The 121896-nt window shown below is 41.7% G+C and overlaps 1 protein-coding gene across 1 annotated transcript; it reads left to right on the top strand.

Annotated features, from left to right (window-relative positions):
* Positions 1–14506: 14506 nt before the first annotated feature.
* LOC138930844 (uncharacterized) lies at positions 14507–80774 on the top strand. The gene is made up of 11 exons (XM_070291237.1): positions 14507–14547; positions 15869–16160; positions 26062–26485; positions 45690–45795; positions 54321–54443; positions 59043–59156; positions 59683–59828; positions 67340–67530; positions 67650–67730; positions 69848–69989; positions 80520–80774. Exons 1-5 carry the CDS (start codon positions 14507–14509, stop codon positions 54385–54387), a joined length of 930 nt encoding a protein of 309 aa, XP_070147338.1. The 3' UTR covers positions 54388–54443; positions 59043–59156; positions 59683–59828; positions 67340–67530; positions 67650–67730; positions 69848–69989; positions 80520–80774.
* Positions 80775–121896: the final 41122 nt, after the last annotated feature.

Raw genomic sequence — 121896 nt, 5'->3', positions numbered from 1 at the left:
GTGGGGTGCCACGCCCTCCTCCAGGAATCGAACCTGAGTCTCTTGTGTCTCCTGCATTGCAGGTGAATTCTTTACCCACCGAGCCACCCGGGAAGCCCACTTTAAACAAGAACAGGCCTTAAAATCCTAGGAAGACTGGAGACTAAACTGAAGATCATTCCAATTCTCAAATAAATTCTCAAAAGCCCTCTCACCTTCACCTGCACCTTGTCACATCTTTAGGGTTCTAAAGGAAATGTCAGCTTTATGGCTAAAGCAAACACTGGCCCTGAGAACAAACCTGGAACTCTCAGCTCCTTACCCAGAGTGGGAAAAAGACTATGGGTTTTGGTGTGTTTACTTCGGTAGGTAGAACCGGAAGGGTGTCAAGATTCCCTGGCTTGGCGTCCAGCTGCAGCCTCTCTCCTAAGTTCTAGAATCTATACCCAGCTGCTTGCTGGGCTTCTCCCCTTGGAGACCCATGGGTACTTCAGGATCACCATGCCCCCACCTGACCTCCTGCTCTTCCCTGAACACCTGCTCTTCTTCCTGTGTTTCCCGTCTCAGTGATGACAATATCTCCCATCCAGTTACCCAGGCCAGGAACCCACGAGTCACCTAGGTCAGCATACATTTTCTGTAAAGAGCCAAATGGGAACTATTTGGGGCTTGGCTAGCCATACAGTCTCCGTCACAACTAGTCAGTCCTGCCGTTGCAGAATGAAAGCAGTCATTAGACAGCATGTAGCAAGTGGGTGGGGCTGTGTTCCAATCAATCTTCAATTGGGTGCACTAAAAAGTTTTCACATAATTTTCATAGGTTCCAAAATGATAGGTTCCTTTTGATTTTTTCCCAGCTATTGAAAAATGTAAAATCCATTCTTAGGTCGTGGGTCATACAGAAATAAATGGGCTGGATTTGGTTGGTCTAGAATCCTCATGCTCCTTCCTTCCCACGTCTAACTGGGAAAGTCCTACAGAACTCACTTCCTGAACACATCTTGGATCTGTCCCACTTCTTCATCCATACGTACACCATGTGAGATCTTTGTCCATATCTACACCACTTGTCCACATGGCTTCTGACATGGACAGTTTAACAAAATTGAAGACTGCAAAGAAAGATCCTCTATGACTATGGTAAGCAGAAGTACATGTCTCTCCCAGGTTAAGTTCCTCACAGTGTGAAGGATATGCTAAAGAAGCGTTTGCTTCTTCCTACAGCTGGCACTGCAGAAAAAAATCTGTTAATGACTGCCAGGGTTTCATGAGGTGGCCTGGGAGGAGAGGGGAAATGATGCTCTGTAATCTAGTCCATGCGAAAGGGAATATGAAGCAGAACATGTGAGAGAGCTCCTGAGTACACACTGGCTCTAACTTCAGGGACTGCCTGGCCAAGGTCTAGCCCTTATCTCTGGGGATCTCCAGACTGAGACACTCAGATCCGCTTTGGTTAGGGGCCATGACATCTTCAGGTGACCCAGTTCAGTTCAGTTCAGTCGCTCAGTCGTGTCCGACTCTTTGCAACCCCATGAATCACAGCACGCCAAGCCTCCCTGTCCATCACCAACTCCCAGAGTTCACCAAGACTCACGTCCATCGAGTCCGTGATGCCATCCAGCCATCTCATCCTCTGTCATCCCCTTCTCCTCCTGCCCCCAATTCCTCCCAGCATCAGAGTCTTTTCCAATGAGTCAACTCATTGGAAATGAGGTGGCCAAAGTACTGGAGTTTCAGCTTTAGCATCATTTCTTCCAAAGAAATCCCAGGGCTGATCTTCAGAATGGACTGGTTGGATCTCCTTGCAGTCCAAGGGACTCTCAAGAGTCTTCTCCAAAACCACAGTTGAAAAGTATCAATTCTTCGGTGCTCAGCCTTCTTCACAGTCCAACTCTCACATCCATGCATGACTACTGGAAGAAACCATAGCCTTGACTGGACGGACCTTAGTCGGCAAAGTAATGTCTCTGCTTTTGCATATGCTATCTAGGTTGCTCATAACTTTTCTTCCAAGGAGTAAGTGTCTTTTAATTTCATGGCTGCAGTCACAATCTGCAGTGGTTTTGGAGCCCCCAAAAATAAAGTCTGACACTATTTCCACTGTTTCCCCATCTATTTCCCATGAAGTGGTGGGACCAGATGCCATGATCTTCGTTTTCTGAATGTTGAGCTTTAAGCCAACTTTTTCACTCTTCCCTTTCACTTTCATCAAGAGGCTTCTTAGTTCCTCTTCACTTTCTGCTATAAGGGTGGTGTCATCTGCATATCTGAGGTGATTGATATTTCTCCCGACACTCTTGATTCCAGCTTGTGTTTCTTCCAGTCCAGCGTTTCTCATGATGTACTCTGCATAGAAGTTAAATAAGCAGGGTGACAATATACAGCCTTGATGTACTCCTTTTCCTATTTGGACCAGTCTGTTGTTCCATGTCCAGTTCTAACTGTTGCTTCCTGACCTGCATACAGATTTCTCAAGAGGCAGGTCAGGTGGTCTGGTATTCCCATCTCTTTCAAAATTTTCCACAGTTTATTGTGATTCACACAGAAAAGGCTTTGGCATAGTCAGTAAAGCAGAAATAGATGTTTTTCTGGAACTCTCTCTAGAACTTAGCTAATCTGCCCAAGACAGCTGAGGCATTGCTTCTCAGTTTCTAGTCCTCTGTCCTGTCTACACTTTCAGTGCAGCATTGTAGAGCAGCAGCATTCTTCCCTGGAAAGGGGACCAGTGGCCAAACATCCCTGGAGTTCACCCTGTCTGTAGGATGACAGTCACCCTGTCCTGGTGGGAGCAAGAGACGTTAGGCAAATCACTCTTTGATGTCATGCCTCCCTTGTAAAGAAAGGGGAAAGCCAATTCCATTTTGATTTTATTCATTTGCTGGAATTTAAGAAATATTCTAGATTTTTTTAAATATTATTGAAATGTGATTGATTTCCAATGTTGTGTTAATTTCTGCTGTATAGTAAAGTGATTCAGTATACACACACACACATATTTTTTCATATTCTTTACCACACAGTTTATCATGGGATGCTGAAAATGGCTTTTTGTGCTATGCAGTAGGACCTTGTTGTGTATTCATGGTATATATAATAGTTTGCGTTTGCTAATCCCAAACTCCCAATACTTCCCTCCCCCACGCCACTTCCTCAAGGCAACTGGAAATCTGTAAAAACATTTCTTATTTCTGATTGTTTCTTTTTTCTATGTTGCCAAGGATAGGATGATTAGAAGTAACTACATGTCTTTTAAAATGATCTTTTCCTAGGGAACCTTCTTACAGTGTTGGTGGGAATGCAAACTATTAAAGCCACTATGGAGAACCGTGTGGAGAGTTCTTAAAAAACTGGAAATAGAACTGCCTTATGACCCAGCAATCCCACAGCTGGGCATACACACTGAGGAAACAAGAATTGAAAGAGACATGTGTACCCCAGTGTTCATCGCAGCACTGTTTATATAGCCAGGACATGGAAGCATCCTAGATGTCCATCAGCAGATGAATGGATAAGAAAGCTGTGGTACATATACACAATGGAGTATTACTCAGCCATTAAAAAGGAAACATTTGAATCAGTTCTAATGAGGTGGATGAAACTGGATCTGATTATACAGAGTGAAGTAAGCCAGAAAGAAAAATACCAATACAGTATACTAATGCATATATTTGGAAGTTAGAAAGATGATAACGATAACCCTGTATGCGAGACAACAAGAAAGACACACATGTATAGAACAGTCTTTCGGACTCTGTGGGAGAGGGCGAGGGTGAGATGATTTGGGAGAATGGCATTGAAACGTAAAATATCATATATGAAATGAATCACCAGTCCAGGTTCGATGCATGATACAGGATGCTTGGAGCTGGTGCACTGGGATGACCCAGAAGGATGGTACAGGGAGGGAGGAGGGAGGGGGGTTCAGGATGGGGAACCTGTGTACACCCGTGGTGGATTCATGTTGATGTATGGCAAACCAATACAATATTGTAAAGTAATTAGCCTCCAATTAAAATAAATAAATTTAACATAAAAATATTTTTAAAAAATAAATAAAATGACCTTTTCCTTTCTGTAAATGTGAACGACCACAGCAAACTGCTCCTTGAATAACACAAAACTCTGTTCCAAAACAAACACCTAGAAATGTTATATAAAATACATCACACATAGATATTTCACACTGTCTCCCCTCTCCTCAAACCTCCAGTTTCTTCTCTACCATGTCACTCTCAGCAAATGATCTTTCTTCTGATTTCACTGAAAAAATAGGAATCAGAAGAGGAAGTCCCCATCTTCCCTGCTGCCAACTCCCCCAAACTCTATGCTGCCTTTCCTCCTGATCTCCCCTCATCTCATGACCACGTATATGCTGATGACTCCCACAGGCATATCTCCAACCCAAATATCTCTAAACTTGAAAATGCTATGCCCAACTGAATCATGTCTCCCCTTGCATATCTCTAATTTAACCAGGTCTCTTGATTTCCATCCCCCAACCTGCTTGTTTCCCAGAATTCCTCGTCTCTGTAAATGACATCATCACTCAATGTTTGCTCAGGCCAGAAACCGAAGATTTGGTTCTGTCATCTCTGTCTCACACACAACTTGTCTTGACCCTTCAGCATATACTTTTGGCTGAACCTTCACAATATACCTGAAATTTTACCCCTTCTTGTCACCCCCATTCTGCTGTCCTGTGCTAAGTCACTTCAGTCATGTCTGACTCTTTGCAGCCCAATAGACTGTAGCCAGCCAGGCTCCTCTGTCTGGGATTCTTCAAGCAAGAATCCTGGAGTGGGTTGCCGTGCCCTCCTCCAGGGGATCTTACTGACCCAGGGATCGAACCTGGGTCTCCTGAGTCTCCTGCATTGCAGGCAGATTCTTTACCACTGAGCCACTGGGGAAGCCACCTCCATTACTACCATCCTAATCTGAGTCACTTTCATCTCCTGCCTGGCCAACCTCAGTAGTCTTCTCACTTATCTCCCCCCCATCCACCATTTACTACCTTAGACTCTATTCTCAACTCTACAGCTGAAGTGGTCTTCATAAAACTTAAGACAAGGACTTCCCTGTGGTCTAGTGGTTCAGTGCCCATTCTTCTATTGCAAGGAGCACATGTTTGATCCCTGGTTGGGAAAATAAGGTCCCACATGCAGTGTGGAGAGGTCAAATAAATAAATGAAATGTCAGTCAGACTGTGGCATGTCCCTCTGTTCAAACCCTCCAGTGGGTCTCTTCTCACTCCAATAAAAGCAAAAGCCTGCTATGCTCTGGCTGATCTGGTGCTTTGGCATCTTTGGTGTACCCCTGATCTCTTTCTCTCTCTCCACTTTCCTACTATGCTCCAGCGACACACACCCTATTGTTCCTTGAACACACAGTGTCCACTTCCACCTCAGGGCACTTGGTCTTACTTTTGCCTGAAATGCTCTCACCCAAATGTTGGTAACGACTCACTCCACTCCCAGCAGTCCTCATCACATGCTTTACTTTTCTCCATCCCAATTCAGACCCTCTGACATTACGGTATTACATTTGCTGGTTTGCTTGTGGTCTGCCTTCCTCAATTAGAATGTAAGCTTCATGCGGGCAGGGCTTTTGTCTTCTTCACTGGTCTAAGTCCTGCTCTGAAAAGAGTTCCTGGCTTCATAGTAGACACTCAATAAATAATTATTGAATGACTGTCTGAAAGGCACAGTTGAGAGTACAAGAAAATAAGGTACCAGAAAGGATGAGAGAACTAAAAACAAGAGTATTATATGGGCAACTTGAGATTTGATGAGATTTGATCTCTGTGGCCAAGACTGTTATGCATTCTCCTGTGTATCTAAAACTAAACTCCTAATCTTCAGTTGGGCAGTCATCCAGAATAAAGATGACCATGACTAAGTTCTGACCAATGGGATATTAAAGAAAATGTCATTTGGAAGCTACTGAGAATCTTCCTCAAAAGATAGCTGCCATGTCCCTTTTTCTTGACCTCTTGCTCTTTTTTGCTGGCTGGAATGTAAACGAGAAAGCTAGGGCCTTCTTGGACTATGTAGTGACCTGAGATACAGAGCCCACATAGACTGGCACAATAAGATAGAAAGAGCTTGGGTACCTGAGGACATGGTGAAGATAAACACTCTATGCCAGCGAGGACTGCCTTTCTCTGGACTGGCATATGAGACAATTTTGCTCTTATCAATGTCTCTAGTATTTTGGAGTATCAGGTTCAGCTCTCAGCTGAGCCTAATACTAATCCGTTCAATGTACATACAGAGAGAGGAGCCACGGCTTTGAGACCAAGACCCTCATATTAATCGTGGGCCATTAATTCATTATTCCCTCCGTGAAATGGAAAATTAGGGAAAACCATGTGTCCACTGGCAGAGGAGACTAAATGAAAGATTGCCTACCTAGGCCTGGGCTCTGTCCAGAAAAATAGAGTTCCCTTGGGAATTCATAACCACTAATAGGGAAGAATACTGGAGTGAATTGCCATTTCCTTCTCCAGGGGATCTTCCTGATCCAGGGATCAGATCTGCATCTCATGTCTCCTACATTGGCAGGTGGATTCTTGACCACTGTCACCACCTGGGAAGCCCCACTAATAGGGAAGGGTTTTTTAAAATAAGACATAAAAAGCACAACCCAAAGGGTGAAATGATATATCTGAGGATGTTAAAGTAAAAAAAAAAAAAAAACATAATTCTGAATGACAAAAGACACCATAAATGAAGTTAAAGACACGCCAAAGAATACATAAGAAACAAAGGATTAGTGCAAGAAAACATAAAGAATCCTATAAACCACTAAGAAAATGCAATGTAGTAGAACAATGGGAAAAAGACCTGAGAGGTACCTTACAGAAAACTTTTAATGACCAACAAACAAATGAAGAGGTTCCCAACCCATATTGATTATCATACTGATTATGGATATGGTCATTAAAATAGTAACTCACCCTTACTCAGACCCTACTATGTGCCAGGCAAAATTCTATGCACTTTCCATAAGATATCATTTCACATCCATCAAACTGGCAAGTTTTAAAAGCACAACACATATCAACTTTTGGCAAGGATGTGAAGTAATGGAAACTTCTTGGCCCTGCCGGTGAGAATAGAAGTACTATACAGAGCAATTTGGCAATATCTGGTCAAGTGGAAGATGTAAATTTCTCTTTTAGTTGGACATTTAGAGAGATCTATACATATCCCCAAGATTTTTCAGAGGAACCCCATTTGCAATAGGGAAAAAATGGAAAGGATATAAATGTCCTCCATGAAAAGAAAGGACAAATAGACATAGACCTTCTGGAATTCTCTACAACAGCGAAAATGAACTAGAGCTACATGTAGCAACATGAAGGAGTCTCAGAAAGTGCTAAATGAAAATGGCATTTAAGAATGATACATGTACAGATTACCATTTGTGTATATTTTTTTAACTTTTTATTTTGTATTGAGGTATAGTCAGTGAACAATGTTGTGATAGTTTCAGGTGAACAGCAAAGTGACTCAGCCACATATATACAAACTTCCCCCACCTGCCTCCAGCATCTAAGCTGCCACATAACACTGATCAGAGTTCCATGTGCTATATAGTAGGTTCTTGTTGGTTATTCTTTTTAAATATAGCAGTGTGTACATGCCCATTCCAAACTCCCTAACTATTCCTTCCAACCACAAGTTTGTTCTCTGTATATATAGTTTCAAAATGTGCAAAAACCCTATATTATTTATGAATACTCTCACTGTAGTAGTAGCATAAATATACTCAAGATAAGGGCACTTCTAGGGAGAGATGGTGTCTGAGAGACTGAGAAAGGTACATGCAGGGTGTCAACTCTGTAACCTTTTAATTCTTACGAAAGGAAACTCAGGTACACAAGGCCTAGGGTTACCGTTTATTTTTACTTATTTTTTTAAAGTGAACTTTTATTTACTAGTTGCTTTTATTTATTTAAAAGCTCCAGACATACTTTTTATTATATTTCAAAAATTTTTTGAATTTATTTATTGGGCTGAGCCTTCATTGCGGCACAAGGGATCTCTTCCATTCTTTTCTTTTAAGCTGTGCAATGTAGGCTCCTCGGCTGTGGCACGTGGGATTTTTCAGTTGTAGCATTCGAACTTTTAGTTGGGGCATGTGGAATCTAATTCCCTGACCAGGGATCGAACCCTGATCCCTGCACTGGAAGCACAGAGTCCTAGTCACTGGACCACCAGGGAAGTTCCAAGGGTTACAGTTTAACAAAGCTAAGTAACGGGTATATGTGTGCTCAGCATGTTCAGTTCAGTTCATTCACTTGCTCAGTCGTGTCCGACACTTTGCGACCCCATGGACTGTGGCACACCAGGCCTCCCTGTCCATCACCAACTTCCAGTGTTTACTCAAACTCCTATTCATTGAGTTGGTGCTGCCATCCAAACATCTCATCCTCTGTCATCCCTTTCTCCTCTCGCCTTCAATCTTTCCCAGCATCAGGATCTTTTCAAATGAGTCAGTTCTTCGTATCAGGTGGCCAAAGTATTGGAGTTTCAGCTTCAGCATCAGTTCTTCCAGTGAACATTCAGGACTGATTTCCTTTAGGATGGACTGGCTGGATCTCCTTGCTGTCCAAGGGACTCTCAAGAGTCTTCTCCAACACCACAGTTCAAAGGCATCAATTTTTCAGCACTCAGCTTTCTTTACAGTACACCTCTCACACCCGTATATGACCACTGGAAAAACCATAGCCTTGACTGGACGGACCTTTGTTGACAAACTAATGTCTCTGCTTTTTAATATGCTGTCTAGGTTGGTCATAACTTTTCTTCCAAGGAGTAAGTATCTTTTTATGTCATGGCTACAGTCACCATCTGCAGTGATTTTGGAGTCCCCAAAATATAGTCTGACACTCTTTCCACTGTTTCTTCATCTATTTGCCATGAAGTGATGGGACCGGATGCCATGATCTTTGTTTTCTGAATGTTGAGCTTTAAGCCAGCTTTTCACTCTCCTCTTTCACTTTCATCAAGAGGCTCTTTAGTTCTTCTTCCCTTTCTGCCATAAGGGCTCAGCATGTTAGTCTCTATGGAGTCCATTTCTGTGGACTTGAAATATTAACAATAAAATATATAAACAAATAAAAGTAATCCAGTCATTTTGAGAAAAAAATTAGAAAATGGTAAAAAATTATATAATTGCATCATCCAAAATGTTAACATTTTAATCCAAGTTTTTTCTTTGAATTCTAATATTTATTGAGCCTGTACTTCATGCTCACTCAGGATATGGGACATTGTAGTTGCCTTTGTTGGGGACCAAACGGCGGTCTCTAGGACCTGAGTCATGTTTACCAGAAAGAGACAGGATATGCGCTCATCCTGCCTGGCCAATCATGTAACGCCAGCTACTCCTGTAACTGAGAAAAAGAACTGCCTGTATATAAGCCGCTATACTCCTTTGTTCGGGGCTCTTGTTGGATTCCCTTGTGCGGGATGAGACTTGGGCCCTAGAACACTAGGAATAAACAAACTCCCTGCTTGCCTTTGCATTACTGTGGTGGACTTGCTCTCTCGGTCGGTTCGGAGATACGTGCTCGGAGCATAACATCTGGGGGCTCGTCCGGGATCTCCGTCCCGCTGGGGAGGACAACTCTCCTGGTAGAAGGGAGTAACCTTGTTAGAAGATAAGAGCTCTGAGCACCGGTGCTAACGTTGCAGAAGCCCAGATTAAGTCCGGGGCCGAGTATCATACTGGGGAGGGGCCGAGTATCGTACTGGGGACGCATCTGGGTGTAAAGTGCAGAGGCAAGTCCAGCGCAAGGCCAGGGCCCGGTTTCGTGCTGGGGAGGCGGCTGGCTCTGTGAACATCCTGCAGGTAAGATTGAGTGCATTTTCGGTGGCCACCTTGCATTTGTTATCTGTTTGTCTATTTGTGGTGTTTGCGTTGCTCTTTGTGTGCTCTGTTGGCTCCCAGTGTACTTTTCTGTGATCATGAGACAAACAACTTCTCCTTTATCTCTTATGATTAACCACTTCTCTGATTTCAAGTCTAGAGCTCGGAATCTTTCATTACTGGTAAAGAAGAGCAAACTGGTGACTTTCTGTTCCGCCGAATGGCCCACGTTTGACGTCGGATGGCCACAAGAGGGAACCTTCAATCCCCAAATTATCCAGGCAGTTAAAGAGAGGGTGCTTACTCCTAGTCCTGCTGGGCACCCAGATCAGACTCCCTACATTCTGGTCTGACAGGATCTAGTGAGAAACCCGCCGGAATGGCTTAAACCCTTTGTTCTCGCTCCTCCTAAACCTCCCCGTCCCTCTTCCCCAACTCCAACCTCGTCAAGCCCACAGGTGCTAGTCATGAAGGCTTCCGAAGAAAAGAAGGAAAAAAGGACGAGAATCGACCAAAGCCGGTCTTCCAGGAATCTTCTCTGTATCCTAATCTGATAGATCTGGAGACTGAATTGTTCCCAGCCCCATATGCAGATCCACATCCGCCCTTGCTTCCACAGGTTCCACAGGTTTCATCGGGAGAAGCCAGGAGGAGAACCGAGCCTTCAGCTCATCCCAGAGAAGGGGGCCCCTCCCAGGGAACTCCGGGAAGAACAAGAGAAATGGCCATCATAGCGGAAGAAGACCCAGAAGTCCCATCCTCCACCGTTCACGCGTTTCCGGTCTAGGCGGGGCCAGCCAGAGAGGGTAGAGAGCAGACATATCAGTATTGGCCCTTCTCCACTAGTGATTTGTACAATTGGAAAATCCAGACTCCCTCCTTCTCTGAATAACCACAGGGTCTTACTGATCTTTTAGAGTCTATCCTTTTTACTCACAATCCCACTTGGGATGATTGTCAGCAACTGTTACAGGTGCTTTTCACTACAGAGGAGCGTGAGCGGATCCTGTCAGAAGCTCGGAAGAATGTGCCAGGGGTGGATGGGAGGCCCACAATACAGCCTAACCTCATTGAGGAGGGATTCCCCTTGCTGTGACCCAACTGGGACTTCAAACACGCTGAAGGTAGGGAGCATCTCTGAGTGTACCGTCAGACTCTTATGGCCAGCCTTAGAGCGGCCGCCAGGAAGCCAACTAATTTGGCCAAAATAAATTCAGTGAGGCAGGAACCAAATGAGAGCCCAGCAGCCTTCCTTGAAAGGATAATGGAAGCTTTTAGACAGTATACCCCTATGGACCCACAGGCAGATGAGTCACGAGCGGCAGTTATGTTAGCATTTGTAAATCAAGCAGCCCCCGATATTAGAAAAAAGTTACAAAAGATAGAGAGGTTAAGTGAACAATCCTTGCAAGATCTAGTTAGGGCAGCCAAGAGAGTTTTTAATCATAGAGAGACCCCAGAAGAGAGAGAAGACCACATTAGAAGAGAAGAAAGAGAATTTAGAGCTAAAGAAAACTGTAAAAATCAAAAAGAGCTGGCCCAGATATTTTTTGCTGGGGTTGAAAACAAAAACAGGTTCCAAAAAGGGAAAAAATTGGACTCAAAAACTGAAGAAAAAACGACAAGGCGTAAGCTTGAGAAAAACCAATGTGCATTTTGTAAAGAGTTTGGACATTGGAAAGATAAATGCCCCAAGAAAAATCTAAAAGAGGGGCCCAAGAACCCCAAGAATGAGACTCCCTCTCCAGACAGTCATATCCTCTATGCGGGTGAGGATAGCGACTAGTGGGGTCTGGGCTCAAAGCCCCTCCCCGAGTCCTGGATAACTATAAATGTGGAGGGGAAACCCATTGGCTTCATGGTAGACACGGGAGCCCAATACTCAGTCTTAAACCAAAAAGATGGACCCATGTCTAAGAAAAGTAGCTGGGTGCAGGGAGCAACCGGGACTAAACGATATGGATGGACTACAAAACGGCATGTGAACTTGGGGGCCCACCAGGTGACCCATTCTTTTCTGGTGATACCTGAGTGTCCAGCGCCCTTGTTGGGAAGGGATTTACTATCTAAAGTAAATGCCCAAATTCATTTCGACCACGGACAAGTGTCGGTTTTAGATGGGACCGGGCATCCTCTTCAGGTCTTGTCTCTGGCATTAAAAGATAAATACAGACTCTACTTGCCAGAGGCCCCAGCGACAATAAGCCCCGAAGTACAACCATGGGTTCAAAGATACCCTCAGGCCTGGGCTGAAACAGCAGGAATGGGACTAGCCAAACAGAGGCCCCCTATCATTGTGGAACTAAAAGCCAGTGCTTCCCTGGTGAGGGTACGACAATATCCCATGAGTCAAGAGGCTCGACAAGGAATTACTCCTCATATACAAAGCCTCATAGACGCTGGGGTCCTAAAAAGGTGCCGGTCCCCATGGAACACTCCCCTGTTTCCTGTGAAAAAGCCTGGGGGAACTGATTTTAGACCGGTTCAAGATCTACGAGAAGTCAACAAACGGGTGAGTGATATTCATCCTATGGTTCCTAACCCTTATACATTGCTAAGCAACTTGCCTCCAAACTACATTTGGTACACTGTTTTAGATTTAAAAGATGCCTTTTTCAGTTTGCCTCTTGCCCCTGCAAGCCAAGAGATCTTTGCCTTCGAATGGCAGGAAGACGGTGGTCAGACCCCTGTGCAGCTGACATGGACTCGCTTACCACAGGGTTTCAAAAACTCGCCCACGTTATTTAATGAGGCCCTGGATGAAGACCTCCGTGAGTATCGGGTTGAGCACCCTACCATTGTTTTATTACAATATGTTGATGACCTTATGCTGGCAGCAGCTACAGAGAAAGAGTGCCAAGAGGCAACAGGTGACCTTCTCCAAACCTTGGGGACTTTAGGTTACAGGGCCAGTGCCAAAAAGGCCCAGATTGCCAAGCAAGAGGTTACATACCTCGGTTATAAGATAAAACAGGGCCAGAGGTGGCTAACACAGGCTATGAAAGAAACTATCCTCCAGATCCCTGAGCCGGCTAACCCTAGATAAGTGAGAGAATTTCTGGAAACTGTGGGATATTGCTGGTTATGGATCTTGGGGTTTGCAGAAAAGGCCAGGCCCCTATATGAAGGGACCAAAGAAAACAAGGACTGGAAATGGACTGAGCCAATGAAAGAGGCCTTCCAAGAGCTCAGGCGAGCCTTGCTAGAAGCTCCTGCCCTTGCCCTCCCTGATCCATCTAAGCCTTTCCAATTATTTGTAGATAAAAAGCGGGGGATAAAAAAAGGGGTACTAACACAGAGATGGGGACCATGGAGGCGACCTGTAGCTTACCTTTCCAAGAGACTGGACCCAGTGGCAGCCAGATGGCCACCTTGCCTCCGTATCATCGTGGCCACCGCGCTCTTAGTCCACGATGCTGATAAACTGACTTATGGACGGAGACTCTTGGTCTACACTCCTCATGCCATAGAGAGAGTTTTAAAGCAACCCCCAGGTAAATAGATTTCTAATGCCCGCTTGACACACTACCAGGCCTTGCTACTTGACACCCCACGGATTCATTTCCAAACGCCCTGCACTCTAAATCTGGCCACTCTTTTGCCCGATCCAGAGGAAAATAGCCCCCTCCATGATTGTGATGAGATACTGGCCAGGGTAACAGCAATGCGAAAGGACTTAACTGATACTCCACTGGATAACAGTGAGCTAAAATGGTTCACAGATGGCAGCAGTTATGTAAAAGATGGATAGAGATGGGCGGGAGCCGCAGTAGTAGATGACTCTGGACAGACGATATGGGCAGAGGCCCTTCCCCCGGATACCTCAGCACAAAAGGCAGAGTTAATTGCCCTGATTCAAGCATTAGAGAGCCAAAAGAAAAAAAATAACTATTTTCATTGACAGTCGCTATGCTTTTGGCACGGTACACATCCAGGGCCTGATATAACAGGAACGGGGGTTTTTGACAGCTAAAGAAAAAGAAATTTAAAACTTGCCTGAAATCCGTAGACTTTTAGAGGCTGTACAGATGCCTCGGGCTGTGTCAATAGTACACGTACCTGGACATCAGAAGGGTGACAGCCCCACGGCATGAGGGAATCGTGCCACAGACCTGGAAGCTTGAAAAGTAGCTGATGAAGATTTCATCACCCCTGTGTTGGCGATCGGACTTCCACCTCCAGGTATGGGAACTCTGCCCCCAACCCCTGAGTATTCATCCACAGACCTTGCTTGGATCCAAGAACACACCAACCTTCAAAAAGGTAAAGATGGATGGTACCGAGACTCAGACGGCTACTTGATACTCCCTGCTCAGTTGGAACGGCAACTATGTGAGCATTTACACTTGCCTACTCATCTGGGAGAAAAAAAGACTCTGATGCTCTTTCAAACTGAGTGCCTGCGATTTCCCCAGCACCAGACAACTGTAAAGAACATAGTGCATGCTTGTAAGGCGTGTCAACAGATGAGGCCAGGAAAAAGACAACATGCAGGACTGAGGTATCGGGGAGAAGGACCAGGGCAACACTGGGAAATAGATTTTACCGAACCAAGGTAAGGCCAGGCAAGTATGGTTACCGGTACTTGTTAGTGTTGGTGGATACCTTCTCAGGGTGGGTGGAGGCTTTTCCTACAAACGGAGAAACTGCGATGATAGTGGCAAAAAAGATTTTAGAAGAAATAGTTCCCAGGTTTGGCCTGCCAGTGACCATCGGCTCTGATAATGGACCTGCTTTTGTGAGTCAAATAGTTCAGAGCCTTGCCCTAGCCCTGGGGACTAAATAAAAGTTACATTGTGAATACAGTCCACAGAGCTCAGGGCAAGTAAAAAGAATGAATCAGACTCTAAAAGAAACTTTAACTAAATTGGCTATAGAGACTGGCAGGGACTGGGTGACCCTCCTTCCCTTCGCCCTCTTCCGTGCGCGTAATACTCCTTATCAACTTAATCTGACCCCATTTGAAATTCTGTATGGGAGACCTCCCCCTGTATGTCCAATATTTGAAGAGAAAAAACTACCGCCTCCCACGTTGGGACAATTCCAAGAGGCCTTGATGGCCTTAAGCAAGGTGCACTCTCGTGTCTGGAAACTGCTCCGGGAAATACATGTGGGTCAAAATAAGGGAACTATTCCCTCACATGACATTGGCCCAGGAGATTGGGTATGGGTCAAAAGGCACCAAACCAAGGCACTAGAACCCAAATGGAAGGGTCCTTATGTTGTTCTCCTTACCACCCCAACTGCCCTAAAGGTCAACGGTATCGGGCCTTGGGTGCATTGCAACCACGTACGCCCAGCTGCTTCAGCAGAGCAGGAAGATGCTGAGAAAAAATGAGAAGCATCTCTGCACCCGTCTACCCCCCTAAGGCTAAAGCTTTGAAGGCACCAACAGGACCAGGACAGCTCGGCTGGGCCGTCTTGTGGATGACCCAGTTACTCTGCTCTGGAGCTGCCAGTGTGAACCCGCATCAACCCGTCAAAATCACCTGGAAGCTGCAAAATGGACTAACACGAGAGGTGCTAAACTCCACTACTGCAATACATCCACCAAACACATGGTGGCCAGACTTGTACTTTGACCTTAAGCCTATGGTAAATGTGCCTTGGGCTAGGGGTTATCTCCGAGAACAAGGGTTCTGGGCATGCCCAGGCGCACCCAAACATGACTGGAAGACCTGTGGGGGGGGGCACAAGACTCTTATTGTAAAACTTGGGATTGTGTTACTTCTAATGATGGACCTCGGCACTGGGAAGTAGGAAATCGAGATTTACTTAATTTTTCATTCGCCAAGCCCCTCCCTAGGGTCCTCGGAGATCCAACTTTTAGCTGTGAAAGTTGCAATTATGCACAAGTCAGAATAAGGTTCAATCCAGAAAAAAGCAAAAAAGAGGGGACCTGGATCTCAGGCCTATCTTGGGGGCTACAGACGAGGGAATCAGGAGGGCTTGGGGTTGATGGGAAAGGGATTATAGTAGTGAGCCAGGTCTTAGAGCCAATTCTTGTACACAGTATCGGGCCCAACAAAGTAGAAAAGCTGGCTGTAACCCCCCGCCTAGCGACTTCCGTGCCAACATCTTTGGCAGTGAGCCCCAAAGCAGAAGCGCTCGCTAAAATAGATCCCCTATGGAAGCTGGTTAGGGCAGCTTATGCCACCCTGAATCAGACCCATCCTGAGGCAACTAAATCTTGTTGGTTATGTTACAACTTAATTCCCCCTTATTATGAAGCAGTAGGCCTCAACGCCTCTTATGACTGGGCCAACAGCACCGATCCTCCTCAATGTCACTGCGGGGACCGAAAGGTGGGTCTTACGATGAAAGAGGTATGGGGAAAGGGCTTATGCATGGGCGCGGTGTTACCAGCAAAGTCTCCACTTTGTGTGCATGTCATCGAGCCTGATGATTTGCCTGTAGCTAAATGGTTAATACCTCAAATGGGGAGATGGTGGGTCTGTTCACACACGGGGCTAACTCCATGCCTGCATAGCTCAATCTTTGACCCCAAAAAAGAATTCTGTGTTATGGTGGCTGTCGTGCCAAAGATTCTGTACCAACCAGAAAAAGCAATATATGATTATTGGGCCCAAAAATTAACTCTAAATCCTCCAAAAAAAACTTACAAAGTTAAGAGGGAACCTCTTACCGCCATAACCATAGCAACTATGTTCGGTCTTGAAATAGCCGGGGCTGGAACCGGAATAACAGCTCTGTCCCTGCAAAGCCAAGGATTTAACTCCCTGAGAGCGGCCATAGATAAAGACATTACCCGTATAGAGCAATCTATTAGTCATTTAAAATCGTCTCTAACTTCTCTATCTGAAGTAGTTCTGCAAAACAGGAGGGGATTAGATCTGCTCTTTCTGCAACAAGGGGGACTCTGTGCTGCCCTAAGAAAAGAGTGCTGTTTCTATGCTGATCATACAGGCCAAAGTGAGAAAAGGACTAGCCCAACGTAAACGAGAACGTGAGGCTCAACAGGGATGGTTTGAATCTTGGTTTCAACAATCCCCTTGGCTGACTACCTTAATCTCCACCTTGCTAGGACCCCTGCTAGTACTATTACTAATGCTTACCTTTGGCCCATGTATTATCAATAGACTTGTAGCCTTTGTAAAGAAACACATAAATACAGTACAGCTGTTTGTGCTTCGACAACAATATCAAACTGTGTCTCAGGACCAAGAGGAAGATTCCTCTATATGATCTAAGGACAGGGGGGAATGTTAGGGACCAAACGACGGTCTCTAGGACCTGAGTCATGTTTACCAGAAAGAGACAAGATATGCGCTCATCCTGCCTGGCCAATCATATAACACCAGCTACTCCTGTAACTGAGACAAAGAACTGCCTGTATATAAGCCGCCATACTCCTTTGTTCGGGGCTCTTGTCGGATTCCCTTGTGCGGGATGAGACTTGGGCCCTAGCGCGCTAGGAATAAACAAACTCCCTTCTTGCCTTTGCATTACCATGGTGGACTTGCTCTCTCAGTTGGTTCGGAGATACGGGCTCAGAACATAACAGCCTTGAGCCAATAAAACTATGACATCCTGAATGACACATGCCATATGTGTTGCCAAAATCTCCAGCATAGGGTTTCAGCTCCGTTAAAAAGTATCTTTAATGTAGGTTTAAAGCTTTTCACTGCACAAATATTCAATATTCATCAAAGAGGTCACCCACAGTTTTCTGGAAATAACGGTAACTAATACTTGCATTGAGCATTTACTATGTGCGAGGATCTGTTCTGAGCACTTTATCTCTATTAACACATCTAATCCTCACAACAACTCTCTGAAGTAGGTTCCATTATTATCATAATCATCCCTATTTTCCACAGGAGGATGCTGAGGCACAGACAAGTTAACTAACTTGCACAAGGCCACACAGTTGGCAAATGATGGAGCCAAGATTCAGACCAGACAGTCTTGGTCCAGAGCCCTTGCTCTTAACCACTGTGAAAACTTATTTTCATTATCGCTAATTTTACAATAATAATGCTTTCTGTTTATAGTGTGTGGCAAATGGACATGAGTCAATAATTGAACTCCAATGTGGCACAGCCTTAATTATTTTCATTTTGTGTGTGTATGGCTTGTCTCAATCAGAGAGAAAGCTTCTGAAAGGCAGACACCATGTTTTAAGACTATTTTTTGTAGATCACTATGTCATTCAATAGTGTTATTTGCCCACAGAAAATTGGCAATAAATATTTACTGAATGATTGAAGGGAAATACAAGAAAATTCATGAACCTTTCCACACAGAGGCATAAAAGGTTAATTTCTTAGGTCAATCAGGAAAGATATTCCTTGAGACTTTTCTATGATTTTGGTTTTCATGAATCTTTTTGTTAACAAAAGCGTTATTGAGATATAAAGTGAATTCAATGATTTTCAGTATTGCCACTGAGTTGTAGAATCACCACCACAATCAACTTAAAACCTTATCATCACTGCCTCAAAACACCCTGTGTCCATTAACACCACTTTGCAACCTTTCCTCTTTCCTTCCCACATCTCCTCCCAGCCCTAGGCAAGCACTAAACTAGTTTCCGACTCTAAGGACTTGCTCCAGACATCTTGCAATACGTGGTTTTTGTGCGACTAACTTCACTCACTTAGCTTAATATTTTTAAGGTGGTTGTTGTTGTTCAGTCGCTCAGTTGTGTCTGACTCTGTGTGACCCCATGGATTGCAGCATGCCAGGCGTCCCTGTACTTCACAATCTCCAGGAGTTTGCTCAAACTCATGTCCATTGAGTTGGTGATGCCATCCAACCATCTCATTCTCTCTCATCCCCTTCTCCTTCTGCCCTCAACCTTTCCCAGGAACAGGGTCTTTTCCAATTAGTCGGCTCTTCACGTGAGGTGGTCAAAGTATTGGGAGCTTCGGTTTCAGCATCAGTCCTTCCAATGAATATCCCTACAATGAACTATTATTTGGCAATGAAAAGGAATGACTCATTAACTATTTTATGCAACCAACTTACTAATGTATTGCAAGATTCTAGACATATTTATACTTAGTTTTAAAAAAGTATACGGTAATAAAATATTCGTAACACAAATTTTTTCCATTTTAAGTGTACAATTCAGTGACATTAAGAATATTTACATTGCTGTGAAACCATCACTAATATCCTTCTCCAGAACTTTCATCATCCCAATCTGAGATGCTGTGTGAATTAAGTAAAGCTCCCCAGTCTTCCCTCCCCTCCAGCCTCTGGCAACCACCACTGTTCTTTCTGTTTCTATGAATCTGACTCTTCTAGATAACTCAGATAAGAGGAATAAGACAGTATTTGTCCATTTGTTACTGGCTAATTTCATTTAGCATAAAGTCTTAAGTCTTCATCATTGTTTTCGCATTGTCAGAATTTCCTTCCTTTTTAAGACTGAATAATATTCCACTACATTTAGATCATCCATCCACCCGTCAAGGGATGTTTAGGCTGCTCCCATGTTTCAGCTGTTGTGAAAAATGCTGGTATGAACATGGATGTACAAATGCCTGTTAAAGTCACTGCTTTCAATTCTTTTAGATATACAAAATAGAATGTGTGGATCATATGACAACCCTGTTTAACTTTTCGAGGAACTGCCAGACTTTTCACAGTAGCCAGTTTTCCACAGGAGCTTCATCATTTTATATTCAGACCAGCAGTGACCCAGCATTGCAACTTCTCTAGATCCTCATCAAAACTTGTTCTTTTCCTTTCTTTTTAAAATTATAGTCATCCTGATGAGTGGGAAGAGGTACCTCATTGTGGTTCTGATTTGAATTTCCCTAATGATTATGCCATATTTTCCTAAGCTATAGTATCCAAGAACTACCTTACGAGATTTTTAAAAAATTGTTTACAAAACAAATAATCCCCACACAAGCATAAAACTTACTTATTTGAAGTCATGTATATCCCTTACTGGGAAAAGTAAATTGCATAAATATGGAAGTTCCTGGGCTAGACACTTGTCATAGGTTAATCTTCCCAGGAAGTGAACTCTGAGGTAGTTCAGAGTGCAGGCTGTTAAGGAAGGAGTGCCCTTGGGATGAACAACTGTGGGACACAGGGAAACAAAGGTGAATTGTGGTTCCCAAAATTTTTAAGAGTTTAAAGTTGTACTGAGATAAAAAAATTTGAGAGCCACAGGCCCAGAACGTAACACCCTCTCAGAGTCATTTCAAATCAAATTCTTACCTGACTACTACACCTGGAAGACCCAGGACCCTGACCCAGGTGGTTCAGTGTTTAAGATTCCATGCTCCCAATACAGGGGCTCTGGGTTCAGTCCTGGGTCAGGGAACTAGATCCTTCATGCTGCAACTAAAATTAAAACAAAACAAAACAAAAAAACCTGCATGCCACAATGAAGGTCAAAGATCCCAAGGGTGCAACTAAAACTTGATGCACCTAAAAATATAAAAAATCCTAATACCCACTCTCCCATTTCCTCCCTCTCTCTCCTCTATTCCTTTTCCTACCTTTTCCTAAAAGTGTCTCACGACTCTAGGTGGGTTTCACTCTGCACCAGGCCTCCGGCATATATTTTGGGGTTTTATTGTGTTTGGCTGTACTGGTCTTCATTTCAACATGCAGGTTTAGTTGCCTTGGGGCACATAGGATCTTGGTTCCCCAACCAGGGATGGAAACCATGTTCCCTGCACTGGAAGGAAGATTCCTAACCACTGGACCACCAGGAAAGTCCCCTCCAGCATATGTTTATCTCACCTTCTTCTCCACATCTTTTCTGTGGATTTCAAGAAATTAAACTGCTCCTATTTTCCACACTGGCAGAAGCATTCACTTTGGTGAAGACAGTTATGATACATTATATATAGTTTGTATTTTTAGAACATGTGAATCCCAGAGAGGCCTTTTGTTACTGTACATGCTAACAGGGAGGTATAGCATCTCATTCACATTGTTACTTGATATTGCAATTTTGGAACAAATTTCAAAAAATACTGAGAGCATCTATTTACCGCTTACTGTGAAGAATAAAAATATATACAAAATTGCTATCAAAAGATTATGGGATGATTTGAGAGAACAGTATTGAAACATGTACATTACCATATGTGAAATAGATGGCCAGTGCAAGTTCCATGCATGAAGCAGGGCACCCAAAGCCAGTGTTCTAGGACAACCCAGAGGGAGAGGGTGGGGAGGGAGGTGGTAAGGGGCTTCTGATTCATGTTGATGTGTGGCAAAACTCATCACACTGTTGTAATTATCCTCCAATTAAAATAAATTAATTAATTTAAAAAGAGATTAGACTCTCATATTTGTGTGAAGCCCATTCAAAATACAGATGCTCAACACCTCAGTTTATTTCAATCCAAGCACAGAAACCACCAGAGAACAGAAAAAGACCCAAAACTCCACCAAGTTCCAGTGTTCCTCTAGTGATATAATCTCTTTTGAAAGAATGTCATGCTACACAGGACAGAGAAAAAGCGAAGATATGAAGTAAGTGGGGTGAGGAATGGTCATGGCAGTCAAATCCCAGGTAAGAAGAAGCTTTTCTTTTTGGTCTGGGGACATTTTGCTTTTTGGAAACAATGTGTTACTTTCTCCAGGCATCACACATGTGCAGAGGCACACACACAAAGTACGTAGCTTGCTAAATTTAGCTGCAGTTCTGTCACAGCAATGATAACAAAGTTTTCTTTCGACCACCATGTGTTTGAGTACAAATGGTTCCTCTTTCCAGGCCCTGCTTAGTACATACACAAGTTCCTAGTATGGAGACACCCACACGCTCACAGCGGGACAACTTCTTGAGAGCAGACAGCGAGGATCCCGCCATCCTCTCTAGGAAGAGACACAAGGAATTAAACTGTTTCCTAGCTGGTGGGTTCTGTGGCCTTATACCTATTTCACAAACTGATGATCACAGCTGATTCCATTTCACCGTGGCCAGCCTAGAATGACACGCAAACGCAGCCCTGTGTTTGGGGGGGACCTCCATCACCTTGTGGAATGGGATTCAGTCAAGGTGCCACTGTCTTCTCCTGCACCTACTGTGCCACAGAGCCGCAGCACACAGACTCCTCCCCAAAGGGCTTCACCATCGAGCTGCCTTGGGGATGGAGGGCTGAGTGGAAACAGGAAATCAAATGGCTGTAAAGGAGAAGTGAAAGAAAAGGGACTGACAACAAATGGGATATTGTCAGCAGAAAGGAGAACAACAGAAGCAGAACCGCAAGATACAAGGGAACACTAAAGATGAAAGAGCACTCGGACTTCTAATAATAGTTCCCATTTAGGAGGGCTTACTCTGTGTTAGGCACTGGATAAGCATTTCATGCCACTTTGTTCATCTCATTCAATACTGACAACAAACCCTGTGGTATGCATATTTTACAGAAAATAAACATGCTCTTGCAATGAAGAGCCCCCAGCCACACACACAACATTTAAAGAAATCCAAAGAGGAGGTGATAAAAAGAAACAGAAAAAATGGGACAAACAAAAAGCACAAAACCAGATGGTAGAAATAAGTTGAAACAGACTAGAGCTAAACTCTACAGTTAAAAGACAATGATTGCCTATAGGAGAGAAAACAAAGTGATTTGCACTCTATGCTGTTTCCAAGAGCACATCTCAAACATAGCAGAGACAGGCGAGTAAGGATATATGGAAAGGTACAAAGTACACACTACTAACCAAAAGAAAGCTTATGAATTACCCTAATATTAGCCAAAACGGAACCTGAGGCCAATAACATTCACAGATTACTGAAACCTACTTCTTCGTGATTAATAACTGGGTTCTCTATGTGCTCAATCCATCAGTCATATCCAGTTGTTTGTGACCCTTTGGACTGTAGCTCACCAGGCTCCTCTGTCCATGGGATTCTCCAGACAAGAATACTGGAGTGAGTTGCCATGCCCTCCTCCAGGGGATCTTCCCAACCCGGGGTCGAACCCGTGTCTGCTGCATTGGCAGGCAGATTCTTTACCACTAAGCTATTGGGGAAGCCCTCGATGGTTCACTATGAAGCTATAACAGTTCTAGATTTGCATGCCTCTGATGAAATAGCTTCAAAAATACATCTTTGTAAAGCAAAAAGGAACACAATTGTAAGGAGAGCTTGATAGATCCACCATCAGAGTATCATAGTGCGAGATTGTAACATGTCTCAGTGACTGTGGGTTCAAAAAGAACAGAAGAAACTCAGCAAGTGCATGGATTTGACCAACACAACCCACAGACTTGATATAATGTAAACGCAGAGAACACTGGGCTCCATAATTGGAGAATTGTTCCTCAAACACTCATGGAACATTTACAAATATCAGCTATGCATTGTGTCATGAAGCAAATCGAATTGAACCTCCAAGGCTTGGTACCATCCTGGGAAGTGAGGATGCAGAGGAGTTAAGTGCTGGCCTTGGCTTCTGTGACTTAGAAGTGGGGAGGCTGGTCCAGAGAGCCCAAGGCCATGGCCCAGCACCAGGAATGCAACGCACAACGTGGTCCAGCTGCAGTCATGCTGCTTTAAGTAGCAGAGAGTCAGAAAGAGCAATCCAGGTAAGGAGCTGTGGGCGATATGGTGTCATTTTATCGGGGAACTAAATCAAGATAGGTGTTGCTGGTCCCCCACTCTCCCCCAAGCCTGGTGCTTTCTGCGTGAATAGTGAGACTTCCATTCCTTGCTTGCTGAAGCAAGTGTCCAACAGCCTGATAAGCAAAGTGACCTCTAAGTTCAGTTCAGTTCAGTCACTCTGATTCTTTGCAACCGCATGGACTGTAGCATACCAGACTTCCCTGTCCATCACCAACTCCTGGAGCCTACTCAAACTCATGACCATTGAATCAGTGATGCCATATAACCATCTCTTCCTCTCTTGTCCCCTTCTCCTCCCACCTTCAATCATTCCCAGCATCAGGGTCTTTTCAAAAGAGTCAGTTCTTTGCATCAGGTGGCACATCACTGGAGTTTCAGATGCAACATCAGTCCTTACAATGAATATTGAGGACTGATTTCCTTTAGGTTGGACTGGTTGGATCTCCTTGCAGTTCAAGGGACTCTCAAGAGTCTTCTCCAACACCACAGGTCAAAGGCATCAATTCTTAGGCACCCAGCTTTCTTTATAGTCCAGTCCTCACACCCATACATGACTACTGGAAAAACTGAAGCTTTGACTAGAAGTACCTTTGTTGGCAAAGCAATCTCACTGCTTTTTAATATGCTGTCTAGCCCTGGACTAACAATGAGGCACAGCTGGTGCTGCTGCTAAGTCGCTTCAGTTGTGTCCAACTCTGTGCGACCCCATAGATGGCAGCCCACCAGGCTCCCCTGTCCCTGGGATTCTCCAGGCAAGAGTACTGGAGTGGGTTGCCACTGCTGTCTCCGATCAATGAGGCACAGAATCCCTGAGAAAAGGAGAGAAAAGCTGAGAGGAGAAAAGAAGAGAAGCTAAAGACAAAGGAGAAAAGGAAAGATTTGCCCATTTAAATGCAGACTTCCAAAGGATAGCAAGGGGTCTGATCCCTGGGTCAGGAAGATCCCCTGGAGAAGAAAATGGCAACCCACTCCAGTATTCTTGCCTGGAAAATTCCATACAGAGGACCCTGGCTGGCTGGCTACAGTCCAAGAGGTCACAGACTTGAATACAACTAAGCACCTAGCACACAATGACAAAATAATCCCCTCCCAATGGTTCCATGACCTTATCCCAGACAACTGTGCATATGTTTGTTACCTTATATGGTAAAAGTGACATTGCAGGTGTGATTATATCAATGATTTTCAAAAACTAATTTTTATTGACATATAGGTGATATAAAATGTTTAGGTTCTACTGTACAGCAAAGTGAGTCAGTTATACATATACATATATCCACTCTTTTTAAGATTCTATTCCCATATAGGTCACTACAGAGTATTGAGTAGAGTTTCCTGTGCTATACAGTAGCCTTTTATTAATAGAAATCAACGATTTTGAGATAGGAAGATGATCATGGATTATCTAGTAGGTCCTATATATTTTTTCCCTTTTACACTAAAAACATTTTGTACACAAATTTTAAAAGATTACGCTCCATTTCCAGTTCTTACAAAATATTGGCTATATTCCTTGTGTTGTAGAATACCTCCTTGCCACCTACCTAACACCCAGTAGTTTGTACCTGCCATTCCCCTCCCCCAACCACTAGCTTCTCTATAGCTGCTGGGTCCAATCAAATCACAAGGATTTCTATAAATGAAAAAGGCAGGCAGGAGGGTCAGAGTCAGAGAAAGAGATGTGACAAGGGAAGCAGAGGTCTGAGTGGTGCAGGAACCAGTCAAGGCATGTAGCAGTTTCTAGAAGCCGGGAAAGGCAGGGAAATGGACTCACCCTCAAAACCTCCAGAAGGGAACACAGGTCTGCCTACAGCTTGATTTTAGTCCAATGAGACTTTTGACCTACAGAATTCTAATATGAATAAAGTAAAATGGGTGGTTTAAAGCCACTAAATTTGTGATAATTTGTTATAGCAGCCACAGGAAAACTAAAGAGTTCTTCCTCCATCCTCATCATCCTTAATCCTTAATCCTCACAGTCATCCTTCAACATATTCAGTGCCTACATTTTCAGCTCACCTTCCATCTCCCAATAGATATCTATGGAAAAGAAGTGTGTAGAAAATTGGCTGTGAGTTTTGAAAACTCCAAGGACATAGGATGGTGCTCTGTTGTGCTCAGAGGCTCGGTCCTGCCTGACTCTTTGCGACCCCATGAATTGTAGCCCGCCAGGCTTCTCTGTTCATGGGAGTGTCCAGGCAAGCATACTGGAGTGGGTTGCATGCCCTCCTCCAGAGGATCTTCCCACCCAGGGATGGAACCTGGGCCTCCTGCATTCCAGAGGATTTCTTACCAACTGAGCCACCTGGGGAGCCCAGTATGGCACTGTCTCTCGTATTTAAAATGTAGCTTTTTTCTTTCTTTCTATGTTCAACTTAGCATTATGTATCACCAGTTTTCAAATATACCTTCCGTCGCGTTCACAAAGCAAGCTCCCACTAAGTGCCTTCTTTGGTCTTCCAAGTGCACCTTGTGAAGTCAGGCCTGGGATTTCTAAGCCTGGAGTCAGAGTTTTAGGAAACAAGGGCTCAGAGGCCAGCGACTGCAAGCTCAGACTCCAGAAGGCCAGCTCAAGGCTCCTTCCCTGAGGCCGCCCTGCCCTGCCCGGGTGCTCGGCTGGGCATGTCCAGGGTTCCTCCCGGCTGCACAACGTTCGCACCTACCCTACGGCGACGGGGCCGGGCCGCGAAGAGGCCCCTCTGCCTGGCGGCGATCGTACTCCAGGGGCGCGACGGAGGCTCGGCTGCCGCGGGGCCAGGTATCGCCCCTCGGAAGCCCCTGCTGGAGCCGCGGGCGCCCGGAACCTCCGCCGGCGCTGGCCCCGGGGTTACCTGCGGCCGGTGGGCGGGACGGCCCTTCCCGTCTGCGCCGGCCCCCCCAGCCTCCAGGGCGGCGGAGCCGGGAAGTGGGAGACGGAGCGAAAGAGGCGGAGACTGCGGCGGCTGCAGCCCGGCCGGGCTCCGAGCGAGGGCTACATGGAGCGGCCGGCGCGGCTCTGCGGGCTGTGGGCGCTGCTGCTCTACGCCGGCCGCGGCGGCGTGGCTGCGCCCGCGGGTGAGTACGGTCCCCCGGCCGGGGCAGCGGGAATCGCGGCCGAGAGGCCCGCCGGGGCGCCTGGGGCCGAGGGCCGCGGCGGGAGTCGGGGTCGAGGGCCCTCTTCAGGCCATCCCGCGGCCGCGGCGGCAGGCGCCTCCCGCGCCCGGCTCGAGCTTGGGGAACCCGGGGCGACCGGGCTTTCCCGGATCCCGGGCGGCGGGGGGCGGCGGGGGGCGGCGGGGGGCGGCGGGGGCGGCGGGGGCGGCGGGGGCGGCGGGGGCGGCGGGGGGCGGCGGGGGCCGACTTGTCGCCGCACTTCCCTTGGCCGTCGGGCAGCGCCGAGGAGCCTGGCGCCACGGCCTGGGGCCCGAAAGGAGTTCGCGGGGTCGGGGGCGGGAGTGTCGCCCGTGGCCCGGAGAGGGGATGAGGGGCCGGGAGCCCGCGGGGACGGCGACCAAGGTCCGGGAGTGCGGGTGACGCGCCGAGGCTCCTTGCGCGGCGGGTCCAGCGAGGTGGCGGCAGTCGAAGGGAACCTCTGAAGCGCCTAGTCCCTCCCTGTAGCAAAGGACGGGTCTCCTCTGGCGTACAAGAAATGCATGGCAAATCCAGAGCACCATCCGCGTGGATGCCTTTTTCTCTAGTAACCTTTATATTTTGGAATAATTTTCGATTTACAGAAAAGTTGCAAAGAGGCGAGTTCCCTATACTCCTCACCTGGTGCGGCCATTTAATTAACCAGCGTCACTGTGAAAACTTGGGGGGAGGGGCACTAATGACTTCCTGAGGGACAGATTTTGGCCTGAGCGACCTTCTGGACGTTTTTTTGGTGAGGATAGTAGCTCCAAAGTTGATAGGTTTTAGTGTCACGTTGACACAAACACCCACATTTTGTCTGTTGCTTTTTCAGCCTGTGCGTTGGGCTTTGAAAGCCAAGTTGAAAGGTTGATTAGGAAACTTGGATGCCCTCTATTGATTCAGTCACCAAAACCTATGCCCACTCTGCGTGCCCTGTGCCAGGCAGTGTTCTAGGGGCAGAGAATACAGTGGCGAGCAAAACAGATCAAGTGCTTGCCCTTTGGAGCTGGCATGCTATTGCTAGAGTCAGAGTAAGGGGGGCGGGGTAGTAAAATATGAGGTATGTTAGAGGGCAGTAAGCACTATGGAGAAAAACAGAGCAGTCCAGGGGTTGCCATTGTAAATAGGGTGGACTATGTAGACTGCCACTGAAAAAGGCAGCGTTTGAGTAGAGACTTGAGGGAAGTTTGTAGTTTGTCCGTCATTCATTCAAGTGCCTGCCTTTTCAGTCCTGAGCCAGGTCTTGTGCATTGGCTTAGAGCCTTAGAGTATATTGTGTAATCGTTGTGCCCCCCATGCTCCTAGTTCACTTGGGGGGATCTGATTTCCATAATGATGGGGCAGCTAGAGTCCAGAGAAGGGAGGGGGTCACCCATCCCCTTGGTTGTTGTCATTTAGTGACTCAGTCTGTCTGACTCTACTCCGACCCCATGGACTGTAGCCCTCCAGGCCCCTCTGACCATGGGATTTCCCGGGCAAGAATATTGGGGTGATATTGGAAGGATATTGCCATATCCTTCTCCAGGGGATCTTCTGGACCCAGGGATCAAACCCGCATCTCCTGCTGCTGCTAAGACACTTCAGTCGTGTCTGACTCTGTGTGACCCCATAGACTGCAGCCCACCAGGCTCCCTCGTCCCTGGGATTCTCCAGGCAAGAACACTGGAGTGGGTTGCCATTTCCTTCTCCAATGCATGAAAGTGAAAAGTGAAAGGGAAGTCGCTCAGTCGTGTCTGACTCTTTGTGACCCCATGGACCGCAGCCTGATGGGATTTTCCAGGCAAGATTACTGGAGTGGGGTGCCATCGCCTTCTCCGCGCATCTCCTGCATTGCATTGTATTGCAGGTGGGTTCTTTACTGCTGAGCCAGCAGGGAAGCCACCCATCTCCTTAGTCCCCTGATTTTCACAGTGCCACTCCAGCCCCCTCCCTCCTCCAGACTCCCTCTCCCACACACCTCACACCTGGAACAACAAACAGCTGACTCTAGCTAATAATGGCAATCCCGAACTCACCAGTTTTGTCACAGAAGTTCAATGGTGACTTGGTTACTAAGAAATACAGAAACTTTTTCCCATTGGAAATATTGATACAATCGCATTAAGATATGGTGGGGGGAAAAAGGCAAAACAAAACAGGAAACCTGACTATTACAATGGTCTGAGCTTACCCAGCTGTGGGACTTAGGAATGGTCATTCTCCTCCCTTGTGCAACAGTGTTCTCTGTGAAAGGAGATTGAACTCCATAAGTTTTAAGGGCTCCTCCAGCTTTAATCTTTTGAGTGTTTAGAAAAATGATTAGGTTACCAGCTTAGGTTTAGTCTGTTTTGATTGGTAAGCCCACATAATGGCATTCTTAATAACAACTAGCACTTCTGTAGTGTTTATGCTGGGCACCGTTCTAAGTTTTCCACTTGACCTATTTCATCTTTCAAAAGAACCTCTCCTGTTGGTGCTGTTACCATTCTTGTTTTGTACATGAGCGAGTTAGCACACAGCACACAGGCACAGGCATGACCTGTAAGAGAGAGGCGATAAGGACCTGAACAGAACACTGCAGGTGAGGATGGGGGAAGAGTAGATCTGAGAGGTGGTTTCCCAACTAAGTGTTGTTGTTCATTCGCTCAGTTGTGTCTGACTCCTTGCCACCCAAGGGACTGCAGCACGCCAGGCTTCCCTGTCAATCATCATCTCCTGGAGCTTGCTCACGCTCACGTCCATTGAGTCAGTGATGCCATCCAACCACTCATCCTCTGACATCCCCTTCTCCTCCTGCCTTCAACCTTGCCCAGCATCAGGGTCTTTTCCAATGAGTCAGTTCTTTGCATTAGGTGGCCAAAGTACTGGAGTTTGAGCTTTAGCATCAGTCCTTCCAGTGACTATTCATGATTGACTTCCTTTATGATGGACTGCATCTAAGTGACTGCATGGCTAAACGGTGGAGTGGGCAAACTACGTAGGCTAGATCCGGGAAGGGAGGGCTCAAGGATTGAAGTTTTAGCATTCCTCTCTCACTGATTTTTGTTGGGCATGGGGATAGTAGCTGGTAGACTTTGACCTTAGAATGTTCCTATATTTTAACTTAAAATAAATTTATTTCCAGCATACAGATTTGAGCCTTTGAAATAATTTTATTAAAAATTAGTTTCTGGCAATGCCACGGGAGCCTCAGTTGGCCTCAGATAGCCAGTCCCCCACTTTCCCCACTGGCCACTTCCCAGGTCATTCGGGGCACGGTGTGGCACGCCCCTCTGCATGTTGGAACCAGGTCCAGTACAGAAAACTGTTCATCCTGGAACACGGGTGTGACCAGAAAGGCAGCAGCCCCCTAGCCCAACACTGCACCACTCAATTGTGGGGAACCTGGGGGAACCTGGTGCTAAACCATTCCTAGATGACCTGTTTCTGGGTTGGGGTTTTGCATGTAGCAGAGCAGCTCTCTCGCTTTGATCTGTTGAAAGTCAGCCCTCGACACAAGGGTTTGTAAAAAGAAATAAGGTTATCAAAATTTATTTTTAATAACAGGATTTTTTTTAAAAGACAAAAAAATTAGTTTCTAAAGTCAGGCAATAGTTTTAGAAGTGCTAAAGTATTTTTTCATAGCAGAGCACAGAATACATGAAATGACCAAGGTAAACAGAAGAAAATAACAATATCCAAGAGTCATATTTAACACTGTAGTTTTTATTTGACCCAGGATTTACACAATCAAAGCAAACAAAAAGAGAGGAGTTCTTTGAGAGTAAGGAATGCTGTTGCTGTCTTCACAGGACCATTATACAGTTTTGTATGGTGTCAGGTTCTTTTCCAGACTCTGTTCTCTTTACCTTGATGTATAATTGTATTATTTACAATTTACCATTTCCTCTTTACTATATATGATAGAATACAAGCAAAGGGTTTTCATAAAGTGTATGTCCTCTGGAAGTACAATCAGAAGGTTAACTCATTCCCAGTACCACACTTGCTTACACAATTCCTTCCCCTTTCTTTTTTCTACTTGTGCTAAAAAAAAAAAAAGAAAAGGCACACACAAAAACAGCCTCCCCCTCCTCCATGAAAACAAAACAACAAAATCCCTGGGAACTTCCCTGTGGCTAAGACTCTGCACTGGCGATGCAGAGGTCCTGGGTTCAGTCTCTGGACAGGGAAACAGATCCCACATGCTGCACCGAAGACCCCCATGAAGCTAAATAATAAATAAATAAATACTTTAAAAAAAGGCAAACAGCATGAAGAACATAAAAGCACCTGGGTTTTGATCAGCATAATACCGTAGGTAAATTTTACTTATTTTCTACTTAGTTTTTAGTAATATTAAACATTTTTTCTAGTAATGCAGGATATAAAAACATAAAATAAGTTGATAGTTAACTTGCCAGAGATTGAAACACATCAAATGTTAGATATGAATAACTAACCTCTAAAGTACAATAATAAGTTTTAAATAACTAGAATTAAGTACTTAGAATGTATGATTTACAGTAAAAGTCAAGTCATAATACAGTAAATTTTACTTCTTTTCCATTTTGTTTTTAGTAAATATTTTAAATATTTTTGTCATAATGCAGGATATAAAAGCATAAAATAAGTTGATAGTTAACTTGCCAGAGAGATTGAAACACATCAAAAGCTAGATATGAATTCTAAAGTACATTAATAAAACAGTTTTAAGTAACTACAAACTTCAACTACTTAGAATGTATGATTTAGAGTAAATGTCAAAGATTATTGATGCTATGTTATAAGCTTCCATGTTTTGGGAAAGAAATATGTAAAGGGAGATAATATTCAACCCTGGTGGTACTTCATTCCAAGAGATATTGAATCAAATTAACAACCACAACCACAGCGGACTGTTTTTGTCTCCCCACAAGCTAAAACGTGGGGGAATGCAGAAAGTGACTGCTGTTTTGTATGGGCTTTTTTAAAGGGTGATGAAAATATTCTAAAGCTGTGGTGATGGTTTTACAAGTTTTAAAATATACCATATAAACTACTGTATTGTACTCTATTTTAAAGGGTGAGTTTTATGGCACATGGATTCACTCAATAACTTTGTTTTTTCTACATGCTCAAGGATACATCAGGAAGAAAAAACTGTAAAGAAAAAAGGAGTTGAATACCACGACGGCCCAGGGAAAGTAAGGAGGGTGGTGGGGGAGGACAGAAGAGAGGAAGGAGAGGGACATGCATTGCTGACTACTTCTCCCCTCCTCCATTCAGTATACATGTGCACACACTTGCACACATACGCACGCACACACACATGCAGGCACACGCACACACGCACACACACTCTCTCTCTCTCTCTCTGTGATAACCAGTGACAAGCAACTGGCTGAGTTCTGTTACGGAGAAAACCATAACTGCTCTGTTTCCTGACAAGGTCTCCTGCTCTTGTAAATGCTGACCTTGCTTGCTAAATAGTTGGTCTTTGTTAATGAGGTTTTTCCTTCTGCTCTCGCTTTTTAATTTTTAAAAGCAAATTTTAATAACTAGTATACAGTCTGTGTCACATCTTCTTTAATTTAAGTCATGCTCTGTGGTATCTGTAAAGTCATATTCATTTTATTCTGAAAAATATCTGCTTCTGAATCTTTCTCAGTGTAAGTATTATAGTTACCTTATCAAGTCAAGTAAATATTTCACAAGTATTACAGGGTTGAACTCTTACAGTCCAGGCTTTATAGGTGTTCTCTTGGCTTCCTTTTTCTTAAGCCTTCTTATTAACTCATAAGGGCTTCCCAAGTGGCACTAGTTATAAAGAACTCGCCTGCCAATGCATGAGTCTAAGAGACTCGATGGATGGGAAGATCCCCAGGAGAGGGCATGACAACGCACTGCCATATTCTTCTAGAGAATCCCACGGACAGATGAGCCTGAGAGGCTACAGTGCATAGTGTTGCAAAAACTAGGACACAAGTAAACCAACTCAGCATGGCACACACTGACTCACAGACACTAGCAGCTTAATTTCAAAAAAAGATGATAGACCTCTACATTTTTATATAGAAGTAGAGGGAGAAGGATTCTGAAAACTAACTTTCTTTCTTTCTAGCTGAATTTTATTAACTGGCAATAAGTCACTGTATCAAAGTCTTAGTCATTTGCCCAACTTTTTATTGTCTGTATATTACATTCTGGGAAGTAGAATCAAAGTCAGGAATTATCAGTGACATAGTCTGAAGACAAATGTTAAATAGTCTGAATGGATAGGAAGACTGTCCTCTTGAAAAGCAAAGCAGTCTCCCTAAGAGAGAGATGGAGTGATAGCTACTTCCCCCCTTTTTCTAACTGTAACTTGACTTTTCTCTTTATTGAAGATCCGAAGTGCAAGCCTGAGTCTCACCTTGTGGCTTATCAGCATCATGGGCTGCAGCTGTAGCTCCACTCGTATTCTTGCTTGCTGTGGACTTTTCACTGCAAGGTGTCTGGCTATTGCTCTCTCTCATTGAAATGTGAAAAACACCCAATGATGGTCTTTTCACATTAGCACTTGAAGTAGAGTCTAAAGGAAATAGATGTAAAGTGGTGTTTTCATCTCTCTGTGTAAAAGGAGCAAATATGCGTTTGGTATAATCAGTCATACTTTCCTCTGAAGTTTCAGATAATATTTCAGTAGGTAGGTCTTCTCCTGGAGAAATAATGGAAAGGCTCCAAGGGAAATCAATCTCAGTTCCATGCTTTGGTGTGGAGATCCTCTGTGGGGAGGTCCTCTGTGTGAAAATGGATTCGCTTTGTGGATGGCCAAGCCTGGCATCGGGAAGGCTGGAGTCATCTTGAAATTCATCCACTGTTTGAGGGCCGAGTGTAGACGCTGAAGGAACAGTGCTAGAGGACTTCTGACTGCCACTGCTTATTGTGATCGTCTTACTGCTGTTAGAGGAAATCTTCTCCTGAGGGCGCTCTGGCACCTCAAAGACGTCCTGACTGTAAAATGGAACCTGAAGCTCGGAACTGTGTGGCTGTTTCTTTTTCCCTCTAGATTTCCTCTGTTTGGTATTTGTTTGCGTTATCAGTTTGACAGCTACATACCTCTCAGGTCCTGGTGGAGCGTCCCTGATCGAAATAACTGACTTGCTCTCTTGAGCCCCAGGGACGAAGTCATCATCACTATCAGAAAAAGAACGACGAAACTGTGGCTTTTTCTTCTTGAGCCTAGCCGAAAACTGCTTCTTTTCTTGTCTTCGTTTATTCCTTTTTGCTGTGAGCTCACTGGTTAATTTCAGATTTTCTTGTTGGATATCATAAGATTCTTGCTGTAGCGTATTTCTGTTCGTTTCGTTTAGTGTTGAGCGATCACATACTTCCGCGTTTAATTGACCTCTCAGGTCATGGATAGGGTCATTCAGGGCTCTCCGCTGCTCCGTAAACTCTTTAATTCTGGATATGGAGCCTGTCCACCTCCCGTCTGACAATCGCTCTTTCCTCAAACTGGTTCCTTTCCCCTGAAGTCCGCGTGGCTCTCTGTCATGGAGCTCTTTTAGTGTTTGCCAGGTTTTTTTAAAATCTTCAGAAGACACATCACAGAGGCTAATCTGTATTTTATCTCCTTCGGAAGAGTTCTGCCCACTTTCCCTGTCTTCTTCACCCACGTCCCCTGCCTTCATCTTGATTCCCTGACTGGGATTGGGAAACAGTGGAGACAGGCACCACCAAAAAATGGCGGAAGGGCCCCCGACGGGATGAGCGTTTAAACTCTTGTACAGACCTGTGAAGCGGCCTCAGGGCACTGAGTGGGCGATCGGGCGGGCAAGAGGATGGATCGAAGACGGCTCGGGGTGGACAGGAGAGTGCGGTTCGGGGCCTGCAAGGAGACACCAGCCTCCTTTTGCCGAGAAGGGTGAAGGCACATGGGAGGGAAGATGGCGCCTTCAAGGCACCGTGTGCCGGACCGGAGATTCGAGAGCCCAGAAACGCAATGACTTCTGGGAAAGCCCCACGGAGCTGAAGTCCGTCCCAAAAGGCGGGGGTGGGGGTTGGGGGTGTTGAAACTTACTCCTTGGTTTATTTTTGAAACAAATTAATTTGACCCAATTTTAGCATCTTTCTTCCTGACAGACAGTATTTTATAATCATTGAAAAGCACAAATACCCATGGTCATTAGAAAGTTGGATGTAAAGTCAAAAGCCATGCACTCTTTCCTCCCTGTCACCCCTCCATCTAGGCAACATTGCTTAGTCGTCCATTCCTAGATTTGGAGTCTCTCGGGAGACTGGCAATTCTGTAACTGATTACTGTTGCCACTCATGCTAGAGCTTTGCTGGTGGCTCAGTAGGTAATGCGGGAGAGCCAGGTTCAAACTCTGGATCGGGAAGATCCCCTGGAGAAGGAAATGCAACCCACTCCAGTATTCCTGCCTGGAGAATTCCAGGGATAGAAGAGCCTAACACATGAATTTTCAAATATTATTTGTTAAAATGCAAAGTATGGTAATATAGGACTAAGATGCTACTGTTTTTCTTCCTAGAGTGTGTTTGGTTCACTTTAGATACATGGGGCAAAGAATCATAGCAAGGTAATTCCCATAGCCCTGCAATTTCCTCTTGTTTTCTTCTCTTCCAACAGAGGGCAGTCTTAATCATGCCATGCAAAACCTAGATGCTTCCTTTTGAGTTAGCCTTAAGATACCCATGATTTATTGAATGCTTCTCAACTCAAAGTTGAAATTAACCTGATGGGAAGTGATACGTTTTTAAAAGTTTTCCAAAAGGTAAAGTTAGACTGATGTGCACAGTTTCCGGTCTAATCCTAGAACAGTTGCTTGTCTCTACTGAGGCTCGTGAGAAAGGGCTAGATCCAGGGGAAGGCAGGAAATCATCAAGTGACGACAACTGTCAGGTCTGTACTTTTGTTACCCACTCCAGTGTTCTTGCCTGGAGAATCCCAGGGACGGGGGAGCCTGGCGGGCTGCCGTCTATGGGGTCGCACAGAGTCGGACAGGACTGAAGCTACGCAGCAGCAGCAGCAGCAGCAGTACTTTTGTTTACAACCTATCAGTACTCACTTCAGTTACTAATGTAAACAGAAATCCCCAACAGCAATTGAGACAGATGCTATATATTCTTTCTTTCTTCTTTTCGCTGTGTATGTCTTAGTGGAATAAATACTTAAGGAAACGTTTGTGTGACCCTAAGGAAAAGAGTACTTGCTTATTTCGAATAGATATGTTTCAGAGGTAGAGTTAGTCATAAAGGAACTTAAATAGATTTCTTTTCTCTTTTAAAATAACTTTCATAGCACTTGGAAAAACTAAAGAGGCAGTTTGGATGGGGTTTATTGCTGAGTCTCTGGGACATCCTAATAATTCAGATGACAATTTCTAGTGTCTCCCCAGCACTGGGAACTGGTTGGGAACTGCTATGGTAACTACCACCATCAATCTTAATCACTAAGATTCTGCTGACCTGCCCTCTGTGTTTAGTAGAGGATGGACAAAGGCTTTTTCCTCAGTGCTTGTATTACCCAGTTGTTAATTTTTTAATGAAACCCTAAAATTCAAGGAGAACAAAATAAAAATGTGGAAATAGACATGTTTATCGAGTAAAAAAGTTCTGATCCAAGTTTAACTCCGGCCCAGAGACAGATTAGATAGGCCTCATTCTTAAACAGCTAACTTCAGGAAACCACCCCCCTCCCCGCCCTCCACCCGAGTCTCTGAGTGTCCCTCTCACTGTTTTCTCTGACTCTTGCCTTTCCTTATCTCTTGAGAAAAAGACGGAGAATTATTGGAGTATTGTCCAGTCTACTCTGATATTTTTGAGGAGAGGAAGGAAAGTAAGAAATTTCTCTAAATTCCTTACTTGTATTCTTGTAGTATAAGCTATTTTAAATACATGGTAAGCATCATACAGTTTCCAGTGATGTCTCATTTAAGCCAAATAATAGTTGGTAGGATATTGAGCATAGCACAGTGTTTATGTGGAAATCTAGTCATTTATTAGTTTAAAAAAATATAACATTGAGATACAGTATTAAAGTACTTCATTTCCTAACTTTAACCTTTATTTTAGAGTGCATAATGCCTGGCTGTCAAAACACTTTGGAGTAACCTGAAAATCACAAACCATGCCAGCTCTGTGAAACAGATCAGGAATAATGCAGGCCAGGCTTCAGCATCTTAATAGCCTGGAAAGTTTATTTACACTTAATCACAGTCAGTGCAAAATGTAGGTAGGGTACTCATTTGAAACAGACATTAATACTATTTAACCTAAATCACCAGTACAGCTGGAGATCATTTTACATACATCAATACATTTGCATATCTGTTTCTGTAGTCATTTCATCATATGTGAATATAAGATCAAATATGCATGGATTATTTCTGGCAATTTTAGTTAATAGTGAATTCTTAGTTTAATATGAAGGAGATTAATTTTCTCATTGAACTATTATAATTATGTGATTTTACAGTCAATATCCTTTATCTGTACTTCAATGAAAATAATGAATCTGAATAAAACAGTATATATAATATTTGTTTAGAATGACTATTTTTCATTTAGTGATTTTTTAAGGGGTTACCCATGCTGAGCTGTCTGCAGAGGTAAATGCTATTTTGACAAAGACATATTTCACACAGGTTGAAATATTAACAAGTTCAATAGGAAGCTAGAGGGTTATATAAATGAAAGCTATTCTCTGAAAGCAAATCTTAATAAAAAGTGAAAGAGTGAGAGAATGTTCTTTACCAGACAGTCCTTTAGAGGTTGCATAAGAGGAAGCAAGCAGAACTGGCTTTGTGATATGGACTTATAATAAACACAAATGTCTTGAGCAGATGGATGCTGAGCGACTAGATTCAGGACCTTTCAAAAAAAAAATGGGAGTGGTACAGCCTTCAGCTTTGCTCTTTGTCTCTTGTAACAATGTATTGAACCTGTGTCTTTCAGTTGGCCCAGATGCTTTGTTTTCCTTCTGATTTAGAAACAAGTCTCACACCACTGGCATCATTGAAAACATCAGGCCATAGGGAACCCCTGTACATAACATAGCTGCTTTTCTATGATTTCTCATTTTTGCACATATAATGAGCAGCACAGCCTAAAATGCCTTCCACGTTATTTCTTAGGTACATACCTAGATCATCACTCACATCTTGTCTATAAAGAAGTAGGCACCTATTTATTTGCTACAGAGCTGTTGATACAGAACTGAAGTAAACAATAGCAGAATTGATTAACCCAGATCGTATTTGATAAAGGAGTAAATACAGCGAAACTCATTAAGTCTGCAGGTACTGAGAGCCTGGTGTCTTTGCTTGTCTCTCTCTCTGAGTCTTTGGGAGAGACAGTCATTCAAAACTGATATGTGAATCCCTGTGTCATACAGTTTTATTTCCCTTTTTTTTTTTTTTTTTGTAATCTCAGGTTCTACAACAACTGAAGCAAACATTTTCCATCAGGCACTTCTTGAAGAAAATACTGCTACCGAAGTTTCCCTAACAGTGATAGATACCATATCATTTTTCACTCAGTGTTTCAAGGTAAAAATGAAAAGGTAGTATTTAGTCAATATCATTGCAAAAAAAAAAAAAAAAAAAAACCACAAAAGTCAACTAGGCAGATGAAGCTTAGTACAGTAGAAAATCCCCCAGCAAGCAGTCAGGAAACTGGGGTGGCAGACCTAGTGTGACCTCAAGAAATCACAGAGACTCAGCCTTAAAATGAGAGAGTTGGACTGTTAATAATTTGTTCCTTATTCTCCTTCTCTGTTAGTTTTGTGTTTAAAAACAGGTTTTTTTCATACTTTTATGAAAATATCCAGTCATTTTTAGCCCAAATTATGATTGAGTCTGTTTATCCAAATACCCATTGAAATGAGGTGTCTTGTGAAGCCAGAAGATGTCCAGGCAGGCTGGCTGGCTGGCTTCCCTTGTCAGGTGCTTGTTGGTTTTACTCAGATGCTTGCCTCTCAGTACAAAGCATCATTGCTAGGATTAAAAAAATAGAAGAAGAAGAAATTGAAAGCAGTTATCTTGCAGGGTTGTTGAAGGTGTAAAATGAGATAATGGATGTTAGAGAGCTCTGAAGAAACACTATATAACTATGAGCTTTGCTGAGTTGCTCAGTTGTGTCTGACTCTTTGGGACCGCATGGACTGTAGCCCAAGAGGCTCCTCTGTCCCTGGGATTCTCCAGGCAAGAATGCTGGAGTGGGTTGTCATTTGCTCCTCCAGGGGATCTTCCCAACTGAGAGACTGAACCCAGGTTTCCCACATTGCAGGAGGATTCTTTACCTGCTGAGCTACCAGGGGAACCCATATAACCGTAATGTGAGGTAACAGTAGTGGGAGAAGTCAAAAGTGAAAACTCTTGCTGGCTTTTCATCTGAGTTACACAGATTTTTTTCTTTTCTTTCCCCTTCTCAAAGTAATTCAGTTAATTGCTCAAGCCTCCAGATTGACTATGGAAACCAGGCCTGTGCTTTTCAAAGAGGCTTATAAGGGAAAACTAAATCAGATACTAATTAGAAATAAGCTGCAGTATCCTTATATGAAGAATTAAGTTTGTTCTGGTTAAAATGCAACCCAAATTCATTTTTTACTATGCCAGTAAATAAGACACTTGGTTTCATGGTTTGCATTGTATTTCTTCCCCCTGTTCAGACATTTCTTACTGATGTAACATACATCTCTTGGTAGATGACAGGCACTATCCTAAGTGATTTAGAAATATTCGCTCCTTTTTTATTGTGGGACTGGAGGTAGAAAAGGGGACTGCAGATGGGCACCACGGATCTTTTTGAGATGATGGGAATGACTAGATTGTAATAAATGGACAACTCTGTAAATTTACTAAAAATCATCAAATGATAAATTTAAAATCGGTAAATTTTGTTGTATGTAAATAAAACCTCAATCAAAGTAAAAGAACAAATGAGAACTGACCTTTGATTCTCACACTAGCTTTGCAATGTAGATGCTGTTATTTTTCCCATTAATTTTTGTTTTCCTTGTTTAGCTCCATGGGTCTTAGTTGCAGCACTCAGGACCTTTGATCTTCTCGGGATGCAGGATCTTTTCATTGTGGCATGCAGACTCCTAGGTGCAGCGTGTGGGATCTAGTTCCTTGACTGGGGTTTGAACCTAGGCCCCTCATGTTGACAGTGCGGAGTCTTAACCAATGGACCACCAGCAACGTCTCTATGTTTCCCATTTTAAAGTGAGAGAAGTGAAGCTCACAGGGAACTTAATGTCACATAGCTACTTGGTAGCAGATCCGGATTGTGATCTTGCCGATTATCATGAGTCCATGCTTCTAAACACTACCCCATTCCTTTAAAAAAGTAGACTAAGGAAATAGCCAGAAAGATGGAGCACCATCCCGGGATTCTATCATCGTTACCAATAAATCTGTTACAGTTGCATATTGTTTTGGCTTTTTTTTTCTAGATCTCATTCTAATGTTTTTTTAATTAAAGGATAATTGCTTTACAGACGGAGAAGGCAATGGCACCCCACTCCAATACTCTTGCCTGGAAGATCCCATGGGCGGAGGAGCCTGGTAGGCTGCAGTCCATGGGTCGCTAAGAGTTGGACCCGACTGAGCGACTTCATTTTCAGTTTTCACTTTCATGCATTGGAGGAGGAAATGGCAACCCACTCCAGTGTTCTTGCCTGGAGAATCCCAGGGACGGGGGAGCCGGGTGGGCTGCCGTCCCTCGGGTCGCACAGAGTCAGAGAGGATTGAAGCGACTTAGCAGCAGCAGCAGCAGTAATTTTGTTAGTACATATGTGCTTTTAAAGTGGAGAACAAGATTAAGTATCAAAAGAAGGCCTTGTTTGAGGCTTCTTTTCCCTGCATCACTGACATGCCTGTGAAATTGCCAGAAAAACAAATACTGAAATTACACACCTGCAGTTAAACTAACAAATATGAAACCCCTCATTGGAAAAGACTCTGATGCTGGGAGGGATTGGGGGCAGGAAGAGAAGGGGACGACCGAGGATGAGATGGCTGGATGGCATCACTGACTCGATGGACGCGAGTCTGAGTGAACTGCGGGAGTTGGTGGTGGACAGGGAGGCCTGGCGTGCTGTGATTCATGGGGTCACAAAGAGTCGGACACGACTGAGCGACTGAACTGAACTGAACTGAAACACAACTAATTAAGGTTTTAGGTGTGTCTTTCAGATATATTAGCTTAATATTATCTCATCTTTTCAATTAGTAGAAATTTGAAATAAGAGTTTTATGTCTACTAAGTAGAAACCTACACCCATTAGATACTGAAGATAGTTAACTATATTAAAGTATTTCCTTAGAATATTTTCAGAGGGGCAAAACCCTTAAAACTAAGCAAAAATCAAGAACTATTTCTCTCCATTATCAGTTCTTAAGCTTTAGAATTATAACTATAGGATTGGAGAAAATAGGAACTGAAATATACAAATTTGCTGTGAATATTTTTAGACATTAGCTTGAGGCAGCCAGCCTGAACAGCAAACAATGTGGCATGTTTCAAGAAGTGGAAACAGTGCTTTTAACCGATCATTTAAATACTGATTTTACAAAACCTTCAAGGGTTGTTGTTTTTTTGTTGTTGTTTCTGAATTTATCCTTCGTAGAAAGCAAAGAGCCCTTCTCTGTGTAGGAAAGAAGGATGTTTTGCATTTTAACAAAAGTAATGTTAAATTTAAAAGTTTACATATTTATTTATAGGTACCATCTATTTTTAAGCCTGGAAAATTCTACTCACTTAAACTAGAAAATCTTATTCTGAAATTGTTGCAGTAGTAAATCCTTAGGGTTTCTCTCCCTTAGCCTCTTTGATTCCAATGATCCGAAACACCTGATTTTGTAAATTTTGTAATGAAAGTATCATAGTCATGCCAATGTAACCACTAGTGTTAAAACACAAGTTAAAATCTTAATCTGTTAACCTGTCTTCCAGTCTGAGAAATCCATAACCTAGGTAAGACCTGGATATTCAGAGTAAATAAAAGTCCATTTGAGTGCAGGACTGAAAGAAAAATTTCCAATTACACTTAAGACAAACTTATTTATCAAAAATAATAGTGCAATTGTAGAACCCTTTGCTTCCTCTCAAATATCCTTTTATGATTAAAAGAAAATCTCTGACATATCAATTGCCAAAATTTTTCGGTTTTCTCAAAGTTCTATGCCATTTCTGTTGAAGTCATCATAAAGCTTTCTTTTTCATCAAGATGGAATGAAACACTACAGCTGACGCATTGGAGACAGATGTTTGCCTGTTTAGAGTTTTGAAGGAAAAAACTAGTTTGTGCCATTGGGTGGTGGGCTGAGTAAGCCAAGACCTGGTTCCCCGGGCATCCCGAGGGGACCCCAGAACAGCAGAGCGCGGCCACTTCTGGATCCTGCTTCTCAGGCTTCAGGCGCTGAACTGAAAGGCAAGGTGGGGAGAGAGGCGCAGCGCTCCCTTCCTCACCCCCACCCGCAGACTTCCTTCTGCCAGAGCTCTGGCTCTTTGTACCAGAGATCTCAGGGATCGCATTTTCTTCCCTTTTCCTAAGTTACCTCTAAGCAGTGATAGGAGGTGTTAGTTACTCCCAGTCCCCAAAATACATGATCAAAAAACGGATCTAAATTTCCTTACTTCTACTTTGTCTGCAAACCTCAACATGTTCGAGGTGTCATTCTCTGGAGACTAGACTCCTGTACCTCTTCCTCTTGTCTTCCTGAGACAGTGCACAGCTGTTTCCCCCAGGGTAGACAAGAATCAAGTGTGCATTCTTCCACCACCACAGAGCCTCCGAGATTCAGCAAAGCTTCAGGCCTGTAGAGCTCCTCCATCACCCCAGGAAAAGGAATCTCCTTTCCCATAGAGTCTGTTCTTGTCATGCCTTATAGGGTAATGTTGGTCCCTTTCCCAAGTCTCTATACCCAGGATCTGACAGCTTCCGTTCTGCGTAGCGTTTCCTTTCCTCAGTTCCTTCCCAGTCACAGCCTTTCCCCTTTAGCCCTCCACTTGAGGCTCTTATGTGCTAATCCTCTTCTAACTAGCAGTCTTATTTTAGCAAGGGTAGCTTTCCCACCCTCCAAACTCTCCTCCACTTTGTTCACGGGACCATTTGTGCTCAAGGTAGTGGTCTAGTTGGACAGTTTACATCTTGCTTGCCCTAGGATAACATCAGGAAAACAGAAGCCACAGCTCTGAAGGGCAGAATCAGGAATCCAGGTCACATTCCAGAAAGATTTAAAGCAGACTCTTCAAGACCATGTGACATAATGCTCCATAGGGCTACAGAAGAGCCCTCACACATTTACACTGGCCTAGATTTAGTAACTTGTTTCATCTGAAACAAGACTAAAGGGAATCAAAGTTTTCCCCAAGCATTTTGAAGACCCACAAAAAAGAGTCCTCTTATCATTGGATAGTTTGGTGGGGTTGATAACTTAAACAAGGACATATATATTTATGTATATGCATATGTGTGTGTTTGTGTATATATATGTGCTTGTCTAATTGGAGATATATCATCAGGCGTAGGAATCAACATAATGCATTTAGCAAGAAGTGTGGACTCTTAAGCTGAAAAAATCCTTTAGCGTACACCGGATGATGTAGATCAGAGAGTCCAAAAGTGGCTCTCAACCTGTTTGTTTCTGGCAGGAACCATAGTTTACCCTCCCTCTACTTGAGATACACATCGAAAGACCCTTTCCTGAGATGCTTTGGCCCCTTTTTATCCTCTCCTGAATCCTGGCCTTTTCTAGAAACCCTGGATGTGGGAATCATTTAAAATAATAATATCCTCAGAGTAGACAGAATTTTTCCCCCAGTCATGGATGTAGCTGCCTGAGCCCTTCAGGGGGTTGACTCTTTTCCTTGTTAAGGACTACATTCTTTACCTGTTCTTGAATTTGGGGGCCCTCTGCCTTAACTGCCTAACAAACCCTTCACTTCATGAATCAAGTGGGATGTTTTCTCCTAAATTTCAAAAAGTTCTCACAATGCACTGCTACTCAACGAGTGTCCCATAGACCAAGCCATGATACATGACCCTTTTTCCATCAGAATGCTGAAGAATCTCAGTATGAGGTTTGGCTTTCTTACAGCTTCCTTCTTCCTTCTCCAGCCTCTAACACCAGGAAGCTTACCAAATATTTAGTCGTGAGAACATCATCATTTCTAAGCATCACTATTAGATTGTAGAACAGTAGATGGCAAAAGCTGTTTGTCCCCTTTGCGACCAGTGATTTTCTACTGACTAGCAGCTTCTGTTATAAGGAGACTGAATTTTCCTTGAAAGAGACAACCTACTAATATAGGGGTAAATGCAACCACAGCAAGATTGTTTGGACATGTTCCTAAGTGCAAAATCTGTAGGGCAACCATGTGGCCTTCTATCCCCAGACTCTTGTTTCATGGTAACAGTTTGGTCCACAATCCTACAGCAATAGTTTTCAGCTGGGGCTCACTACTTAACCTCCCAGTGGTCTAACAGCAGTCACTATACCAACTGCTAGCAACTATTTAATTTTATCTTCAGAAACCTAGTTTACTAATTGGTAGCTTTGGTAAAACAAATTTATTAAACACTTGTTGTATGTTAGGTACCACTCCAAACACTTCACATTTCATTGAGTTCTTATAAGTAGTTCTTATAAGTCATCTGTTTTACAGATACAGTCCTAGAGAGAGAAACATGTCTAAAATCACACAGTTAATGATAAAACTGGGTCTGTCTAAGTTCAAAAGCTCTGGTTCTTCCAGTGCCCCATCCTGTTTCTCTGAGGATGCCTCATCCCTGGCATCTGTTTTATTTCCTTTCTCTCTTTACAAGCCCCAGGGCGCTTTTCCAATTCTCCAGTAAAACTAGGAACTAGAGATGATTACAAAAGCTCATTCAATGTTTACCTGAAAAGTACATGCCCTCTTTGTTTAGGTGACAGAAGATAAACATACACAGGATCAAAGTGTTAATAATTTTTAGACTATATTCAGTTCAGTTCAGTCGCTCAGTCATGTCCGACTCTTTGCGACCCCATGAACCGCAACCCGCCAGGCCTCCCTGTCCATCACCAACTCCCGGAGTTACCCAAACTCATGTCCATTGAGTCGGTGATGCCATCTAACCATCTCATCCTCTGTTGTCCCCTTCTCCTGCCTTCAGTCTTTTGCAACATCAGGTTCTTTTCAAATGAGTCAGCTCTTCGCATCAGGTGGCCAGAGTATTGGAGTTTCCAGGTTCAACATCAGTCCTTCCAATGAACACCCAGGACTGATCTCCTTTAGGATGGACTGGTTGGATCTCCTTGCAGTCCAGGGGACTCTCAAGAGTCTTCTCTAACACCCAGTTGAAAAGCATCGATTCTTCTGCACTCAGCTTTCTTTATAGTCCAACTCTAACATCCATACATGACTACTAGACAAACCATAGCATTGATTAGATGGACCTTTGTTGACAAAGTAATGTCTCTGCTTTTTAATAGGGTGTCTAGGTTGGTCATAACTCTCCTTCCAAGGAGTAAGCATCTTTTAATTTCATGGCTGCAATCACCATCTGCAGTAATTTTGGAGTCCCCAAAAATAAAGTCAGCCACTGTTTCCCATCTATTTGCCACGAGGTGATGGGACCAGGTGCCATCCCAGCAATCTTGCTTCCAGCTTGTGCTTCCTCCAGTCCAGAGTTTCTCATGATGTCAGCCGGGTGACTATATACAGTCTTGACGTACTCCTTTTCCTATTTGGAACTAGTCTGTTGTTCCATGTCCAGTTCTAACTGTTGCTTCCTGACTTGCATAGAGGTTTCTCAAGAGGCAAGTCAGGTGGTCTGGTATTCCCATCTCTTGAAGAATTTTCCACAGTTTATTGTGATCCACACAGTCAAAGGCTCTGGCATAGTCAATAAATAGATCATGTCAGGAAACTTTTACTATACCAAGCATTGCAGATGAGGGATAGTCAGAGAATGAAACTTATTTGTAAGTACCTTGAGCTCATCATTTGGGGAAAAGATTGGTAGGATATTAGTAGATAGATATAATTGGTTTAAAAAGTTTTTTTTTAATAACAGAAAATTGCACTTATGACTTTGTTCCTTCCCCAAAGTATGTGTTTATTTTTTAAAGATAGGTAATCCATGTAAGTCTGTCTTTCATTTACAAAACACTTTTAAAAAGTAAATTTGCTTCACTGCTTTTTATTTACACAGAATTATTCCCTAATGGATGTTCAGCCTTCAAGAAAATTACTCCCAACAAAGATGAAGAAGGAGCAATGAAGGAGGATGCTGGAATGATGGATGTCCGTAAAATGAAGTAAGACTTCAGGGCCTGCATTGTCAGTTAGATAAATGTAACTTCTTTAAAATATTTACATTAAGAAATTATTAGAGCTAACTCAATTTGAAAGGTAACTAAGGGTTGATGGGACTTCCTTGGTGGCTCACACGACAAAGTGTCTGTCTACAACGCAGGAGACCAGGGTTCGATCCCTGAGTTGGGACGATCCCCTGGAGAAGGAAATGGCAGTTCACTCCAGTACTATTGCCTGGAAAATCCCATGGACAGAGGAGCCTGGAGGGCTACAGTCCATGGGGTCTCAAACCATCGGACACGACTGAGCAACTTTGCCAAACTTTGCCAAGGGTTGATGAACTATAAGGATTAAAACTACCCAGGGATCAGATGTTCGTTTTTGAAATGTGGAGCCCTATCTCTGCAACGGTTCTTTCTGTCTGGTTTTAGAAATGTACCATGTATCATCATCCAATCACCTTCCCAGTAACCAGATCACAGGTACCATACTTTGAAGACATCTCCATAAAAAATAGAGTTAACAGTGTAACAGCTGAAGAGAGGAGGCTTCCAGGTGTTTTAAAGATGGGAAATTTCTGCTCTGAGCTTCATATGGATAGTAAACACCTGAAGTTGTCACTCGCTCAATAAGGCTTTGCACTTGGTGATAGAAGAGGTATAAAATAATTAGATATGGCTGATCCCTGACCTCCAGAGTCTACCTAAAGAGACAACCCCCCTACACAAAATGGAGAAAAGCAAGACAGTGCCATTTGAATAATACAGACAATATGCAGAGTCAAAGGTGAGAGATAGCTTTGGGCTGAGGAGAGTTAGGACTAGAGAGAGGTTTAAAGAACGAGGATACCCTGAAGTTGTTTCAGCAGCAGCAGAGAATAGCTGGGATAAAAGGGAATAGGTGGGAAAGGGTAAGGCGTATTTTAGGGGGCAGAGTAAATGGATCATTTTGGCTAAGCCATTGGGTTCTCATAGGAAAGAGCAGTAGTGGAGGTCTGAATTGGAGAAACTTTGAATGTCTGGACTTTATTGATTAGAATGTTGAATTGCTGTCAAAGGTTTTTGAGCAGAATAATAATAAGATGAAATGAAGCAGGAGGAAAGGTTAAATTGGTGGTAATGTGGGAAATGTATTGGAGGTTGATGGATGGCGGCTGGGGGCAGAGGCTGGAATGTGGCCTGCCCTAAGTGTCCAAATGTGAAGAAGCCAGACCTAAACCCAGCTTGTGACAGGTTCAGGGACCACTGAGGAAAAGAGGAAGACTTGCTGGCTATATAGGAGAAGAGTCAAAAGTAGCACTGAGATTTCAGGTTTGGATATTTATAGAGAAATGATGGATGGATGATTTTACAGGGAAGGTGATGAATTCCATGTTTTGATGAGTGTTGAATTTGAAGTATCAGTAGAAGGTTATTGAAATGGAAACAACATCAGGTCATTAGACATTAAGAACTGAATCTAAAGAGAGAGATCAGGGTTGTGGAGCTACATCTGGAAGTCATAGCTGTGTGAGAAGCAAAGCACACTGATAATGGGAGATAATATAGCAAGTGAAGACCAGAGAACCAAGAACTGAATCACAGTGACGTTCACATTTAAGGAATGTGAAGACCAAACAGAGAAACAACAAAAGGAGGGAACTGAAGTGCTTGCAGGCCCACAGAAATGAATTTTTTTAAGGTAGTATTAAGAAACATAAAAAGCAGCAGCTTAAAGTAATAGAGACACACTTGGTACTCTATGAACTGTATTTTTTAAATATAAGCACTTTCAAGCTAGCTCTGGTCCATTTCGCTAAAATGATCTATGCCTAGATGCTTTACCTCCTACCCCCTTTTTTTTCTGCCTACTACTTCTCTATGACTCTCTCCTCAGCAGTATAACTAGAGGCACGGATGTAGAGAGCGGACTTGTGGACACAGTCGGGGGAAAGAGAGGGTGGGATGAATTGAGAGAGTAGCATTAAAACATATACCTGACCATATGTAAAATAGATAGCTAGCGGGAAGTTGCTGTATACACAGGGAGCTCAACCCGGTGCTCCGTGATGACCTAGAGGGCTAGGAGCTGGGGGTGGGAGGCAGGCTCAAGAGAGAGGGTACACACACACACACACACACACACACACACACACACACACACACACTTAATGACTGACTCATGTTGTGTGCCAGAAATGAACACTACATTGTAAAGCAATTATCCTCCAATTAAATAAAAAAAAGATTCATAAGAGTAGGAGCCCATCTAGCCTCAAAAATGCTGGAGTGGGTTGCCATTTCCTTATCCAGGGCCTCTTCCCGACCCAGGGATCAAAACTGAGTCTCCTGCATTGTAGGCAGATTCTTCAGCGTCTGCACCACCAGGGAAGCTCCAAATGATTAGCACATAGTATGAAATCAGTAAATATTTCTTTAGTGAAAAATAATAAAATGAAGATAATAATACTATCCTGGTCACTTCACAATAAACATGAAGGTTCTTTATAAGTGATTAGGTGCTACATAAATGTCAGGCTTTATCACTGACCAACTGGATAGTAAACTTGGCTTTTACTCCCAGAACTTAAAAGAGTTGATGTTTAAAACGTGTTTGCTGGATCAATTAATCATAACAGAGAATCAGATCCTTGAATTTTAATCCCAGTTCATTGCTTGACTGTGAAGCCTGGGGTAAATTAATTCATTTTGGGGGTTTTAGTTAGACTTAGATGATTTTCATGTAAGATGTCCAGTTTGTGTGGGCTCAGAGCAGGAAGATTCCAGGGAGTTCATGGGAGATAAATGGATTAGCACAACTGCAGTTATGTCCTTTTTTCCAAACAGCAGCTTCAGCTTAGTCATAGAAGTGGCCTTAAGCCTGACCCTTTTTTGTACTCCAAGGGAAAGTAGTAATATGTCTCATTACTCAAGAACTATAATCAGTTTCCTATGTAAACACATTTGTTGGAACTCTTTTGTGTTCTACAGTAATAATTTATATGTGCTTTTCACATATAAATATGTGAAATATGATAGAATATGATAGAAATATGATAGAATCATATTCTCCATAGTGTCATTTTATGTTTCAGTTTATATAATAGGGCTTCTTCCTCGTGCCCTAGCCAATGGAAAATAACTGCCACTGATTTACAAGTTTTATTGAAGTGAAAGGTACAAACTATTGTTCATTTAGTGGCTTCTTTAAGTAGGTGAATTAACCCATTAATAATTTAATTTGTTTTTAAGACTGCATTTCTGACTTTTGAGTTGAAATAGTTTTAAAGATAAATTAGTATACAGTAAAATGCACACATATTAGGTGGACAACTTGATGAATTTTGACAGTTGTCTACACCCATATAACGCCATGGTAACACATTGTCACGAGAGACCAAAAAGTAGAACATGTGCATTAGCCCAGAAAGTTCCATTGCACCCAGTTCCCGTCAGTCTGCCCGGCCCCAATATCTGATGTAGATTACTTTTAACAGTATTTGGTGTCATAAAAATGAAATCATTCAGTATCTACCTTTTGTATCTGCCTCTTTTGGTTGGCAGAAATTTTTTGAGATACATCCATGTTGTGGAGTAAATCAGAAGTTCTTCTCTATGGCTAAATATTCTGTTCTCTCGATATAACATTTTAAAACCCATTCTCCTGTGGAAGGATTTTGGATTGCTTCCAGTTTGGGACTGTTATGAATAAGGCTGCTTTAAACATTCTTATCTGTGACCTTTTATGGACATATGCTTTACTTTTTCTTGAGTAAATACCCTGCTGGTTCCTTGGGAAGTTTCATATGTAACTATATGAAATTGTCAGTTTATAAAAGAGGTTGGGCCATTTTATATACCAACAGTGGATGACAGTTCCAGCTGCTTCACTTCCTCACCAGTATTAGCTGTTGCTAATCTTTTCATAATTTGCCATCCTAGTAGACAGGAAGTGGTATCTCACTGTGTTTTCATTGTATTTCTCTAATGCCTAATGGTGTTGAGCATTTTTCACACAGTCTTTGTCTATTATTTATCTTTTGTGGAATGTTTATTCAATTCTTTAGCCCATTTTAGAAAATACATTATTCTTCTTGTTGTTGTTGTTTTATGGGGATTATTTCTATATTCTGGATATAAGTCCATTGTCAGATATATGTGCTGCAGATTATTTACCAGTGTTGGATTCGTTTATATATTTTCTTCACTAAGTCTTTTATTGAGCAGAAAGTTTTGGTTTTGATAAAGTCCAATTTACTTTTTCTTAATGGTTTATTTGTCTGGGTGGGCTGGGGTGGGGGAGTATATTTGGTCTGAGAAATCCTTGTTTACCTCGAGACTGTGAAGATGTTGCCTGATATGTTCTGCTATGAACTTTCTTCCTGAGTTTTATGTTTTGGTCTATAGTCTCTTTAGAATTCATTTTTGAGCATATAATGAGATAGAAGTCAAGATTCATTTTTTGTAGACAGGTATTTTACATAGGCCACACCATTTGGGGAGAAATAAATCTTCTTTTACCCCTGCTGAATTGCTTTGGCACCTTAGTTAAATTTCAGTTCTTTATATGTTTGTGATCTATTTCTAGACTCTGTTTTGTGCCACTGATCTATTTGACCATGTTGATACCAATATCACACTGTCTTGATTGCTGCAAGTTTGTCAGTTATGGAATAATATAGTGTTAGTCCTTCAACTTTGTTCTTTTTCAAAGTCACTTTGGCTATTCTGTATCCTTTGATTCCCATATAGAATTTCAGATTATCTTTTCTCTTTCCTCAAAATAGCCTGCTGGAAGCTTTGTTGAGCTTTTGTTACATTTATATATCACTAGGTGGAGGATGGATAGCTTGAACAATACTGAGTCTTTCAATCAAGTCTTGTTTAGGTTTTTAATTCCACCCAGCAATATTTTGTGCTTTTTCAGAGTAGAAGTCCTTTTCTGGATATTTTGTTAGATAATGGATGTTCCGATGCTACTGGAAATAGTATTGTTTGGGTTTTTAATCTTATTTTTCAATTTGTTGTTGCTAGTATCCATAAAATGGAGAAGGCAATGGCAGCCCACTCCAGTACTCTTGCCTGGAGAATCCCATGGACGGAGGACCCTGGTAGGCTTGGTCCATGGGGTCGCTGAGAGTGAGAACACGACTGAGCGACTTCACTTTTACTTTTCACTTTCATGCATTGGAGAAGGAAATGGCAACCCACTCCAGTATTCTTGCCTGGGGAATCCCAGGGACAAAGGAGTCTGTTGGGCTGCTGTCTATGGGGTCGCACAGAGTCAGACACGACTGACGCGAGTTAGCAGCAGCAGCAGCAACAGCAGCAGCAGCAGCAGCAGCAGCAGCAGCATACATAAATACAGTGATTCTGTATGGTGATCTTATGATCTGCAACCTTGCTAAATCCTCTTACTTGTTTTAGTAGTTTGTATATTCCTTAGGATTTTCTCCATACACCATCATGTCATCTGCACAGAAAGATAGTTTCACATTTCCTGATCTCTTTCCCTTCTCTCTTTCTTTCTCTCTTGCCTTCTTACACTGGCTAGCACCTTCAGCACAATAATGAATAAAAATGATAAGAGCAGACAGTTTGTCTTGTTCCCAAATTGAAGAAAAGAGTGTTCAGCCTGCAGGTTTTTAATAAATGTTCTTTATCAGATTGAGAACAATCTCTTCAATTCCCTGTTCTGGGTGGATTCTTTTTTAACATTGCAAAGGGATATTGAATTTTTGCAAATTCTTTTTCTGCAACTATTGCTAGACATCACGTTTTTTCTCTTTTATTCTGTTTACATGGCTCTTTCTATTTATATTGGATTTTTTCCTTATTGTAAACGAACTTTACATTCCTGGGACAAACGTTACTAGTTTTTAATAGATTCTTTTTTTATTTCCCCAGAGTTCCTCCTTTCTACTATTGATAGAAAATTTAGCTATTAAATGTTAATATATAGATTATTCAAGTAGCAACATTTAATGAACATCTATTTACTACCACCCTGCTAGTGACTGAAAAATACAATATAATAAATGTGTTGTCCCTACACTTAAAGAGTCACAGCCTACTTGTAAAGTCAGATACTTATATAACGGGCAAGTATAGTGATAAATATCCACCCAATGTAGTATCACAGTAAGAAAAATAGGCCTCTTGTGTCACTACTCTGTGTTAATCAGGCGAAGGATCCTGGAAGAGGTGAAATCTAACTTTTCTTACAGGGTTAACTAAGTGAAAGGGATTAAAGGACACGAGGGTACAGAGTGGACAAAGGCACAAAGTTAAGACAACACCATGGTGCTTCCGAGAAACTAATAGTAGTTCATCAGTGCTGGAGCATAAAGTACAAGGCTAGCTTGAGGAGTGATGATTTTATAAACTATCAGCCAGATCGCTGCAAACCTTATATGCCAAATGAAGGAATTTGTCCTTAGTTCTGCAAATGATGGGGAGCCGTGAGATTACAAGGGAAGAGGGATGTAGTCTGGTTTGGATTTTAATCAAAACCCTATGACAGATGTGTAGAGGATAGATTTGAAAGTGCCAAGGCTGGAGGCAGGAAGATCTGTTAGAAAACAATAATGACATCTTGAACCTTAGCAATGAGTGTAGAAATGGAGAGGAAGGGTCAGATCTGAGAAATATTTAGGAAGTGAAAGTGGCAGAACTTGATGATAGAGGATGAGTCAAGACTGAGAGTGTATTAGTTTCCTAGAGTTGCCATAACAACGTACACAAACTGGGTGATTTAAAATAATAGAACTTTAGTATACTGTATTGGTGTTTTTCTTTCTGGCTTACTTCACTCTGTATAATTGGCTCCAGTTTCATCCATCTCATCAGAACTGATTCAAATGAATTCTTTTTAACGGCTGAGTAATACTCCATTGTGTATATGTACCACAGCTTTCTTATCCATTCAGTATACTAACACATATATATGGAATTTAGGAAGATGGCAATGACGACCCTGTATGCAAGACAGGAAAAAAGACACAGATGTGTATAACGGACTTTTGGACTCAGAGGGAGAGGGAGAGGATGGGATGATTTGGGAGAATGGGAATTCTAACATGTATACTATCATGTAAGAATTGAATCACCAGTCCATGTCTGACGCAGGGTGCAGCATGCTTGGGGCTGGTGCATGGGGATGACCCAGAGAGATGTTATGGGGAGGGAGGTGGGAGGGGGGGTCATGTTTGGGAACGCATATAAGAATTAAAGATTTTAAAATTAAAAAAATAATAATAATAATTGTAAATCAATGTTAAAAAAAATAAAAATAAATAAAATAATAGAACTTTATTGTCTCACAGTTCTAGAGTCCAGAGGTTGGAAATCAAGGTGTCAGCAGGGCCCTGTTCCCTCTGAGACTCTGGGTAGCAGCCTTCCTTGCCTCCCCCTAGCTCTGATGGTGGCTGTTGGTCTTGGATTTCCTTGGCTCGTAGCGACATTGCTCCAGTCACTGCCTCTGTAGTCACATGGTGCTCTCCCTGTTTGTCTCTGTCCTTTTGGAGTAAGGCTTACCCAGTAAATCACTGCTGCAAGTAAGTCACTCAAGTATGACATCAACTTCACTCATCATTATCACCAGTGACCCTATTTCCAAATAAGGTTACATTTGGAGGCAGTGAAAGTTAGGGCTTCAGCGTATCTTTGTGAGGGACACAGTTCAACCTATAACAAAGAGTAAAGTCAAAAGTGCTTTTAGTTTTCTAGTTCAGAGTCTATAGGATATGACCCCTGGCTAGGTAGGAAGTGCAAGGGAAAGAGGTAGTTTAGAAAAAAGATGAATTCAGAATTGACTACAGGGCATACTTTAAGAGCCATTGTAGCAGTCACTTCTATAGGTCTGAAATTCATCTCTTTAAGATAGAAACAAACTGTTCAGACTTATCGATAGTATGAGTAATTGGCATCACCCTTTCATTGTTGGGAACATGAGATGATGGTTGTTTTATAGAAGCTGTTATTATGGCAAAGAGATCTCTATCTTGAGGTATTATATTATCATTCTCACTAGTTTTGGAACCAACAGATAGGAAGGAAGCATTGTTGACCAAAATCACATCATTTAATGAACACTGATGTCACTGATGCAGCAGCTTGAAAATTGTGAAATTCCCTTAAGACTCTATTAACTGTGTGTAAACATAATTTTAGTAGGAAGCAAAAATCATGGACATTTATATGCTTAGTGGAATTTACCCTGCTAGACATTTAATATCCTCAGTTTGGAAAATACTTCTCAACATGTTACCATGTGTAATTATGGTTAACATCTTGATTATATGCAAAACAAAGTACGTAGTAGTTTACTATTGTCAATATTCATTTCATACTTTTAAGAATGTGGTTTCAATACCAAATATTTCAAGTATGTCATTTAGAAAATATAGTCACACAACAATACTCCTTCTGTACATTTCCTTAAATGTAGTACATTCTGTTTTTTATTCATTTGAAATAGTTCAAATTGCATTTGCCCAGAGCTCTAAAAGTATCTCTAATTCCTCATTACATTTTTTTTCTCAATGCAGGAAGTTTTGCTGGAGTTGCTGGAACATTGTGTGGATGGCTTATGGAAAGCAGAGCATTACGAAGTAATTTCTGAAATTTCCACGTTGATCATTCCAATTTATGAGAATCGTCGAGAGTGTGAGGTAAGTAACTGATATGTTTGCATCATTTACCTATATATTTTATTTTGGTCTTAAGTTGATATCTTTAAAAAAACACTGAAATGCACTAAAATTACAGTCCTTCCTTATATTCATTTAAAATTTCCAAATGAAATTAAGGATGCAATGTTTAAAATCTGTATTAGAATTAACATTATGCCAGTTGTTCCTACAGCATTTTTACTAGCAATCTCCCCTTCTCCACTCATGGCAGAGAATAATCCATGTTGTCCTCACTAAAAACAAAAAGTTACTGGATTTCCATGATGTCTGGGAAGAGATATAGGTGTAATTCTATGCTTTCCAATTTAATGGTGAGACTAAAGTTGCTAGCAGATGACAGTAGTGGAGATAATAAGTTACTAGGAATTACCCTTTTATTTCATGCAAAGATGGGCTCGATAAAGGACAGAAATGGTATGGACGTAACAGAGGCAGAAGATATTAGAAGAGCTGGCAAGAATACATGGAAGAATTGTACAAAAAAGATCTTCACCACCCAGATAATCATGATGATGTGATCACTCATCTAGAGCCAGACATCCTGGAATGTGAAGTCAAGTGGGCCTTAGAAAGCATCACTACAAACAAAGCTAGTGGAGGTGATGGAATTCCAGTTGAGCTATTTCAAATCCTGAAAGATGATACTGTGAAAGTGCTGCACTCAATATGCCAGCAAATTTGGAAAACTCAGCAGTGGCCACAGGACTGGAAAAGGTCAGTTTTCATTCCAATTCCAAAGAAAGGCAATGCCAAAGAATGCTCAAACTACCGCACAATTGCACTCATCTCACATGCTAGTAAAGTAATGCTCAAAATTCTCCAAGCCAGGCTTCAGCAATACGTGAACCGCGAACTCCCTGATGTTCGAGCTGGTTTTAGAAAAGGCAGAGGAACCAGAGATCAAATTGCCAACATCTGCTGGATCATGGAAAAAGCAAGAGAGTTCCAGAAAAACATCTATTTCTGATTTATTGACTATGCCAAAGCCTTTGACTGTGTGGATCGCAATAAAGTGTGGAAAATTCTGAGAGGGATGGGAATACCAGACTACCTAACCTGCCTCTTGAGCAATTTGTATGCAGGTCAGGAAGCAACAGTTAGAACTGGACATGGAACAACAGACTGGTTCCAAATAGGAAAAGGAGTATGTCAAGGCTGTATATTGTCACTCTGCTTACTTAACTTCCATGCAGAGTACATCATGAGAAACGCTGGACTGGAAGAAACACAAGCTGGAATCAAGATTGCCGGGAGAAATATCAATAACCTCAGATATGCAGATGACACCACCCTTATGGCAGAAAGTGAAGAGGAGCTAAAAAGCCTCTTAATGAAAGTGAAAGAGGAGAGCGAAAAAGTTGACTTAAAGCTCAACATTCAGAAAATGAAGATCATGGCATCCGGTCCCATCACTTCATGGGAAATAGATGGGGAAACAGTGGAAACATGTCTGACTTTATTTTTTGGGGCTCCAAAACCACTGCAGATGGTGATTGCAGTCATGAAATTAAAAGACGTTTGCTCCTTGGAAGAAAAGTTATGACCCACTTAGATAGTATATTCAAAAGCAGAGACATTACTTTGCCAACTAAGGTCCATCTAGTCAAGGCTATGGTTTTTCCTGTGGTCACGAATGGATGTGAGAGTTGGACTGTGAAGAAGGCTGAGCACTGAAGAATTGATGCTTTTGAACTGTGGTGTTGGAGAAGACTCTTGAGAGTCTCTTGGACTGCAAGGAGATCCAACTAGTCCATTCTGAAGGAGATCAACCCTGGGGTTTCTTTGGAAGGAATGATGCTAAAGCTGAAACTCCAGTACTTTGGCCACCTCATGAGAAGAGTTGACTCATTGGAAAGGACTCTGATGCTGGGAGGGATTGGGGGCAGGAGGAGAAGGGGATGACCGAGGATGAGATGGCTGGATGGCATTACGGACTCGATGGATGTGAGTCTGAGTGAACTCCGGGAGAAGGTGATGAACAGTGATGCCTGGCATGCTGCGATTCATGGGGTCGCAAAGAGTCGGACATGACTGAGCGACTGAACTGAACTGAAATGAACTGAGGAGCTTTTCCAGTTTTGTCTGCCACATAAATCTTTGATCAAGGGGAATTACTAAAAAAGAGTAGTATAGCTGTTACCACCAGCACTCAACAGGACTTTTTATATTCAAAAATCTGAGTCTGTATCATAATTTTTCACCCCTGCTATGCTGGAAAGGGGTGCTTTAAGACTTAGCCATTTTTAAAAGCAAAGCAATTTATCCTTAAACATATGTAGCAAGTAGTCTTTCATTGTAGATGGGTCCAGGAGTGAAAATATACATTTAATGTTATCTGTCTAGTGTTCTAATCTCTTCTCCAAATTGGCTCTTATCAAACTCACTTTTTCTACCTGGGTTCTGGGTCTTCTTACTCTTTGCCCTGCTTTTGCTGTATATGGGGACATGCCTTAAAAATCATAGTGGATTTCAAGTGATTATATTAAAAAGTGAGTTAAGTAATTAAATCTATGTCCTGCTGATGACAAACAATAGCTTATGAGACAAGACAAGAATTGGCATTACTCTTTCCGTCAAAGCATTGCATCCTAAGAACCTTTGTAAAAGTTCCAAAGTACCTACTCTCTTACTCTTAAGTTGAAGACCAGGTTATTAGAAACCCAGAGAACATTCTGCTACTCACTTGACTAATAGGGATAAAAGAAAAATATATATTCCCTACACATTAAAGGAAACAATAGATTCTATTGGGGAGCTATTCCTATTTCCTTGTAGAGAGGCAAGGGTCTGAATAGATTCCGAACCATCCTGCATGGGATGAAGTAATTTTTCAGTGTTCCTTATGGGGTGGGCTGAATAGTCTCAGCCACAGCAGCCATTAAGGAAGGAAAACTTCCCTCAAATTGACTTGAACTGCAGAAGACAGTATGGAAAGAATGTGAAAGAAAGAACATCTGCTTCTGGGCTCCCCTTTTAGCATTGAAATGAAATTCACCAGCATACAGTGAACCGTTTTCTAGTTTGCAGTTCAGTGGCATTTAGTGTAGTCTTAATATTATGCTCCAACCACCTCTCTCTAGTTTCAAAAGATTTTTATCATCCGATGTAAAACTCCATCTCCTTCAAGGAATCACTCTTCACCCCCTCACTCACCCCACTGGTGACCACTAATCTGCTTTCCATCTATGGATTTGCCTGTTCTGGACGTGTCATAAAAAAGATGAATGCAAGGTGTGACCTTTTGTGTCTGGCTTCTTTTACTTAGCATAATATTTCGAGGTTCATTCAAATTGTAACCTATATCAGAACTTGATTCCTTTTTCATGGCTGAATGATATTCCATGGTATGGCTACATCAAAATTTGTTTGTATGTTTGGGTTGTTTCCACATTTGGGCTGTTATAAACAGTGCTGTTCTAAACAGTTATGATAGGTTTCTATGTGGGCATGTTTTTGTTGATCTTGGAAAAATACCTAAGAGGGGAATTGCTGAGTCACAGAGTAATTCTATTGACTTTTGAGAAACCACCTAATTGTTGTCCCTTTTATCTTCCTACCAGCAGATCTGATTGGCAGTGGTATTTGGGGGTTCTTTTTAGAACCTAGTGAATGTGGCATCCTAGTGAATGTGAAATGGTGTCACACTGTGGTTTTGCTTTCTATTTCCTTAATGACTAATGATTTTGAACAGCTTTTCATGTCTTTGTTGGCCATTTTTATATAGTCTCTGGAGAGATGTCTATTCAGGTCCTTTGCTCACTTATTTTTTTATTTTTTTACTTTACAATACTGTATTGGTTTTGCCATACATAGACATGAATCCACCACAGGTGTACATGAGTTCCCAACTCTGAAACTCCCTCCCACCACCCACCCCATATCATCTCTCTGGGTCATCCCAATCTTTGCTCACGTTTAAATTGGGTTGTTTGTCATTGTGTTGTTGATCTATGAGAGTTCCTTATATTTTTTGGATAAGAAAACATCAGATGTGCGATTTGCAAACATTTTCTCCTGGTCTGTATGGTGTCTTTTCACATTCTAGATAATGTTTTTTACATAGTACAGTCCCTTTTCTGAGTGTGTAGAAGAATATATTTTTTGGAAGTGTCTGTGAACTTGTTATAAAAGTGTTCCTCACTCAGGCTTTTACTGTTTTTTTGTGTCTGCATTTTACTTTCCTCTTCTACAGTGTTTGCATGATCGTTTATTCCCATCTTTCCACTTTAGGGCTCAAGCACACCATTTTGCTTCTTTTTCAGCTACAATAATTCAGACATGAAGATAAAAGTAGTCAATAACACAGTACTTTTAATGTGTATACTACCATTGAGATATGAATGACATGAAGCATGATATTTAGAATTATAGTGTTATTTGACCATTTTAAGCTCTACCCTCTCACCTAAACTTGTTGAGGCATTTTTTCTGTGACCATGGGAGAAGGGACTGCAAATGACCCCACCAAAACCATTTTGAAAAGGAAATGGTGTTGCTTTTTTCCCCTTATGCATTTATTGTAGACATTTCATAACTAACCAAAAGATAAAGCTAATTTGTTAATTCTCATATTTTCAGAAACTTACTCAAGTATATAGAACTCTTCATGGAGCTTACACAAAAATTTTGGAAGTTATGCACACAAAGAAAAGACTTTTAGGCACCTTCTTCAGAGTTGCCTTTTATGGCCAAGTAAGTATACTTTAGTTCAAAAGTTGTTTTCCTTTTAAAACATTCACCTTGAATTATTAGGTTACCATAGCAGTAGTTACTGGTTCTAGGGTTCTGTCTGGGTAAAGCACCTGTCCCAACAGCAGGTGTGACCCTTTTCTCATGTAATGTTCACTTTGGTTTCCATATTTAGTCCACGAGGGCAGAGCACAGCATATAAGATTTGAACGTTTCCTTCAGTTTCATTTTCAGTCAGGCTTCTTAAATGTTTCTTTAATACCTAGTACTGAAAGTTTTCAAATAAAAATCAGGTAAGTATGCAAGTGATGAAAACTCGAGTGTAAAAACCTTCAGGCCAATGACATGCTCATATGACTGTGAGTTTGAACGTTCTCATTTATTTCAGCTACAATGTATGCATGTGGCTTCTAGAACTATTATTTAAAATCTAGCAAATACATTATTTCTGATTACTTAGTAGATGTTCTCTAAATGCTGCATTTGCTCATAATGCTTATAAAGTATTCTATGTTTACCTTTATAATAGTCTTTTTTGAAGAAGAGGATGAAAAGGAGTATATCTATAAAGAAGCAAAACTCACCAGCCTCTCAGAGATTTCCCTGAGACTTGTTAAACTTTATGGTGAAAAATTTGGTACAGAGAACGTCAAAATAATTCAGGATTCAGACAAGGTAACATGCCCTGCATTTTGAAATCATTATTTATTAGTTCCAGATGTGGTACATTACTTCTGACTTTTTCCTTTTTTAGCTGGTGGAGGAGAAGAAGGGGAAATAGAGTCTTTCCAGATCCTAAAAGAAAGGACAGGGGCTTTGGAATCAGAGAGAAGGATTCAGATCTCCATTCTCTGCCACTTACTAGCTGTGTGACCATGGGGAATATACTTAACCTCTCTGGGCCTCATTGTTCTCATTAGTAAAATGAACTGAATAATAGTGCCTTCCCCATAGAGTGTTGCATGAATTCAGTTCAGTTCAGTCGTGTCCTACTCTTTGCAACCCCATGGACTGCACCATGCCAGGCTTCCCTGTTCCTCACCAACTCCCGGAGCTTGCTCAAAATCATGTCCATTGAGTCGGTGATGCCATCCAACCATCTCATCGTTTGTCATCCCCTTCTGCTCCTGCCTTCAATCTTTCACAGCATCAGGGCCTTTTCCAATGAGTCAGTTCTTTGCATCAGGTGGCCAAAGTATTGGAGTTTCAGCTTCAGCATCAGTCCTTCCAAAGCATATTCAGGGTTGATATCCATTAAGATGGACTAGTTGGATCTCCTTGCAGTCCAAGAGACTCTCAAGAGTCTTCTCTGGCACCACAGTTCAAAAACATCAGCTTTCTTTATAGTCCAACTCTCACATCCATACATGACTACTGGAAAAACCGTAGCTTTCACTAGATGGACCTTTGTCAGCAAAGTAATGTCTCTGCTTTTTAATATGCTGTCTAGGTTGGTCATAGCTTTTCTTCCAGTGAGCAAGCATCTTTTAATTTCATGGCTGCAATCACCATCTGCAGTGATTTTGGAGCCCAAGAAAGTAAAGCCTGTCACTGTTTCCATTGTTTTCCCATCAATTTGCCATGAAGTAGTGGGACAGGATGCCATGATCTTCATTTTTTGAATATTGGGTTTTAAGCCAACTTTATCACTCTCCTCTTTCAATTTAATCAAGAGCTCTTTAGTTCCTCTTCACTGTCTGTCATAAGGGTGGTGTCCTCTGCATATCTGAGGTTACTGATATTTCTCCTGGCAATCTTCATTCCAGCTTGTGCTTCATCCTGTCTGAAATGTTGCATGGTGTACTCTGCATATATGTTAAATAAGCAGGGTGACAATATACATCCTTGATAGTTGTAGGGATTAAACTATTCAATGTATGGAAAGTGATTAGAGTTCCTGATATATAAGAAAGCATTTGATAATAACAGAAACTACCATGCTCAATAGAAGTTAGCCATTATTGTTAATGTTGTTGTGCCGCATGAGTGTCAATTTCATACTTTATGATTAAAATCATCTTAGGTGGGACTTCTCTGGTCGTCCAGTGGGCAAGAGTTTGCCTGCCAATGACGGAGACACTGGTTTGATCCCTGGTCCAGGAGGATTCCACATGCTGTGGGGAACCTAAACCTGTGCGCCAAGCTAGTGTGCCTGGGCTCTGGATCCCGGACACCACAGCTAGAGAGTACTCCCAGCTCACGACAACTAGAGAAAGCCCACACACCGCAGCAAAGAAGATCAAATGCAGCCAAAAATAAAAATAAATAAATGTGATTTTAAAAGAAAAATCATCTTATGACACACCTTTCACTCTTAAGATAGCCTTAGTTCAGTAGTTATATTTGCAGTGATGTAGGTTTAGGAGAGATGCCTTGATCTAAAGATGATCCATCCCACTAGACCCTGCCAAGGCAAGGATGAGAAAGGTTCCAGCAAGAGAGGCTGTTTCTTAGAAACGCATAGTTCCAGATAGACAGAATTGCGGAAGAGCACAATGGGAATGACTGATTGTCCTTAGTCACCATGGGCATGTTCAGGTTGAGAGCTGATTTTTAAGGTAGGAAAGACCTTTAATACAGTGCAAGATCTGCCGGCCCCAGAAATACGTACCGAGTGACTGTGATGTGCATGGTGCTCTGTAAAACACTTCCAGCATTGCCAGAGTGAAAAGCCCTTGGCGATGGTAAAGACACTTCATTTTCTACCATGAAAATGATCTCTTCACTTTATAAATTTAGCTATATCTTATGGAGATGATTTTACCTTGAACATATGCCTTGGACCTTTAAAAGTAGGTATACTGACAGGCCCAGAATTCACTAATATTTGGCAAAACCTCTCTGCTTATCAGTTCCCGTCTTCTGTGTTGTTTTATTGAATTAAGACCGTAGAGAAATTTCTCTTTTGTAGCCAGTAAGTTTTAGGCTTGCTACCACACTACTGATAGTATAAATGGAAAGTTATTAGAAAGCCAGGCTTGCAGAAAAACATGCAGTTTTCTACATTATGCTGCCTCTGAAAACCTGGCCAACAGGCACTAATGAGAAACCACCATCGGGCAGCTGGACTCCTGACCCTCTTTGTAAACACAATATTTCAGTCACTCTTCATAGGCAACAGAGAAAAGAAGCAGTTGCTACTTTTAAAATCCTTCTTCTTTGTTAATATGTGAAGTTAAAATTTAAAACACTCTTTCACTTGCCAAAGAACAAAATCTGCTTAAGGGCACAAACAGGTTAAAGAACAGTGGGCAATATTTTCCAGTATTTTAAACGTATGTTTTATTGGATCCAGTAATTTTGCATTCAAGATTTTATCTTGTAGATGTACACAAAGAAGTACCTTTAAGATGTTTATTGCTATAAGATTTATATAACAAAAACCTGGAAACAATCTGTGTCCATACTGTTAAGGAAATGGTACTACCCTCACAATGGATATAGGTAAACTACCTAAAAAATTTATAAGTATTGATATGAACAAACCAAGATACATTCTTGAGAGAAAAAGGTGAGATGCAGACATTATGGGCAGGATGATTACATTTGTGAAAACTGATATTTACATACACACACTTGTGTCTGCTTAGGAAATTTCTGGAATGATGCCAAGTTGCTTTTTAATTTACTTATTTTAATAGGAGGATAATTACTTTACAATATTGTGGGTTTGTTTTTTTTTTGCTATACCTCAGTATGAATCAGCCATAGATGGAATGATACAAAAGTGTTAATAGTTATCCCTAAGGAGATAGACTAGAGTCTTACAGAGAAGAAAAACATTTATTTTTCAAGTGTAGTCTCATGTACTGCTTGAATGTTTTACCATATGCTTTATTTTTTATAAGGTTAAAATCAGTCTTGACCTCTTTTTATTTGTTTTCTATGTTTTGTCTTAGGCAGATAATTAACGTCAACTATTTCCTTAGGTTTCTTGCAAGAAATCTAGATATTTAATGGGAAAGAAAAGAAAGAATTTTTGAATTTAGGCTTTTGGGAGAAGTTTTAAAAGCTGCTAAGAAAATTTCTATCCCTGTCACAGGATTGAATACAGTGTTGGCTATGGGTTTTCCACAGTGGCCCTTGGTCAGATTGTAGTCATTTCCTTGTATTCCTAGTTTGTTGAGTGTTTTCATTATGAAAAGGTGTTAATTTAGTCAAATGCATTTTCTGCATTGATTGAGATGGTCATGGTTTGTTTCTTTTTCCTTCATTCTGTTAATGCAGTGTATTGCTGCTTTTGTTGCAGAGCGTGGGCTCTAGAGTACATGGGTTCAGTAATTGTGGTACAGGGGCTATTTTAGTTGTGGTACCCTGGCTTAGTTGTCTTGTAGTAAGATCTTAGTTCCCCTACCAATGATTGAACCCATGTCCCCTGCAATGGATGGAGGATTCTTAACAACTGGACCACCAGGAAAGTCCTATAGACTAATAATATTTTAATGTAAAGTCTCTTAAATCATGTGGCAATCAAAAAAGAGAAATATGTTGCTATTGTTATGATAATACTAGATTTTATAATTACCCATGGATTTACCTTTACCAAGACCTTCATACAGGTTTGAATTACTGTCTGATGTTCTTTCATTGTGATCAGCAGGACTCCCTCTGGTGTTTCATATGGGGCAAGCCTAGTGGTGTAAAAGCTGGCTTAAAGTCAACATTCAAAGAATGAAGATCATGGCATCCCGTTCCACTACTTCATGGCAAATTGATGGGGAAACATTGGAAACAGTGACAGGCTTTATTTTCTTGGGCTCCAAAATCACTGCAGATGGTGACTGTAGCCACGAAATTAAAAGACACTTACTTGTTGGAAGAAAAGCTATGACAAAAAAAAAAAAAGCTATGACCAACCTAGACAGCATAGTAAAAAGCAGAGACATTACTTTGCTGACAAAGGTCCATCTAGTCAAAGCTATGGTTTTTCCAGTATTCATGTATGGATGTGAGAGTTGGACTATAAAGAAAGGTGAGCGCAGAACAGTTGATGCTTTTAAACTGTGGTGCTGGAGAAGACTCTTGAGAGTCCCTTGGACTGCAAGGAGATCCAACCAGTCCATCCTAATGGAAATCAACCCTCAATATTCTTTGGAAGGACTGATGCTGAGGCTGAAACTCCAATACTTTGGCCACCTGATGCAAAGAACTGATTCATTGGAAAAGCCAGGAGCAGAAGGGGATGCCAAAGGACGAGATGATTGGATGGCATCACCGATTCAGTGGACATGATTTTGAGCAAGCTCTGGGAGTTGGTGAGGAACAGGGAAGCCTGGCATGGTGCAGTCCATGGGGTCGCAAAGAGTAGGATACGACTGAGTAACTGAAGTGAACTGAGTGGTAGTGAACTCCTTCAGCTCTTCTTTATCTGGGAATGTCTTATTTTCTCCCTCACTATTAAGGACAGTTTTGCAAGATATAGAATTCTTGGTTGATAGATTTGTTTTTTCTTTAAAGTCCACTGCCTTCTGACCTCCAAGGTTTTGATGAGAAATCTGACCTTACTCAGGATTTCTTGTATGTGACAATCTTTGTCTCTCACTTCTTGCAAAATTCTCTCTTTGCCATAGTAAAGTAATTAGCCTTCAATTAAAAAACATTGATTTTTTAAAAAAGAAAAAATTCTCTCTTTGGCTTTGACTTTTGACATTTGATTTTCATAAGTCTCAGCATGGATCTGTTTGAGTTACCCTGCTTGGAGTTTGTTGACTTTCGTGTCTTTCATAAGATTTGAGTTTTCACCCATTATTTCTTCAGATAGTTTCCCTGCCCCTTTCTCTCTCTTTTCTCCTTCAAAGACTCCCATAGTGTGCATGTTCACCTGCTGGATGATATTCCTCAGGTTCCATAGCCTCTGTCCTCTTCAATTTTTTTCCTTTGTGTTCCTCTGATCCATCTTTGACATTGTCTTATCTTCACATTGGCTATACCTGCTGAAATGTGTCTTTGAATCCCTCTGGTGATGTTTCATTTCAGTTATTGTAATTTTCAGCTCTGAAAAAAAAAAGTTTTGGTTTCCTTTTCGATTTTCTTAGCTATTTATTGATATCAGCATTTTGTTGATAGATAATTTCCTTGACTTTTCCCACCACTTCTTTTAGTTGTTTGATCATGAATACTGTTGTTTTAATCTCTTTTTCTAGGGGATCTCCTATCACTTATTTTCAGTGATAATGTCTATTGGTTTCTTTTTCTGTTTTGAATGGGCCATACTTTCCTATTTCTTTGTATGCCTTGCAATTTTTTGTTGTTGAAAACTGGACATTTGAATTTAATATTGTGATCTTTCTGGAAATCAGATTCTGTCCCTGTCCCAGAGTTTCCTGGGTTTTGTTTTTGTTTTTAATTGTTGTAAGCTGTGTCTGTCCCAAGAATCAGCCTGAGGTGTAAATTTGGGGTCTTCTCTAATCTTTTCTGAGCCTGTGCCTTCCCCTGAGCATGCACAGTGACTTTCTAGTCACCCTCATTTATGCAGTTACCTTTGAACAGTCTAGTATTGGATGTCCAGCTCCTAAGAGGGGATGGAGAGGAAAATGAAGAGGAGAGGAGAGGAAAGGTGCTGGTCTGTTAAATCCCCTGAAAATCACTTTAGGCAGAGGGGGAGGGCATTGCAACAAAGGGAAGAGGTGGTATAAAAATGGCCACAGCCCCCTTGACTGTCCCCCTGTGATCAGAAGCAGCAGTCAGCAATCATAGCACAGATTCACAATATTTGGAAGACAGGGTCTTTGTTCATCGTGGCTCCTACAAGCTGTTATAAGAATATGCACACAGCTATCTGCCGTAGTATTTCAGGGATGTGGTATGGGTTACTGCCATTATGCCCAGAGTTAAAATTGAACAAAATCAAAATTAAGGTAATTTTCTGTCCAAGCCTTCCCCTGGAAGTTGCAAGTCTTCAACAGACTCCACAGTTGCAAAATTGTTCCATCAGATAGGTAATGATGGTGTAACTATTGTCTCTGTAAGGAGATAGATGTCTGGTGCTCTGGCATCTTCTGAGAATCCTCTCTGTAATAGGTATTTTTTGAGGTGGAATTCAAATGTTCAGTTAGCCATGTTAATATATGGGGAACACATGTACAACCGTGGTGGATTCAAGTCAATGTATGGCAAAATCAGTGCAGTATTATAAAGAAATTAACCTCCAATTAAAATAAATCAATTTATATTAAAAAATTTTAAAAATAAATAAAAATTTTTTAAAGAAAGAAATTGAACATAAAATAAAAGCAAATAAAAGTAAATTTTTAAAAAAGGAAATGCTCAGCATGATCTCTGGTTTGTCAATAAATATATATGCATAGAAAAAAAGATTACAAGGAAATATATGAGAATGTAAATGATGGTCATTGCTGAGTGGTAGCATTGCAGTTTTTTCTGTCCACATTTCTATAATCTCCAAATAGGCTTCTGTAACTTCTTAATAATCAGAAGGAGACAATCCTTGAAGAAAGAGCAAAGACCTCTTCCAAGTGTGTATACATCTCACAGTGTATTCAATGACTGTTCCTCAGTTGATCTCAGAGGTGTTAGTAGGTTACATGTACCCCGTTTTCCCTTCTGTTTTAAATTAAAAAAAAAAAACTTTCTTAGTTTCCAGGTAAATGTCAAAGAGCTTGATCCCAAATATGCTCATATCCAAGTCACTTATGGGAAGCCCTACTTTAATAATAAAGAACTCACAGAAAGAAAAACTGAGTTTGAAAGAAGCCATAATATCAACAGATTTGTTTTTGAGGCTCCTTATACATTGTCAGGCAAAAAGCAAGGCTGTATAGAAGAACAGTGCAAAGGCCGTACAATCTTGACTAGTAAGTAGGACTTGGCATAACTTCTTTGTTTGACATGATCTTTTTTGATACATACAAGCAGCAGCTGGTCAGCAGGAAAATGTAATTGAAATTTTAATCGTTTATTGTCCTGCTGTTCAGTCACTCACTTACGCAAACATGCTATGTTATAAACCATTCCTTTGCCATATGTAATTATGTAATTCATGCTTAGTCTGAGTCGTCTCAGAGAGAATTTCTCCTTCAGTCCTGAAGTAATAAGGCACCTATTTGGTTTCTAAGGGATTTTCCAGAGAAAATATGGGGAGAATTAAGCACAGTAGATTTTTGTTTTAATTTGGCTATTTGATTTGCTATCTTAAAAACTTATTTGTCAATCTTAATCTTTAATAGCTTCAAACTCATTTTCATATGTGAAGAAGAGGATCGCTATACACTATGAACAGCAGATTCATTTAAAGCCAATTGATGTTGCCACTGATGAAATAAAAGATAAAACTGCAGAGCTGCAAAAGCTTTGCTCTTCTGTTGACGTGGACATGATTCAGCTCCAACTTAAATTGCAGGGCTGTGTTTCAGTGCAGGTATGTTGGTTGCTAACCATGTATTAAACGTTTCTTGTTGTACGTCTTGCTTTCATAAGGGACAAGCACTAATTGTAATTGTCTTATACTCTGTCTTTCTCTCTTTATCTCTTTTTCAGGCTAATTCCCTGGAGCTCAGGGGCCATCTGAGTTCACTTTCCTCCCTCGGCTTCTAAGATCCACTCGAGAATGTCCCCAAGGTGGGGGCACCTTACGCTGTTCTAGAGGGCGCCTGTGGCCTATGTGAACAGTGCAAGTCCCTTGTCTGGGATTTTATTGGCTTTCTGTGTAAACCAAGGAATATCAGCCTCTTTTCTCTCCTCTATTCTCTTAACTGCAAATTCTCTCCTTCTCTCTATATATATCTATATATCTCTCTTGCCACGCCGTCCATGCTTCGGATACCCTGGATCCAACGGGGGCTGGTCCCCGGTAGTAGGAAAAGCAAACAAATTAATAAATGTAGAAAAATATAATAATATGTTTAAATTTTTTAAATTAAAATTTTAAAAAAGGGATTAAAAAAAGAAAACTCCACAAAACTGCAAAAGGCCAATGTAGAGGTAGAGATTTATAGCAACAATAAAAAGTGACTGAAAAAAAAAAACCCTTAAAAGCTTATTTGTATTTCATAGTGCTAATAAAATCGACAACTAAAATAGAGGGGGAAAAGAAAAAAAAAAAAAAAAAACGTCCAAAAGAAACCGCAGAACAAGTCAAAATATAAGAAGCGTAAATATTTTTCCTGAGTCACTGCTGTCACTGTCCTTTCCATCGCTGGGAGTCACAGTCCACCTCGCCCTCCTGGGGTGCCTTCCAACACTGTGCTGGTCTCTGGGCCTGCTGTGGGGGCAACTCAGACTCTAATCTGGTCCTACTCCTGTGTGTTCTTGCCTCCAATGTACACAGCTATAGGAAATAGTGCATTTTCTTTTGTGGGCGCTCTCAGTGTCCTTTTATATCTCCCATAGACACAGAGTCTGCCTAGTTGATCGTGTGGATTTAATCTGCAGCTTGTACAGCTGGTGGGAAGGTTTTGGGTCTTCTTTCTTAGCCACACTGCCCCTGGGTTTCAATTGTGGTTTATTTCCACCTTTGTACATGGGTCGTCCACTTGGGTTTGTTCCTGAGGCTGCCCTAGAGGACTTGGGTTTGCCCCAGTGAGGGCCAGCGGTGGAGGTGGTACAGCTGCTTGGGTCACAGGGTTTCTGGCAGCACTGAGCGCTCAGGATAGTTGGAAGCTAGGGCAGCAATAAATACAGTGCTCTAGAAGGGTATGGCAACCAATATTGGCCAATACACTCCAATATTCTAGCCTGGAGAACTACCCTGACAGAGATGCCTGGAAATCCACAGTCCACAGGGTCGCAGAGTTGGCCACGACTGAAGCAACGCCATGTGAATAGATGCAGGAATATTTTTTTTTTTGCCTGTGGCAGCTCTGCCCCAGTGAGGGTTGAGCATGAAGGTGGCACAGCTGCTTGGGTCACAGGGACCGTGACAGCACCAAGTATTCAGGGATATGGACTGCCTTCACTGTAGGAGTTACTGCCCTATCAGAATCTTTTTTGAGTCTCTGGTAGCTGGCAATCAGAAGATCTCTTTGGCTAGTGTTTCTCTGTAGCTCCACACATTCAGGCACTTAGCGATCTCCCTTGCCTGGGGTCCTTCGCTATTGCTCAGTGTGTCAGGCACAGAGAGAGGCCCCACAGCTGAGGGTCCTACTCTGTAGTTCAGTGCATCAGTCACTTTGAGGAACACCCTGGATGGGGTCCTGCTCTGTAGTTCAGTGCAGTCAGGGGTTTGATGGGTCAGCCTCTCTACTGTTCAGCTGCCAGTGCTGGCCTGTGGGGAGAGAGAGGCTATGGTGATGGCTCCGGCAGTATCGTCTTGCTTCCATGGCTGCCTGGCTTTCTGCCACAGGCACTTTCCAACACAATTTCCTCCCTCACATCTCCTAGGTCGTTCTTGCCACAGTCAACAGCAGCCCTCACCCTGGAATTGCTCCACAATCCGGTGCTCCAGCTTCCAGCTGCTGTGCCTTGCAGGGCACCTGCTTCCCTGTCCGGGGTATGTGTGGCTGTGGCAAGGGCTGACACATTCTCACTCCATTTAGGCTGCCACAGATCAGCTGTTTCACTCTCAGCCTCAAATGTTTCTCCTGTGACCCAGACGATTGCCCCAGTGTGGGGATTGGACCCCTGCTTCAGTTCCAGCACCCACCGAGGGCAGGTGTAGTCCTAGTAACACTCCTGCTTTTCCCCCTATTTCCTTTGTCCTACCGAGTATTTGCATGGTTCTATACACTCTTTTCCAGTGGTCGGGTGCTCCCGTCTGCTCTCAGCTGGTGTTCGGCAAGCACTTCTGTGTCTGAATGGGTAGTCCTGATGTATCCATGGAGAGAGATGTACTCCACGTCCACCTACTCCTCTGCCATCTTGTTCTACACCGCAAATCAGGTTTGAAGCAATTACTGACAGTTGCTTTAGCACTTGTTCAGGTAGTAAACTATTTTGATCTTTGCACCACCGTGCCATTAGAAGTGAGTACCTGTGCAAGACTGAGTTGATCTACTGTGAGCATGGCTGAGAGTCTCTCAAGAAGAGTCCTAGAGAAGTGAAATGATTGGCTCAGTAGCCAGATCCCTCAATGAATATCCCTGTTTTAGCTGTAAGAAACTAGTTACAGTTGCCCTTCCATATTTGCAGCTTCCACATCCAGGGATTCAACCAACTGCAGATTGAAAATATTTGAAAAAAATTTCCAGAAAGTTCCAAGAAAGCAAAACTTGAATTTCCTGCATGTAGGCAGCTATTTACATAACATTTACATTGTATTAGCTATTATACATTAGCTAGAGATGATTTTAAAGTACAGGGGAGGATATGCAAAAGTTATATGCAAATACTGTGTGATTTTATATAAGGAACTTGAGCATCTTCAGAGTTTAATATCCATGGGGGAAGGGGCACAGTGGTCCTGGAACTAATCCTCTGGGGATACTCAGGGACAACTGTATGATCATTTAGGAGAGATCCAGAGCAGATTCCAAAACTCAGGAATTGTCTTAATACCCATCCAGCCTGCAAAACTCTTGTTTCATAATACTTGGCATTCTAATGTTTGACTGTTAATGTCAGTTATAACTAACTTAGTTATATAGTCCACAATGCGAAACATATAGAAGCAAAGATCTGCTCACCACTGACAGACAAAGTATGTCATAATTAAGTAGTTAAGACTTTTATAGATCTTCTTACCTTAAGTTCCCTGGTAGCATAGATGGTAAAGCGTCTGCCTACAATGCGGGAGACCTGGGTTCGGTCCCTAGGTTGGGAAGATCCCCTGGAGAAGGAAATGGCAACCCACTCCAGTGTTCATGCCTGGAAAATCCCATGGACCAAGGAGCCTGGTGGGTTACAGTCCATGGGGTTGCAAAGAGTCGGATATGACTGAGCAACTTCATCATCATCATACTTACTTTAAAACCAGAGTACTCCTGAATTATCCTGGTAAATGTCATTCCTATATTAGGCTCCTGAAATCTGTGTTTACAAACCACTCTGTACATGGATTGTCACTCGACTATTTTAACATCTTCACCACAGATGTAAAAGTCATGGCCTGATGGTCTGGTCCCTCAGTGCCTGAGCCCTATTGAGCTTACCTAATGTCTCTTTGCTTTCCTTAAAAAGGAATACATCCAATAAGATCAATATTTGCTTCAGAAACTCTTCAGACTCTCAATTTTTTATGAAATTCAGACCCCTTAAAAGAAACAAGGATCACTACAGCCCTTTAGAGAACACATTCTTATTGCTGGTTCCAGAAAGGAGAACCTCCTCTGTCCTGGTATGAGCATTTCACTGCTTGCCTGAAGACACTCCCCTGGGTGAGACCATCACATGGAGGGTGTCCTTACAAATAGACTGACCATGGTTAGTGCCAAAGGACTGCAGTGTAATGGTGGGCGGGGCAGAAGAGATTTCAAGGAAAACAAGAGCTAGTTGACTCCAAGCTCTCTTTCTCATGGTATCTTGTATGCTTTCTGTTAGAAAGGACTATGGGAAATCTATTACAGTTAGTCCAAAGTTGCACTGCGTGACCAGGAGTCCCATTCTCTGACCATGGTCATCTTCTCAGCATGGAGAAGCCAGGCAGCTAGCCTTTCCTCATCCCATCTTTCAGTGAGTGAGTCATCCCAGTCTCCTCTCCTGTTTCATGACAGGGACTCTCGCCAGCCTCAGGAGTCTGGATCCATGATCTGTTTCCTCTTTTTGTCATCTTGACTTCTGTTAGCCCACTTAGGCGTGAGTGTAAACCGTCCAAGGCATACCTTTGCAGCTCAGTTTTCCGAGGTCCTTTTTTGTCTCCTTGCCAAAGCAGTCCGGTGATCAGGACTAGGCAGGCAGGGAATCATTCCGCTTCCTTTATTGTCTGTAGCTCAGGTTCAGCCCCTGAGTACAGTGGGGACATGCCTCTCTTCACCCTCACTCCTCTGGGGTATGTTGAAGTGTTAGTCATTCAGTCATGTCCGACCCTTCGTGACCCCATGGACTGTAGCTCACCAGGCTCTTTTGTCTGTGGAATTCTCCAGGCAAGAATACTGGAGTGGGTTGCCATTTCCTTCTCCAGGGGGTCTTCTGAACCCAGGGATCAAACTCAGGTCTCCTGCATTGTAGGTGAATTCTTTACCGTCTGAGCCATCTGGGGAATACTTTAATCAAATAGGCTACATAATTTGTTTCTAGAAACTGTCCAGTTTACAAGGTTCTGTTCTCCATTGTCCATAAGAAAAAACAGCAAAACTCCTCCTTTACAAAAATATGAAACAATTATAGCATTTTAAACCAATATATATTACAGTTATAGAATTTGCATGCAACTGTATGACCTAGCTGTGAACTCTAAATTATTCATATTGAAAGCAAATTATTCAATTTACTGCTATTATGATGATCAAGTTATTCAGAGCTTTCTATACAGTTCTTTTTTCCTTGTTAAAAAACAAAATTCAACTGTGGTTGTTCAGTTGCTCAGTCATGTCCAACTCTTTGCAACCCCATGGACTGCAACACACCAGGCTTCCCTGTCGTTCACCACCTCCTGGAGTTTGCTCAAACACATGTCCACGTATTCAGTGATGCTATCCAACCATTTCATCCTCTGTCACCCCCTTCTCCTCCTGCCTTCAATCGTTCTCAGCATCAGGGCTTTTTCCAGTGAGTCAGTTCTTTGCATCAGATAGCCAAAGTATTGGAGTGTCAGCTTCAGAATCAGTCCTTCCAGTGAATATTCAGGACTGATTTCCTTTAGGATGGACTGGTTGGATCTCCTTGCAGTCCGAGAGATTCTCAAGAGTCTTCTCGAACACCACAGTTTGAAAGTGTCGATTCTTGGGCACTTAGCCTTCTTTTTGGTCCAACGCTGGAAAACCATAGCTTTGACTATATGGACCTTTGTCCGCAAAGTAATGTCTCTGCTTTTTATTCAGTCAGGTGAGTCAGTTTTAAAGCTTTTGGCTTTATTCAGTGATTCACGAGTCCAGCAGGATCCCATGTAGCAGACTGAAAGGAGCTCTGAAGAGCCATAGAAAATGGAAGCCTTTTACAGGTAGAAGGAGTCAGGTCAAGGAAGTTATTTTAAAAGAGACCTGATTGTTTCAGGCAAGGTCACCTTCCTCTGGAGCACAGCAAGTGTCTGTCAGTTGGATTACCTCACTAGTGCTGACCAGGAAACTCCAGACTTGAAAGTGATATATGTACTTTTCTGACTAGTTAAGATTGCCTACCTGGAAAAGGCCAAAACTACAATTAATATATTTATAACTCAGGTGATGTGGGTTTAGCACAAGTGACTCCATTTTGGACCTCTTGTCTCTCTCTCTCTCTCTTTTTAAAAATGTATTTGGCTGCACCATGTCTTAGCTTTAGCATGTGGGATACAGCTCCCCGAGCAGGGGCTGATCCCACTACTCCCCTGAGCATAGAGTCCCATCCTCTGGACCACCAGGGAAGTTCCTTGTCTCTTTTTTAACACCCCAAACTTAGGTTTTATGAATCTGCACCTGTCCTTCTCATTTTATTGCTATAAACCGTGACTATTATATTTCGTTCTAGAGACCAAATTTTAGACCCTTGATATTATATATTATATGTTATGCATTCTTCTATCTTATATATTATATATAATATATTTATAGCTAACCAAGAAAATCTTGCTTTCTATTGGTTTATATTTATGAAAGCTGTACAGTCATGATGTATCATATTTAGGTGTACTTTAGTTTAGGCAAATGTTGAGTTTTAGTGAAGTTTTATAAATCAATATTTCCAAATACAGTCCCTTATAAAATAACTATTTTCAGTCACAAAATTTGAGATTTATTATTTCCCAAAGGTAACTATAATAACATAAAATAAGATAAAATATAGCTGTGCATTGAAATCTCAATTATCTGTTCAGCTCCATAAATGATGACTCGACAAAAAGATATGGCCTGGATATTCCTTGGCCCTTTTCAGTGTAATCTGTTACACTATATCAAAATATGAAGTCCTTTTAAAACGTCAAGCTTTTATAAGAGGAAAATCTTCTATTATGGACTTTATAATAAAGACGTGATTTGTAGCAATACAAATGATATGAGCCATTACTGCCACCAGAAGCCATTTGCAGGCTTCCTGCTGAAGTTTCAAAGCTAACTTGAGAACCTAGTCTTGAAAGCTCAAAAGCTTTTAGCTGTTGAGATTGGGGATTGTTCAGTAAAGAGGTTGGTATGCTATTCTTTCATCTAATCCATGCATGAGATATCTGTTACCTTTGATCACACAAAATGGATAATTTTTAAAATGTCTATATGATTATGAATATATCTGTTTCTATGCTTGCAGGTTATAAAATTATTAATACATTTGTGAAGTTCTTCATTAAAACTTTTTTGCATCAATTAGTTTACATAATTGTGGTGTATATTTGGAAATATTGCCTTATTTTCTCTTCACTTAACATTATTTCCCAAGTCTCCAGGAAAGGGGCATGGGTATCTGCATGTTGAATAGCCCCCAAGGGAACTTGAGAACCACTCTTAGAGGATGATCTACAAACTCATATCAAAAAGTTCACTGTTGAGGCTCTTTTCTGACCATCTATTAAAAGACATTTTTAAACATTTTATTACCTCTCACTTTCTGTTGAATTGTACATTTTACAACCTTTCATTTTTCTTAATGAGTAACCAGATCTCTTCTGCTTTTTTATTTTTTTTATTTATTTTATTTTATTTTATTTTATTTTTTTCCATTCATTAGGTTTTCCTTTTTTTTTTTTAATTTTAAAATGTTTAATTCTATTCACATGATAGTATGGGGATGACCCAGAAAGATGTTATGGGGAGGGAGGTGGGAGGGGGGTTCATGTTTGGGAATGCATGTAAGAATTAAAGATTTTAAAATGTAAAAAATAAAAAACTAAAAAAAAAATAAAATAAAATAAAAAAAAAAGAAAGTGAAAAAAAATAAAATAAAATGTTTAATTCTTACATGCATTCCCAAACATGAACCCCCCTCCCACCTCCCTCCCCATAACATCTTTCTGGGTCATCCCCATGCACCAGCCCCAAGCATGCTGCATCCTGCGTCAGACATAGACTGGCGATTCAATTCACATGATAGTATACATGTTAGAATGGCATTCTCCCAAATCATCCCACCCTCTCCCTCTCCCTCTGAGTCCAAAAGTCCGTTATACACATCTGTGTCTCTTTCCCTGTCTTGCATACAGGGTCGTCATTGCCATCTTCCTAAATTCCATATATATGTGTTAGTATACTGTATTGGTGTTTTTCTTTCTGGCTTACTTCACTCTGTATAATCGGCTCCAGTTTCATCCATTTCAACAGAACTGATTCAAATGAATTCTTTTTAACGGCTGAGTAATACTCCATTGTGTATATGTACCACAGCTTTCTTATCCATTCATCTGCTGATGGACATCTACGTTGTTTCCATGTCCTGGCTATTATAAACAGTGCTGCGATGAACATTGGGGTACATGTGTCTCTTTCAATTCTGGTTTCCTCGGTGTGTATGCCCAGAAGTGGGATTGCTGGGTCATAAGGTAGTTCTATTTGCAATTTTTTAAGGAATCTCCACACTGTTCTCCATAGTGGCTGTACTAGTTTGCATTCCCACCAACAGTGTAGGAGGGTTCCCTTTTCTCCACACCCTCTCCAGCATTTATTGCTTGCAGATTTTTGGATCGCAGCCATTCTGACTGGTGTGAAGTGGTACCTCATTGTGGTTTTGATTTGCATTTCTCTAATAATGAGTGATGTTGAGCATCTTTTCATGTGTTTGTTAGCCATCCGTATGTCTTCTTTGGAGAAATGTCTATTTAGTTCTTTGGCCCATTTTTTGATTGGGTCGTTTATTTTTCTGGAGTTGAGCTGCATAAGTTGCTTGTATATTTTTGAGATTAGTTGTTTGTCAGTTGCTTCATTTGCTATTATTTTCTCCCATTCAGAAGGCTGTCTTTTCACCTTGCTTATATTTTCCTTTGTTGTGCAGAAGCTTTTAATTTTAATTAGATCCCATTTGTTTATTTTTGCTTTTATTTCCAGCATTCTGGGAGGTGGATCATAGAGGATCCTGCTGTGATTTATGTCTGAGAGTGTTTTGCCTATGTTCTCCTCTAGGAGTTTTATAGTTTCTGATCTTACATTTAGATCTTTAATCCATTTTGAGTTTATTTTTGTGTGCGGTGTTAGAAAGTGATCTAGTTTCATTCTTTTACAAGTGGTTGACCAGTTTTCCCAGCACCACTTGTTAAAGAGATTGTCTTTACTCCATTGTATATTCTTGCCTCCTTTGTCAAAGATAAGGTGTCCATATGTGTGTGGATTTATCTCTGGGCTTTCTATTTTGTTCCATTGATCTATATGTCTGTCTTTGTGCCAGTACCATACTGTCTTGATGACTGTGGCTTTGTAGTAGAGCCTGAAGTCAGGCAAGTTGATTCCTCCAGTTCCATTCTTCTTTCTCAAGATTGCTTTGGCTATTCGAGGTTTTTTGTATTTCCATACAAATCTTGAAATTATTTGTTCTAGTTCTGTGAAAAATGTGGCTGGTAGCTTGATAGGGATTGCATTGAATTTGTAAATTGCTTTGGGTAGTATACTCATTTTCACTATATTGATTCTTCCAATCCATGAACATGGTATATTTCTCCATCTATTAGTGTCCTCTTTGATTTCTTTCATCAGTGTTTTATAGTTTTCTATATATAGGTCTTTAATTTCTTTAGGTAGATATATTCCTAAGTATTTTATTCTTTTTGTTGCAATGGTGAATGGAATTGTTTCCTTAATTTCTTTTTCTACTTTCTCATTATTCGTGTATAGGAATGCAAGGGATTTCTGTGTGTTGATTTTATATCCTGCAACTTTACTATATTCATTGATGAGCTCTAGTAATTTTCTGGTGGAGTATTTAGGGTTTTCCATGTAGAGGATCATGTCATCTGCAAACAGTGAGAGTTTTACTTCTTCTTTTCCAATTTGGATTCCTTTTATTTCTTTTTCTGCTCTGATTGCTGTGGCCAAAACTTCCAGAACTATGTTGAATAGTAGCGGTGAAAGTGGACACCCTTGTCTTGTTCCTGACTTTAGGGGAAATGCTTTCAATTTTTCACCATTGAGGATAATGTTTGCTGTGGGTTTGTCATAGATAGCTTTTATTATGTTGAGGTATGTTCCTTCTATTCCTGCTTTCTGGAGAGTTTTTATCATAAATGGATGTTGAATTTTGTCAAAGGCCTTCTCTGCATCTATTGAGATAATCATATGGTTTTTATTTTTCAATTTGTTAATGTGGTGAATTACATTGATTGATTTGCGGATATTGAAGAATCCTTGCATCCCTGGGATAAAGCCCACTTGGTCATGGTGTATGATCTTTTTAATGTGTTGTTGGATTCTGATTGCTAGAATTTTGTTGAGGATTTTTGCATCTATGTTCATCAGAGATATTGGCCTGTAGTTTTCTTTTTTTGTGACATCCTTGTCAGGTTTTGGTATTAGGGTGATGGTGGCCTCATAGAATGAGTTTGGAAGTTTACCTTCCTCTGCAATTTTCTGGAAGAGTTTGAGTAGGATAGGTGTTAGCTCTTCTCGAAATTTTTGGTAGAATTCAGCTGTGAAGCCATCTGGACCTGGGCTTTTGTTTGCTGGAAGATTTCTGATTACAGTATCAATTTCCGTGCTTGTGATGGGTCTGTTAAGATTTTCTATTTCTTCCTGGTTCAGTTTTGGAAAATTGTACTTTTCTAAGAATTTGTCCATTTCTTCCACGTTGTCCATTTTATTGGCATACAACTGCTGATAGTAGTCTCTTATGATCCTTTGTATTTCTGTGTTGTCTGTTGTGATCTCTCCATTTTCATTTCTAATTTTATTGATTTGATTTTTCTCTCTTTGCTTCTTGATGAGTCTGGCTAATGGTTTGTCAATTTTATTTATCCTTTCAAAGAACCAGCTTTTGGCTTTGTTGATTTTTGCTATGGTCTCTTTTGTTTCTTTTGCATTTATTTCTGCCCTAATTTTTAAGATTTCTTTCCTTCTACTAACTCTGGGGTTCTCCAACTCTTCCTTTTCTAGTTGCTTTAGTTGTAGAGTTAGGTTATTTATTTGACTTTTTTCTTGTTTCTTGAGGTATGCCTGTATTGCTATGAACTTTCCTCTTAGCACTGCTTTTATAGTGTCCCACAGGTTTTGGGTTGTTGTGTTTTCATTTTCATTAGTTTCTATGCATATTTTGATTTCTTTTTTGATTTCTTCTGTGATTTGTTGGTTATTCAGAAGTATGTTGTTCAACCTCTATATGTTGGAATTTTTAATAGTTTTTCTCCTGTAATTGAGATCTAATCTTAATGCATTATGGTCAGAAAAGATGCTTGGAATGATTTCGATTTTTTTGAATTTATCAAGTTTAGATTTATGGCCCAGGATGTGATCTATCCTGGAGAAGGTTCCATGAGCACTTGAAAAAAAGGTGAAATTCGTTGTTTTGGGGTGAAATGTCCTATAGATATCAATTAGGTCTAACTGATCTAATGTATCATTTAAAGTTTGCGTTTCTTTGTTAATTTTCTGTTTAGTTGATCTGTCCATAGGTGTGAGTGGGGTATTAAAGTCTCCCACTATTATTGTGTTATTGTTGATTTCCCCTTTCATACTTGTTAGCATTTGTCTTACATATTGTGGTGCTCCTATATTGGGTGCATATATATTTATAATTGTTATATCTTCTTCTTGGATTGTTCCTTTGATCATTATGTAGTGGCCTTCTTTGTCTCTTTTCACAGCCTTTGTTTTAAAGTCTGTTTTATCGGACATGAGTATTGCCACTCCTGCTTTCTTTTGGTCTCTATTCGCGTGGTATATCTTTTTCCAGCCCTTCACTTTCAGTCTGTATGTGTCCCTTGTTTTGAGGTGGGTCTCTTGTAAGCAGCATATAGAGGGGTCTTGTTTTTGTATCCATTCTGCCAGTCTTTGTCTTTTGGTTGGGGCGTTCAACCCATTTACGTTTAAGGTGATTATTGATAAGTATGATCCCGTTGCCATTTACTTTATTGTTTTGGGTTCGGGTTTATACACCCTTTTCGTGTTTCCTGTCTAGAGGATATCCTTTAGAATTTGTTGGAGAGCTGGTTTGGTGGTGCTGAATTCTCTCAGCTTTTGCTTGTCTGTAAAGCTTTTGATTTCTCCTTCGTATTTGAATGAGATCCTTGCTGGGTACAGTAATCTGGGCTGTAGGTTATTGTCTTTCATCACTTTAAGTATGTCTTGCCATTCCCTCCTGGCCTGAAGAGTTTCTATTGACAGATCAGCTGTTATCCTTATGGGAATCCCCTTGTGTGTTATTTGTTGTTTTTCCCTTGCTGCTTTTAATATTTGTTCTTTGTGTTTGATCTTTGTTAATTTGATTAATATGTGTCTTGGGGTGTTTCGCCTTGGGTTTATCCTATTTGGGACTCTCTGTGTTTCTTGGACTTGGGTGATTATTTCCTTCCCCATTTTGGGGAAGTTTTCAACTATTATCTCCTCAAGGATTTTCTCATGATCTTTCTTTCTGTCTTCTTCTTCTGGGACTCCTATAATTCGAATGTTGGAGCGTTTCATATTGTCCTGGAGGTCTCTGAGATTGTCCTCGTTTCTTTTAATTCGTTTTTCTTGTTTCCTCTCTGATTCATTTATTTCTACCATTCTATCTTCTATTTCACTAATCCTATCTTCTGCCTCCGTTATTCTACTTTTTGTTGCCTCCAGAGTGTTTCTGATCTCATTTATTGTGTTATTCATTATATTTTGACTCTTTTTTATTTCTTCTAGGTCCTTGTTAAACCTTTCTTGCATCTTCTCAATCCTTGTCTCTAGGCTATTTATCTGTGTTTCCATTTTGATTTCAAGATTTTGGATCATTTTCACTATCAATATTCGGAATTCCTTCTCTGGTAGATTCCCTACTTCTTCCTCTTTTGTTTGATTTGGTGGGCAACTCTCCTGTTCCTTTACCTGCTGAGTATTCCTCTGTCTCTTCATCTTGGTTATATTGCTGCGTTTGGGGTGGCCTTTTTATATTCTGATAATTTGTGGAATTCTCTTTATTATGGAGCTTCCTCACTTTGGGTGGGGTTCTATCAGTGGCTTGTCAAGGTTTCCTGGTTAGGGAGGCTTGTGTTGGAGTTTTGGTGGGTGGAGCTGGGTTTCTTCTCTCTGGAGTGCTCTTCTGCTTTTTTAATACCCTGCCTTTGTAATACAGCTTTGAAGACTTGAGTCGGTAATGTTTTTCTTGGCTCTTTCTGCTTTACATCATTTTAAATAGCTAAATGTCAGTGGTAAGTTGGAATATGCCTGTGATTTTGTGTACACATACTTTTTTTGGCCATGGCTATTTTGCTTTGTGATAAACATGCCATTTCTTTCATTTTAGATAATACAAGAAGACCCAATGCACTCTCCCTGGATGAGCAACACATTACGTGTATTTTGTGCAATTAGTGGTACGTCAAGTGACCAAAGTTATGGTTCCCCAAGATACACTGCTGAAATATGAGGACAAGCAGATGTCAAATGACAACAAGACTGAACTTCTCAGGAATATTTGGAGGGGTGCAAATGTTAACAATTTAAAGATCTGTTGTACACCGATTTCTGCTGTATAGTAAAGTGATTCAGTATACACACACACATGTATTTTTTCATATTCTTTTCCACACAGTTTATTATGGGATGCTGAAAACGGCTTTTTGTGCTATGCAGTAGGACCTTGTTGTGTATTCATGGTATATATAATAGTTTGCATTTGCTAATCCCAAACTCCCAATACTTCCCTCCCCCACCCTGCTTCCTCAGGGAACTGGAAATCTGTAAGAAACATTTTTGATTTCTGATTGTTTCTTTTTTCTCTGCTGCCAAGGATAGGATGATTAGAAGTAACTACATGTCTTTTAAAATGACCTTTTCCTTTCTGTAAAAGTGAACTACCACAGCAAACTGCTCCTTGAATGACACAAAACTCTGTTCCAAAACAAACACCTAGAAATGTTATATAAAATACAACATCACACATAGAGATTTCACACTGTCTCCCCTCTCCTCAAACCTCCAGTCTCTTCTCTACCATGTCACTCTCAGCAAATGATCTTTCTTCTGATTTCACTGAAAAAATAGGAATCAGAAGAGGATGTCCGCATCTTCCCTGCTGCCAACTCCCCCAAACTCTATGCTGCCTTTCCTCCTGATCTCCCCTCATCTCATGACCATGTGTATGCTGATGACTCCCACAGGCATATCTCCAACACAAATATCTCTAAACTTGCAAATGCTATGCCCAACTGAATCATGTCTCCCCTTGCATAACTCTAATTTAACCAGGTCTCTTGATTTCCATCCCCCAAGCCAGCTTGTTTCCCAGAATTCCTCGTCTCTGTAAATGACATCACCAGTCAATGATTGCTTAGTCCAGAAACCAAAGAATTGGTTCTATCACCTCTCTCTGTCTCACACACACCTTGTCTTGACCCTTCAGCATATACTTTTGGCTGAACCTTCACAATATACCTGTAATTTAACCCTTTCTTATCACCCCCATTCTGCAGTCCTGTGCTAAGTCACTTCAGTCATGTCAGACTCTTTGCAGCCCAATAGACTGTAGCCAGCCAGGCTCCTCTGTCTGGGATTCTTCAAGCAAGGATACTGGAGTGGGTTGCCATGCCCTCCTCCAGGGGATCTTACTGACCCAGGGATCGAACCTGGGTCTCCTGAGTCTCCTGCATTGCAGGCAGATTCTTTACCACTGAGCCACTGGGGAAGCCACCTCCATTACTACCATCCTAATCTGAGTGACTTTCATCTCCTGCCTGGCCAACCACAGTAGTCTTCTCACTTATCTCCCGCCATCCACCGTTTACAACCTTAGACTCTATTCTCAACTCTGCAGCTGAAGTGGTCTTCATAAAACTTAAGACAAGGACTTTGCTGGTGATCCAGTGGTTCAGCGTCCATTCTTCTGTTGCAGGGGGCACAGGTTTGATCCCTGGTTGGGAAAATAAGGTCCCACATGCAGCATGGAGAGGTCAAATAAATAAATGAAATGTCAGTCAGATCGTGGCATGCCCCTCTGTTCAAACCCTCCAGTGGATCTCTTCTCACTCCAATAAAAGCAAAAGCCTGCTATGCTCTGGCTGATCTGGTGCTTTGGCATCTTTGGTGTACCCCTGATCTCTTTCTCTCTCTCTACTTTCCCACCATGCTCCAGCGACACACACCCTATTGTTGTTCGTTGAACATACAGTGTCCGCTTCCACCTCAGGGTACTTGGTCTTACTTCTGCCTGAAATGCTCTCACCCAAATATTGGTAACCACTCGCTCCACTCCCAGCCATCCTCATCCCCTTAGTAAACATGCTTTACTTTTCTCCATCCCAATTCATACCCTCTGACATTATGGTATTGCATTTGCTGGTTTGCTTGTGGTCTGCCTTCCTCAATTAGAATGTAAGCTTCATGCGAGCAGGGCTTTTGTCTTCTTCACTGGTCTAAGTCCTGCTCTGAAAACAGTTCCTGGCTTCATAGTAGACACTCAATAAATAATTATTGAATGACTGTCTGAAAGGCACAGTTGAGAGTACAAGAAAATAAGGTACCAGAAAGGATGAGAGAACTAAAAACAAGAGTATTATATGGGCAACTTGAGATTTGATGAGATTTGATCTCTGTGGCCAAGACTGTTATGCATTCTCCTGTGTATCTAAAACTAAACTCCTAATCTTCAGTTGGGCAGTCATCCAGAATAAAGATGAACATGACTAAGTTCTGACCAATGGGATATTAAAGAAAATGTCATTTGGAAGCTACTGAGAATCTTCCTCAAAAGATAGCTGCCATGTCCCTTTTTCTTGACCTCTTGCTCTTTTTTGCTGGCTGGAATGTAAACGAGAAAGCTAGGGCCTTCTTGGACTATGTAGTGACCTGAGATACAGAGGCCACATAGACTGGCACAATAAGATAGAAAGAGCTTGGGTACCTGAGGACATGGTGAAGATAAACACTCTACGCCAGCGAGGACTGCCTTTCTCTGGACTGGCATATGAGACAATTTTGCTCTTATCAATGTCTCTAGTATTTTGGAGTATCAGGTTCAGCTCTCAGCTGAGCCTAATACTAATCCGTTCAATGTACATACAGAGAGAGGAGCCACGGCTTTGAGACCAAGACCCTCATATTAATCGTGGGCCATTAATTCATTATTCCCTCCGTGAAATGGAAAATTAGGGAAAACCATGTGTCCACTGGCAGAGGAGACTAAATGAAAGATTGCCTACCTAGGCCTGGGCTCTGTCCAGAAAAATAGAGTTCCCTTGGGAATTCATAACCACTAATAGGGAAGAATACTGGAGTGAATTGCCATTTCCTTCTCCAGGGGATCTTCCTGATCCAGGGATCAGATCTGCATCTCATGTCTCCTACATTGGCAGGTGGATTCTTGACCACTGTCACCACCTGGGAAGCCCCACTAATAGGGAAGGGTTTTTTAAAATAAGACATAAAAAGCACAACCCAAAGGGTGAAATGATATATCTGAGGATGTTAAAGTAAAAAACATAATTCTGAACGACAAAAGACACCATAAATGAAGTTAAAGACACGCCGAAGAATACATAAGAAACAAAGGATTAGTGCAAGAAAACATAAAGAATCCTATAAACCACTAAGAAAAGGCAATGTATACCAATTTCTATGACTGTTTCAAATATGTTAAACAGGGTCTTGGAAATGTAGAATTTTGATGCACTATCTTATATGAGTAAAAACATGCTATATTTGTAAAGCATAATTGAGTTGAATGTAATTGTTGTTAAAACAAAGTATGCTTGCTCAGTTTATAAATACTTGACACTGTTAAAATTTGACCTGTATTCAGACAAATCCCCAAACAGGTCAATTAAACAATGAAATATAATATCTCATTGTCCAACCTGTCTCATATCAGGGACAAATTTCACTAATGTATTTGATTACTTGATCTGATATCTATTTGTAATGAACAGCCAACATCTTTCTAGTAAACAAGACATTTGCTTTTCAACTGGAGCCTGGTTCCATCTTCAGCATTTATGTAAACACAGTCTAAATCAAAAAAAGAAAGAAAAGAAAAGACAATGTAGTAGAACAATCGGAAAAAGACCTGAGAGGTACCTTATAGAAAACTTTTAATGACCAACAAACAAATGAAAAGGTGCCTAACCCATATTGATTATTGTACTGATTGTGGATATGGTCATGAAAATAGTAACTCACCCTTACTCAGACCCTACTATGTGCCAGGCAAAATTCTATGTGCTTTCCATAAGATATCATTTCACATCCATCAAACTGGCAAAACTTTTAAAAGCACAACATATATCAAATTTTGGCAAGGATGTGAAGCAATGGAAACTTCCTGGCGCTGATGTTGAGAATACAAGTACTTCACAGAGCAATTTAGCAGTATCTGGTCAAGTGGAAGATGCAAATATCTCTTTTAGATGGACATTTAGAGAAATCTGTACATATCCCCAAGAATTTTCAGAGCAACCCCATTTGTAATAGGCAAAATAATGGAAAGGATATAAATGTCCTCCATGAAAAGAAAGGATAAATAAACATAGACCTTCTGGAATTCTCTACAACAGCGAAAATGAAATAGAGCTACATGTAGCAACATGAAGGAGTCTCAGAAAGTGCTAAATGAAAATGGTGTTTCAGAATGATACATGTACAGATTACCATTTGTATATAATTGTTTTTAACTTTTAATTTTCTATTGGGGTATAGTCAGGGAACAATGGTGTGGTAGTTTCAGGTGAACAGCAAAGGGACTCAGCCATATGTATTCAAGCTTCCCCCACCAGCCTCCAGCATCTAAGCTGCACATAACACTGATCAGAGTTCCATGTGCTATATAGTAGGTTCTTGTTGGTTATTCTTTTAAAATATAGCAGTGTGTACATGCCCATTCAAAACTCCTAACTATCCCTTCCAACCACAAGTTTGTTCTCTGTGTATATAGTTTCAAAATATGCAAAAACCCTATATTATTTATGAATACCCTCACAGTGGTAGTAGTATAAAAATACTCAAGGGCACTTCTAGGGAGAGATGGTGTCTGAGAGACTGAGAAAGGTGCATGCAGGGTGTCAACTCTGTAAACTTTTAATTTTTATGAAAGGAAACTCAGGTACACAAGGCCTAGGGTTACAGTTTATTTTTACTTATTTTTTAAAGTGAACTTTTATTTACTAGTTGCTTTTATTTATTTAAAAGCTCCAGACATACTTTTTATTATATTTCAAAAATTTTTTGAATTTTATGTATTGAGCTGAGCCTGGTCTTCATTGTAGCACAAGGGATCTTTTCCTTTCTTTTCTTTTAAGCTGTGAATGTAGGCTCCTCAGCTGTGGCATGTGGGATTTTTTAGCTGTAGCATTCGAACTTTTAGTTGGGGCATGTGGGATCTAATTCCTTGACCAGGGATCAAACCCTGATCCCTGCACTGGAAGCACAGAGTCCTAGTCACTGGACCACCAAGGAAGTTCCTAGGGTTACAGTTTAACAAAGCTAAGTAACGGGTATATGTGTGCTCAGCATGTTCAGTTCAGTTCAGTTCACTTGCTCAGTGGTGTCTGACACTTTGGAACCCCATGGACTTTAGTAAGCCAGGCCTCCCTGTCCATCAGCAACTCCCGGTGTTTACTCAAACTCCTATCCATTGAGTTGGTGCTGCCATCCAAACATCTCATCCTCTGTCATCCCTTTCTCCTCTCGCCTTCAATCTTTCCCAGCATCAGGATCTTTTCAAATGAGTCAGTTCTTCATATCAGGTGGCCAAAGTACTGGAGTTTCAGCTTTAGCATCAGTCCTTCCAGTGAACATTCAGGACTGATTTCCTCTAGGATGGACTGGTTGGATCTCCTTGCTGTCCAAGGGACTCTCAAGAGTCTTCTCCAACACCACAATTCAAAGGCATCAGTTCTTCAGCGCTCAGCTTTCTTTACAGTCCAACTCTCACACCCATATATGACCACTGGAAAAACCATAGCCTTGACTAGAGAGGCCTTTGTTGGCAAAGTAATGTCTCTGCTTTTTAATATGCTGTCTAGGTTGGTCATAACTTTTCTTCCAAGGAGTAAGTATCTTTTTTATGTCATGGCTACAGTCACCATCTGCAGTGATTTTGGAGTCCCCAAAATAAAGTATGCCATCCTTTCCACTGTTTCTTCATCTATTTGCCATGAGGTGATGGGACCAGATGCCATGAACTTTGTTTTCTGAATGTTGAGCTTTAAGCCAACTTTTTCACTTTCCTCTTTCACTTTCATCAAGAGGCTCTTTAGTTCTTCTTCCCTTTCTGCCATAAGGGCTCAGCATGTTAGTCTCTATGGAGTCCATTTCTGTGGACTTGAAATATTAACAATAAAATATATAGACAAAAGTAATCCACTCATTTTGAGAAAAAAATTAGAAAATGGCTAAAAAATGACATAATTGCATCATCCAAAATGTTAACATTTTAAGCCAAGTTTTTTTTTTGAATTCTAATATTTATTGAGCCTGTACTTCATGCTCACTCAGGATATGGGACATTGTAGATGCCTTGGACCAATAAAACTATGACATGCTGAATGACACGTGCCATATGTGTTGCCAAAATCTCCAGCATAGGGTTTCAGCTCTGTTAAGAAGTATCTTTAATGTAGGTCTCAAGCTTTTCACTGCACAAATATTCAATATTCATCAAAGAGGTTACCCACAGTTTTCTGAAGATAATGGTAACTAATACTTTCACTGAGTGTTTACTATGTGCGAGGATCTGTTCTGAGCACTTTATCTGTATTAACACATCTAATCCTCACAAAAACTCTGAAGTGGGTGCCATTATTATCATAATCATCCATATTTTCAACAGGAGGACGCTGAGGCACAGACAAGTTAATTAACTTGTACAAGGTCACACAGTTGGTCAATGACGGAGCCAAGATTGAGACCAGACAGTCTTGGTCCAGAGCCCTTGCTCTTAACCGCTGTGAAATCTTCTTTTCAGTATCACTAATTTTACAATAATAATGCTTTCGGTTTATAGTGTGTGGCAAATGGACATGAGTCAATAATTGAACTCCAATGTGATGCTGCCTTAATTATTTTCATTTCATGTGTGTATGGCTTGTCTCAATCAGAGAGAAAGCTTCTGAAAGGCAGACACCGTGTTTTAAGACAATATTTTTTTTTGTAGATCACTATGTCATTCAATAGTGTTATTTGCCCACAGAAAATTGGCAATAAATATTTACTGAATGATTCAAGGGAAATATAAGAAAATTCATGAACCTTTCTACACAGAGGCATAAAAGGTGAATTTCTTAGGTCAATCAGGAAAGATAGTCCTCAAGAGACTGTTCTATGATTTTGGTTTTCATGAATCTTTTTGTTAACAAAAGCTTTATTGAGATATAAAGTGAATTTAATGATTTTCAGTATTGCCATTGAGTTGTATGATCATCACCACAATCAACTTAAAACCTTACCATCACTCTGCCTCAAAAAACCCTTTGTCCATTAACACCACTTTGCAGCCTTTCCTCTTTTCTTCCCACATCTCCTCCCAGCCCTAGGCAAGCACTAAACTAGTTTCCGACTCTAAGGACTTGCATATTCCAGACATCTTGCAATACGTGGTTTTTGTGCTACTAACTTCTCTCACTTAGCTTAATGTTTTTAAGGTGGTTGTTGTTGTTCAGTCGCTCAGTTGTGTCCGACTCTTTGCGACCCCATGGATTGCAGCATGCCAGACGTCTCTGTACTTCGCAATCTCCAGGAGTTTGCTCAAACTCATGTCCATTGAGTTGGTGATGCCATCCAACCATCTCATCCTCTCTCATCCCCTTCTCCTTCTGCCCTCAACCTTTCCCAGGAACAGGGTCTTTTCCAATTAGTCGACTCTTCACATGAGGTGGTCAAAGTATTGGGAGCTTCGGTTTCCGCATCAGTCCTTCCAATGAATATCCCTACAATGAACTATTATTTGGCAGTGAAAAGGAATGACTCATTAACTATTTTATGCAACCAACTTACTAATGGATTGCAAGATTCCAGACATATTTATACTTAGTTTAAAAAAAGTATTTGGTAATAAAATATTTGTAACACAAATTTTTCCATTTTAAGTGTACAATTCAGTGACATTACGAATATTCACATTGCTGTGCAACCATCACTAATATCCATCTCCAGAACTTTTTCATCATCCCAATCTGAGATGCTGTGTGAATTAAGTAATAGCTCCCTACTCTTCCCTCCTCTCTAGCCTCTGGCAACCACCACTGTTCTTTCTGTTTCTATGAATCTGACTCTTCTAGATAACTCAGAGAAGAGGAACAATACAGTATTTGTCCATTCGTTACTGGCTTATTTGATGTAGCATAAAGTCTTCAGTCTTCATCATTGTTTTCGCATTGTCAGAATTTCCTTCCTTTTTAAGACTGAATAATATTCCACTACATTTTGATCATCCATCCACCTGTCAAGGGATGTTTAGGTTGCTCCCATGTTTCAGCTGTTGTAAAAAACGCTGGTATGAACATGGATGTACAAATGCCTGTTAAAGTCACTGCTTTCAATTCTTTTAGATATATATCTAGGAGTAGAATGTGTGGATCATATGACAACTCTGTTTAACTTTTTGAGAAACTACCAGACTTTTCAAAGTAGCCAGTTTTCCACAGGAGCTTCATCATTTTATATTCCTACCAGCCGTGACCCAGCATTCCAACTTCTCTAGATCCTCATCAAAACTTGTTATTTTCCTTTCTTTTTAAAATAATAGTCATCCTGATGAGTGGGAAGAGGTACCTCATTGTGGTTCTGATGTGCATTTCCCTAATGATTATGCCATATTTTCCTAAGCTATAGTATCCAAGAACTACCTTACGAGATTTTTTTAAAAAATTGTTTACAAAACAAATAATCCCCACACAAGCATTAAACTTACTTACTTGAAGTCAAGTATATCCCTTACTGGGAAAAGTAAATTGCATAGATATGGAAGTTCCTGGGCTAGACACTTGTCATAGGTTAGTCTTCCCAGGAAGTGAACTCTGAGGTAGTTCAGAGTGCAGGCTGTTTAGGAAGGAGTGCCCTTGGGATGAACACCTGTGGGACACAGGGAAACAAAGGTGAATTGTGGTTCCCAAAATTTTAAGAGTTTAAAGTTGTCCTGAGATCAAAAAAATTTGAGAACCACAGGCCTAGAACGTATTAGGGGAGGTAACACCCCCTCAGAGTCACTTCAAATCAAATTCTTACCTGACTACTACACCTGGAAGACCCAGGAGTTCCCTGGTAGTTCAGTGGTTAAGATTCCATGCTCCCAATACAGGGGCTCTGGGTTCAGTCCTGGGTCAGGGAACTAGATCCTTCATGCTGCATCTAAAAAAAAAAAAAAAAAACAAAAAAAAACAACTGCATGCCACAATGAAGGTCAAAGATCCCAAGTGTACAACTAAAACTTGATGCACCTAAAAATAGAAAAAATTCTAATACCCACTCTCCCATTTCCTCCCTCTCTCTCCTCTATTCCTTTTCCTACCTTTTCCTAAAAGTGTCTCACGACTCTAGGTGGGTTTCACTCTGCACCAGGCCTCCGGCATATATTTTGGGGTTTTATTGTGTTTGGCTGCACTGGTCTTCATTTCAACATGTGGGTTTAGTTGCCTTGGGGCACATAGGATCTTGGTTCCCCGACCAGGGATGGAAACCATGTTCCCTGCACTGGAAGGAAGATTCCTAACCACTGGACCACCAGGAAAGTCCCCTCCAGCATATGTTTATCTCACCTTCTTCTCCACATCTGTTCTGTGGATTTCAAGAAATTAAACTGCTCCTATTTTCTGCACTGGCAGAAGCATTCACTTTGGTGAAGACTGTTACGATACATTATATATAGTTTGTATTTTTAGAACATGAGAATCCCAGAGAGGCCTTTTGTTACTGTACATGCTAATAGGGAGGTATAGCATCTCATTCACATTGTAAGTTGATACTGCAATTTTGGAACAACTTTCAAAAAATACTGAGAGCATCTATTTACCGCTTACTGTAAAGAATAAAAGTATATACAAAATTGCTATCAAAAGATTCTGGGATGATTTGAGAGAACAGTATTGAAACATGTACATTACCATATGTGAAATAGATGGCCAGTGCAAGTTCCATGCATGAAGCAGGGCACCCAAAGCCAGTGTTCTAGGACAACCCAGAGGGAGAGGGTGGGGAGGGAGGTGGTAAGGGGCTTCTGATTCATGTTGATGTGTGGCAAAACCCATCACACTGTTGTAATTATCCTCCAATTAAAATAAATTAATTAATTTAAAAAGAGATTAGACTCTCATATTTGTGTGAAGCCCATTCAAAATACAGATGCTCAACACCTCAGTTTATTTCAATCCAAGCACAGAAACCACCAGAGAACAGAAAAAGACCCAAAACTCCACCAAGTTCCAGTGTTCCTCTAGTGATATAATCTCTTTTGAAAGAATGTCATTGTACACAGGACAGAGAAAAAGCGAAGATATGAAGTAGTGGGGTGAGGAATGGTCACGGCAATCAAATCCCAGGTAAGAAGAAGCTTTTCTTTTTGGTCTGGGGACATTTTGCTTTTTGGAAACATAATGTGTTACTTTCTCCAGGCATCACACATGTGCACAGGCACACACACAGAGTATGCAGCTTGCTAAATTTAGCTGCAGTTCTGTCACAACAATGGTAACAAAGATTTCTTCTGACCACAATGTGTTTGAGTACAAATGGTTCCTCTTTCCAGGCTCTGCTTAGTACATACACAAATTCCTAGTATGGAGACACCCACTCGCTGACAGCAGGACAACTTCTTGAGAGCAGACAGCCAGGAACCGGCCATCCTCTCTAGGAAGAGACACAAGGAATTAAACTGTTTCCTAGCTGGTGGGTCTATGGCTTTATACCCATTTCACAGAAACTGATGATGGCAGCTGATTCCATTTCACCGTGGCCAGCCTAGAATGGACGCAAATGCAGCCCCGTGTTGGGGGGGGGGGCCTCCATCACCTTGTGGAATGGGATTCAGTCAAGGTGCCACTGTCTTCTCCCGCACCTACTGTGCCACAGAGCCGCAGCACACAGACTCCTCCCCGAAGGGCTTCACCACCGAGCTGCCTTGGGGATGGAGGGCTGAGTGGAAACAGGAAATCAAATGGCTGTAAAGGAGAAATGAAAGAAAAGAGACTGACAACAAATGGGATATTGTCAGCAGAAAGGAGAACAACAGAAGCAGAACCACAAGATACAAGGGAGCACTAAAGATGAAAGAGTACTCGGACTTCTAATAATAGTTCCCATTTAGGAGGGCTTACTCTGTGTTAGGCACTGGATAAGCATTTCATGCCACTTTGTTCATCTCATTCAATACTGACAACAAACCCTGTGGTATGCATATTTTACAGAAAATAAAACATGCTCTTGCAATGAAGAGCCCCCAGCCACACACACAACATTTAAAGAAATCCAAAGAGGAGGTGATAAAAAGAAACAGAAAAAATGGGACAAACAAAAAGCACAAAACCAGATGGTAGAAATAAGTTGAAACAGACTAGAGCTAACCTCTACAGTTAAAAGACAATGATTGCCTATAGGAGAGGAAACAAAGTGATTTGCACTCTATGCTGTTTCCAAGAGCACATCTCAAACATAGCAGAGACAGGCGAGTAAGGATGTGTGGAAAGGTACAAGGTACACACTACTAACCAAAAGAAAGCTTATGAATTACCCTAATATTAGCCAAAACAGAACCTGAGGCCAATAACATTCACAGATTACTGAAACCTACTTCTTCGTGATTAATAACTGGGTTCTCTATGTGCTCAATCCATCAGTCACATCCAGTTGTTTGTGACCCTTTGGACTGTAGCTCACCAGGCTCCTCTGTCCATGGGATTCTCCAGACAAGAATACTGGAGTGAGTTGCCATGCCCTCCTCCAGGGGATCTTCCCAACCCAGGGGACGAACCCGTGCTTGCTGCATTGGCAGGCAGATTCTTTATCACTAAGCTATTGGGGAAGCCCTCGATGGTTCACTATGAAGCTATAACAGTTCTAGATTTGCATGCCTCTGATGAAATAGCTTCAAAAATACATCTTTGTAAAGCAAAAAGGAACACAATTGTAAGGAGAGCTTGATAGATCCACCATCAGAGTATCATAGTGCGAGATTGTAACATGTCTCAGTGACTGTGGGTTCAAAAAGAACAGAAAAAACTCAGCAAGTGCATGGATTTGACCAACACAACCCACAGACTTGATATAATGTAAACACAGAGAACACTGGGCTCCATAATTGGAGAATTGTTCCTCAAACACTCACGGAACATTTACAAATATCAGCTATGCATTGTGTCATGAAGCAAACCGAATCAAATCTGCAAGGCTTGGTACCATCCTGGGAAGTGAGGATGCAGAGGAGTTAAGTGCTGGCCTTGGCTTCTGTGACTTAGAAGTGGGGAGGCTGGTCCAGAGAGCCCAAGGCCACGGCCCAGCACCAGGAATGCAACGCACAACGTGGTCCAGCTGCAGTCATGCTGCTTTAAGTAGCAGAGAGTCAGAAAGAGCAATCCAGGTAAGGAGCTGTGGGAGATATGCTGTCATTTTATCGGGGAACTAAATCAAGATAGGTGTTGCTCCTCCCCTGCCCTCCCCCAAGCCTGGTGCTTTCCAAGTGAGTAGTGAGACTTCCATTCCTTGCTTGCTGAAGCAAGTGTCCAACAGCCTGATAAGCAAAGTGACCTCTAAGTTTAGTTCACTTCAGTCGCTCTGACTCTTTGTGACCGATGGACTGCAGCATACCAGACTTCCCTGTCCATCACCAACTACTGGAGCCTACCCAAACTCATGACCATTGAATCGGTGATGCCATATAACCATCTCTTCCTCTCTCGTCCCCTTCTCCTCCCACCTTCAATCATTCCCAGCATCAGGGTCTTTTCAAAAGAGTCAGTTCTTCGCATCAGGTGGCCAAAGCACTGGAGTTTCAGATGCAACATCAGTCCTTACAATGAATATTGAGGACTGATTTCCTTAAGGTTGGACTGGTTGGATCTCCTTGCAGTTCAAGTGATCTGAAGAGTCTTCTCCAACACCACAGGTCAAAGGCATCAATTCTTTGGCACCCAGCTTTCTTTATAGTCCAGTTCTCACACCCATACATGACTACTGGAAAAACTGAAGCTTTGACTAGAAGTACCTTTGTTGGCGAAGCAATGTCACTGCTTTTTAATATGCTGTCTAGCCCTGGACTAACAATGAGGCACAGCTGGTGCTGCTGCTAAGTCGCTTCAGTTGTGTCCAACTCTGTGCGACCCCATAGATGGCAGCCACCAGGCTCCCCTGTCCCTGGGATTCTCCAGGCAAGAGTACTGGAGTGGGTTGCCACTGCCATCTCCGATCAATGAGGCACAGAATCCCTGAGAAAAGGAGAGAAAAGCTGAGAGAAGAACAGCTGAGAAAAGAAGAGAAGCTAAAGACAAAGGAGAAAAGGAATGATTTGCCCATTTAAATGCAGACTTCCACAGGATAGCAAGGGGTCTGATCCCTGGGTGAGGAAGATCCCCTGGAGAAGAAAATGGGAACCCTCTCCAGTATTCTTGCCTGGAAAATTCCATAGACAGAGGAGCCTGGCTGGCTGGCTACAGTCCAAGAGGTCACAGACTTGAATACAACTAAGCACCTAGCACACAATGACAAAATAATCCCCTCCTAATGGTTCCATGACCTTATCCCAGACAACTGTGCATATGTTTGTTACCTTATATGGCAAAAGTGACTTTGCAGGTGTGATTATATCAATGATTTTCAAAAACTATTTTTTATTGACATATAGGTGATTTACAATGTTGTTTTAGTTTCTCCTGTACAGCAAAGTGAGTCAGTTATTCATATATGTATATCCACTCTTTTTAAGATTCTATTCCCATATAGGTCACTACAGAGTATTGAGCAGAGTTTCCTGTGCTATACAGTAGCTTTTTATTAATAGAAATCAACGATTTTGAGATAGGAAGATGATCATGGATTATCTAGTAGGTCCTATATATTTTTTCCCTTTTACACTAAAAACATTTTGTACATAAATTTTAAAAGATTACGCTCCATTTCCAGTTCTTACAAAATATTGGCTATATTCCTTGTGTTGTAGAATACCTCCTTGCCACCTACCTAACACCCAGTAGTTTGTACCTGCCATTCCACTGCCCCAACCACTAGCTTCTCTATAGCTGTTGGGTCCAATCAAATCACAAGGATTTCTATAAATGAAAAAGGCAGGCAGGAGGGTCAGAGTCAGAGAAAGAGATGTGACAAGGGAAGCAGAGGTCTGAGTGGTGCAGGAACCAGTCAGGGCATGTAGCAGTCTCTAGAAGCCGGGAAAGGCAGGGAAATGGACTCACCCTCAAAACCTCCAGAAGGGAACACAGGTCTGCCTACAGCTTGATTTTAGTCCAGTGAGACTTCTGACCTACAGAATTCTAATATGAATAAAATAAAATGGGTGGTTTAAAGCCACTAAATTTGTGATAATTTGTTACAGCAGCCACAGGAAAACTAAAGCATTCTTCCTCCATCCTCATCATCCTTAATCCTCACAATCACCCACTTTCAACGTATTCAGTGCCTACATTTCCAGCTCACCTTCCATCTCCCAATAGATATGTATGGAAAAGAAGTGTGTAGAAAGTTGGCTGTGAGTTTCGAAAAATCCAAGGACATAGTATGGTACTCTGTTGTGCTCAGAGGCTCGGTCCTGCCTGACTCTTTGCGACCCCATGAATTGTAGCCCGCCAGGCTTCTCTGTCCACGGGAGTGTCCAGGCAAGCATACTGGAGTGGGTTGCATGCCCTCCTCCAGAGGATCTTCCCACCCAGGGATGGAACCTGGGCCTCCTGCATTCCAGAGGGATTCTTACCAACTGAGCCACCAGGGAAGCCCAGTATGGCACTGTCTCTCGTATTTAAAATGTAGCTTTTTTCTTTCTTTCTATGTTCAACTTAGCATGTATCACCAGCTTTCAAATATACCTTCCATCGCGTTCACAAAGCACGCTCCCACTAAGTGTCCTCTTTGGTCTTCCAAGTGCACCTTGTGAAGTCAGGCCTGGGATTTCTAAGCCTGGAGTCAGAGTTTTAGGAAACAAGGGCTCAGAGGCCAGCGACTGCAAGCTCAGACTCCAGAAGGCCAGCTCAAGGCTCCTTCCCTGAGGCCGCCCTGCCCTGCTCGGGTGCTCGGCTGGGCATGTCCAGGGTTCCTCCCGGCTGCACAACGTTCGCACCTAGCCCGATGGCGCCGGGGTCGGGGCCGCTCTGCCTGGGCGACAATCGAACTCCCGGGGCGCGACGGAGGCTCGGCTGCCGCGGGGCCAGGTGTCGCCCCTCGGAAGCCCCTGCTGGAGCCGCGGGCGCCCGGAACCTCCGCCGGCGCTGGCCCCGGGGTTACCTGCGGCCGGTGGGCGGGACGGCCCTTCCCGTCTGCGCCGGCCCCCCCAGCCTCCAGGGCGGCGGAGCCGGGAAGTGGGAGAGGGAGCGAAAGAGGCGGAGACTGCGGCGGCTGCAGCCCGGCCGGGCTCCAAGCGAGGGCTACATGGAGCGGCCGGCGCGGCTCTGCGGGCTGTGGGCGCTGCTGCTCTACGCCGGCCGCGGCGGCGTGGCTGCGCCCGCGGGTGAGTACGGTCCCCCGGCCGGGGCAGCGGGAATCGCGGCCGAGAGGCCCGCCGGGGCGCCTGGGGCCGAGGGCCGCGGCGGGAGTCGGGGTCGAGGGCCCTCTTCGGGCCATTCCGCGGCCGCGGCGGCAGGCGCCTCCCGCGCCCGGCTCGAGCTTGGGGAACCCGGGGCGACCGGGCTTTCCCGGATCCCGGGGGCGGCGGGGGCGGCGGGGGCGGCGGGGGCGGCGGGGGGCGGCGGGGGGCGGCGGGGGGCGGCGGGGGCCGACTTGTCGCCGCACTTCCCTTGGCCGTCGGGCAGCGCCGAGGAGCCTGGCGCCGCTGCCTGGGGCCCGAAAGGAGTTCGGGGGGTCGGGGGCGGGAGTGTCGCCCGTGGCCCGGAGAGGGGATGAGGGGCCGGGAGCCCGCGGGGACAGCGACCAAGGTCCGGGAGTGCGAGTGACGCGCCGAGGCTCCTTGCGCGGCGGGTCCAGCGAGGTGGCGGCAGTCGAAGGGAACCTCTGAAGCGCCTAGTCCCCCCCTGTAGCAAAGGACGGGTCTCCTCTGGCGTACAAGAAATCCATGGCAAATCCAGAGCACCATCCACGTGGATGCTTTTTTCTCTAGTAACCTTTATATTTTGGAATAATTTTCGATTTATAGAAAAGTTGCACAGATGCGAGTTCCCATATACTCCTCACCTGGTGCGGCCATTTAAATTAATCAACCAGCGTTACTGTGAAAACTTGGGGGGAGGGGCACTAATGACTTCCTGAGGGACAGATTTTGGCCTGAGCGACCTTCTGGACATTTTTTTGGTGAGGATGGTAGCTCCAAAGTTGATAGGTTTTAGTGTCACATTGACACAAACACCCACATTTTGTTTGTTGCTTTTTCAGCCTGTGCTTTGGGCTTTGAAAGCCAAGTTGAAAGGTTGATTAGGAAACTTGGATGCCCTCTATTGATTCAGTCACCAAAACCTATGCCCACTCTGCGTGCCCTGTGCCAGGCAGTGTTCTAGGGGCAGAGAATACAGTGGCGAGCAAAACAGATCAAGTGCTTGCCCTTTGGAGCTGGCATGCTATTGCTAGAGTCAGAGTAAGGGGGGCGGGGTAGTAAAATATGAGGTATGTTAGAGGGCAGTAAGCACTATGGAGAAAAACAGAGCAGTCCAGGGGTTGCCATTGTAAATAGGGTGGACTATGTAGACTGCCACTGAAAAGGCAGCGTTTGAGTAGAGACTTGAGGGAAGTTTGTAGTTTGTCCGTCATTCATTCAAGTGCCTGCCTTTTCAGTCCTGAGCCAGGTCTTGTGCATTGGCTTAGAGCCTTAGAGTATATTGTGTAACCCTTGTGCCCCCCATGCTCCTGGTTCACTTGGGGGGATCTGATTTCCGTAATGATGGGGCAGCTAGAGTCCAGAGAAGGGAGGGGGGTCACCCATCCCCTTGCTTGTTGTCATTTAGTGACTCAGTCTGTCTGACTCTTCTCCGACCCCATGGACTGTAGCCCTCCAGGCCCCTCTGACCATGGGATTTCCCAGGCAAGAATATTGGGGTGGGTTGCCATATGCTTCTCCAGGGGCTCTTCCCGACCCAGGGATCAAACCCGCATCTCCTGCATTGCATTGTATTGCAGGTGGGTTCTTTACTGCTGAGCCAGCAGGGAAGCCACCCATCTCCTTAGTCCCCTGATTTTCACAGTGCCACTCCAGCCCCCTCCCTCCTCCAGACTCCCTCTCCCACACACCTCACCCCTGGAACAACAAACAGCTGACCCTAGCTAATACTGGCAATCCCCAACTCACCAGGTTTGTCACAGAAGTTAGAAATACAGAAACTTTTTCCCATTGGAAATGTTGATACAATTGCATTAAGATATGGTGGGGGGAAAAAACGCAAAATACAGGGGACCTGACTATTAATAATGGTCTGAGCTTACCCAGCTGTGGGACTTCAGGACTGGTCATTTCCCTCCCTTGTGCAACAGTGTTCTCTGTGAAAGGAGACTGAACTCCATGAGTTTTAAGGGCTCCTCCAGCTCTAATGTTTTGTGTTTAGAAAAATGACTAGCTTACCAGCTTAGGTTTAGTCTGTTCAGATTGGCAAGCCCACATTGTGGCATTCTTAATAACGACTAGCACTTCTATAGTGTTTCCTCTATGCCGGGCAGTGTTCTAAGTTTTCCACTTGACCTATTTCATCCTTCCACAGAACCTCTCCTGTTGGTGCTGTTACCATTCTTGTTTTGTACAGGAGGAAACTGAGGCACAGCAAGGCCCAGAGGCTTGCCCAGAGTCTCTTAGGTCGTAGACTGCAAGAGGGAGCTAGGCTGCTGACCCCAGCAGTCGCTTCCAGAGACCATGCCCCTAACCACTGCATTCATTGCCTCTCTCTGCAGAAAGGACGGGAGTCCTTGGCTGAGAGGGGAGCTGGGCGTCTCCCAGAGCAGCAGGGCAGGACTGGTGGGCATTCACCCAAGTATGTACAGGCCATTCGTAAAAAGCGAATGATCATGTATTGGAGACTTCCTTTATAACTGCCAGACTGTGTAGTCCAAACAATAAGTACCATAGGCATTCAGAAGAGGGGAAACTGAGGGCTTGGAATTCTGAGGAAGAACTGAAATTTGAGCTAGACTTTTAGGGTGGGTGACATTTGAGTTGGTGGAGGAGAAGTTATTCCCTTTTTGGGAGGCGAGCAGGAGCAGAGGCCCAGAAGTAACGGTGGTGGTGCCCCTGTGGGCTCAAGGAGGAGTCCGGCTTGGCAGGAGGGTGCATTGGCCAAAGCAGTCAAGGCAGAAGGGCTTCATTTGCCCTTGAAGCTGAGTTGGGGTGCAGAGGGAGGGAAATGACACTGGAGAAGTCAACAGGGAGACTTGACTGAGTGTGGGGCTGGAGGGAGGGGGGACTCACCAGAGTGCAAAGCTCCACAGGAATCTAGAATTGGAGGTGGCCCCTAGAATGATGGGTCATGCACGCCTTCTGTCCAGGCTCAGGCCTAACTGCTGTATGTCTTCCTGCCTCACGAGACCCAGCAGAGCACCTGAGCATGATCAGGATGATTAAGAGAGGTGTTGCAAGGAAAGCGCTGAAAGAGGTTGATGATTAAGATGTAAAGGAAGGAGATGGATGGCTCTCATATGACTCGTGATTTCCTTGACTTTTCCCGACATATGCATGCTTCTGCCAGCTCCCGTGACTGAACGAGAGAGAGCACAAGCTTTTGAGTTAAGCCTTATTATTAGAGACAGCATTGATCATAATCATTCAAAATTAGAATGGGATCTTGCGCTAGAAGTGTGAAGACGTAGAGGTCAATGGGTTTTAGGACATTGATGGAGACTCACCCAGAACCTTGCTACTCTGCCTTAGGTTAAATTCAGAGGATCCCATCACAGGCCTCTTGTGTAAACAGCACTACCTTGAGTGCACCCCCACAAGATTTCTAGAAGAAAAGCACTTGCTGAAGAGCAATGAACCTATGAGTCAATTAAACCCAGACTGATCAGGCTACATCCATCTTTATATTCTCTGTGGTGCCACATGGTGTATTCCCTCCAGACATCACAAATAAACCCAGAAGCCCCTGGTTGGTGTCCCTTCCACTCAGATTGCTGGCCCTAAGCTCCTTCTAGGTGGAAATCCTGGAATCACCCTGAACCGTCTCTGGCCTAGAGAAACCTGAATCCAGTGGGAGAAATGGACATGCCCACAAACCTCTTTTATTATTTGCTACAGTAGAGGAAATGTGTCAAGTGCTATGGGTACCCAAGGGCTTTCCAGGTGTCGCTAGTGGTAAAGAACCTGCCTGCCAGAGCAAGAGACGCAGGAGAAGAGGGTTCAATCCCTGGTTCAGAACGATCCCCTGTTGGAGTGCATGGCAGCCCACTCCAGTACCCTCGCCTGACAATCCACATGGACAGAGAAGCCTGGTGGGCTGCAATCCAGTGGGTTGCAGAGTCAGACAGGACTGAGGCGAGTTAGCACACAGCACACAGGCAGAGACGTGACCTGTAAGAGAGAGGCGATAAGGACCTGAACAGAACACTGCAGGTGAGGATGGGGGAAGAGTAGATCTGAGAGGTGGTTTCCCAACTAAGTGTTATTGTTCATTCGCTCAGTTGTGTCTGACTCCTTGCTACCCAAGGGACTGCAGCACGCCAGGCTTCCCTGTCAATCATCATCTCCTGGAGGTTGCTCACGCTCATGTCCATTGAGTCGGTGATGCCATCCAACCACTTCATCCTCTGACGTCCCCTTCTCCTCCTGCCTTCAACCTTGCCCAGCATCAGGGTCTTTTCCAATGAGTCAGTTCTTTGCATTAGGTGGCCAAAGTACTGGAGTTTGAGCTTTAGCATCAGTCCTTCCAGTGACTATTCATGATTGATTTCCTTTATGATTGACTGCATCTAAATGACTGCATGGCTAAACGGTGGAGTGGGCAAACTACGTAGGCTAGATCCGGGAAGGGAGGGCTCAAGGATTGAAGTTTTAGCATTCCTCTCTCACTGATTTTTGTTGGACATGGGGACAGGAGCTGGTAGACTTTGACCTTAGAATCTTCCTGTATTTAACTTAAAATAAATTTATTTCCATCATACAATTTTGAGCCTTTGAAATAATTTTATTTAAAAATTAGTTTCTGGCAATGCCTCGGTTGGCCTCAGATAGCCAGTCCCCGACCGTCCCTACCATGGGGCCACTGCCCAGGTCCTTTGGGGCATGGTGTGGCATGCCCCTCTGCGTGTTGGGACTGGGTCCAGTACAGAGAACTCTTCATCCTGGAACACAAGCACGACCAGAAAGGCAGCAGCCCCCTCACCCAACACTGCACCACTCAATTGTGGGGAATTGGGGGAACCTGGTACTAAACTACTCATAGATGACCCGCTTCTGGGTTGGGGTTTTGCATGTAGCAGAGCAGCTCTCGCTCTGATCAGTTGAACGTCCGTCCTCGACACAAGGGTTTGTAAAAAGAAATAAGGTTATCAAAATTTCTCTTTAATAACAGGACTTTTTTAAAAGACAAAAAAATTAGTTTCTAAAGTCAGGCAATAGTTTCAGAAGTGCTAAAATATTTTTTCATAGCAGAGCACAGAATACATTAAATGACCAAGGTAAACAGAAGAAAATAACAATATCCAAAAGTCGTATTTAACATTGTAGGTTTTATTTGACCCAGGATTTACACAATCAAAGCAAACAAAAAGACAGGAAGGGTTCTTTGAGAGTAAGGAATGCTGTTGCTGTCTTCACAGGACCATTATACAGTTTTGTATGGTGTCAGGTTCTTTTCCCGACTCTGTTCTCTTTACCTTGATGTATAATTATATTATTTACAATTTACCATTTCCTCTTTACTATATATGATAGAATACAAGCAAAGGGTTTTCATAAACTGTATGTCCTCTGGAAGTAGGATCAGAAGGTTAACTCATTCCCAGTACCACACTTGTTTACATAATCCTTTCTTTTTTCTACTTTTGCAAAAAAAAAAAAAAAAAGCAACACACAAACAGCCCCCCCATCCTAACCCCATCCCCCCACCCCCCGCCCCAGGGAAACAAAACAAACCAGCAAAATCCCTGGGAACTTCCCTGTGGCTAAGACTGCACTGGCAATGCAGAGGTCCTGGGTTCAGTCTCTGGACAGGGAAACAGATCCCACATGCTGCATCTAAGACCCCCATGAAGCTAAATAATAAATAAAGACTTAAAGCAAACAGCATGAAGAACATGAAAGCACCTGGGTTTTGATCAGCATAAAACAGTAGGTAAATTTTACTTATTTTCTATTTAGTTTTTAGTAAATATTAAACATTTTTTTCTAATAATATAGGATATAAAAACATAAAATAAGTTCACAGTTATCTTGCCAGAGATTGAAACACATCAAATGTTAGATATGAATAACTAATTCTAAAGTACATTAATAAAAGTTTTAAATAACTAGAATTAAGTACTTAGAATGTATGATTTACAGTAAAAGTCAAATAATACAGTAAATTTTACTTCTTTCCCATTTTGTTTTTAGTACATAGTATTTTAAATATTTTTGTAATAATGCAGGATGTAAAAACATAAAATAAGTTGATAGTTAACTTGCCAGAGAGATTGAAACACATGAAAATTAGATATGAATTCTAAAGTACATTAATAAAACAGTTTTAAATAACTACAACCTTCAACTACTTAGAATGTATGATTTAGAGTAAAAGTCAAAGATTATTGATACTATATTTTAAGCTTCCATATTTTCGGAAAGAAATATGTAAAGGGAGATAATATTCAACCCTGGTGGTATTTCACTCCAAGAGATATTGAATCAAATTAACAACCACAACCACAGTGGACTGTTTTGTCTCCCCACAAAGCTAAAAAGTGGGAATGCAGAAAGTGACAGCTCTTATTATGTATGGGCTTTTTTAAAGGGTGATGAAAATATTCTAAAACTGTGGTGATGGTTTTACAAGTTTTAAAATATACCATATAAACTACTGTATTGTACTCTATTTTAAAGGGTGAGTTTTATGGCACATGGATTCACTCAATAATTTTGTTTTTTCTACATGCCCAAGGACACATGGGGAAAAAAAAAAAACTGTAAAGAAAAAAGGAGTTGAATACCACCACAGCCCAGGGAAAGTAAGGAGGGTGGTAGGGGGAGGACAGAAGAGAGGAAGGAGAGGGACATGCATTGCTGACTATTTCTCCCCTCCTCCATTCAGTATACATGTGCACATACTTGCACACATATGCACACACACACATGCACACACACACAGTGATAACCAGTGACAAGCAACTGGCTGCATTTTGTTACGGAAAAAGCCATAACTGCTCTGTTCCTTGAAAAGGTCTCCTGCTGTTGTAAATGTTGCCCTCGCTTGCTAAATAGTTGGTGTTTGTTAATGAGGTTTTTCCTTCTGCTCTCGCTTTTTGATTTTTAAAAGCAAATTTTAATAACTAGTATACAGTCTGTGTCACATCTTCTCTTTTCTAATTTAAGTCATGCTCTGTAGTATGTGTAAAGTCATATTCATTTTATTCTGAAAAACAGCTGCTTCTGAATTTTTCTCAGTGTAAGTGTTGTAGTTACCTTGTCAAGTCAAGTAAGTATTTCACAAGTATTACAGGGTTGAACTCTTACAGTCCAGGCCTTTTAGGTGTTCTCTTGGTTTCTTTTTTTAAGCCTTCTTATTGACTCATAAGGGCTTCCCAAGTGGCACTAGTAATAAAGAACTCGCCTGCCAATGCAAGTGTTTAAGAGACAAGATGGATGGGAACATCCCCAGGAGGAGGGCATGACAACCCACTGCCGTATTCTTCTAGAGAATCCCATGGACAGAGGAGCCTGGCAGGCTACAGTCCGCAGTGTTGCAAAAAGTAGGACACAACTAAACCAACTCAGCATGGCACATGCTCACAGACACTAACAGCTTAATTTCAACAAAAAGATGATAGACTTCTACACTTTTATATAGAAGTAGAGGGATTCTGAAAACTTTCTTTCTAGCTGAATTTTATTTTTGGGCAAGAAGTCACTGTTTCAAAGTCTTAGTCATTTGCCCAACTTTTTATTGTCTGTATATTATATTCTGGGAAGTAGAATCCAAGTCAGGAATTATCAGTGACGTAGTCTGAATACAAATGTTAAATTGTCTGAATTGATAGGGAGACTGTCCTCTAGGAAAAGCAAAGCAGTCTCCTTAAGAGAGAGATGGAGCAATAGCTACTTCCCCCCTTTTTCTAACTGTATCTTGACTTTTCTCTTTATTGAAGATCCGAAGTGCAAGCCTGAGTTTCACCTTGTGGCTTATCAGCATCATGGGCTGCAGTTGTAACTCCATTCATATTCTTGCTTGCTGTGGACTGTTCACTGCAAGGTCTCTGGCTACTGCTCTCTCTCACTGAAACGCGAAAAACACCCATTGATGGTCTTTTCACATTAGCACTTGAAGTAGAGTCTAAAGGAAATAGATGTAAAGTGGTGTTTTCGTCTCTCCGTGTAAAAGGAGAAAATATGCTTTTGGTATAATCAATCATACTTTCCTCTGAAGTTTCAGATATTTCAATAGGTAGGTCTTTTCCTGGAGAAATACTGGAAAGGCTCCAAGGGAAATCAATCTCAGTTCCATGCTTTGGTGTGGAGAGCCTCTGTGGGGAGGTCCTCTGTGTGAAAATGGATTTGCTTTGTGGATGGCCAAGCCTGGCATCGGGAAGGCTGGAGTTATCTTGAAATCCATCCACTGTTTGAAGGCCGAATGTAGACGCTGAGGGAACAGTGCTAGATGACTTCTGACTGCCACTGCTTATTGTGATCGTCTTACTGCTGTTAGAGGAAATCATCTCCTGAGGGCTCTCCGGCACCTCAAAGACGTCCTGACTGGAAAATGGAACCTGAAGCTCGGAACTGTGTGGCTGCTTCTTTTTCCCTCTAGATTTCATCTGTTTGGTATTTGTTTCCGTTATTAGTTTGACAGCCACATACCTCTGAGGTCCGGGCGGAGGGTCCCTGAGCAAAATAACTGACTCGCTCTTTTGAGACCCAGGGACGAAGTCATCATCACTATCAGAAAAAGAACGGTGAAACTGTGGCTGTTTCCTCTTGAGCCTAGCCGAAAGCTGCTTGTTTTCTTCTGTTAGTTTATTCCTTTCTGCTGTGAGCTCACCAGTAAATTTCAGATTTTCTTGTTGGATAGCATAAGATTCTTGCTGTAGCGTATTTCTGTCCGTTTCATTTACTGTAGAGCGATCGCATACTTCCGCGTTTAACTGACCTTGCAGGTCATGGATAGGGTCATTCAGGGCTCTCCGCTGCTCCGTAAATTCTTTAATTCTGGGTATGGAGCCTGTCCACCTCCCGTCTGACAATCGCTCTTTCCTCAAACTGGTTCCTTTCCCCTGAAGTCCGCATGGCTCTCTGTCATGGAGCTCTTTTAGTGTTTGCCAGGTTTTTTTAAAATCTTCAGAAGACACATCACAGAGTCTAATCTGTATTTTATCTCCTTCGGAAGAGTTCTGCCCACTTTCCCTGTCTTCTTCACCCACGTCCCCAGCCTTCATTTTGATTCCCTGATGGGATTCGGAAACAGGGGAGACAGGCACCACCAAAAAAATGGCGGAAGGGCCCCTGACGGGATGAGAATTTAAACTCTTGTACAGACCTGTGAAGCGGCCTCAGGGCACTGAGTGGGCGATCGGCGGGCAAGAGGATGGATCGAAGATGGCTCGCGGTGGACAGAAGGGTGCGGTTGGGAGGCCGGAAGGAGATGCCAGCCTCCTTTTGCCGAGAAGAGCGAAGGCACATGGAAGGGGAGGTGGCGCTGCCGGACCAGAGACTCGAGAGACAGGAAACGCAATGACTTCTGGGAAAGCCCCACGGAGCTGAAGTGCGTCCCAAAAGGCGGGGGTGGGGGTTGGGGTGTTGAAACTTACCCCTTGGTTTATTTTTGAAACAAATTAATTTGACCCAATTTTAGCATCTTTCTTCCTGACAGTATTTTATAATCATTGAAAAGCACAAATACCCATGGTCATTAGCAATTTGGACGTCAAGTCAAAGCCATGCTCTCTTTCCTCCCTGTCACCTCTCCATCTAGGCAACATTGCTTAGTCGTCCATTCCCAAAGTGGCAATTCTGTAACTGATTACTGTTGCCACTCATGCTAGAGCTTTGCTGGTTGCTCAGTAGGTAATGCGGGAGAGCCAGGTTCAAACTCTGGATCGGGAAGATCCCCTGGAGAAGGAAATGGCAACCCACTCCAGTATTCCTGCCTGGAGAATTCCAGGGATAGAAGAGCCTAACACGTGAATTTTCAAATATTATTTGTTAAAATGCAAAGTATGGTAATATAGGACTAAGATGCTACTGTTTTTCTTCCTAGAGTGTGTTTGGTTCACTTTAGATACATGGGGCAAAGAATCATAGCAAGGTAATTCCCATTGCCCTGCAATTTCCTCTTGTTTTCTTCTCTTCCAACAGAGGGCAGTCTTAATCATGCCATGCAAAACCTAGATGCTTCCTTTTGAGTTAGCCTTAAGATACCCATGATTTATTGAATGCTTCTCAACTCAAAGTTGAAATTAACCTGATGGGAAGTGATACATTTTTAAAAGTTTTCCAAAAGGTAAGGTTAGACTGATGTGCACAGTTTCCGGTCTAATCCTAGAACAGTTGCTTGTCTCTACTGAAGCTCATGAGAAAGGGCTAGATCCAGGGGAAGGCAGGAAATCATCAAGTGACGACAACTGTCAGGTCTGTACTTTTGTTACCCACTCCAGTGTTCTTGCCTGGAGAATCCCAGGGACGGGGGAGCCTGGCGGGCTGCCGTCTATGGGGTCGCACAGAGTCGGACAGGACTGAAGCTACGCAGCAGCAGCAGCAGCAGCAGTACTTTTGTTTACAACCTATCAGTACTCACTTCAGTTACTAATGTAAACAGAAATCCCCAACAGCAATTGAGACAGATGCTATATATTCTTTCTTTCTTCTTTTTGCTGTGTAAGTCTTAGTGGAATAAATACTTAAGGAAACGTTTGCACGACCCTAAGGAAAAGAGTACTTGCTTATTTCGAATAGATATGTTTCAGACGTAGAGTTAGTCATTAAAGGAAGTTAAATAGATTTCTTTTTTAAAATAACTTTCATAGCACTTGGAAAAACTAAAGAGGCAGTTTGGATGGGGTTTATTGCTGAGTCTCTGGGACATCCTAATAATTCAGATGACAATTTCTAGTGTCTCCCCAGCACTGGGAACTGGTTGGGAACTGCTATGGTAACTACCACCATCAATCTTAATCACCAAGATTCTGCTGACCTGCCCTCTGTGTTTAGTAGAGGATGGACAAAGGCTTTTTCCTCAGTGCTTGTATTACCCAGTTGTTAATTTTTTAATGAAACGCTAAAATTCAAGGAGAACAAAATAAAAATGTGGAAATAGACATGTTTATCGAGTAAAAAAGTTCTGATCCAAGTTTAACTCCGGCCCAGAGACAGATTAGATAGGCCTCATTCTTAAACAGCTAACTTCAGGAAACCACCCCCCTCCCCGCCCTCCACCCGAGTCTCTGAGTGTCCCTCTCACTGTTTTCTCTGACTCTTGCCTTTCCTTATCTCTTGAGAAAAAGACGGAGAATTATTGGAGTATTGTCCAGTCTACTCTGATATTTTTGAGGAGAGGAAGGAAAGTAAGAAATTTCTCTAAATTCCTTACTTGTATTCTTGTAGTATAAGCTATTTTAAATACATGGTAAGCATCATACAGTTTCCAGTGATGTCTCATTTAAGCCAAATAATAGTTGGTAGGATATTGAGCGTAGCACAGTGTTTATGTGGAACTCTAGTCATTTATTAGTTAAAACAATCTAACATTGAGATATAGTATTAAAGTACTTCATTTCCTAACTTTAACCTTTATTTTAGGGTGCATAATGCCTGGCTGTCAAAACACTTTGGAGTAGCCTGAAAATCGCAAACCATGCCAGCTCTTTGAAACAGATCAGGAATACTGCAGGCCAGGCTTCAGCATCTTAATAGCCTGGAAAGTTTATTTACACTTAATCACAGTCAGTGCAAAATGTAGGTAGGGTACTCATTTGAAACAGACATTAATACTATTTAACCTAAATCACCAGTACAGCTGGAGATCATTTTACATACATCAGTATATTTGCATAGCTCTGTTTCTATACAGTCATTTCATCATATGTGAATATAAGATCAAATATGCATGGATTGTTTCTGGCAATTTTAGTTAATAGTGAGTTCTTAGTTTAATATGAAGGAGATTAATTTTCTCATTGAACTATTGTAATTATGTGATTTTACATTCAATATCCTTTATCTGTACTTTAATGAAAATAATGAATCTGAACAAAATAGTATATATATATGTTTAGAATGACTATTTTTTATTTAGTGATTTTTCAAGGGATTACACATGCTGAGCTGTCTGCAGAGGTCAGAGCACTGTAAATACTATTTTGACAAAGACATATTTCACACAGGTTGAAATATTAACAAGTTCAATAGGAAGCTAGAGGGTTCTATGAATGAAAGCTATTCTCTGAAAGCAAATCTTAATAAAAAGTGAAAGAGTGAGAGAATGTTCATTACCAGAGAGTCCTTTAGAGGTTGCATAAGAGGAAGCAAGCAGAACTGGCTTTGCGATAAGGACTAATAATAAACACAAACGTCTTGAGCAGATGGATGCTGAGCTACTAGACCCAGGACCTTTCAAAAAAAATGGGAGTGGTACAGCCTTCAGCTTTGCTCTTTGTCTCTTGTAACAATGTATGAAACCTGTGTCTTTCAGTTGGCCCAGATGCTTTGTTTTCCTTCTGATTTAGAAACAAGTCTCACACCACTGGCATCATTGAAAACATCAGGCCATAGGGAACCCCTGTACATAACATAGCTGCTTTTCTATGATTTCTCATTTTTGCACATATAATGAGCAGCACAGCCTAAAATGCCTCCCACGTTATTTCTTAGGTACATACCTCGATCATCACTCACATCTTGTCTACAAAGAAGTAGGCACCTATTTATTTGCTACAGAGCTGTTGATACAGAACTGAAGTAAACAATAGCAGAATTGATTAACCCAGATCGTATTTGATAAAGGAGTAAATACAGCGAAACTCATTAAGTCTGCAGGTACTGAGAGCCTGGTGTCTTTTTGCTTGTCTCTCTCTCTGAGTCTTTGGGAGAAGAAGTCATTCCAAACTGTTATGTGAATCCCTGTGTCATAGAGTTTTAATTTACTTTTTTAAAAAAATCTCAGGTTCTACTACAACTGAAGCAAACATTTTTCATCAGGCACTTCTTGAAGGAAATACTGCTACCGAAGTTTCCCTAACAGTGTTAGATACCATATTATTTTTCACTCAGTGTTTCAAGGTAAAAATGAAAAGGTAGAATTTAGTCAGTATCATTGCAAAGAAAATACACAAAAGTTAACTAGGCAGATGAAGCTTAGTACAGTAGAAAAGCCCCCAGCGAGCAGTCAGGAAACTTGGGTGGCAGACCTAGTATCACCTCAAGAAATCACCAAGACTCAGCCTTATAATGAGAGAGTTGGAGTGTTAATAATTTGTTCCTTATTCTCCTTCTCTGTTATTTTTGTGTTTAAAAACAGGGTCTTTTCATACTTCGATGAAAATATCCAGTCATTTTTAGTCCAAATTATGATTGAGTCTGTTTATTCAAATACCCATTGAAATGAGGTGTCTTGTGAAGCCAGAAGATGTCCAGGCAGGCTGGCTGGCTTGCTTCCCTTGTCAGGTGCTTGTTGGTTTTACTCAGAGGCTTGCCTCTCAGTACAAAGCATCATTACTAGGATTAAAAAATAGAAGAAGAAATTGAAAGCAGTTATCTTGCAGGGTTGTTGAAGGTGTAAAATGAGATAATGGATGTTAGAGAGCTCTGAAGAAACAGTATATAACTATGTGCTTTGCTGAGTTGCTCCGTCGTGTCTGACTCTTTGGGACCACGTGGACTGTAGCCCAAGAGGCTCCTCTGTCCCTGGGATTCTCCAGGCAAGAATGCTGGAGTGGGTTGTCATTTGCTCCTCCAGGGGATCTTCCCAACTGAGAGACTGAACCCAGGTTTCTGGCATTGCAGGAGGATTCTTTACCTGCTGAGCTACCAGGGGAGCCCATATAACCATAATGTGAGGTAACAGTAGTAGGAGAAGTCAGAAGTGAAAACTCTCGCTGGCTTTTCATCTGAGTTACACAGATTTTTTTCTTTTCTTTCCCCTTCTCAAAGTAATTCAGTTAATTGCTCAGGCCTCCAGATTGACTATGGAAACCAGGCCTGTGCTTTTCAAAGAGGCTTATAAGGAAAACTAAATTAGATACTAATCAGAAATAAGCTGCAGTATCTTTATATGAAGAATTAAGTTTGTTCTGATGAAAATGCAACCCAAATTCATTTTTTATTATGCCAGTAAATAAGACACTTGGTTTCATGGTTTGCATTGTATTTCTTCCCCCTGTTCAGACATTTCTTACTGATGTAACATACATCTCTTGGTAGATGACAGGCACTATCCTAAGTGATTTAGAAATATTCGCTCCTTTTTTATTGTGGGACTGGAGGTAGAAAAGGGGACTGCAGATGGGCACCACGGATCTTTTTGAGATGATGGGAATGACTAGATTGTAATAAATGGACAACTCCGTAAATTTACTAAAAATCATTGAATGATAAATTTAAAATTGGTAAATTTTGTTGTATGTAAATAAAACCTCAATCAAAGTAAAAGAACAAATGAGAACTGACCTTTGATTCTCACACTAGCTTTGCGATGTAGATGCTGTTATTTTTCCCATTAAATTTTTGTTTTCCTTTTTAGCTCCATGTGCCTTAGTCGCAGCACTCAGGACCTTTGATCTTCTCGGGATGCAGGATCTTTTCATTGTGGCATGCAGACTCTTAGGTGCAGTGTTTGGGATCTAGTTCCTACTGGGGTTTGAACCTAGGCCCCTCATGTTGACAGTGCAGAGTCTTAACCAGTGGACCACCAGGGAAGTCTCTGTTTTTCCCATTTTAAAGTGAGAGAAGTGAAGCTCACAGGGAACTTAATGTCACATAGCTAGTTGGTAGCAGATCCAGATTCTGATCTTGCCAATTATCATTAGAGTCCATGCTTCTAAACACTACCATATTCCTTTAAAAAAGTAGACTAAGGAAATAGCCAGAAAGATGGAGCACCATCCCGGGATTCTGTCTATCATCGTTACCAATAAATCTGTTACAAGTTTCATATTTTTTTTTTTTTAGATCTCATTCTAATGTTTTTTTTTAATTAAAGGATAATTGCTTTACAGACGGAGAAGGCAATGGCACCCCACTCCAGTACTCTTGCCTGGAAAATCCCATGGATGGAGGAGCCTGGTGGGCTGCAGTCCATGGGGTCGCTAAGAGTCGGACACGACTGAGTGAGTTCACTTTCAGTTTTCACTTTCATGCATTGGAGGAGGAAATGGCAACCCACTCCAGTGTTCTTGCCTGGAGAATCCCAGGGACGGGGAAGCCTGGTGGGCTGCCATCTATGGGGTCGCACAGAGTCAGACACGACTGAAGCGACTTAGGAGCAGCAGCAGCTTTACAGATTTTTGTTATTTTCTATCAAGCCTGAACATGAATCAGCCGTAGGTATACATATATCCCCTCACTTTAGAAACTGCTTCCCATCTCCCACCCCATCCCACCCCTCTAGGTTGATACAGAGCTCCTGTTTGAGTTTCCTGAGACAACAGGAAGTTCCTGTTGGCTATCTACTTTACATATGGTAATGTAAGTTTCCGTCTTACTCTCCTCATACATCTCACCCTATCCTCCCCTCCTCCCACGTCCATAAATCTATTCTCTATGTCTGTTTGTGCATGCTGCCCAACAGATAAATTTTTCAGTATCATTTTTCTAGATTCTGTATATATGTGTCAGTATATGATATTTCTCTTTCTCTTTCTGACTTACTTCACTCTATCTAATAGGCTCTAGGTTCATCCACCTCATCAGAACTGACTGAAATGTGTTCCATTTTATGGCTGAGTAATATTCCATCGTGTATATATATGACAACTTCTTTATCCATTCATCTGTTGATGGACACCTAGGTTGCTTCCACGTTCTAGCAATTGTAAAGAGTGCTGCAGTGAAGAATGGGATACATGTGTCTTTTTCAATTTTGGTTTCCTCAGGGTATATGCCTAGGAGTGGGACTGCTGGGTCACATGGCAGTTTTATTCCTAGTTTTTAAAGGAATCTCCATACCGTCTTCCATAGTGGCTGTATCAATTTACGTTCCCGCCAACAGTGCCAGAGCATTCCCTTTTCTCCACATGCTCTCCAGCATATACTGTTTGTAGACTTTTTGGTGATGGCCATTCTGACTGGTATGAGGTGATATCTTATTGTAGTGTTGATTTGCATTTCTCTAATAATGAGCAATAGTGAATATCTTTTCATGTGTTTGTTAGCTATCTGTATGTCTTCTTTGGAGAAATGTCTGTTTTGCTCTTTTCCCCACTTTTTGATTGGGTTGTTTGTTTTCCTGGTATTGAATTGTATGCACTACATGTATATTTTGGAAATTAATCCTGTGTCTGTTGTTTCATTTGCTATTATTTTCTCCCATTCTGAGGGTTGTCTTTTCACCTTGCTTATAGTACCCTTTGCTGTGCAAAGGCTTTTATGTTTAATCAGGTCCCACTTGTTTACTTTTGTTTTTATTTCCATTACTCTAGGAGGTGGGTCATAGAGGATCTTGCTTTGATTTCTGTCATCGAGTTTTCTGCCTATGTTTTCGTCTAAGAGTTTTATAGTTTCTGGTCTTATATTTAGGTCCTTAATCCATTTTGAGTTTATCTTTGTGTGCTGTTAGGAAGTGTTCTAATTTCCGTCTTTTACATGTAGCTGTCCAGTTTTCCCAGCACCATTCATTGAAGAGGCTGTCTCTGCCCCATTGTATATTCTTGCCTCCTTTGTCAAAAATAAGGTAGCCATAGGTGCATGGGTTTATTTCTGGGCTTTCTATCTTGTTCCATTGGTCTATATTTCTGTATTTGTGCCAGTACCATACCGTCTCGATGACTGTAGCTTTGTAGTATAATTTGAACTCAGGAAAGTTGATTCCTCTAGTTCTGTTCTTTCTCAGTATTGCTTTGGCTATTCAGGGTCGTTATGTGTTTGCATACGAATGGTGAAATATTTTGTTCTAGTTCTGTGAAAAGTGCCATTAGTAATTTGATAGGGATCACACTGAATCTATAGATTGCATTTGGTAGTATAGTCATTTTCACAATATTGATTTCTCCTTCCCAGCGTCATTTCTTCCAGTTTATCCATTTTATTGCCATATAGTTATTTGTAATAGTCTCTTATAATCCTTTGTATTTCTGCATGGTCTGTTGTAACTTCTCCTTTATTTCTAACTTTGTTGATTTGATGCTTGTCTCTTTTTTTCTTGATGAGTCTGGCTAAGGGGTTGTCAATTTTGTTTATCTTCTCAAAGAACCAGCTTTTAGTTTTATTAATCTTTATTATTGTTTTTTCTTTTTCATTTATTTCTGCTCAGATCTTTTGATTTCTTTCCTTCTACTAATGTTCAAGTTTTTCGTTCTTTTTCCAGTTGTTTTAGGTGTAAAATTAGGTTGTCTATTTGATGTTTTTCTTGTTTCTTGAGGTAGGATTGTATTGCTATCAACTTCCCTCTTAGAACTGCTTTGCTGCATCCCATACCTTTTGAATTGCCATGTTTTCATTGTCATTTGTTTCTGAAATTTTTTGATTTCCCTTTTGATTTCTTCAGTAACCTGTTGGTTATTTAGAAACCTGTTGTTTAATCTCCATTTGTTTGTGTTTCTTACAGTTTTTTTCTTGTGAAAAAACCTCATCTCATCTCATAGCATGGCAGAAAAGATGCTTGATACAATTTCAATTTTCTTAAATTTACTGAGGTTTCATTTGTGACCCAAGATGTGGTCTATCCTGGAGAATGTTCCATGTGCACTTGAGAAAAAGATGTATTCTTCTGCATTTGGATGGAATGTCCTGAAGATATCAATGAGACCCATTTCATCTAATGTATCATTTAAGACTTGTGTTTCGTTGTTAATTTTTTGTTTTGATGATCTGTCCATTGGTGTGAGTGGGGTGTTAAAGTCTCCTACTATTATTGTGTTACTGTCAAATTCTCCTCTTATGTCTGTTAGTGTTTACCTTATGTATTGAGGTGCTCCTATGTTGTGTGCATAGATATTTACAATTTATGTCATCCTGTTGGATTGATCCCTTGATCATTACGTAGTGTCCTTCCTTATCTCTTGTAATATTCTTTATCTTAAGGTCTACTTTGTCTGGTGTGAGGATTGCTACCCCAGCTTTCTTTTGCTTTCCATTTGTGTGGAATGTATTTTTTCATCCTCTCCCTTTTGGTCTATATGTGTCTTTACGTCTGAAGTGGGTTTCTTGCAGACAGCATATACATGGGTCTTGTTTTTGTATCCATTCAGCCAGTCTGTGTCTTTTGGTTGGAGCAATTAATCCATTTGCACTTAAAGTAATTATTGATATATTCCTAATGCCATTGTCTTAATTGTTTGGGGTTTGTTTCTGTAGATCTTTTTCTTCTCTTGTATTTCCTGACTATATAGTCCCTGTAACATTTGTTGTAAAGCTGGTTTGGTGGTACTGAATTCTCTTAACTTTTGCTTGTTTGAAAAGTTTTTGATTTCTCCATCAAATTTGAATGAGATCCTTGCCAGGTAGAGTAATCTTGGTTGTAGATTTTTCCATTTCAGTACCTTTAAATATATCGTGCCATTCCCTTCTGGCCTGCACAGTTTCGGCCGAAAGATCAGCTGTTAAACGTATGGGGTTTCCCCTGTGTGTTACTTGTTGCTTTTCCCTTGCTGCTTTTCATATTCTTTCTTTGTGTTTAGTCTTGGTAGTTTGATTCGTATGTGTCTTGGCATGTTTCTCTTGGGTTTATCCTGCATGGGACTCTTTGTGCCTCTTGGACTTGATTGACCATTTCCTTTTCCATGTTGGGGAAATTTTCAATTATAATATCTTAAAAACTTTTCTCATACCCTTTCTTTTTCTCTTCTTCTGGGACCCCTATAATTCTAATGTTGGTGCATTTAATACTGTCCCAGAGGTCTCTGAGACTATCCTCAGTTATTTTCATTCTTTTTACTTTATTCTGCTCTTCAGCAGTTATTTCCACCACTTTATCTTCTGGCTACTGATCCCTTCTTCTGCTTCAGATATTCTGCTATTAATTCCTTCTAGAGTATTTTTAATTTCAGTAACTGTGAAGTGATAGATAGAAGACTTCCTATAGCCGATTAAGTACTCTACCACTGTGCCTTCCCTTCCTGTCTATACAGAAGTATCTTGCCCGAAATGATTTATTTAACCTGGTGAAACCATTGATGAGATTTTTTTCAATGCCAGCTAGAAGACATTTATTAAATGTTCATTAATAGATGAAGATGCATAAACAGTAAGGAGCATTGTACTTAGTCTTAAGGTGATACAAAGAAGATAGATTCCTATATAATGGGCTTAAATTCAATATTTCTAAAAAATAATATTGAAATTAGGCGCTAGCCTTATGTAGATTCCTATAATATGGGTAAATCCAATATTCCTGAGAATGATTTTGAGAGAATCTAGCTTCACACTCCCTGAAAAAATCCACTGTGTACCCTGGAGCAGCTTAGTACTCACTTGCCAAGACAGGTAAGCATGGAAGTTTGCAATAAGCCTACGTTCTATGTATAGCTTATTTTCCACAAAGCAGACTGAATACATTCCAAAAGTAGCAGTCACTTGCCTGTTTTGAGGATTAGATAGTCACTTTTGTACTTTTTCTATGCCAACATGTATTTTACTCAACACTGTTTATGAGTAGAGGATGGACATGTTTCTGTTTGTGTACAATTTGTCTATACTCCATTTTGTTAAAAGATCAACTTTATTTGCTGAGTAGATTCTTGATATAATTCTCCTAGCATTTGGAAGTTTATAACATAAGGAACTGTTTAAATATAAAGCAAAAGAGTAAGTAATGCAGATTGGCCTTCCCATTTTTATGGCCCAAATTGAGACCATCATCATGAAATGAGTCATGATTTCAGTCATTCATTATACATGCTGGTCTTTATGTTTTTATCTAGCTTGGGTTTTCCAGAGTGGTACCCTAATCTTATGTTGATTGTGTATCCTCAACGCACCCAGCTTATAGTTTTAGGGAGAATACTGTAGGCACTTGATAGTTGATTGATTTCTGTTTTATGGCTTTTCAGACAATTATTTATGTTTTCCTATTGTTTAGTTTCCCTCGGCCTTTTTCAAAGGAAGGGCAAACATGTGTGCTGCGTTTTGCTATGAGGTTTTAAAGTGCTGCACGTCACAGATTGGCTCAACCAGGAATGAAGCCTCTGCACTTTTGTATCTTCTGATGAGAAACAACTTTGAGTACACCAAAAGGAAAACCTTTTTAAGGACACATCTGCAGGTCAGTGAAAACCAAAGCTTCTCTTTCTTGTGTTCAATCTTTAGCCTCTCTACATTAAGGTATAGAGCTCACCAGTCTAATACAAAGCTATTAGCCACAGGTGGCCATCTGGCACTTGAAATTGAGCTAGTCTGAATTCAGGACACATTGACTTTTGAAGACTACGTACAAAGAAGTAAAATATCTCAATTGTTTTATATTGACTATATGTTGAAATGATATTTTGGATATATTGGTTTAAGTAAAATAAAATTCACTTGTGTCATTTTACTTTTTAATGTGGCTGCTAGACAGTTTAATAGTACACATGTGACTCATATCCTATTTCTACTGGACAACACTGCTTGAGAACATAGGTGTTAAGAGCAGAGATTCCAGGTTCCACGAGTATCACACACTGTGTGACCTTAGCAAGGACTTCTTTACTCTCTTAGTACCTCAGATGCTTTGTAAGTAAAATACTGGTAAATATCCCTATCCACTTCGTATGGTTTTGGTGAGGATTAAACAAGATGATTAAGTAACAAATGTAGTACTTGTGTTTTTCATCTCCACCACGCCCAGTTAGTTAAAAATAATGAGCAACGTCTCAAGCTTTAGTGGAAAACATGGACTTTGAAAACAGACCTGCCTGGACTTAAATCATGCTTAGCTACTTACTTAATATGTGACCCTGGGGATTTTACTCAGTCCATCGTAACTATTTGCCTCATCTGTAAAATGAGGCCAACTATGTTTCAGCTTTGTCATGAGGGTTAAAATAAAGTGTATGCAGTGCCAGGCACAAAATGCCTAGCTCATAATAGACACTTAGTATGTGGCAGTTGTTATTCAACATCTCCATAATTTTGTGCTTGTGTGATGAAACAGGTGTGAACTGAAACACAGTTGGGAGTTCTTGGCTCAGTTGCCGTCAGCTGTAATATGGGAAATGCTTGGTCATATTTCTATCTTTACTGCCATGGTCAGTCCCATTGCAGTTGTTTATTGGAGACTGGGTTATACTTGAGGAAATGGCCATAAGTAGCTTTTTAGAAATGTCATCAGTGATGTTAAAATCTGATAGAAGTATATGCTTTCTGTAAAAATCTTCTATCTAATTATATTTTGATACTTGGTCTAACATTATATGTTAGAGTATCTCATATTTGCTTTCATAGAGGTGTCACTTGAATACCACCTTCCTCCAAAGCATTTCTGCAATTAGTGTGCTGATGTTTTTGAACTTCCCCATTAGAGTCCATCCTTCTGGGTTAAAACGTCAATTTCTCTCAAGTCCTATATTCAAATAAAATGAGTTAATAAATTGCAGACTTAGAACCATGTCTAAGTGCTCAATAAACTGGATAAGTAGTAATATTATGTGTATGATCGTTTTAATCCTCATAACAGCTCTATAATGTAGGTATTGTTGTTATCCCTATATTGCCTTTAAAGAAAGTGAGAAACAGGAGGGTTAATTCACTTTCTCCAAGCCATTCAGTGAATAATTGATAAAGTCAAAGTTTGAATCTAGGGCACTTGGACTCAAGAGCTTGCACACAACTCCTGTAGTATCTTGCTTCTCAGATCAGGAGTAAAGCTTCTGGCCACGAACACTTTAGCCTGAATCATATAAGCCTTCATTAAAAGGAGCCTGAGAGATTAAAAAGCACCATGCATACGTGCTCAGTTGCTTCAGTCATGTCTGGGCTCTTTGCAACCCTGTGGACTGTAGAACGCCAGGCTCCTGTCTCCACGGGATTCTGTAGCCAAAGGAGTTGCCATGCCTTCCTCCAGGAATTGTTCCCAACCCAGGGATCAAACTCACATCTTCTGCATCTCCTGCATTGAAGGCAGATTCTTTACTGCTGAGCCAACGGTGAAGCCTAAAAGCACCGTTACATGGCATTATACTGTTATCATTATGAAGTGTATATGCTGTAACATATACTAGTGTCTTAACTATTTAGATAGGCCCTAGTCAGAAACAAAGAAAGGAGCTGAGGTACTGGAGTTGTGATAGACTAGTGAAAAGAAATGAGAAACCATCAAAGAAATGTCCTTTATTCCCAACTTTGCTAAAACTCCTTGCTAGCAAATGTATTGAAGGCAAATACCTGACCACCATTGTATCAGTTCACTAATTATGAAAATGGTTTCAGACCTAGATGTGCTGTGTTTCAAGTTTTTCACATCAAACTAAGAAAAGTCCTGATAAAATTTGAAATTAGGAACCTCCATTGATCTATAATTCTGTTTTTGTGCCAATACCATACTGTCTTGATTACTGTAGCTTTGTAGTATAGTCTGAAGTCAGCAAGGTTGATTCCTCTAGCTCCATTTTTCTTTTTCAAGATTGCTTTTGCTATTTGGGGTCTGTTGTCTTTCCATACATATTGTAAAATTTTTTGTTCTAGTTCTGTGAAAACTGCCGTTGGTAATTTGATAGGGATTGCACTGAATCTGTAGATTGCCATTGGTAGTATGGTCATTTTCATAATATTGATTCTTGTGATCCAAGAACATGGTATATCTCTCCATCTATTTGTGTTTTGATTTTTTCATCAGTGTCTCAGAGTTTCCTTCATTTCAGTCTTTTGTCTCGTTAGGTAGGTTGACTCAGTTCGGTTCAGTTCAGTTCAGTTGCTCAGTCAAGTCCGACTCTTTGCAACCCCATGAATCGCAGCACGCCAGGCCTCCCTGTCCATCACCATCTCCCGGAGCTTCCTCAGACTCACGTCCATCGAGTCCGTGATGCCATCCAGCCATCTCATCCTCGGTCGTCACCTTCTCCTCCTACCCCCAATCCCTCCCAGCATCACAGTCTTTTCCAGTGAGTCAACTCTTCACATGAGGTGTCCAAAGTACTGAAGCTTCAGCTTTAGCATCATTCCTTCCAAAGAAATCCGAGGGTTGATCCCCTTCAGAATGGACTGGTTGGATCTCCTTGCAGTTCAAGGGATTCTCAAGAGTCTTCTCCAACACCACAGTTCAAAAGCATCAATTCTTTGTTGCTCAGCCTTCTTCACAGTCCAACTCTCACATCCAGACATGACCACAGGAAAAACCATAGCCTTGACTAGGTGGACCTTAGTTGGCAAAGTAATGTCTCTGCTTTTGAATATACTATCTAGGTTGGTCATAACTTTTCTTCCAAGCAGTAAGCGTCTTTTAATTTCATGGCTGCAGTCACCATCTGCAGTGGTTTTGGAGCCCCCAAAAATAAAGTCTGACACTGTTTCTACTGTTTCCCCATCTATTTCCCATGTACTGATGGGACTAGATGCCATGATCTTCGTTTTCTGAATGTTGAGCTTTAAGCCAACATTTTCGCTCTCCTCTTTCACTTTCATCAAGAGGCTTTTTAGCTCCTCTTCACTTTCTGCCATAAGGGTGGTGTCATCTGCATATCTGAAGTTATTGATATTTCTCCCGGCAATCTTGATTCCAGCTTCTGTTTCTTCCAGTCCAGCGTTTCTCATGATGTACTCTGCACAGAAGTTAAATAAGCAGGGTGACAATATACAGCCTTGACGTACTCCTTCTCCTATTTGGAACCAGTCTGTTGTTCCATGACCAGTTCTAACTGTTGCTTCCTGACCTGCATAAAGATTTCTCTAGAGGCAGGTTAAGTGGTCTAGTATTCCCATCTCTTTCAGAATTTTCCACAGTTGATTGTGATCCACACAGTCATAGGCTTTGGCATAATCAATAAAGCAGAAATAGATGTTTTTCTGGAACTCTCTTGCTTTTTCCATGATCCAGTGGATGTTGGCAATTTGATCTCTGGTTCCTCTGCCTTTTCTGAAGCCAGCTTGAACATCAGGGAGTTCACAGTTCACGTATTGCTGAAGCCTGGCTTGGAGAATTTTGAGCATTACTTTACTAGCATGTGAGATGAATGCAATTGTTTGGTAGTTTGAGCATTCTTTGGCATTGCCTTTCTTTGGGATTGGACTGAAAACTGACCTTTTCAAGTCCTGTGGCCACTGCTAGGTTGACTCCTAGGTATTTTATTCTTTTTGTTGAAGTAGTGAATGGAGTTGCTCCTTAATTTCTCTTTCTGATTTTTCATTGTTACTGTATAGGAATGCAAGGGATTTCTGTGTATTAATTTTGTAACCTGCAACTTTACTAAAGTTGCTATTTCTTTTTTTTTTATGATATGAATTTGTCATTAGCTTTTTTAAAATTAATTAATTTATTTTAATTGGAGGCTAATTACTTTACAATATTTAGTGATTTTTGCCATACATTGACATGAATCAGCCATGGTTGTATAAGTGTTCCCCATCTTGAACCCCCCCTCCCACCTCCCTCCCCATCCCATCCTTCTGGGTCATCCCAGGGCACCAGCCCTGAACACCCTGTCTCATGCATCGAACCTGGACTGGTGATCTGTTTCACATATGATAATATACATGTTTCAATGCTATTCTCTCAAAGCATCCCACCCTCGCCTTCTCCCACAGAGTCCAAAAGACTGTTCCTTACATCTGTGTCTCTTTTGCTGTCTTGCATATAGATCATCGTTACCATCTTTCTAAAGTCCATATATATGCATTAGTATAACGTATTGGTGTTTTTCTTTTTGACTTATTTCACTCTGTATAATAGGCTCCAGGTTCATCTACCTCGTTAGAACTGATTCAAATGCATTATTTTTAATGGCTGAGTAATATTCCATTGTGTATACATACCACAGCTTTCTTATCCGTTTGTCTACCGATGGACATCTAGGTTGCTTCCATGTCCTGGCGATTGTAAACAGCGCTGCAATGAACATTGGGGTACACGTGTCTCTTTCAATTCTGGTTTCCTCGGTGTGTATGCCCAGAAGTGGGATTGCTGGGTCATATGGCAATTCTATTTCCAGTCTTTTAAGGAATCGCCACACTGTTCTCCATGTGGCTGTACTAGTTTACCTTCCCACCAACAGTGTAAGAAGGTTCCCTTTGCTCTGCACCCTCTCCAGCATTTATTGTTTGTAGACTTTTGATAGCAGCCATTCTGACTGGCGTGAGATGATACCTCATTGTGGTTTTGATTTGCATTTCTCTGATAATGAGTGATATTGAACATCTTTTCGTGTGTTTGTTAGCCATCTGTATGTCTTTTTTGGAGAAATGTTTGTTTAGTTCTTCAGCCCATTTTTTGATTGGGTCATATATTTTTCTGGAATTGAGCTGCATGAGCTGCTTGTATATTTTTGAGATTAATTCTTTGTCAGTTGCTTCGTTTGCTATGTCGTTAGCTTTTTACAATTTTTTTCTTTATTTTTGCCCGTGCTGGGTTCTTCATTGCTGTGCAGGCTTTGTCTAGTTGTGGCAAGCAGGGGCTAATCTTCATTGTTGTGCCAGCTTCTCATTGCATTGGCTTCTCTTGTTGCAGAGCATGGGCTCTCGGATGCTCAGGCTTCAGTAGCCATGGCATGTGGGCTCAGTAGTTGTAGCTCATGGGCTTTAGAGTGCAGGCTCAATAGTTGTGGCACAGATTTACTTGATTCGCAGCATGTGGGATCTTCCTGGACCAGGGATTGAACCCATATCTCCTGCATTGGCAGGCAGATTCTTTACCACTGAGCCCCCAGGCCAGCCCCTAAAGTTGCTGTTTCAATAGAAGAATTTAAACCACTCATGTAGGAGGAAAATAGATTTTGATGGAACTCTGTAAAATCTTTAAAAGAAGCATTTTGTATGAGTGCTTATGGGTTGGTACATTGAAGAAAAGAAGCAGCATGTATTCAAAAGACATTTGAAAAATAACATTGAAAAAAAGACATTTCTTCTTTCCACAGATAATAATTGCTGTAAGCCAGTTGATAGTGGATGTAGCACTAAGTGGAGGATCGAGATTTCAGGAGTCTTTATTCATTATCAATAACTTTGCAAACAGTGACAGACCTATGGAGGTATGTTCTCACTTTAAGTGAAAAATTAGACCCATGTTCAATGTTAGGGGCGTTTCACTCCTCAAGTTAAACTTCGCTTTGCATTCACATTTATATAGTATCAAGTGTACAGAATGTGAGCTTCA

This window comes from Ovis canadensis, chromosome X (genome assembly GCF_042477335.2).
Source record: "Ovis canadensis isolate MfBH-ARS-UI-01 breed Bighorn chromosome X, ARS-UI_OviCan_v2, whole genome shotgun sequence".
NCBI classification, from domain to species: Eukaryota; Metazoa; Chordata; class Mammalia; order Artiodactyla; family Bovidae; genus Ovis; species Ovis canadensis.
The sequence above is the reverse complement of the archived record's forward strand: the minus strand, read 5'-3'. Positions and strand labels throughout refer to the sequence as shown.

Coding starts and splice junctions, on each gene's coding strand:
- LOC138930844 (XM_070291237.1), top strand. CDS start 14,507: ATGATAGTGGCAAAAAAGATTTTAGAAGAAATAGTTCCCAG. Junction 26,486..45,689: donor CGGCGTGGCTGCGCCCGCGG/GTGAGTACGGTC, acceptor TTATTTACACAG/AATTATTCCCTAATGGATGT. Junction 45,796..54,320: donor ATGGATGTCCGTAAAATGAA/GTAAGACTTCAG, acceptor TTCTCAATGCAG/GAAGTTTTGCTGGAGTTGCT.